A 108,107-nucleotide genomic window follows, 5' to 3' on the forward strand; every position below is an offset into this window, starting at 1 on the left:
AATCAGGAAATGGTAGGAATTTGACAGCCTCAAGCTGTCATTGCACACAAAAACATTATGAGACATGTATCTATTAATCCTGCAGAAGGAGCACGTTAAATTCCTGCTGTTCGTAATCTCCCGTTGGAACCAATATCGGCTAATGACTTTAATGGTATCTCACTTGGCAAAAATTAAGCGCATCTTTCATCCTTTCCTAAAGCTATTTCTATTTTAAGGCATTGTAGATAAGGAGACAAAGTGGACAAAGAGTGATATTATATGTTGAATTTAAGAGAATACTGTAAAAATGAATTAGCTGTGCTGGCAAATCTGATGGCATTTGTCCAGTGTTTCTTAACTGGCAAAGAAGTATTCACTTAGTTCTGACAACCTAATGATTTTGATGACACTGTGATAGTTTTTTGAGCATGGGCACAATGAGTGATGTTGAAAAGCTGTTGTTCTCATACTGTGTCAGTGAAAATTTGCTGGATTTTAAGGCCAGTGCAACTTTGCCAATGAAAGAAGTCTTGTATCTTTAGAGGCAGAAGCAATTCTGTGTTTTCTTCCCAGGATAATGACTGCTTTACATGGAGCTGAGGATAACAGTGTGCAATCAGACAGCTCACTTTACAGAAATGATTGAGCCACTGGCCTTCAAAATCATTGAGCTTTCTTCCTCTTTTTGACAATCTTCCAAGCCCAAAGCGGAAGTTATGATTTAGGAAAGCTAGGAGTATGCTTTCTGTGACATCCAAGTTAGGTAGGTCGTTTTTTGTAGAGGGCAAATGGGTTGAATGCCATTTTGTAAGTAGGGGTTTGGTTTAATTGTCTGTACCTCTATTTGAAGCAATAAGCAGTTTACTCTTTGTCTGGATAAGTGGGTGACATCTCACAGAGAGACAGAAACAGGAACAGCTACTGAGGATGGGTATGGGTGAGAGACCTGTGCTCAGTGCGCTGCCTGCTCACGACGAGGCAGGGGGGTACTTGGATTCCCAGCTGCTCAGTTCGGAGAGTCACGGTCCTGCTGCACGCAGGGTGCTGGAGTCTGCACCGTCAGAGGCACTCTGAAATGTCGCTGAAGGTCAGGTTTGCTATCTTACTGACTTCCCGGTATTTTCTTGTGACAATGCGGAAAAGCACAAATGTGATGGTCTTACTCAAGCCACAAGCAAACACAAGATTTCAACTATTCTATAAAGAAGGAATAATCTTTGCTCGTATGCTTTAAGAATATGCAAATACAGTAAATACTACGATTTATCCTTAAATAATGGTGGTGGTATGGGAAATCTCCTTCTATCAGTGGTCTGTCCGCATGGGAAGAGAGGGTATAACAGATTGCATGTGGAGACTTATTCAGGTCCAGGCAAATACAGCTTAGATCCCACAGCTGGCATCGTTTGGTAAGTCAGACCATAGGTAGAATTGAACCAAGTTGGGTCATGTCCAGTTTCAACTGCAGTTCAAGATTATTCCACTGCTGCGTGCTTCTCTCTTTGGCGCGCTCTTTTGCGCTCTCTCTTTTGCGCGCACTCTCTCTCCCTCTCTCTCTCTCTTTCTCTTCTCTCTCCCTCTCTCTCTATTGTAAAAGCAAGGTCAGTATCTAACAACAGAAGACATAGGTCTGTATTTCATTGTGTTTGGCTCAGACTTACTGATGTTCTTTCTCATTTGGGTGTGAAGAAGAGCAACGGTACTATGATTTAATGTGTTCACAAATTCGGGAAGGGAGTTGTGAAAAACTGAGTCGTAACAAATTAACGACTTGGCTGAGACATCATCTAAACAATGGCAGGTGATTCACAATGGATGGAAATGTCGAACCAAGTCTTTATTTATGTACGCTGTACATCTGAAACTAGTGGTAGGTGCGTGAGTGAGAGCCCACCTGGGAGCTGTACTTCCATTGCCAGTGGTCTGCAGCTATGGCTGAAGGTAACGCACTTGGCTGCTATTTTTCATGCTTGGAAGCTGTCCCTTCCCATTTCACCTTTCTGGAGATCTGGAAAACCTCTTGTGAAGCCTGAAAATAATGACAAGTTTGGGCAGCCATCAATTGATTTGATCCTCTCAGGGAAATACTTTCTTGGCGCCTTAAAAGGCTGGTGGCCAAGTATCCCCATGCAGTCTCTCCGATTTATTGTTCTGTTTGTGAGTAGATCTCTGCTGGATGAAAGCAGCTAGCCCCCAGATGCTTATAAGCACTTTTTTCCTTATTGTACATGCTTTCTGCTTGACTAGTGACTCACTTATGACAGGTCCAGCTTCATCCTGGGCCTGTTGAAAGTCCCTATCTCGTGCCAAAAGTCACAGCATTCTCTTAGGAAAGAATTAAGCGGATGTGACCCTAAAGTAGTACCCTGTGCCGAATCTTTGTGTTTCTAATAATGATCCTTCAAAGCTCAGTTCTAACTCTGAACTTGACAACCCATTCAAAACTCATTTTTTCAAGGTCTCTCATCGTCTTAACACTGGAAGTTTTAAGACCACAGTCTTACAGCTTTTAGCCCTTTGCTGGTAATGAGTTTTACACCTTAATAGACGCTCCAGCAAAGTAGGATCTATCTGCAATTTCTTTAAAGTCACTGAAGAGTCACTGATTTCATTCAGGCATTGTCAGCAGTACAAAAGCGGCTTCTCAACAGTCTTCTGTAAATGAGCTGTTACCTGAAGAAACAGCTTCCCATTACTTGTTACATATGGTTACTTTTTCTGTCCGTATCACGTAGTTTGAGTTGAACTAGAATCTTGTTCACTCTGATATGAAAAGCTCTCAGTACCGTTTCTATTGCCTGGACAGAAATTAGCAGTGGGGAGGTTTCACAGAACCTCCCTGAAAATGCATGGTCTCTGCAGAATGGACTGCTTGTATGAAGCCTTCCAAATCCTCCTGTTGTTCAAACCACAGAGGCCAGGACTGTGAATGATCTGCCAATAAATAAAAATGACACGTCAATCACACTTGCTCTTCTCCACCTTCTTGGAGAGGGGTATTTCAGTGTTGAGCGCATAGCTGAGCTCTCTGAAAAGCATTCCAGACGATCACTCCTTGTGTCAAATTATGCTGCATTATGTAGATAGGTGGCTATTTGCTGGTATGCAGCTGTAATTCAGGTTACGTATGTGGGTTTATTAGGCATGGCTTCAGACAGTGGCAGGAACAGAGGGAAGTATTCCGTATTTAGCCGCCAAAGCAGTATGAAAATAATGGTTAAGAAGTGCCAGCTGGGACGGAGCCAGTGGCCGCGCTGCTGTGGGCTGGGGGTGAAGGGACGCGGTGCGGGGCTGTCCCGCTGGCAAGATGCGTTATACGAGGTCTTGCCTTCTGCTAGCTACACCACTCGAGCACGTCTGCTGGGTAGTACTGGCACTGAGCTCTTACCTGACTGGTGGGACAAATAACTTCACGACTCTTAGAAAGTAGGGCTGGCAACCAAAAGATTCAGGAGACTTTAATTCTTTTAAGAGGGGAGGGAGAGGTAAGAGTTAAATCTTAAAATACTTAAGCCTGGTTTGAATGTGGGACCGTAACCACAGCTATCTGGAAACCTGTTTTTATGAAGAAAATGAAACACTGTCATTGTGATATAAAAATGTTCCTTTCAAAAAAGTCAATGGCCTGTAAATGGAGAGGAATTCAGCCCCACGAGCAACAAATCAAATTGCAGGGGTTTTATTCTGCCAACTGTTGATGTCATGAAATAACAAGGAAAAATGTTGTAAACAGTGCTGGATTGAAACACTGAATCACCGAATTTAACTTTTCTTTTAATTGGACTGTCTGGAGGATGAGCCTTTGCAGTGTCTGGAAGTATCCATGAAAACTCAAAAGGGAGAAAAGGAATATATTAAAGTGGCTAATTTGCAGCATGGTGCTGGTCTGCCCTTTCCATTCTCCCTATCAGCAGAAATCGTAACAGGCTAATTCCTCGCTGTAAAATGTTCTTTGTTGTTTGTACATCTGAAGCTAATGGCATGCTGCACTGAGTGGGAAATGGGGAGAGGGGCTGGTGCTACCAGACAAAATAATCATCTCATTCCCTTGGAGCAGCGCTGGGAGTTGTTCTGTGAAAATGCTTGCCCTCACCAAAGGGAGGGGAAAAGCTCTCTGCTGCCACAGCAGAAGCAGAGGAATCCGCCTTTTCTATTTAATATTTTAAATTATATGGCTTAGACTTTTAGTAACAAAATTCGATGGGAAAGAGGAGCTCAAAATTTCAGAATCTCCTGTTATCTTTACCGATCTATGTTCACAGCAAAAATGCCGGAGCTTTGTTAGGGGGGGACCCCCGGGCAATGGAGTGGCTGGGGAGCCCTGGGAGCACTTCCCCGGGTAGGCTGCGCGTGGACTGCAGCGAGAGGTGTTCAGCCATCCGTGTCCTTCAGCCTCCGTCCTGCAGCCCCGCTGGTGGAGGAGGACCATTAAGGTGCGGGGAGTCAGCGTGTCCTTGCAGGAGCGCTGCTTCTGCCTGCAAGGTGCATTTTGGGGGCACAGGCAACAACAGGGGTGCATTAATTACAAGTAAAGGCACGAAGAAGGGACGTTTGGAGGTGTTCCATCACTTCTGCGTTGGCTGCTGCAAAATTCAGAAGGATTTCAGCTTTTGAGTTAAAGCAAAACAAACCAAAAAAAGGTAATGTAGCAATCCTTCCGCAACCAAAATACAACCTGAGCCCCGGCAGCACACAGCCCTGCTGCCCCCAAGTGCTGCTGGTCGGAGAGATCTGCAGGAAGTGCCTTTAAGGACCTGTGTTGTAGCTTCAGTTTTAATTTATATTCATTACAGTTTTTATCTGTGTGCAATTTAGCCTAGCATTGTGAATGTTATTAGCTGCTGGCTTTAATTGTCAGGATTTGTACAAAAATGTTGCTCTTTGACTAATTAAAGTCTGACCAAGTGCACAACATCAGGCCTTGGGCTCTTTTGCTAATTGCACTGAGCTTTCTACCTGTTAATTTATTAGGAAAAATGCTATCAAAAGGCTTTGGTAATTAACAACTATTCATGAATTGTGCCTATCACCTGTCACCATCCTCTCAGACTTGCATGTTTCCAGATCGGGAGGCTGAAGCTTATCCCCCGTAACAGCATATTAACATGCCAGGCAGGGCATCTGAAAGAGGAACAAATGAAGCTGAAAATTTTGTCTCTCTAGAAGTAAGGCAGAAGCATGGGGTGGTTACAGCACCAGGCTGGCACTTGCTGGGACTGTGTTCAGACCTCAGCTCCAAGCACCTCCTTACGTGATCTCATATAGATCACCAGTTCTACATGAGAAAAATCGAGGTAATTTTACTTCTTTGCTTTGTTCAGTGGTGTGTAACTCTGGGCTTAAGGGCAGCGTGTTGTTTCTGAGACCTTTGAGCATAGCTCAAAGTGACAAGAAAGAAAAGCTTACACTGAGCCCAAGAGGGAGAACAAAGTATGATGCTGCAGTTTTAACGTATGGTTGAAGACTGCTGCTCTCGGCTATGAGCCCCGTATATTTGTTGTACTGTGCAATGAGGCTAAAATCTTCTGGAGACCACACTGTGATGCAGGTAGGAATCCTGTACTGAGATGTCTGCGCCCCTGTTCTGCCAGCACGATGTTCTGTGTACGCAGGTGTTTGGTAAGAAATGGACTTACAGGAGTGTAGAGACGGACTGAGATTTCTCAGTGCCGCATAAGATGCTGCATAAGATTTCTCTAATTTTTTTAAGTGTTTTTTTTCCCCCTTTTCTAGAGCTTACTCAATTTTCAGCTGCATCTGGCATTAAAATTGGCTTTGGAGTTATTTTTAAATAGATTAAATAGATTTAAAATAATAATAATAATTTAAAATAATTTTAAATAGATTAAATTCTTGACTTGGAATCTTAACAGTAAATGCACATAATCTAGCGTAACAGTTTTCTTTGGTTTTGCATCATAAATACCTCCAAATAGGTAAAGCAATAGTTTGTAGTTTTGTTTAAGAAAACAAGCTCAGCGATGATGTATGAAGAAACTTTTCTTGCCTGGTTCCCTCTGACGTGTGTGCTTTTTCTTCTTTCCGGCAGCAAGAGCACTGAAGACTTCCTTGACTGATGGGTTCATTCAGGACATCTCAGAGGTAGGTAGGGAAGATAACTGTTGACTTAACAGATGATGGTGGTTGATGTGAACCAAAAAGATGAATGCGTAGCTAAAAATGACATCTCGGGTCTTGAAACATGGAGTTTTCTGGGCTGTAAATAGTCTCTATTTAATACAAAAAAAAGTGAAGCTGAACCTTAGTAATAATTCTTTCTTCAGCAGCAATCAGTCTGTGCTGGGATATTTTTATAATCCTAGCTATTGATCTTCAGAAGAGCTGTTGTGTTTGAAATAATTATTTCAAAGAAAGATTGAAGAAAAAGCAAGATCATCTTTGCACAAGAGTTGTAGTTTTTTGGTTTTTTTATCACTTAAATATATTCATTGTAGAAATATCTCCCTCAAAAGAAGCGAAGATCATTCCCAGCATCCAGGGCTGCTCTTTTTTCTGCTCCATCTGCCAGAAGTTTTGCAGCTGGCACAATTCGTTAATTCCGTTCAATCTGTGTTCTCTGAAACCAGCAATGAATTTGATAATCAGTGTGCTGGGTTTCGAACATATGGTTTTCTTTATACTCTGAGCTACTCATCAAGTATTACCGTGCAACACAACGGCATTTTCCAGTGCCTTCTCTGGAGAGGCAGTATAGAAGCAGCAGCATATGGATGGTGTGATGGCATCTCCTTCTTGGTAGGAAACTGGTTATCACTGGTGGTGGAGCTCATTGGAATCTGGTGCTGCATTTAGCCGCTATTACTGACACCAGCACAAAATCTCTGCTTGTCCTCCAAACTGCAAGTCCACCAGGTAAGTCAGCACGAGCAATGATGGTCTGTTTTTGCAGACTCTTGAGTCACGAGAAGCCCGTTAACATCCAGAAAGCTGAACTTGGGAGGTACTGGCCCTAAGAGGTGATACGAGGAGATGCTTGAGGCGCTTGTTGAGCAATGAATTTGAGTGACCCAGCTCTGTTCTTGGCTGCTGGGTTTGGCTTTTGTTGGTCAAATAGCACCGGGGAGGGACCAGTCCTATCACCTTCCTGAAGGGAAAATCCTACACTTGCCAAGATGGCACAGGGCATCAGAGCAGACTGGGAAAGAGATGGACAGGGAAGAATTTGTAACAGGACAGCTTGGGAGTCTGGGGAACACAGACTGGGGTGCAGGAATGAGGAATGGATACAGGAGCAGTGGGAATGCGCAGAAATAGGAAAAACTGAGAAGTCCAAGCAAAGAAAACTGCATGCCTGTCTAAACTTGCATAGATGCAAGTGTGAATAGATACAAACAGGGAAATACAGGCATTTGTGACCATCTCCATAACACATTATACCCTTGTTAAAACCTTCAAAAACATACTGCCTGCCTCTCCTTATTCTTCTGAAAATTATTGTTTCATGACAAAGCCCCAGTCTTACAAAACCTCCTGATACATAATTCATGTAAGTACAGGATTCGGTGCTTTTTTTTCCCCTTGCAGATCTTCCTGGAGTACTCCGGGGAGATTCATTCATCAGGTGCAAAGCAAAGCTTTGTTTTTCCTTCTCCTCCTCGACAAAAAGCTCTCGCTAGGTGCCAGTGTTCAGAGCAGCGTTACCGCCTGGACGTGTGCAGGACCCCATTGAGCTGCCATATTCCTGTCAGCTTTCCCGTGAGTGACAAACGGCTGCCGCCTTCATCTCTACATATGGGTAATGTTAACAGCCCATTTGTTGACCCTCGCAGTTTCTTTAAATGTGTCTCGTTAGAATTGAAGTGATGCACGCAATTTTTTCTGGGAGAAGTAACAGACAGGTGACTTAATGGAGAAATCTACCCACTCCTTTGAACGCCCTGTACAAATATTTCTGTAGCTGCTGGTGAGTTCACGTGCGCTAATGATCTGGGAGCAGCTTGCCAGGATGGGAGCCCGATCCTGAAATCTTTGTCAAACCAGGACTTCCCACCGGGCAGCGTGTCTGGGTGCGCGATGGGGACTGCAAAGACGGAGCTGTCGGTGCACGGCTGTGTTGCTGGCTCCATGTTGTCCTTCCGCCTTCCTCTGCCCCCTGCTCACTCACCCGCAACACTGCGCTCCCCGGGGAAGCAGTTTTGAGTGTGGTCAAATCCTTGTCTCAAATCAGTGCAGACATTTTGGTGATCCTTGCCTGACGTGGAAAGCCAACAGGACGCCTTCTTTGCACTGCCCTGTGCAGCCCCGATCCATCCTCCACGCTGTGCCCTCCACCACTGCAGAACCCTTATATGCACAAAGGGCTTTATTCCATTTATTTTCTCTGTACCCTTTGCATGTACCCACATTATTTTGTACGCAGCACAGAAAAACAAAGAGATTCCTTTAAATAATTACGTTCTTTCCTCTGCTAAACATAGATTACCTTTTTCTGATGGTTATTATTAGAAATCATACTAATTTACACTGCTGATGACAGCTTTACTGGCATTTGTGCAACTCTTACTGTCAATATAGCTTAAAAACGGCTGTATGTGTGTTACTTCGGAAGCCAGCCCTACCGAGTTCAGTTTGCAGCCCGTGCCTGCAGGTCAGTTGCCTTCACTGGCATTCCAGCCCCTCTTCAGCGGCCGCTTAAACCCGTGTGCTGCTGGCGATGGTCTTGTTGCTACAGAACTGGGGGAGGATTCAGGGAATCTGAATTTGGTTCTAAGGGTCAACCCCAAGTTCTGAAGTGCCTTGGGCAAAGTGATCTCGTTGCCCAGTCCCTGTTTGCAAACAGGACCAGACCAGCAGCGACTCCTGTCCCACGGCCTCGGCTCAAAGGACCGTGGTGGGTTGACCCTGGCGAGCAGCTAAGCCCCCATCAGCTCTTTTTTTCCTTTTTTCTGGGTTTTTTTGGGTTTTTTTGTTTTTTTTCTTTTTAAATGCACAAAGGTACATCGATCAATTCTTCTTTATTTAAACCCTGTTGATGAAGAAGCGTTACCAACTGGGCAGGACACAGAGTGCATCCTTTTTGTTGCCGGCTGTTGAACAATGTGTCATGTTTCCTCTGTAAAATCCCAGATAATTAGCTAAATGTACCCAAGGAAACCCTAATTTACACAAGGTTGCTGAATAATTGTTAAATTCATTTAAAATTAGCTAGATTGGAGCATTTTCTGTTCTGCCTTTGCTGATACCCTCTGGAAATGGTGGGGATCTGGCTGTTTGCTGACGACAAGGACTGCCGAGACAGGTTAAACATGACCTTTATGCTGCTGGGGCATGTCCTCTCGCCTCAACACACTGGCGATATCTGCAGAGGAGGGAAGGGAGCAGAGGATGGAATATGGAAAGTTTTTGATCATATAATTGACTTCTTTCTCCTCCGCTCCCCCTGTGTGCTGAAACACCTGTAAAAGTGTCTTACCTTCTGCTAAAAATAAATAAGAGAAGCAGCCTCTAACACCCAATTATCTCAGACTGGGAGAAACAGTTGTGATTAAGGTTTTAAGGCAGCCTTCAAACAGGTGCCAGAAAATATGTCCAAACTGCAAGTGTTGGCAGATAGATGTAGGGTAGAAGGGGATGTGGGTAGCAGTCATTGACTTGAGAGGTGTGCAGGATAATAAAAGAGGTGTTACAGATGGGAGATAAAAACGAGGGATGTGGGAAGATCAAAGCCATTGTTGGATGAGGAAAAGTGGGAAACGGCTTGAATGGAGATGTTTGGAGGAGTGGTGCAAGATCACCAGCTTTTGAGCAGGAGAACTGGCTTGGCTGGCTGTGAGAGCAGGTCTGCCTTCTCTTGGGGAGGGAGAGCAGGAAACAGGGTGGCTGAAAAGCTGTTTTATGGAGAAAAATCAGTGTTTTCCAAATCTGTTCTTGTTTTTCCCTAGAGCAAAACCAAAACCTTTCTTGCAGCCCCTGTGCCGTGCTGCCGTGGAGGCAGCCCCGAGCCGTGCCATCCTGGCTGCGCCGGGCTCTGTCCTGGGGCAGAGCGCTGTGCTCTGCCTGCCGGGGCCAGGTCCCGTGAGAAGCCCTGGGGCTTGAGATGCTCAGCGTAATTAAATATGCGTTTGATCAGGGAAAGGCTGATGGTGGTCTCGTGGCGAAGGTGTTCATCTGAGGGGCAGTAGACCTAGCCTGAGCAGAGCTGGGGACCCTGAACTCCACCTCCTCCCTTACTGCCATCCCTCCCCGCAGCCACCCCCATGGACAGTCTGCCAATGCAGAATGTTTGGGTTTTTTTTGTCAAAAATGTTTCAGGTAGCCTTTGCTATGCTGCAACAGAAGTGTCTTTGGTGTGTCTACACTGTGTCCTGAGATCTGAACCCAAACCTTGGTCTTTCCTTAGCTGCTCTGCACGTTGTTCAAGCCCAAAGCACCCAGGAGCTGGAGCAGAGTGGCCAAGGTGGCTGTCCCCAGCTGTCCCCAGCCTGGGTCTGCCAGGGCTCACCCCTGAGCATCCCCAAAGAGTCCATCGTGGGGAGGGTGGCTGCTGGTGCTGCCGTTTCCCTGCAGGGCTGTGCGCTGATCCTGGCCAAAGCCATGGGCTCAGGCTTGGTGAGAAGTGTGTGCTCCAGATGTAGTCTCAAGAGGTAACAACATCCCTTCTGCATGCCCACTTTTTAACAGTCCTTTCCACAAAGTGCCCTGAAACCCTGAGTTCTGGCTGAATCCAAGAGCCGAGAACTATTTTTTAATTTATTTTTTTTTTCCCACTGTTGTCTCAGTGCCAATGTGCACTGTTTGAAGCCTTTGCCAAACGACTCACAGCTTCTCAGGAGCCAAATAGGTGGAAATATGAAATCGGTGCCCGTCTCCATGCTTGTTGTGATCAGACATACCTGATACATTCCTGGCTGCTGGAGGCAACCAGAGCAGCTCAAGTGCCTTTCTGTGACACTTGCTTTTCTTGTGAAGGAAATGACATCTGACTCTTTTTCTTAGTAACAAAACTCCCTCCGGGACTCAAGGGATTCACTGAAATTGCCAACATGCTTTTGTCGAGCCCCAAAACGCTCGGAGGGTGGAAGCCAGGTGGCGGCACGGCCGTGGTGCCCGCCGGGCTCGGCGTTGTTCCTCCCCACTATCATCCATCACGACACGCGTGTCAAGCCCCAGAGACAGGCGCTGAGCAAGGGCAGGGAGAGAGCGAAGCTCCTGACTCTTTTTCTGTGGATATTTTGCAGCCAGAGCAGCCAGGGTTTCTTTTTGTATTATCAGATTTCAGACGTGTCAGAGAGACCTCGGCAAGGAACAGTGATGCTTTTGCAGAGGACTCTGCGGCTTGTGCCAGCAATCAGAGCTGAGTTAAGGGACTCGACGCGGAGAGGGGACGAGGACACGGAGTCGATGTGCAATCTAACCCAATATGTCGCAGGCAGAGGGGGGGGACTTCGGTGGTGCTTAATGCACTGTCCTTTAGAAACGCGGTGTTTGCCTCCGGGAATGACGCACTCACCCGGCTGAGCCGGGAGTGCTTGAAGTGAATTAGGCTGTATAATTTCAGGTTGCCTTTGAGTCAAAGAAAGTTTTTGGAGATTCATTCTTTATTTATTGACGTGTTTTCTTTTGCTTCAGAGAAAGAAAAGGAAATTTCCCACAAGATGGAAAAAAAATAAACCACTTTCCATCTTGCCTATAAAAAGCGCCTCAGGATTTTTATGAATTCCTTGTTACAAATTGGCAGCAAAGTTAATTGGAATACTGGTCAAAAACCTGGATTATTTTTTTAGCTTCACATGAATTCTTGCCTTTGCTTTGCCTAAGTGCACTCAGTGCCTGCAATATTGAATGTGTTTATGTACAGAATAAAAATGGATTGCTTCTGGAAAGTTTAAAAAAAGAAGAAAAAAAAAAAAAAGAGGCAACAAAAACCAACCCTGAATTGCTCAAAATAATTCTTGCATTATATCTTGTTGGCTTAAGGCTGACAGTACCTCAGAGGTACAAAAAAGACGACGCAGACCTTCTTTCTCTCATAAAGCAAATCGGAGCAATAAGCAAAGACAAGCTTTTGTTGTGCCCTCGGCCCCAGCTGCCGGCTGGGAATGATGGTGCCCAGTGTTCCGTGTTTTCCTTTCGCCGAGGAGGGTGGCCGTTCCCAGGTGCCAGGGAATGTCCCACACCAGCACCGGGAGCCCTGGTGCCTCCCGTGCCTGTTCGTGTCTGCCTCTCCTCCCAGACCTGTGGTAAATCCATTAAACGCCTCGGCTGGGAGACCACTGGGGTGGTTTTTTTTTTGGTCTGGCTCTGGCAGAGGTGGAAGAAGCAATGATCCATGCTGAGAACAAACAGGAGGTAACAGGTTCCAACACGCTTTACTGCACGGGAATTACCATGGCATGGCAGCTATTATCATTCATTTAGGGGCATGGAGGCGGACTCCGTGGAAGTCAGCCACTAAGGTGAAATCTGCTCCATTATTTTCAATAAGAGATGTGCGGAGCATAAACAGGTCGGTGTCTTCAACATGATCAGCAAAACGGCGCTGGATTAACTACTGTGTAATGCCCTGCTTTATTTACAACAGCCCTGAATGCGCAGCCGTATAACAAATGTCCCCTCGTGTAACAAATGTCCCCGCGTTTAACAAGTGTCCCCACCTGCAGCGAGGCTGGTGGCCCCCAGCGGCTCACGCCACGGCTCGAGGACCGCAGCTGGGGCAGTAAATTGGCATTATTCCTCAGGCTCCTTTCTTGGCTCTGCCCAAGGTTTGTGCAATTTATGTCATCCTTTGGCAAACAGCTTCCACACCGATAAACCAGAGCAAAAATAACTCCTGTCTCCTTCCTGCTGCCTGATTAAGGTTTTTAGGGTCAGGATTCTCTCTTAACAGCTATGTCCTGTACCCGCTACTGCATCGTCCGGTCTCAGTCAAGCCTTTTCAGGGCTGTTTTCGTACCAATAAATACAATCATATGCAGGTTGGCTTGGGGCTGGAGGGTACTGTTATATCCCAGTCGCATTCCTGAATGGCAGCCAAGGTTCCCTGTCTGGTAAAGAAAATATATAGCAGCAAGTTTTATGACTTGCTGAGAATACGGCAGTGGATGCAAGGTGGAAAGTCTTTCTCGGGGCACGTTCATTTTCATGTGAGTGCACTGCATTTTAAAATAAAAAGGTTATCCATTTTCCTTATGTGCTGGAAAGCGGATAGGGGGTGTTTTCTAGCACCAGGGACTCTCTTTCTCATCTGCTGCTGTGAACTTCACTGACGGGGCTGACAGCTCACTGAGTGGGATATGCAGTTCAGCAGCCAGGCCCTGCTGATGCGCCCAGCTCGCCCCGAGGCGCTGCTCGCTCGCCTCCCCAGCAGCCATGCCGGGGGCATGTCCCGCGTGGGAGCCGGGCACCCCTGCGGAAAGATGCATCGGGAGTGAGAGGGGAAAGAGCAGGAGGATGCTCGGGGGTGATGAGGGGAGGTGGAGGGCTGGGTACTGCGGTCCGGCAGCCATGGGATTAACGCTCAGCTGCTTTTTGTCTTGCATGAAATACCCAAGGGATGAGGAGTCAAGGGAACGGGCGGTGACTGTACGAGGCGGTGTGTAGCGCTGCCGTAGCGCGGTCAGCTGTGTCCGTGGGTTTTGACTGAGCATGACCAGCACTGTCAGCCAAGCGCCAGGAAAAGGGGAGCAATGTGGGTCTGGTTCTGCCCCGCGAGACGCTGCCCTGTGCCCGTGTGCCTGGGGAGAGGTGGCGGGTGGTGGCACCGCTGCGGGACCTGGTGGGACTGGCACAGCCTGCTGGCATGGGCGGCTTCAGGGAGCCTGGGGACACAACTGCCCGATGGCTGAAGCCTTGTGGCAGGAAGCGGACTGACCTGGCTCCTGCCTGGTCAGCATCGGGGTGGGCAGATGCCGCCCACCTTTGCCAACCTCGGGGCTGCAGATCTGAGCGGAGCAGAGCCGCCTGGGGGGTTGCTGGGCACCATCACCCTCTCCCCTCGATCCACCCACTGATTATTGATTTGGTTAAACAAAACTTTGCAGTACAGTCTTCCATTTTTCAACATTTGCTGGCATCCTCTGCCCTTTGGCCTGGTGGGGAAGGAGAAATAGCAACACCCAACTTACCTCCCCTCCGCCATGCCCTGGCCTGGGCAGCTCTGCTGCAGTGCGTGCTGCGCGGGCTCTCTGGAAGGGAAACGGTCCAACTCCTCAATCGCACACAGCATGGATGTGTCCTCCGTTGTGGATCTGCTCCTTTACCTCTGGGCTCGTGTCTCTCAGCTTGGCCTGAGCTGGACGCAGCGCATTAGCTGAAGTGCCTTGTTTGACATTAGTACGGTTGGGTTTTGGTGTAACTTCTGCCAGGCCTTTATCATCTGCATGCTGATTACTGATATTCACCTCCCTTGTACCCAAGCGAGGTGCAAGAGCCCTGTAATCCTTTCCTCTCAGCACATTACTGTAAAGCCTCATGAATCTCTATTAAATTTGAGAGCGAACATGAAGATAGTTTGCAGCTGCCTTGTTGATTTTATGTTTCCTCTCATTGTAGTGCCTTGCCGTGAAGCTGAGAATTAAATGGCTAATAAGGCATCTGCTCCAAGCAGGAGTCTCAAGATTGTGACAAAACCAGCTTACATCAGGGTTTGGGTTATTGGTTTTTCTTGCCATCATATAATCATGTTATTAAAATCTGTAGGGATACCTGATTAGAGGCAGAGACTGTCAAAGCCAGCTTAGCTGGCGGAGCACACGAGTAGGCAGGAGTTGGGATGTTGGAGGTGATCTCCGCGGCATCGGTGGGTGCTGCAGCTCTGGGCAGCACCCGCAGGCAGAGGACTGCAGGGGTGCGGGTGCCTGGCTGGCTGCCGCTCTCTGCATCGCTTGCGATTGATAAGCTGAAATCCTCGAAGAAATGGATGCTGACAGAAACACCAGAGTGCTCCATTTTGGGGTGACAGCAGGAAAAGGCATGAAAACACCTCCTGGCAGCCATCCAGGAGAGCAGCACCCAAAGAGAAAGGAACCAGGAGCTAGGCAATGGCTGGGCCGAGCTCAGACTTACTCCCCACCAAACGATGAGTTAGCCATGGGCCTGGGAAGTGACACTGGTCTCGGTCACGTCGCACCCTTGGGTAGGAGCCTCCAGCGAGGGCCCCAGAGCGCTGCACAGGCATGAGCCCGTCTGCCCATGAGGAGGAGGAGGGGGCTCAGTGAGCTGAGCTGGGGGCACAGAGACTCCTTGGCAAAAAGGAGATGCTGGGGTTGTTCTGAGCCCTGAGTGCCTCAGCTGTGCGTGGGGACGTCAGTGGGAGCAGGACGGCTCTGCCTCAGCAGGAAAGCTCAACGGGCATCTTGGAGAACAGAAGACGGACTGTCTTATTTTGACTTGGGTGCAGATAACTGATACTAACTTTCTGGTCATGTTTCAAAAAAATGTTTGAAAATATATTGTCAGACCTGTCATTTTCATGTTGGTATGAACTTGGAGTTCAAATTAATTCAATTAATTGAAGCTATATCTTGATGGAATGGGTCTTATCCATTGTGACTCTGGCCTTCGTTGCTGTGATTAGCAATGCCTTGAAGATAAATTATTTTTTCAGATGCGCTGGGCATTGCTTCTGTTGTTTCCAGTTAGAAAGTGTTGCGTATTGCAGGGGTCACAAAGTCACTGTGGCTGCTACTGTGATGTGCCTAGGAAAAAGCAAATATTTTTCTTATTAATGAAATTCCATCCATTTTCATTAAAATAGCTTTGTCCTACTTTGTTAGGACATTTTCATAATTTTTTTTTCTTAATGGGAATTTGCTGTAGGCTGGTAACACGCGTTTTTAAAGAGGAGGTGTAGGTACTAATGCACTGAACTGCCATTATAGGCAAAATGAAGCTCGGCTCATCGCTTCCAGAAATGAGGCCACTTTGGCTTTCCGAGTTACAAAAACGTTGGCAGCGGAGTAATGATCATCCCATGTGTGAAACAGAGTCTGATTCTGTTCTGCAATGCTTTGTACAACAGCCTTGTCTTCTGGGGACTTCGGAACTCAGATGTTCCGTGTGGTGTTCGACTATTTCTTGCAGAGATGCCAGTGCAGCTCCGCACTGCCGCAAAGGGCACGCAAACCAAAGTATTTCATCGTCGTTCTAATGATTAGACCTTCATTAAAGTTCACCTTTACCATCTTCAGCTCCTAAGTTTTTTAGTACGGTTCTAATTAACTTTTAAATGAAGACTAATCTCTAATAAGCAACTGTGGTTGCTAGGTCTTTGGCTTCATTGAAATCAAATTGAAGCATATGTATATTTTTATTCTTTTCCTTCCCACCTCCTCAGGCTTAACAAGCAAACTCACCCCAAGTGTAATGTCACCAGTTTCAGGGATTAATTAGACCCACATTTGGTAGTATAGTCAAATATCATCCGAAGAACTCTGCAAGAGATTTTCTGCTCTGCCCTAAACCTCTAGCGCTGTGTGAATGAGAAAGACACGTTTGTGCCAGCAAAGACAGTTTTGACAGTTCCTGATGGATTGGTGTGATTTGGCACTTCCTGCTCTTTTTTTTTTTCCTGCAGATGAAATTCACTGTTAAAATTGGAATTTGCTGTGTTAGAAATCATTCGAATGCATAAGCTTAGCTTCTGCTTTTGAATTCCTCACATAAACACTGAGAGGAGGTGGCTGGTGGGGACCGATTTTGGGGAGGAGACTCGCCTGCTTTCTGGGCTCTGCAGAAGGGGTCAATGCCTTCTGCTCTGGAGCTTCCTCCCTCTCCTCTCCAGTAGCTACCGCAGATGCCTTCAGACCGATTTAAGTGCTGTGAGGCCTTGGGTGGATTATACAGGTGCGTTTTACTCCTATAAAGCTCTCAGGGTGGAAAGAACGGTGTGCTTGTCCTCTCTCAGCTCATCAAACATTCCCGTCTCTGCTTGCTGCATGGTAACACTCTTCCTCTGGGCTTTTCTTTCTTTTCCTTCCCCTCTCCTTGGAAAGAGGGAGCTACTAAAGCTTGTAGGATGGTTTCCAGCCCAGTTCAGAGAGGGGGCTTCAGGTGAATTTATTTTGCCAAGAGCCATGGACATTGGCACCAGGCTGAGATCTTCTGAATGTGGGGCTGGTCCTCCCTTCATCTTCCCATGAGACAGTCCTGCTACGTACTGACCCTCAAATGCTGTTTATGCAAATTATCTGTGTTGCTAATTGCTGTTTACTGCTTACTAAAAACGCATTGTGTCCCCTGGCCTTGAACTTGTGCAAAGGTCTGACTTAAAAGAAAAGGATGTTCCAAAAAAAAGAGAGTCTGAGGATCTGTTGTCTCAGCTCACAGTTTTCAAAGTGGCTACAAAATGTTTTCCCAGTGACCTGACAGCGTTGTGCTCTGCAAATGCAGTGCGAGCTGCTTTTGCTCGTTTCTTGCTCTGGATCTCCCACAGTTTTATCCACGTGAACATGTACCCATGTTTCTCCTGCTGCTGTTAACTCCACAAGACCGTTGGTTCTTTGTCTCTTCTCAGCCAAGAGTCTTTGTGCCGCAGCCATGTCCCCTGAGACAGAGGTAGGTACTGCAAGTCCAAGACAGATAGTCACTTCACTTCCATTTTAAACATCTAACTCTGCCTTCAACAAGATCGGTCTTCACCCCTTCCCCTTTGCTCCCATCACGTTAGTGTTAACCACCTTCCACGTCTTCTCCCTTTTGGTTTTAACATGCTCAGATTAACAATGACCATGTTCAGCGAGTAGGAAAGAATATATATATTCCACTTGACTTTGCGAGTGCTGTTCAGGTCAATGGGAAGAAATTTTTCCAGTGATAAAGGGAAAGGCCATTTAAAAATAAAGCTGTGACAGCCTGTGCTGCTAGCACGAGAACTGAAAGGATGAGTTCATCTTGGGAGTGTTAACTCCCCTCCTAAAATATTGTTCCTATTCACAGGTACATGTCTGGCCCCAGCAGCTCTCAAAAAGCAGGGTGATGTTGGTGACCAAGATGAAGCATGACGGAGAGGCTGAGGGCTAGTTGGGCTCTAAAGCTCAGGAGAAACCAGATTCCAGCTCTGCCACGCAACCCTGGGATGAGACCTCAGTTTGGGGGGGTCTTTCCCTGTCATACACACAAACTGACTTCTGATCTTTGTGATGCCCTGTTTCAGCACCAAGAAGAAAATATCAAAAAATTAAGTATTTTAAATGGATTGTAAATATAAAATAATAAATGGATGAGCAGTCAGTCTCACTTGCACTAAGCACAATGTGGACAGTCCCACCCACCTTGGTGGGAGAGTCATGGGCTGGTTCACAGGGCACAGACTGTGACACTAGAGCCCTGACTTGGGTGGGACCTTCCAGGAAGATTAGATTTTCAGTGAGTCCAAGAATTAAAAATTCAGCCTTGTTACAATATAAGTGAGACCTATAGAAAAGAAATAGCTGTCGGGTCCTCAGGAGATGCACAAAATCTGGCTGAGGGTTGGTGAGGTTCTAGCACGCAGGAGTGCTGAAGAAGAGTAATAGCTGTGTGAGAGGTCTCGGTGGAGAAAGGCAGTTCTGGAAAGAAATATGAATTTCTGGATGAGAATACAAGCAGGAACAGAGAGAGAAATCTTGCTTCAAGGAAGGCAGCCATCCTGTGTTGTGGGGTGCAGAGCTATAGGGCTTCCCCGTCTTTCCTTGAAGCCAGAAAATAGATGATGCCAGTGACGGTTGTGGCCAGGAAGGGAGTCTACAGTGTTTGGTGTCTGAAAGAGACGTCTCCAGCTTCAGCTGGTTGCTCTTTACTCCCTTTGACCATAAATTAGACCACAAGGATCACATCACTCCTTTGGTCTTCCACCTTCGCCTGACTTCAAGCCCGTTAGCCCTGTCAGATCAAGACTCCAGCACTGATTTTGAAGTCATTTACAGAGTGAAGCAGCTACCTTGTCTCCTAGGAGAAGCCATGGGAGCTGCCCAGAAAGCACAAGCCAGAGGTATTATTCAGGGAAGCCAGCAGTGGAGTTTATCTGGGAGGCTGCTGACCTTCATGCAGCTCATGCAGAGGAGATCCATCAAACCTCCCTCAGTGAGGATTCATCAGCCCTGCTTCGTGGGTGGGGAGCCAAGAGGGCAGCCCCCCTCACCTCTTTGCTTTGATGATACCCTCTGTCTTTGTGGGGGGCTCCCTAAAGTCAAGTTTGTTTTAAAGTTCTGCCTACTTACCGGTCCTGTTGAATGTTTCAACACCAAACAGGTTTTTTTACAGCCTGTGAAACACCTGACAGGGCAGGAACATGCCCAGGATAAGGTTTATGTCTCCTCAAGGCGGGTGACCTTCCTTCTTAGCTCTTGTGGTCTGCAGGCAACGGCCCAGGCTTCCCTTCTGCTCGCCTTCCCGTACACTCACAGCCGTTTCTCCTTCCTCTTCCCCTCCCCACACTTACATTATAATTTTATGGCATAGGATGTTAAATTACGTGGTAGGAAATGGTGAGCTGGCTGGATCAGGGGCAGCAACTCCAGGACAAAGCTCCCACGAGGGTCTGAAACATGTGCGACGCTGCGCGCCGGCCCCATGGGGACATCCCGATAGCGTCAGGTGAGGGGCGAAACGGAGCAGGGCACAAAATCCATGTCGGGCACGGCCAAGAGCCAGCCATGGGGCTGGCTCCAGATGGGACAAAATGCTCCGGGACTGTCCGCGGGGTATCCAGGAGCCCTCTGCTCAGCACCGGGGAAAACCACCCCCCAGCCCGGCCACGTCTCTGCGATCTGCCTTCAGCTGCGCTGCGAAGGCGAGGGGAGAAGGCAGCACGACTCAACCCTCCTTCGGACTGCGGGGACAATTATAAAATGCTGCTGTCGGGAGCCCGTCCGTACGCCGGCAGGCTGGGGGGAGCAGCTGAGTGCTGCAGTCTGCTGTCGTGCTCGGTACTGACCCGCTCGCTTCTCCCCCCTCAACGGGCAATGTCTGCTCAGGCTCTGCAAGGTGGCGATTGCTGGAGCTCTGGGGCGTTGCGGCACCTCGTAAAGGTCACAACAAAGCCTCTTTGCTCGGTATCTGGTTTGCTTGCCATGACCTGTGCTGAGGGGGCTGTCCCACGGTGCGGGGGCCACTTTGTCCCTCCAAGGGTGATGTCCTGGCTGTGTCAGGGAGCGACGTTGCCTTTTGGCAGCGCAGAGGCTGAGATGCTTCTTTAAAAGCTACAAAACACAGCTTTTAAAACACACCCACCCACCCAAAATCCCTACAAAGCCCACAGAGCATGGATTAGAAGAACCCCCCCCACAACTGACCTGTACAATTAAACTCCACTTTGGCCCTTCTACCAGTGCTCAGATTTATCACAGTCACTTCCCCCAGCTCGCGCTGGGAGCAGCAGTGCCGCGGTTCCCAGAGGATGCTCAGGATAATGGAGGATCCAAGAAGATACTTCAGTCTGTGGCCAGCGGAGAGTCCTTGAGTGGTCACACAATTAAATGAGACTTGTACTTTAAGTCCCTTAAAGTCTTATCAAACAGAACCTGTTCACACAGGATTTGCGATTTACGTTAAAGTCTCTGAATTTAGCCCTTAAACTTTTTGGTATCAGACTGATGTCCCCACTCGGAGGATGGCTCAACGACACGTTATATACCAGCTTGTCTCTTGCTGCTTTACAATAGCATTCGACGGGATTTAAATTAGCTTCAGCACTCTAATCGTGTTGCTTTTATAACAGCAGCGAGATAACTCCCAGGCGTTGGTTATGTAGCCTCTGAGGGAAAGAGATTTCAGATGTGTTCAGCAGAAATGCGCCGTGTGAGCCATGGTTATAATTTCATTAGCAGGATGCTACTCAGCTCCTACTGGGAGTCGGAGCGGCGCCATGTCACTCTATAGGAGATTAGCATTATAATGGGGATCAAGCGCCTTTCCTTGTGTTTGCACCAGCTCTCCAGCCCGCAGGAGGATGAGCTGGTGGAAGATGTGATTTTCAGACCTCTAGCCTGGGATTTGGCCCATGCCTGAGGCTTCTCAGGAAGGGCTGAGTTCTGCACAGCCCTGCTGGGGCTGCAGTGCTGCCGTCAGCCGGGGGCTGGGACAGTCCCTGGTGTCCTCTGCAGTGAGACTCACGGGGCTCTGGCACCCTGCGCTCAGCTTTGGGTTGCTCCCATGCTGACGAACCTCCGGCTGCAAGGCCAGGCCCACAGTGATGCTCAGACTGGGCGTGCTGGGGCTGTTTTCGGTGGGATGCTGCCAGGGAGGTGAGGAGCCGAGTACCAATGTGATGTGCCTGCCACCCCTCGCTGCACAGGGCCCATGAGCTGTCCTGAAACTCTGTCCCATGGGAGGAGTTTTCTCTGCAATGCCCGAGGCACGGCCCTTGCAGGACAGATCCCCCCTGGGCATTTGATGTGCTCTGGCCAGATTCGGGCTGCTTGTGGAGCCAAGAAGCTTGGATTTACTGTCCAGGCTTCTCCAGCATCTTGGAAGCCTTCAGGTCCCCTCCAGCCACCTCCTCCCCAAGCCCGGGGACTGGCTGCGGTGTCTGGCATCTTGGGCTGGGTAGGTGGGTATCCTGGGGAAAGAGAGGCAGGGTGGGTATCCCTGCAGTGGAAGCCCTGGATGCTTGCCAAAGGAGACTCACAAGTATTGGCATTTAATTCCCTGCCTGCTCTGCGGACAGGGAAATGCTGCCCCATCACGCTGGAGCTGTACAAGGCTGACATTTCCAAGAGCCCTGGACACCTCTTGCTCAAATTACTGCGTTATCCCTGGCCGCGAACCCCGTGCTGAGCACTCGCAGCGTGCATCCTGCGGGAAAACGTAGACTTTGCATTAGCATCGCTGCCTCTGCTTACGGGAAAGATGTGCAGAGCCCGTGCCCAGCGGGCAGGAGAGCTGGGATGGACCAGCTAGGGTGGCCCCTTCCCGTGGCCACCGGACCAGCAGCTTCCTGCAGTCCTGACAGTGCCGGTGGCCAGATCCCAGCTCTGTCATCAGCCTGGGCATGCTGAGGACAACAGTGGGAAGAAGAAGCATTGATGTCTTTTCTAGCAGAACTGCCCCAAAACTGGCACATGCCCATCAAAGGCAATTTCCACGGGCGCGTTTAGCCAACACGTCACCCAAGTGATGGGCACTGACCGCAGCGCAGGTGGGAGGCAGGAGCTCTCCTGAGTCTTTGAGCAGTTTTGAGGAGATGACAGCAGCCTGGTTCCTGGCGCAGGCTGTGCACACATTGGCACACACGTAACCCCTGTGGGAGCAGCGGGACCCCGGGAGGGGATGGGGATGCACACGGGTGGCAGCAGGCCCAGGGCACAAAGCTTTCTGTACCAATTCTCCTATTGCTTTTTCAAGTGCTCCAAGTTTAAACAAAGTTTCTCTGGGATTTCTCCTGGAACACCACTGTCTCTCCATCACCACAGCACCGTTTCAAGTCCTTTCGTGTGCAGGAGGCCCCGAGGCAGTTGGTTTTACTGAGCAGATTTCTCACCTTATCATTTACTTCCATGATTCATTTTCTTCAGCTCGTCTTATGCATTTCAGCTGGAAACACAAGATTTAACTAAACCTGTCAGTGCCAGGATCCAGCCCAGCAAGTTCACCCCAGCCGTTTTCCCAGGAAGGAGCCAGCCCCAGCCCTGCACCGGCTGCAAATCCAGGGCTGAGCTGTCCCTGGGGGGAATTCCTATGTTCCAGCGGTGCCAGGCAAGATGTGGTGGATGAAATGGTCCTTGCCTTTGGGATACATGACTTCTTTTCACAGCTGCCTCTGCCACTGCCTGTGCTGCACCTGACGGACGGGACCATCAAGGCCGTTTGCCCCAGCTGCTGACCTTTCCAGCCTTCCCCTGCTTCGGAGGTGTTTCTTTCCTCTCCCGGCGTGAAAATGTTTGGAAAGCCGAGCTGTTAAAGCAGAGCTATAAAGCTTGACTCAACCCTCTTATTTCTTCAGAAAAAATAATATATTGAAATATGAAGGTGCCCAACATCTCAGCGTTTGCTTACTCTTGCCCTGCCTGTGCCTGAGCTGCTGCTGCCCGGAGCATGCTAGAGCTCCCAGGCAGCGCCGGCCCCAGCTCCGGGGGGACCTTCCCTGTGGGAGCCCATGTGGGATTTTGCTCTCCAGCCCCGGTCCCAGCAGGTCACCCAACGCAGAGCCGTGTCTGAATTTCTCCATCCATAAACCACAGCGACCATCCCTGATCCTCCCATCCACTGCCGAGTCCTGATCTCTACGCAGGGAGGACGTGTCCCAGAAAGGGCCAGGTTTGAGCCCCACAAGTGCAAGGTGAGATGCTAAACATGAGGCCAGCAGGAGCCTTCCTCATATTTTTAAACAATAAAGCCATACATTTCTGGTATGGCTTTAATAAAACTAAAAATAATTTTTAAAAAAATTTATTTTTTAAGTGAACCGCTCAAAGCATGTTAAAAACCAGAAGGAAAGAGATTGATGCCCTTTTACATCTATATAAAATCTTCAGCTGTTTTTTTTAAGTACCGCATCAGTCTCCTAACACTCTGCAGGTGAGGGCCTGTGCCCCGCGGAAAGATTTTTCTTAAGCCACAAGTGCAGGTTTGCGTAGCTGGGGGATGCAGATTAGTAAGGTCCAGCATGTCTGATTGCTTCATGTGGAGGAGCTGGGGCTGGAGGCAGCTCAGGGAGAGCGACGGGGCTCAGCTGCTGCGGGGCAGGGGGAAAAGCCCCTGAGAGCTCACATAAATGGCTCAGCAGCCTGGGAGCCCCATGCTCCTACGTCTCTGCCTGGGCTGGCTGGATCCTGGGCAGCAGGAGAGGGGAGGCATGGAGCGAGTGTGGACTGGAGGTGTGGGAGAGCGTCAGAGGGGAACGGCACAGGTGAAACTGAATGTGTGTGTTGTACAACTTTTGTAGGTGTATTGGGAGGGGAGGGGAGGGGTGAGAGTGAGATAGGAAAGGGCAAAAGTGATCTGGAGTGCAGTTAGTAAAGGACCAGAAAGTGGAGTGTTTCTGCTTTTTCAGGGTGGAAATTTTGTCTTCCTGGAAGTGTGGAGTCTTCCTTTAAAGAAAACAACGCCTGTTTTAAATAAATACGTATCTCTTCTGCAAAAGAAGTTCCTCAGACATCTAAGTCTTTAAGATAAGAGAAAACATGTAATAACTGGTTTCTTAGCACTTTAGATTTTATTTTTTTTTCTGTAAACACGCTGGGTTTCAGTGATGTGTTTTTTGTATTTGTTGCCACTTGGTTCTTCCTGGGCTGTGGTTGCTGGATGCTGCAGTGGTGAGGGACCTGACCGTGCTCCCTCCTGTGAGCGCTCCGGAGTAGTGGAGCCTCTTCGCCCTCTTGGCCCTTCGCACAAGATGGATTTTGATTGGGACCATGGCAATAAATGTGCCCCGGGCTGGGTGATGAGGCCCTGGCTCTGCCCAGGCAAAGGGGTGCCTGGGATCTGGGTGCAAAGAAGTTGTAGAAACCCATGGGTTTCACCGCCCCCTCCTTGTTCAGTTCTGGTAAACTAGAAAAATCCTATTGTGGCGGATTTTCTTCTGCTGTTGGGTGGCTGGAGACCCGCTGCCGTGGGGTCCCACTGGGCTGTGTCACAATTTGTCACTTAAACCACTCCGGAGCAGCCAGTGCCGTGTCCCATTTACTGGGCTGGAGTAATTGCGGTTTCTCCGAGTGCCGTGGGGTGGCAAAGCTCTGGCAGGCTGCTGGGAAGCCCGGGCCGAGTGCTGTGGGCTCTGGGAGAGCCAGGCTGGAAGCAGTGGAGCAAACGGGAAGGCTCTTAGGGCTATTCCCCATGTGGAGCCAAACAGGGCTGAGCAAGGCTTTTGCCATGTTTGTGTGCAATTCGTGTACATAAATCTTCTATAAAGCAGTGGGTCTGTTTCCCTCCTCTCGGTTACTGGTGTCAATAAAAAGAGATTTCTCTCTGCTGCTTTTGGAAGAATTCCCAGCTCTTATACAATGGCAAAATTTTTCTGTCCCCTTGATTGCAGCTGTAAAGGTGATGGGAGCTGTGAGGAAAAGGGAAAGCCTGTTGGGGGGCAAAAACAGAGGAAAAAACAACAATAGCAGCGAGGAAGCACTGTAGCTATCGCTGCAAAGCAGGACCTTGGCAGGGCTGAGCCCCCTCTGTGCCCCTGGCTGGGCGGCTCCGGCCATGGTGGAGATGAGGATGCTGATGGGGCACAGTGCCCTGATGCGTCCCAAAGCGGCATTCTGGGTGAGACAGTGGAAGGCGCTGTAAATCTGCGGCATTGTAAATCTGCGAGCAAGGAGCTGCTGTTTGGCTCCCGACTCTCATAAAGCGCACGCGGATGACTTGGAGCATCACTTGCTGAGTTCAAACACTGCCAGGCTCACAACTAGCAACTGCGGCAAGCTACTTTGGAGAGTCTCTCCTTTTTATGGCTTGCACAAGTGCTGGAGGTGTGTCTCCCGCTCCGCCTGGTCAACACCTGGGAAGAAGCTCCAGTTTTCCTCTGGTTTTGTCTTCCCCATGTGAACAGCCCCCACCTTGGGCATGTCCACGAGCAAAAGCCTTCATGTGCTCAGCATCCCCTGCTCCAGCAGCATCTCCCCGTGCTGGCACTGGTTCTGCTGGAACACCGCTGTCTCCAAATCCTGCCTCCATCCTTCCTTTCTTGGGGCCCAAGTACCCAGTGATGGAGGTGACCCGGATTTGAGAGAGTGCAGGGGAGAGCCTGGCACTCCAGAAGGTGCTGAGCATCCGACAAAGCCTGGCACAACCAAAATGTGCTTTTCACTTGGCCTAAGACTGGGGACCAGTAACCTGCAAAGTGGTGCATCCAGACACACCCCACTTGCTATGAGTCATTTAAGAGGGAAACGACTGTCAACGGCTAATAGATGGGCAAACTGTGGGGGTTTTGGTGTTGGAAATCTCAACTTACCAACACAGCACTACCAAAGGAGACCAATGCTCGCGCTCGTGTCCAACGCCTGGGACTCTGACTGTGGTATGTGACAACTGCATTGCTGCCTGTATAAAAGAGCACTTCACATTAGATGCTGCTCCAAAGCGCTCTCAGGGCTCCAGCAAGCCCCCTGCTTGTTATTTTGATACACAATGGAAATATTTTTGCTTTTGAGTTGGCTGCGGTCAGTCGTTTGAGGTTTATGGCCCATTTGGGAAGGTGAACACCTTCTCCCAGCTCTCCCTTTAACCTCTCCTCACTCTCTCTGCTGATGCACACTCACAGCTCTCTTTCCGCTGCCCACAGGCAATCGCTGCCAATATTATATCTCTTTTACTACAACCTTTTGAAATAAATTGTTGTGTTCTAACCATAAAATCTTCAGGGCTGTCCTTTAAGCATCAGAATGAAGTGTTTTGTTTTGGCAAGATTTTTTTTTTAAAGGGGGGGAGACACACAAGTAATTATCTTAATTTCTCTGGTTATTGTGGACAGTGAGTTGTTTGGGTGTTTTTTGCTAGATTCTGCAAATAAAACACTTTATCTGTCAAATTCCTTGTTGATACAATGCCTTGCCTTTCTCCCTCTCAGGGACTGCTTGCCTCCCTTGGCACCAAAGGGGTCTTTTCTACCTTTAAAGTCTCTGCAACCACCCCTGTGATGTTCTCCTCCTGAAGAAAATATCAGAGAAAACCAGACAGGCAAGACATAGCTAGGTTTGAAAATAGTTTTATATGTTCTGAAGTATCTGTCCTTAGGCATGTCTCTGGAGCAGGAGGTGAGATGGTGTGATAAATTTCAAATCAGACCTCCACAGGTCTCTTATTTTCCAAACAGGGGTTGGTTGTTGTTGTGGTTTTATTGAAGGCTAAGGAAATGCTATATATCTCTTTTTTTTTAATGGGAAAAACTTGTCAGAGGGATACAATAGCTTTCCCATATCTAGTATCTGTGTGAAGAGCAAAGAATGTGAAATATAGATGTCAGGAGATCTGCTTATTTAGTCAAGAACTCTTGTCCTCCCACAGTACCTAAGATGTTCCTGATCCCACAAGAAATACATGAAGTGCAACATCACAAGTGCTAGCAAATACCAATTTGCATTAATCTTACTCTGATTTCTTAGGTCTCTTCCCTCCTCCTCCTCCTAAGTTAAGCACCGCATCGTCTAGACTTCTGGCTGGTAGTCTTGGTGAAGCATGTGCCCTTTTGGAGACGACAGAGTCCCATGGGCCAGCAATCCTAGTGGGGAGGGGCCTCTCAGAGGTAACCTTGGCTACCACATCGCATATGTCTGCTTCCTTCGGATGTCCTGCCCTGTCCCGTCGCCCTGAGCAGGAATCCCCCAGGGACAAGGCTGGGCACCTGCCCCGGTCCCACCAGCCCTGTGCCTGCTGCCCTCTGAGCATCCTTCCAGCAGGGACGAGACGAAGCCCTGGCGCAGCCGCTGTCTGAGTGACTACAAAGTGCCGCTAATTGAAGGAGCCACAAATGCATGCAAACTCCTGTGCTGAACTAGCGTTCTCGCACAAATTAAATTACAAGTAGGAATAAGCCTAATTGTACCAGACAGCAATTAGTATGGCTTTACCGTCAGGAGACAGCCGGCTCGTGCTGGGCAGGGGGAAGTTGCTCCAGTCCCCTGGGAGGGGACTTGTGTGCACCGGGAGCTCCTGGGGGCTGGCTCTGGTGGGATGGGGGGCGTTTGGGACTGTGTGCATTGCTCTGAGGTGGGTATTTAAGGTGCTGTGACGGAGCACACCCACTGCAGAGCCCCCACACCCGTGTCCACGCACACTCTTGACAGCTCCCATGCACCGGGCACAGCTGAGTGGAGCGTGATCAGCCTCTGGTGTTGACCAGGGCCAGGGTATTTCTTGGAGGTCAGTGGATCTGGCAGCCCAGACCTGTGTGTAGCAGTGCAATTTGTTTCCACGGGCACGCTGCTACATTAACTGAACATCTTGTTTTCTGTTCTGTATCTTCCTTGGGAAGCCCCTGAGAATCACGATGCTGCTGTCAGATCTGGGTGACTGGGAGCTGCTGGTTGTGCCCAGTCCCACGTGGCATCTCCAGGCCAAAGCACCACCTGCTTGCCCACCTTCTCCATCCTGCTCCCAGGCAATGTATCTGCCTGTTCTTAGGACAAAACGGGGACAATAATGAGTGGAGCTGGACCGTATAAAGCCTGTCCACTGACAGCTGTATTCTGACAGTTCAGGTCTGAATCACTCAGCACTGAGGCTTTAGAAACCCCAAACTCAATTGAGTGAGGATTTGCAAGAGCTAGACCCTAGTCTCCTCGTTCAAGCTTTAATAACGTAGGGAATTAGTGGTAAAGTATTGGATGATTTAAAAACAATAAAATATTTCTCCAGTGAAGCTTAAAAAAAAAAAAAAAAAGGCATTTGATTGTGCTTTGATTAAGCACAGAGAGAGGCTGTATATAAAACATCCCTTTGGACATCTTGCTGCTATAACCTCCATAATAAAAGTTTGGTTTATGTAACAGCTTGCAATCTATGTAATGCACTTTGGTCTGCAGTATGGACATAGAGCTGAGCTGCGCTGTGATTGCCAGGAGCTGTGGTAATCTGTTATTCTGAGGACACAAGGGGTAAATAAGAGCTTTTCTGTAAAGCAGGGAGACTTTTCAGTAAGACCTTTAATAGAGCAGTGAAATTTTTTGCCATGTATACCTGGGCATCACTGCAAACAGGAAGATTTACTGGTAGCTTCAAGCCAGAAGGTTCATGAGCAATTTATTTCCAAAGCACTGTGCTACGGCATATGTTTGTTCTTGGTAAAGGAAAACTATTCAGAGTTTTTTCCTTTTTTTTTTTTTTTCTTTTTTTCTTCATGTCTGATGATGTTGCATCTGCTGCAGCTTCAGCTTCTAATGCAGCATGACATAACTAGCTGCTTAGGATCCAGGGAGTAGAAAGGAGTCATTAAAGTTGAATCCTGTAATTAAGTTCCCAAAGTTGCTCCACAAATTACACTGCTGTTTATTTCACGTGCCTCTGACATCCAGAGGCATAATCCTTCCTGTCTGAATGGGGCTTTTGTCCTTCACCCTTCATCAGTCCTGGGGAGAGTAGAGTGAGAGAAGGATATTCCTCCTTGGTCAGCGCCTTGTGCATCCAGCAGTGAAACCTTCCTCTTCCAACAGAAGCCACTTAATTTGACCGTGGTGGGAACTTTTCCACGGGCAAGAATAGCCCAAAACCACACAAAATGAGTTTTGCCCCCAGGAACAGGTTTCCCCGTAAGTGTTTGCCGTGTTTAACTGACGCTCCCCCTGCAGGCGTCAGGCAGGGAGGACCCATCAACAGGGTTAAACTTCCCTTTGGTCGTAGTTTTGCCGAGGAGGTCTAGAGGAGACTGTGGAGACAGAAGCCTTGGAAGTATTGATTTGTCTGGATTTGACGCACTGGGATAGCTTTGCTTGAGAGATGCAGGGTTTTCCCACTGGGGCGTTACCAGGGAAGCTGGGCAGCACTGGTGGCCATCCTTAGGCTGCACTTAGCTCTGCTACAGGCCAGGTTGGCTTCGTGGGCAGGGTATTCCTGAGATGAATTGTTTATAGCAACAAAAAGCCCTGCACTTGCAACACCGGCTCCAAAATATCCTTAGGTTTTGCTGACGTTTCAAAACAGGTTCCATGGTTGCCAGCTGGGCTTTATAACTAACCGGGCCAGGGAAAACTTCTGGATGCGCAATTTGGTAAGTGTTCAGCCCTGAATCCAAACATGTGGCTCAAACATGTCTTCAGGGTTCTTTGCTTAATAAAGAAAAAGTTGAAGTTGAATATTCAGGCTCCTAACCATTATAAAGGGTAAGCAGCCGGGACTGCATCCATATGAATGCAACAACGGCATTAGGCTAATGACAGATTTTCCTCAGCTCTTGAACTTCATGAAGTTCTTAAAGGCAAGAAGATCAAGGTTAGATGAAGAGCAGCAGAAATAAAATATAAAAAGAGATTAGGAAGACCCTCATGAGACTGTTCTCCATCCTTCTGCACCAGGGTGGCCAGCCATGCCTGAGCTCATCCCGAGAGCCTCTTGGCCCAGTGGTGGGGATCCCACAGCCTTCCCAGACAATGGAGTTAAATACTTCACTATTCTTACAAGACAGACATTATAGTAAAGCTGTATCTTCTGGTTTTAATCTCCTTTTTGCTTGTCCCACCCTCCTGAATGGTTTCTTTCCTGCCCCGTCTTTTCTGGTAACCTTTTGCCTTGAAAAGATGGGTATGGTCAGCCTTAAGTCCTTTCCCATAAAACATCTGAATTGTTTTTGTTGCTCTCTGTTGAACACCAAGTAATCCCCTCTCTGGAAGTGAGGTTCCCAGAATTAGAAGGTGAAGGATGCCAGGATTTATCCAGAGTTCAAACCCAGGACTCCCAGCCCCTTAAATAACTGCTGCCCTCCATGCAGCCAGGCAGAGAGGAGAAGAACAGCCTCTGTGGGCAGCAGGGAATAGCACTGCAGTCAAACCCCACTTATTAGGCACTTCAGAGGTGGGAAGGGGAAGGAACTGGCAGGAGGTTGAGTTGGGCAGAGGAAGAATTTTGGGGTAAACCAGGAGGAGGAACAGCGTAGAGAGCAGAGGAAGGACCCGAGATGAGGGTGAGCATCCCTGATGCAGCACACGCTGTTTGCAGGTGGGGGCTGCAGCCCAGTGTGCGGCTGAGGTCCGGGAACCCCTTGCTCATGACTCCCTGATGGAAAGCCTGGCTTTAGAAGCTTTCCTGACCTTGCCAGAAAAATCCCCCAGAGGCCTGAGCCAGGTCTCTAGAAAGGCTGCCAATCAACATGTCGCATGTTGAAAGAAGATATATGGCCAGATTTAATTGATGAGGTGTTCTGCCACTACTAAAGTGCCTCTCCACCTCTGTAGGGTACAGTGTACTTGTGCACATAATGGATTGCTGGCTTTTGATGTATGCCATGTAATCTGCTGTCTACCTGACTGACAGAAAGCACAAACACTTACTAAAGCATTATAAAAGCAGGTCAAAAGTTTTATGATTTTTTCAAAGCCAAAGGACAGTCGGTTGTGTTTAAATAGTGCTAAAACTAGTACTTTTTTCCCCACTGGAAAACTCGATCAAATGCTAGTTTGTTGCTTTCAAGGGTGGGGTTTTTTTTTTGGTTTTCGTTGTTTGTTTTTTTTTTTGAGTAAAGTCACTATGTTCTGCTTCTCATTAATTAACCTCTAGACTTCTCTTCATTGCTTAAACAAGACAGTGCATGAAAAAAGATGTTGATGTTATTAAAAAGCGATGGGAATGCTGCTAGTGAAGAGACAATTACACTTTAGTTTGCTTTAACATGGCAGCCTGGCCTGTTCTTCTGCCTAGCTCGTTATTACAAGATCTTGATTGAGGCTTTGCCATATTGGGGAACCTGGCAGCAAAGCTAAGCCTGGGGAACGTGTGCCTCTTGTACAGTTCTATAATTCATGGGTGTTAATGCCTTAAACATTGTTCCGTGAGAAGTACGCGATGCAGCGGGGAGGCAGAAGTGGCGGGTGTTGCGCGATATGGTGTGCGCTCGCGTCTGCTTGGTGGCAACGTGGCTGTGAGCTGACTAATTAGATGTTGGAGCCATCACCGATGCTACCGTAGTGCCAGGGGACTCCAGGAGAAGACCCGAAACAAGGCATGGCTGCAAGCAAGGGAGATAAAGGAAACTACAAAATAATGTTGCTCAACTTCTTGGAGCAGAGTTGTATTGGAAAAAATACACTGGGGGAGGAGGGGGGTGTCCTGATCTTGTAGGGCATGTTCATAGGCAACAGGAGGATAACACGGCTGACCTGGGTTTGCTTAGAAGGAAAAAACCCCATGCAGAAGGGGCAGCATGGAAGAAAGTGTGAGTGTGATAGTTTGAGAGCCTAGCAAAGGAAGAGGGAGGCTGGTTTCACGGCCAGCTGGAGGAGGGAACCGATTTCTTGGTACTAAATGAGTAATAAAAGACAAAGCAGTGTTGTCTGTGAAAGCCTTTGAAATAAAGACAAGCAGTTTATGTTTGATCTGATACAGAGAATTCGGCAGAGATCCGCTCAGAGAGGAGCACAGAGAGATGGTCAAAGCGATAGGCTTGGAAAAAGACCTCTGAAACAGCATTTGATACAGGCACCTGTAGGAGTGTGATTGGCAGGGGGAGATAAAAGGGCTTTACAGCAGAGGAGAATCAAGCTGGGGAGAGCCGCAGCTGCGTGGGAAGCCAGGGAAAGCTGCATTTTTCAGGTGTTATGTGGGAGAAATGTGTAAGATTTAGACCTTAGGGTGGGTTAGAGAGGCCTAAGCTCAAGAGGGATGAGCTCCCCGTGAGATGGTTAGTGCTGCCTTGGCCTGTCGAGCCGGAGCTGGCAGATGGAGGTCCACGAGATGCTGGAGATCCTTTGCGCCAGCATGTGATTATGCAGAGAACAGGAGTCCTGTGGCCAAAAGCACTGCAAGCATCTCTGCAGCATCCCTCTGCTCCGGAGCCCTGGCCTGCAGGAAAATGCTGGTTTCCTGGCTCCTAACTCTGGCTTCCCTACTTTCATATAAACTATTGAAGAAATGTCAGTAGGTGGGTTTTTCAGTCGAAGAACAAGGAAGATAAAGCTGTAAACCCTCAAGCCATCTGTAAATGTCCCGTTCTGCTTCACTTTTACTCACAGGAAAGAAAAATCTCCAAGTTTCCCATAAGTAGTACGTAACATATATGCAACTCTATGTCTACTACTGGTGTTGGAAAAATAATTTATTTTATTTTGTTATCACTGGTCACCCACCAGTCCTAAAAGTAGGCAAGCAAATAAGTAGCTTCTGGATGCTATTAACTGCAAGCAAGCAAATTAGATTCCAGTAACTGTTTTTCCCATGGCTACCAAAGCTTCTAGGAGAACAGCAGGATAATATCACAAATGTCCTTGTTCTCACACTTCACAGCATAAACTGATTCACCACTTGGGCTCAGCAAGAAGCCTGTGCTACGAGGCTGTCCCTCGGGAATGCCGTGTGTGCCGTCGGAGCGGCTGTTGGCGGAGAAGGGGTACCACGTCAGGCCAGGTCCCCGCTCCGCTGCGGCGCTGCTGTTGCTCTCTGCCTGGTTGATAGGGCAGAAAATCATCGTTTCTCAACTTACCAAAAACATGAGCATCTGCAGTGATATCACAGGGCAAAAGAAGCTGTGGAGTGTCTACTGATAAGAATTGCTGCATATTTAATGCAAAGGATATTTTTGGTATAGCTGTGTAATTGGGGAAATTAAATCGTCTGAATGTTGTCATACATGCTAATTATACTGAAGACACCAAGAGGGAAAAATCTTGCACGTAGCACATATAGTTAGAAGATAATGACATTTTAAATTCATACTCGCCATCTTGGTGCACAAAGGTGAAAATATTTTAAGTACGTGCATTTAAGCACGTGGAAAGAAAACAGATAGAGTGTACTTGTTTACTGCTTATTTCCAAAGACCGACAATATCAGGCAGATCAGGGAAATGCAAACTTGCAAATCAGCTTCACCAGCATTTCTTATTTTGCATAAAAGTTTTGTGCTAAAAAAGACCATAGGTATCACAATAAACAGCTATCTGCCGTGTCTGACAATTTGCTTGTTCTTACTTACCGGATGATTGCAGTTATCTGTATTTTGTGGTTGCGCAAAGCAAATATTTTGGCGAAAATGTATTTAAATGCTGTTTTAACTGAGTCATTCATTTGCAACAAATGAAGCATAAAGAATGCATTTTGGAAGCTACACTTAACGGAATTAAAATCATGATGCCATTTCTTCCTTAAATAAATTCTATTCAGCAGCTCACCTGTGTAATGAATGGCATGAAAACTCTATCTACCCCCATACTGTTGTTACGACACAAGTGTGGAGTTAAAGCTGTGCCATTGAAGTGGTTTTTTAATTGACTGAAAAGGAAAGAGAAGAAAATATTCACAGTTCAGTTTGTTCTAACTAGGTTCTTCATAGAGCCCAACTCTGTTCTCTGTGCCTGCTAAAAATGTTTATAAATATGTTGGGAATTACCTTGAATAGCTCTAGGGTAATAAGGACAAAGCATCTGCTCGTCCAGCGCATACAATTATTGACATTGCAGATTCCTACAGTGCAAGACTGGCTCTGAGGTGCTGTCACAAGACAGATGCTCATAACTAATACCTGGGCAGATGGTGAACAGCACAGGTGTCGGCAACCGCAGAAGTCAGAGGCTGGAAAATTCAGGGGGATTTGGCCACCTAGAAACTTTGGGGGTTTTGTGGAGTTGGTTGGTTGTTTTCTTGGAAAGTCTCACCCAGATCTGCAAAAACTGTTCACCTCCTGCTGACTCTCAGCTACCCTAACGTTACAGTCTTTCCCAACAAGGGTTGTTACCAGAAACAGATACAAGATGCTAATTTTTAATATTTTTTTTTGACATTGTTTGGGACCATCTGGCCATCTGCTCCATCAAAAACTGATCCACCCCAGTCAGGGTGAAGCTCATCCCTGGTGTGCCGGAGGCAGGACGCTGTGCAAAGGAGAGCTCGTGGGAAGCTGGGCTTCTGTACGGTGCTCCTCCCAGGGAGGATGGAGCTGGCACCTGGGGTTAAGTCTGCTGTGGTGGAACATTCTGCAAACACCCAAAACTCAGCAATTGCAGCCTGTGCCTGTATGTAATACATGTACATGAGAAACAACCGTGGAAAAAGCATTCTCTTGCAATAGGCAAGTTGTAACACATTCCAGATTTGCTAGAAATGGGTACGCTCTTACATTTAGTGCCACAGGAAAGAATTAAAGGCTTGAAAAAGGATTAAACTATATTTGACATGGAGAAGCATCTTCCATTTGCCCTGCTGTCAATCTGCTTAGGACACTCGGTCTGATGGAAACCGTGAAGATTTTGTCCCTGATGCGCTGCTGTGAGAAAGAATGACCTGGGAGGTGCAGATAAAATGGTAGGATGCGCCCTCAAATCTTGACCCCTTGCAGTTAAGAGCAAAACTCTTCCAGCTGGAGTGGACTCAGCCTTTATCTTTGGTCCAACAGCTCACAGGCTGCCCCCAGTGAACCTTTATCCTTCATTGCCCTTATCTGCAAAATGGGATTAAAAGTTGGGGTGGAGTGTGCAGCATCTTCCAGACGCGTGAGAAAGGTACCTGAGGTAGCTTTGCTGCCATGGGATGAGGTAGCCAGGGCAGGAGAGGTGGCACCATGGCTATGGCATAGGCTCAAGCCCTGCAGGCTGCCCAGCATGGGGACCAGGCTAGTGTGCCAACTGTGCCACGTTGAGGGACAGAGTTTCTTTGTGCTGAGTTGGTTGTAAGAGAGCCCAAACCCCTAGAAACTACTCCCAAGTGCTGGAGTATTTGTCGGTCACAACCCCAAACCCAGTTTGTGGCCTTTACTGAGGTCAGTGAACTTGTGCTGGCAGTTTCTGCTGTGGAGAGTCCATCACCGCAGAAGCCACTTACCCCGAGGGTTGTGGGCTTGTCCTAAACTCTGGGCTTTCGGGTCACTGCTGCACCCTTCTCTCAGTCTTGCAGTGCTGCCTCTGCCTTCCTCCCGAGGATCACTTTGATATGCCCACAGTCATGAAAACTGCCGAGAGAAATGACCCCTAATAAGAAGAGACTCTGGAGCTGCTTAGCAGGAAATTACTACAGGTGATGTTGCTAAGCAATGCCAGGCTGGCCTGACTGCATGGGATAACGCTTCCTTGCTGGAAAACCCAGGAAAGGTCGAGGGGTGTTGGGTGGCTGCTGCTTTCTGCCGGGAGCAGTGGATTCTGGCATAGAGTAAATAATTATCCTCATCTCATCGGGGCTGGTGTGACAGTTATTGGAGGTGGGAAGATGTCCCCCGAGAGCAGCAGCAGCTGCAGGATGGACAGGACGAGATGGGGACAGCGGGAGATGCACAGAGGAGGAGTGAATCCTGCAAAGGGGAGAGGGATGTACAGAGAGGGGGAAACACCCCCCCGGGAGATGGGGGCTGTGTGGCAAGGCGGCTGTGGGCATCTTTCCAAAGTGAAATGAAATGGTGAGCAGGAGCTGCCAGCCCCATTGCTCAGCACCTGGGCTCAGGGAGCTCCTGCCCTTCGGAACCCCCTCCCTGCACCTGTGGAACCAGGCTGGGCTTGGCTGGGCTTTTTAAGAAGTTGAACTTTGCTTTAGTGAGGAGCAAAGCCCTTGAGCTACAGCAGTAGCTCTATTTGGCGAGGCTCTGAGCCCTGTAATCCAGGGGTTTTCCCTCCGATTTCTCTGGTGCTGGAGCAGTAATCTCAGCCCAGCTCACGGGGACACAGGGCAGCACGAACTCACCTGCAGGAAGCGAGGTTTCCCTGTCAATTCTCTTTAACTCTTCTGGACAAAGATTTCTTCTCTCTCCTCCACTGCTTTGCTTTAGTCCTGTTTGATATTAAATATCTCCAGAAGCAGCTACGGTTCATTGCTGAATTAATCTATTTGTGCAGAAGGTGTCATATCAATGTCCGTTACAATTTTGCCCCAGCAGCATCTAGAAGCAATTTTTCATCTCTGACAGTTCTTCATTATTTCCATTTCTTATTTATTTTTTTTCTTTTTTTAAGAGAGTACACTTACAGTTCCCATTATAAAACAACTTTAATTTCCAAAACCGTTGAGTGTATTAATGTGCTAATGGAAAGTAGGGAACACAGATGCTAAGTATGAAGTACCTTTTCATCCTGAACCGGCAGGAGCTGGAGATGTCAGGGTGTCCCCTGCCATCTGGCCTGTCAGAGCATGTGGCAGATTCACAGTTCTCATGGGAGGGCACACTGCAGAGGCCACAGGATCCCATTATGCCGTTTATGGGAACAAGCCAGACATTTGTCTCGCTGAGCCTGGGTGTCAGTTGGAGATGCACCAACCACCCAGCCTTTTCCACAGCACTTCAAAAAATTCGGAGGATGGGACCGGTACTTAAAGAAACGTTGATGCTTAAAAAGAAGCGTGTCGGAAACCCGAGGGCAGACGCAGACGCGAAGCCGAGAGGGGACGCAACCTGCGCGGGGACTGAGCCCTCTCCTCCCGGCCGTGTGGAGCGGTGCCGGTGCTCGGCGCTGCGCAGCGCCGCGGCCAGACCGCGCTGTACCGCCCCCTCCCCGCCGGAGCCCTGACACCGCCTCCGTCATTAGCATCCCTTCCTCCTCCTCCTCCTCCTCCTCCTCCTCCTCTCCCTCCTCCTCTCCTCCCCCGCCGCCGGCCGGGCGCAGAGGGGTGCATGGCAGGAGCGGTGGAGCTTCGGCAGCCCCGGGCAGCGGCAGCCGCCGCCGCCACCGAGCCCCGCTTTGCTCCGCGCCAGCGCTCGAAGCAACTTTCTCGCTCCGCGGGGTGCGGGAGCGGGGCGATGTGACCGCGCACCCGCCGCCCCACAGCCGCCCCGGCGGCGGAGCATCCCCAGCGGAGAAGAGCGGAGCGGAGCATCCCCGGCGGAACAGCGCGGAGAGGAGCGGAACCTGCCCGGCGGCGCGGACGCGGAGCGGAGCCCCCCTGCCTCTCTCCCCGGCGGCGGCCGCAGCCCGGGGCGGGAGCGCGGATGCGGCGCGGGGCCCGGCGGACCGGCGGAGCCCAGCGCGGGGCCGGGCCCTGCCGGGGCGGGCGGCGGGGGGCGCAGGGCGCGGGGGGATGCTGAGCCCCGCCGCCCGGCACCGCGCCCGCCGCCGGGAGATGCTCCTCGTGGTCGCCCTGTGGCTGGCGTGGCAAGAAGCCCCCGCAGCGCCCACCCCCGCGGCGGACGACATCACCCGAGGAGTTGTGAGTTATCCGCGACCCCCCCCACCCCCGCCCGACTCCTCTCGCTCCCACCCTACCCGGCCCCCGCCTCTCTAGGTGTGTCCCCCCCAGCTCCGGGCATCGCCGTCCCCCGCGGCGCTGGGCGAGCTCTGGCGGCTGGAAATGCCCCCCTCCCCCTGCGCTGCTCGGTGCCCCCCTTAGCAGCCGGTGCCCTCCAGCTTGTACCCGCTGTTCGGAGGCCCTTTACACCTGGTGGTCCCCCAGCCCCCTCTACGTGGTGCCTCGTGTTACACCCCGTGCCCCCCCCCCCGCCCACTGAAGGGTCCACCTTCCCCCCTGCACTCAGTGCCCCCCACCCTATCCCCACTGCACGGAGCCCTTTTGAAGCCAGTGCCCCCCTCCCTTGCACCCGGTGTGCAGTGCATGCCCTTGCAACCGTTGCCCACACCCAGTGCACGGTGTCCCCCCTGCACCCATTACACTGTGTCCCCCTTGCACCCCGTTGTGGTGACCCAACTTTCTGCCAGCCCAGCACCACGGGGTGATGGCCCCACCAGCCTTCACACATGGATGGTGATTTCTCAGACACTGGGAAAGGGCTGGCCTCTCTCAAGGGCTCTCCACCTGCGGTGGAGCCGCACAAACTCCCGCCAGCAAGTGGGGTAAAATGGCATGTCTGGAGTCCGAGCGATCCCTGGGGACTGGGATGCCCTTGGGGATGTTTTAGGGGCTGCGCTGTGCCGGCAGCAGGCGGAGGGTTGACTTCATTGCGGTGGTCTGCACAGCGTGGGCATCCTTGTGGTCCTGCCTCTCCACCCACAGGTGCCCACTTGGTTTGTGGGGAGCTGAGAGGTTTTAGCAGGCAGCGAGGGCTTAGGTCATGTCCCTGCCAGGTCACGGTGCCAGCGGGTCCGTACAGCTCCACGGCGTCTTCCCTGAGAGGGGAGAGATGGAGGCTTTTCTCCTGCAGGAGGAAAAGTTTCCTGTAGCTGATGCCAGCTGTAGCTCAGAGAGGAGAAACCCTACAACGCGCCAAACCCAGGTGTTGGAAAGCTGGCTGGGGCTGGGCGTGGACGAGCAGTCCTGGGGCTGGACCCGCCAGTTTGGAGAAATTCCCTGAAATTCACTGAATTTCAAACCGCTGCCGGTGAGCTGCTGTGAAGGAGGACGGCAGGGCTGATTTGCAGCACGGCTGGGTTATCTAACGAGTGGGGCTTGCACGGAGCAGTGCGCAGGACGCCGACGCCGAGCCTCGGCCACTGAGTATGTGCTCCGGCTCACAGGCTCCTGCTCCAACACCTGCCAGGAAGGACAAAGCATCCCTTCGCTTTGTCCCATCGCTTCCTCGCAGAACAGAAAACGTGGGGAAAATAAGGCACATCTGCATCATTATGGTGCATTTGCTTTCCTCTATAACCGAATGTTAAAGCTGGAATTAATATTTCATGCAAACAGAACATGAATTGGTGTATTCCGCCCCAATCAATTTGACTCAAACTTCGTCTTTGACCTGCTTTTGCCCTTGCTACCGTACATGCTGCGCTCAGCTTTTACAGGTTAAATGTTAATACTCGAGGGGGCTTATTAGTTATCGCTAACGGCTTTCAGGCATTAAGGTACCTTTTTTTTTTTTTTGTCCTGGACTGGATTTGAGCGGTCGCTCAAAGCCGTGCTGAAGAGCTGTGTCAGTCTCGCAAAGCAAAAGATGCCGGGGATGGTGATGACTGTGCCGGAGTGAAACTGCGGGAGAAGGGGATTGCAGTGCCTGGCGTCGAGAGGCTATTCAGGCTTGGGGAGGACAGAGGAGATGATGTCAGATGGGTGTCTTGGTGATTTTTTGCTGGGGCAACTACATCTCTGTGGCTGGAGACGGCGCTGGTGGGGTTACAAAGGGGTTGATTGTAAGACAGGTTTGTGCTTATGCCCTCTAATGAGCAGCAGGGAGCAGAAAATGCCAGGTATTTTCAGAGGTGTTTGTCAGGAAAATACTACTGTGTGGGAAGTGAGAGCTTTCAGAAGAATTATTTGATGTCCACTTTAGGAAGCAACTAAGAAATTAAAGATCTGTGATGCATTTCAACCAAATATTTGAAAACTAGGAAGCATGAAACCATGGCAATAGAAAGCACTGCTAACCTTTGAAAATTATATCCAGCAATTCTCTGCAGTAAAGAGAGCACAGTGTCAACAGAGCTTTTAGATCCCAAATACCCCCCCTTGCAGCTGAGAGGCCTTCAGTGCCCAGCAGGACTGCGCCGCCGAGCTGCGTCCTGCGCTCCGGTCCTGACATAGGTTAGTTTTAAATGAAACAGCGATGCTGGGCCAAATTAAAGTTCAGCAAAATGCGAGAAGGCTATAATTCAAAGGCAGTTCTTGTTAGAGTGCTGCCCAAAGCAATATAATATTGAATGATTCTCTAGATTTCATTACTAGTGGAATATCCTGCCCACTTTATAAATCTAGCTTGATTATTAATGTTTTTATTGTTCTCCATTAGCTGCTCTAAGAAAGAGAGCATAAAATAGCAGATGGAATGGAGTTTGACTTGAGTGTTTGCCTTGAATTTTAGTATGTTGCTTTTGAGATTTACTACTTTCCATTTTGCGCTGCGGCCTTTACAGTAAACCCCCCAGCCCCTCCTCACCGTGGTGCCCGGCGCTCGCTAATCGCAGCTTTTTACGGCTGTTGGGCTTGAGCGTCTCAGGGGTGAGAGCAGCAAAAACTTCATATGTGTTAGTAGTAACCAAGTAATCAGAGCTCCCACTTCACTGGGCTTTGAACCAGGTCCGGAGGGAGGTCTACCTTCGAGTTTTGTTGTTCAGACGAGCCGGGGCGGTGGAGTCTGTACACAAGATGTTGACCTGGAGACCTGCTGCTCTGTAACGGGGCTGGCTGTTGAGCCAGCAGGTCCGGCCCGTGGGTCCTCCCACACGGCAGCTGTGTGGTGGGACATTGGGTGCCGGGCAAAAGGTGAGTGTTAGGGTTTGAAGAACCCACGACACTTTACTGTCATTTAGACAGTTATTCTATCACCCAATGTCATCTCCCCACCCTGAAAGGGGAATCGGGGGAAAAACAAAGAAACATGAGGGTTGAAATATAAATGGATTTAACAGAATAATACTAAATAATTAACAATACTAAAGAACCAATATTGATCTTGATACCAATACAGAATATACAAGGACCATACTCAGCCCATTCCACCAGCAGGAAGCCAGGCACTCCCAGCAGGGACAGCAAACGGGGGACACTGCAAGCGCTGCGGCTTCAGGAGGAAGGGAAGGGCTCGAGGCTCCGGCACCAGGGCAAGGAGTTCTTGGAATCGCAGCCACCATAGAAGAGAAAGCTCCTCGGCAAACTTTCTAATTCATATTGAATGTGACGTTCATGGCATGAAATAAATCCCACTGGCAGCCTGGGTCAAGTGCCCGGGTCTCGCTCCTCCTCATCCCCACACCTGGCGAGCTCGATTGAAAGCCACATCCCATAGCTGGCTATAAAGTAAATATTTGCACAAATTCAGACACTAGAGTCTTCTAAAAATGCAGTTTTCCCAGGCATTAGAAGAAACCTTACTGGAAAGTAAAATTACTGAAAGAGAAATGAATGTTGTGTTGCTCAGACCAGGACACTGAGCAAGCTTGGCCCCGAGGGAGACACTTTGATGTAGTGCTGGGGTTGCAGGGTGGGAGCTGGCGGTCGGGTGGTGGTGGTGGCATCACCGAGATCATCCCTTGTGGAGATGGGCTCTGGCGTCAGTGGCCAAGGGACGCAGGAGTGCCGGGAAAGTTTTAGTTTGTCTGCCAGAGCACGGGTGCAAAAAAGACTAGTGTGAGCTGCTTTTTCTTGACTTGGTGGTCAGGGGTGATGGGGAAGGTCTGTGTGTGCCCCCCAGGCGTTTCTCCAGCTGGGCCTTGCTGGGCATTCCTGGGGGCTTGCGTACGAGCGATGCCTCCCTTGGCCTCCCGCTCACAAAGCCTGTCTGTGTTGTTCCCAGAGAAGTTGCTCCCAGGGGATGGAGGCATTTGCATTCATGGAGACCACGGACCCGCGTCCCCCTTCGCCGCCATCCCAAGCGGCTCTTTGTTCAGGGCAGGGCCCTCGCCTTTGTGGCAGCTTCTCATTTGAATGACAAGGATGTGCCTGTGGGGAGAGCCGGGGTGGCACAGAGCCCTGTGGAGTGGGCTGGGGGCGGACAGACAGAGGTCCCTCTGTGTCCCCACATTGGGGAGCGGAGGGGCAGGATTCCTACAAATCTGTGCCCTGCGTCTCCTAGGTGCCGGATTTCAGAGCTGAAGCCGGCCCACGCCTGCGGAATGGGCTCCTTCTTGCTGTCCCCGGGGTCTGTCCCTGCCGGCAGGAGGGTGGGAGCATCCTGCTGCTGGCCCTGCCACATGCCCACGTGCTGGTCCAGCCGCGGTCCTGCCTGCCCCGGGATCAGCCAGGAACTCTCCTAAATTGCTGCATTTAAGCACCTGGGGCTAGGCACGATGTCCCTGAGACACAGGTTACCTCCTGGTTCAAGGCTTGGGATAATTAGCCCTCTTAAAGTGAAATTCTTGTATGGAAATAGGCTGTTCCCTCTAGCAAGAGAAACTACCAGACTCGTAACCTTCTGTTTCTGCTAATGGGGAGATTAAAAATTGATAATCCCAATTGGAGCTTCATTCAGCCTTCTAAAAAGGCGAGTCTTTCAGCACAAAATGCTCAAATAGATTCCCTAAACAATAACGCATTCAGGCCAACGGCGTCGGAGAGAGGAGCTTTGCTTGGCTCCTGTGCCTCTAAAGCACTTCATTGCCTTCCTGGACCGAGCAGTGGCCATCCCAGGTCCATGAATTCCCTCCAAGAAAGTTAAGCTACCATGTTAAAAAAAAAAAAAAAAAAAAAAAGTGCTGCTGGTTACATTTTAAGGTACCTCTTGAAGCCAAAGTACAATGCAAACTAAATTGGCTCGACAAAAGGCTGGCTGGAAGCTTTCAAATGGACAGGCTCCTGTGAAAGCATTTAATCTGGTATTAAAGCCCTGGCTGGGTTGAACCGCTATTTCCTTTTCAGATTTGAGCACCCCAGACCTCCAGATACAGTAATGCAATTTCCTCCTGTGCTTGGCCGCTATTGTGGACCCAGCCGTGTGAATTACCCGGGGTAGTTAAGCTAAATTACCCGCTTTAATGAGACTCTTCAGGAAGGGCTCGGAGCAGGTGGGTGAAACCCTGCTGTGACTGGGGGCTTCCCCATGGTTGGTGCTGGGGATGGAGAGGGTGTGCCCCCACCTTGCCCTTGTTCTTCATCTTTGGGTGCCATAGTGAAGCGTTGCGGGGGTAGCAGAAGCTCCTGGCTGGTAGGACGCCCGCAGGGGGACCCTGCCATCCCTGGTGGTAGCGTGTGGTGGAGCTGTACCTCTGCACCCTCCCATTGCCCCTAAAAACTCCGGGGCCTCTCCCACAGGAGGTCGCTGCCTGCCTGTGCTGACCTGACTCAGCTTGTGATGTTTCATCATTCTCCCTCATTAAACTAAGCTTGCGAAGAGGCAATGCGAAACGCAGCGCGCTCCCATCCCCTGCCTGGCATCGGCCGGGGCTCTCACGTGTCTGGATGTGACTTATTGGTGGGACAATGCACGTCAGCCTCGCCGAGGACACAGGGGTGACACGGGTGATGTCGTCATGAAAACAGGGGGTTTAGATGTCTCCGACACCCTGCTTTGCCCCCGCAGGTTCATTAGTGGCAGCGGCGGCTCGCTCTGACTCATCGCCGGGGCCGCGCACTAATTTCTCATTATTTACTCATTGGCAAAAGTGCTGCAGGAACGGGCTGTGCGGCTCCGGGAAAGGTCACGCTGCTGCTGAGGGAACCTTTCTTTCTGGATGCTGTGGGAGCAGGCGCGTACCCGGCGTGGGTGTCGGGTCCTTGCTGGCCTCACGGAGGTGACAATGTGGGAGGGAAAGGCCCTCGCATCCTGGGTGCGGACCACCGGCTGATGGTAAACCTGGGCCACCGCGCCGTCGCTCTTTAAAGTGTCTTGTTCAGAGTAGGGCTGCACTTGGAAGCCAAGGATTTGCTTTCAAAATAATCGAGTTCTGACAGCAACAGTTCTCAAAATGCTTTCTTTAATCAAAATCACTTTAAATGGGTAGATTTGGGAGTTTCGGAAGCTCTTGCTGCTGCGCGTGTGCAGCTGCATGTGTCTTCTTTGTCCCAGATTTTTATGAGGATTGTCTCTGATTTCTGGGTCAGAGAATTAAGAGATTTGATGTTATATTAAAAAAACCCACACCAAATCACATATGCAAAGTTAAATCCAGCACGAAACAAAGCAGACGTGCGGGGGCGAGGGGAAGAAGTTGCCAAAGGACCGGAGAGTTTTAGATAAGCGTAATGAGAAACTGCCTTTGACAACAGGTTTGTGCAGAGGAAAGTCCTGCCGCGAGTGATGTGGAGTAAATGTCAATGTTCACTGAGGACTGTGGACTTCAGATGGGACTCCGGCAGCTTGATTTGCCTTGATGATTTAATAGAAAAGAACCCGATTACATCTGAGGAATTTTCTGCATCAGAATAAACCACGTGCACAGAAAGTCATTCTTCCAAGAAATCTGGAGATGATCTACAGGTCCTGGTGAGAATGGTCCAAATACGGTGATTTAGAAAGTGGCAATATATTCAGGATTTCTTTTATATTATTTTTTCAAGAGGGAGTTTCTGCCTGTTGACTGTCAGCGGTCAGGCAGCGTTCTTCACACCGGCTGACATATTATTTCATCCTGACAATATTGATCTTTTGGGTGAACAAAAGCAATTTTACCTGTGTCACATGGTCCGTACTTGAAGGTGATGGACATGTTTGGATAATATCATCTTGTCATTTAACAAACCCCAACTGGCACCTCCTGTGGTTCAGCTCCCGGCTGCTGAAGATCACCCGACAGCCCAGGCACTGCCGTTACATCCTGGGTTTGCTCTGCAATTTGAGTGTGTCCTACACGGCCTGCTACGCACGTCCTTCTTTAGGTTCAAAAGGTTCCCTCATCCAAAATACAAGTGGGAGATAAGAGGTGTGGACTGCTTCATCCACACGTCTGTCTTCATTTGCGGAGGTTGCCTGTCCTACACTGTGGTGGAGGCATTTAATCCCATACAGCTTCCCCAGGGCTTCCATCCCAAACCACCCAGCTCTGGATTTTTCCCGTTCCCACCAAATGCTCCTTGCTGGAGATAGAAGATTACCAAGAGATCAAAAGAAAACTTCACAGACTATTGCCAGACTTTGGAGATGTCACTGTCGAAGGCTTTTTTGAGGTTGAGGAAGCAGATGCAGGAGCGGCGTTGGGACCAAGTGAGCAGCTGACCTCTGGAGGGGACCTGAATGGGATAAACAGATAGAAAAGACCGGTGTGTGAGGAAGGGGTTCCCATGGGATCCCTTTTGAGAGGAAAGCCTGGAAACACTCAACTGAGGAATTGTGCACTTGATTGGCAGCTGTAGACTTTCCAAAACGCTGTGAATTATAAGCTATACTACTTCTTCTCAGGCTTTGACTGTCTACGTATCAGTCAACCCTTCATGGAGATTTGTGTTTCTCAGTGAGATGTTGTCACATGCAGGAACACTACTGCTGACATTGTGGCTGAAGTGCATCTCAGGAGATGGATTTTCACGTTTCTCTTGAAGTCAAAGCTGTGACTCCTGGTGCCCTGAGCTGCTGGGCGGCTCTGCTGGGTTCCTCCACAGCCACCCTGCATAATTATATTACCAAACATTTGGAGGTCTGCTTGGCTGAAGGGTGTAACACGAGAAAATGCTCCTTTTGTCCTCCTGTAGCTCCTGGGAAGTTTTGTTATAAGATGCCAAAAAAAGCATGAGGACCAAAAAGACACCATGACTGCTAGAGACAATCCCAACACGGCTCCAGATCTAATCACCTGTAAGGTCTGGAGTTGATGAATTCAGCCTTTGGGAATGGGTGTCAGGTCTCATTTATCACTGAGCAGGAGAGAAACAGAGCGGTCTCTCCCGTTTGTCTTGAGCCCACCATGTGGGATCTCTTCCGGAGATATTACATCCACTCAACATTAGTTATGTCCTAGCCGGTGCTTGTCCGAGGCTGCGCCTTTGAGAAGGCACGTGTTGGGGAGCATGGGGAGCTCCCACCAGCCCATAGGCTTGTTCCCACCTTGTTACTTGTGTTTACTTTATTGTTGCTGTTCCTTCTTCGTGCTCATAGTGTCCCTCCGGCACGTCTGGCAGCAGAAGGGCGGTCAGTGATGCTGCTCGAGAAGCATCTTTGCTCCTTTGACAAATTCTCTGCATTAAATTGGCTTTTATTTTTCTTGTTTGTTCTCCATTTTGTTGCTGCTCGGCAAATTCCCTGTTGCTCTGTACCAAGCCATGCTGTCTCTACCTTTGCACCTTTCATGTCAGAGATGCATTTTTGTTCAAAAGCGAGAGGAAATTGGGTTCACGAAGGGAAATCCCTTATAGACGCGTTTGTGGAATGGCAACGTGTTTTATATAGAAGGTGCAGCTAAAGGGTGGTTTGGGACTTCTGCCATATTTTGTTTATGCTCCAGAAATGTATCCGCCAGGTCTGATCAATGAGGCTCCAAAATGAGGAATAATCTTGGATGGCCTGAGCCGGCACTAAAGTGTACATCAATCCAGTTCTTCCTCCCGGGCTGGATGCATGTCATACTTCATGACAGAATGACAGCCCTGTCAGACAATCTGTTGCTGTTTTGGCATTTCTAACACACCTCGCGCTTTGGTACGCGCTCACTCAGTGTCCAGCAGGATCAAGATAATCTAGAGAAAACCAGCTGTCACGCTCCAGGGTCCCATATGGGCGGTGAACGGGGCAACAGCAATTGGAGTAGTCTTCGACAAGCTCACCTGGGTTAAAAAACCTCTCTCAAGAAGATACTAAAACCCTCTTTCTCTGCCTAAAACAGAGCACCGAGTGCCTGATCTGCCAGGCTCTGAGGCATGAGATGTAGTTGTTGGCTGAGAAACCGTATCTCTCGCTGAAAGGTAACCTGAAGTCTGAGCACCAGGTCTCTAATTGTCACAGGCTTCCCTTTGTGAAGGGTGTCCAGTCCAGCCTGGAGTTGGGTGGCTTTTCTGGGGTCCCCTCCTTTGACTATAACAGCAGCTCCCTGGGGTACAGCGCAAGGGGCTCCACGTGAGAGGCTGGCTCAGCGCTTGTCAGCGTTATGTATTTTGGCTCTTAAGAGCTGCTTCATTCCCTGTCAAACTGCAGCAGAGCAGAGGGTTGTGTAGTGGAGGAAGCAGCGCTTGACGTGTTTGCTCGCAGTTGCAGTATGAAAGCGACTGCTGCTGCATGGGCGCTGGTAGCAGTTTGCGTGTGGTCAGGCTGCACCTCGGCAGCGTCCTGGCAGCGCTGAGATCTGTCGCTGCTCGTGATGCTGCCGGGAACAAGAGGCATCGGGCATCTGCGGGACCTGGGCCTGCCCTGGCGGCAGCTACGGGATGCAGCTCTCCCAGGTGATACCCTGGAGTGACTTCTGCCTTCTGGACACTTGTGGGTCTGCTGGCCGGCCCCCAGGTTGGGGTAGGTGTGTGCCCCGTGGATCTGCTCTGCAGAGCCCACCTGTGGAGCTAGGCCAGCTCTTTTTATCCATACTTCTGGGGATTTACTTTCCCTGGTCTATCTCTTTCCAGCTAGGTCTTTCCCTGGATCAGGGTTTGCCAGGAGCCCAGCAGCTCCCTACAGACAAAGCCATTTTCCCAGAGGAGCAGCTCCTGAGGGTTCCTGCTCCCTGCCTGGGCTGCACCCGGGGTGCAGAGGTTGGAAGAGATGGGTGATGGCAGGTGCCCTTCTGCACCCACTGGGGAAAGCCTGCTCCCCTCCCTGCAGCCCTTTGGTGTTAGCGGAGCTACAATGGAAAATCGCCTTTTTGAGCAAAAGAGGTTTCTTTCTGGGATAGCAAATGTCTTGGTGAGCCAGGACTCCAGAACCGAGATCTCCCCCCTCACAGCCTGTGCAGGGAGCTCTCCTGGGAGATGGACATCAACCGCTTCCCTTCTGTCCCTGGGTGGGTGGTGGGAAGGGGCCTGGCGCTGCTTGGGGACACCCTGGCATCCCCGTTGGTGTCGTGCCGGTGCCCTCTTGTGGAAACTGGGAAAATATCCGAGAAAATACGTTGGTGCTGGGCTGGATGCGAGGTTGGAAACCCACCTGTGGGAGCAGGGTGGGGTGCTGGGCTCTCCCTCAGGGTCCGCACTGTGCCCAGCCCTCCAGACTGCTGCCTGAGCGCCTTTTTTTATTGCTGTCATTAATAGAGGGTGAGGGGAATGGTATTAACTTAGCCTGGGAGGCAGGGGCTCCCAGCGTTCAAATCCTGCCCCTTGGTGCAGACCTTTGGTCACTAAATCCCTGCTTGGTGACAGCAGTCCATGCGTTAAGTGGATAATATTTGCAAAGTGTCTTCTGCGCCTCCTTGCTCTTATTCTGCAGTAATTGCCTTTTACCTCACAGCACATACCTGTATCAACAGCTGCACAAACTTTGACTTTCTTCTTGAAATCATAGAATAGTTTGGGTTGGAAGGGACCTTAAAAGGCCATCTAGTAAACCCGCCCTGCGATGAGTAGAGGCATCTTCAACTAGATCAGGATGGTCAGAGCCCCATCCAACCTGACCTTGAATGTTTCCGCGGATGGGGCATCTACCACCTCGCTGGGCAACCAACCTGTGCCAGTGCCTCACCACCCTCAACATAAAAAATATCTTCCTTATATCTAGTCCAAATCTACGCACTTTTAGTTTAAAACCGTTACCTCTTGTCCTATCGCAACAGGCCCTACTAAAAAGTTTGTCCCCATCTTTCCTGTAGGCCCTCTTTAAGAACTGGAAGGGGCTTTGAGGTCTCCCTGGAGCCTTCTATTCTCCAGGCTGAACAACGGTGGCACTGAGCCCGCCGGGTATGTCCCATAGCCTCAGCACAGGCACAGACCCACCGTCCCCTGTCTGTGGTGGCTCTGCTGCTCTCCTCGGGAAGGCATGATGCCACTTTGGCCACCTCCTGAAAATGTCAGCGGGTGAATGTGTCCGTGGGACCACTGTGCCAGTGTGCTGGCTCTCGCCTTCGCAGCCCAGCACCACCCCTCCGTTGCACTCGGGCAGCTCCAGCCGCAAAGGGCAATGATTAATAGCTGCCCTGGAGCAAACCTGCTGGTGCCAAGCATCTTCTGACCCCACCAACCGCCTCGCTTCCAGGCCCCTTTGTAATATCTGTCAGGAATCGCGCTATGTTGTGTAGGAAACGCCAGCTCAGCACCGTCGGTCTGTTTTCCATCCTCTGTTCTGGTTTCCCAGCCCTGCGGGACCCCGGTGAGCCAAGTGCCCGTCTCCCACATCTGCCACGGGAACAGCTCAAGCAGTGGATCTACCCTTGCTGCTCGGGAGGCTCCAGTCCCACAGCTTCTCTGAGTTAAAGTTCTCCTTATCTTCTTCACGCTTCCCTCCTATCTCATTTATTAATAGCCTCTTCCTGAAAAAAAACAGCCTCTGTTTTAAATTTCTAAAGAATGTTAACTATTAAAACCAACTTGTCTCCTCCTGCATTTCCCAGGTGCTTGGCAGCTCCTATTCGTTGCATGCTTTCCTGGAAAGCCGTGTCTCCAAAAGCCCAGCTGTGCTGGCAGAGGACATCGGTGCCCGCCCGAGGCAGGGCCTCTGCGTCGTCAGAGGCGAAAGGGAGCCGGGGTTGCGGGAGCTTTGTGTCAAATTAATCCGGAGTCCTTGGGCTGACTCACTGTCCCTCCTGCATCGTGCCTGTCTGTGCGATCACAAATACTCATTTTTGCTTGTCTACTTAGAGGAATCGCTTCTCCAGGCAGGGACATCTCCTTTTTTTGTAGCTCTGGGATCATCTCTCAGCCTCTAGGATATTTAGACCCACACCGTGTCTGAACCCGGACAGTCCTGAATTCATTCCCTTTTGGTGAGGGACAATATTGTATTTCAGATGTTGCGTACAGGGAATTCAGTTTTGGGAGCCAGACTTGCTCAGAGCCAGGTTTGAATGGGGATGAGGAGCTGAGCCCTTCCTCACGTGCTCAGAGAAGCTTGGCTCTTGTTCAGAGCCAAGAGATACAACTGCAGAAATTTAATTAACATTGCAAAACCCTTTAAAGCAGAGTTTCTGGCAGAATTACCAGCTCCGTGGGTAGGATGCCTGAGTGGCCTCCACAGGGATCTGTCACCAAATAACAAATGTTTCTTTGCCCGGACAGTTGCGAGGACAATGGAGGAAATCGATATGGCACGTTCTTCTCTGCCGGGGTAGCCTTGAACCCTAAAGAGAAAACTAATTGGCAGCCAGCTCCCAGCACATCACCTCGGGATGCTCCAAAGAGCTGGAAGTTGCTGGGAAGCAGCTGGGAGTGGGGCGATGCACGGGCTTGGACCACCTGGGGAAGGGCGCAGGGTCTGGCCATCATCTGTGGGTGACGAATCAGGGCTGGTGCGGAGCCCTGAGCAGGGGCTGGTGCAGAGGAGGTCACCTCCATGTGCAAATTAGACTTTTATTGTTTATAGCAAAAAAAAGTGACCACCTGCAGCCATGACTGGGCCTGGAGAAAGAATAATAGTAAAGGCAGTGGCCAGCAGAGTCAACTACACACCCAGCTGGTTCCTTCACAAGGATGAGAGGGGCAGAAGGAACTACTCTGTTGAGATAATCCCGATACCTCCGTTTTTCAAGTGCTTACAGGTCTCCGTCCGTATCGTCCTGGTGGAGGAGCTGGTTCCTGGGGGGGGCGGGCCACACGCTGCAGGAGCAACATTGCTTTCTGCTGTGATCGTATCATCAATGTTCAGATGGGCCGTGCTCAAGCCGTCCAAAAAGGTGGTGCCCAGAGCCGTCCCTTCGCTGGGCTGTTAGACTGAGGGATCACTGCTGATTCCCAGGGGGCCTTACCTTCAAGGGGTGTGAGACCCTATTAGCCAGAAAAAAGGGCGATTCTGGTCCTCCTTAAGAAGTGTAAGGGAAATTAGTTGTTTCCACGGCATCAAAACAGCTGAAGGAAGCTGGTGGACTCCAGTCTCCCTGGGCCTGACTTGCTGGCACGCAGTGGGGCGGGAGGTAACCGGCAAGAGCAGCGACCGAAGCAGCTGCAAACAAATCCTTTAAGGACTCTCCTGACATAAATAAACATGGAAAATAGATGATGTCCCCGGCACTCTGCCCTCGACTGATGGGAAACAAGCTGCATTAACATAGTAGTTCAATAACCTGGAAGAGCTTCAAACGAGACCTGCTCGCCAGCCCCAGGCGAAGGGGGAGCGCTGCCTGTGAGCGTGCAAAACAAGATTAGGAAATGTGTCAGAGCACGAAGCGATGGGGTGAGAAAGTGCTCGAAAATTGAATTGTGAGTGATGCTGGTTTTCCTATGAGGAAGAGCAGAAAGGGGAGGAGGTGTCTGTAGCTGGTGGTGGATGTGGAAGGTGAGGGCAAGGGCGCCAGGTTTGTACCCTGAACTTTGGAGCTGTGACCTGGAAAAGTCACCTGGGTTTTCTGTCCATCACACGCGTACTAATCGTGCTTTCTGCAGGGGAATATGCCGAGAGTTAAGGTGAGGGCACATAAAGTCTCCTAGGGGACTTAGTGATGCAAATCCCATCCCCAAAGGTAGGGTTCCTAGGCAGGGGGTGCTGCTCCGGCTCTTTGTGGCACCGAAAAGCTTGAACTTCACCCCCAGCCCACCCTGCTCCTTCCTGCTTCCCACCGCTTCAGCCCATCTCCTGCTTCAGCCTTTAATTAGACAGGACGGGGCATTACCCCGGTATTCAGCGCTCCCTGAAAGCTTCTCTCTTACGGCAGCCTCTGGATGGATCAGAGGGGTTACCCGCTTCTTTTATTCAGACCGATGCATTTCTCCGGCTTCTTTAGAAAATTCCCTTTGTTCATTAAAGGACCTGTCTGTTAGGGCCCAGATGGCTGCTTTTCTCTCGGCTTTAGAATTGCCTGCTTAATTTCCCTGGTGCCCTGCCAGCCCCACGCCGGGGAGGGGGATGGAGACGGTGCGGCGGCACCATGGCCGAGAGGCTCTTGCAGGGCTTCCCCGGCACCGTCCCTGCCCACGGGGACAGCCCTGGGCAGGACGGGAATGCCCTGGTCTGGTGGAGTGATGGCCGGAGGACCCTTCCCACCTGCTCAGGGGTCTCCTAGTGATCCTATTTCTCCCCCCTGCCCTACCAAAACAGCACCCAGGGGTGCTCGGTCCTGGCACTCGCATCTCCGACAGCCTTTTCCTATGTCCAGCTTGTGCTAATGCTGTTTCCTTGTGTTTTGAATTTGACTCTTAACATCAACTCTTGATTTCAGTGCGCTGTGCTTGTGATGCCCATCACCCATGCCTCTGGCAGGCATTGGGTGCCCAAGGCATCTCTGGGCATCACCGCCGGTGTGTACCAGCGAAGGGCTGGGCACCCCAAAAACCCCACACCATCCGAGTCCAGGACAAGAAAAGCAGACACGGCTGAAAGCAGTGCAAGCGTTTTAGGTGGCGGGGGGAGTGCTGCAACCCTGGCTGGGTTTGGGGGGACGGGGGGAGGCTTTGCAGGAACCTGCCCTGCTCTGCTGTGGATTCAAGAGCAGGAAAGCCAGGATGAGAATTACCTTGGCACTCAAGGGAAGGTGTGTTATGATCAGGCAATGCCCAAATATTTTTTATATAGTGACTTTTAACATGCAGCTTCATTCCAGAGAAAAATGTTGTTTGGGAGGAGGGCGGCCGTGTGAAAGCAGCACTCCGTCAAGGCGGCTGACAGCAGTGCCCTGCCGCGCAGGCAGCGCTGTGTGGCTTTGCTCAGCCCTGCATTTTGCAGCCCTTTCTCCTCTCCTCCTAAAGCCGCCTTCGCAGGAGGGGCTCCTCCAGGAAGGCAAACCTGCAAAAGTTGGTTTGGTGACTCAACCGATGCGCCCGTGTTGATGTCTCAACTGCAGGAGGCGGCTCAGGACCCCCTGAAAGAAATCACATCTTCACTTCATCGCGATTCTTTATTCCCTTGCTGCAGGTAGCATCGCAGATAAGTGGCCTCTTTGCTGAGGGGGTGGTGGCGGCTTTTATGGAGTCGGCCTCTTGCTCATTTTCACTGCCTCATTTCACGGACTCCCAGCACTGTGTTTTCAGGTGCGCAGTGCTGTTTTATGTAGGAGGAGGAGTTTTGCCTGAGGTGGGTGAGGGATGTGTGTGCTGCAAATGCATCCAGGGTGTGATGTGCTGCCGAGGTGCCGGACACCATCTCCCCTCCAGTCCCCCCCGCCACAGCTACCCTTGTTGGGGGTACCACCTCTCCTTCACGTTTCAGATGTAGTGCAGAAAATGCACCTTAGCCTGAACACATCTTAACGCAGTCATGATAAATTCAAAGCTCACCTTGGCAGGGCATCCCAATGCACGAGTTTGCTCATTGATTTTGTGGCTCAGCATCCCTTCATCACACCTGGGTCTGGATTAACCTCCTTCATCTCTTGCTTTACCTTTTCTGGCTGGTCCAGATATTCATGCCATTTTTCCTAAGAGAGAAGAGGAAGCCTCACTGACTTACCCTAAAGGACCCTTGATGCTAACATTTCATCGCCAGGTGATGGGTGCACTTAATTTAATTCCTTTTCCCTTATTCCAAGGCAGCTGCAGAGCCAAAGCCTCTCGTGGGAGTGCTTGGCCACAGCGTGGGCTGGGATCCTTTAGCAAAAGGCTTTGAAATCTTCTGATTTTATAGAAAAATGAGCACTGGTGGTTACTGCAAGAGGGATGCCAGAAGCCAGGCAGGTTTTCCTGGCACAGCTCGGTTTGCTGTGCCCATCAGCAGGGCAAGGGCAGAGCCGGGGGTGCCTGTACCGGTGGCCAAGCCTGCGCTGCGCAAACCTGGCTGTTGCCACCCGCAGTGGGGAGCCGACCCAGGCTGTGGCAGCAAAAGCCCTGTCAGGTCTGCATTAACCAGCCGTCACCAGCGATGTGACGTTCCCGATAGGTGAGCGGCGAAACAGCTAATGACTTCTGCCATTTGACAAATGTTTCCTGACACTGCTGGGGAGGTCATCGTTATTTCCCCCGGAGACATTTGTCTTCTCGTCCCCGGTGTGTTTGCATTCAAGCCACATCCTGCCTTCTCTGCCTTTGCACAGCAGCTGGCGCCTGGGAGATGCTGTCTGTCCCGGGGTGCCGGGGGCAAGGGAGGACTGAAGTCAGCTCTGTGCACCCCGTCTTTGCCCTGCTTAAAATCTGAGTGCAGGCAGCTGAGAGAAGGTGTGCGTGGGAGCGATGCTGCTGCCTGCGCCCTCAAAATCAACCCTCTGTGTTGGAGAACCACCACCCCTGGAGGGATTTAAAAAACGGGTAGGCATGGTGCTTAGGGACATGGTTTCGTGGTGGTTTTGGCAGTGTTACATTGATGGTTGGACTCAATGATCTTAAAGGTCCCTTCCAACCCAGACGATTCTATGAGAAGAGCCCAGGGGATGGTGGGGCATGAGAGGGAACCCCTCTTGGTGTATTCCCTTGCTGCCCTCCTGCCACCGCTGGAAGACTCCCCCCTATTTTCCGAGTTGTTTCATGGGTCCGACATCCTGGGTGATGCATTGGGCAGCTCCTGTAGGTGAGGCAGCCGTTGTTCAAGCCCTCTCCGTGCTGTTGGGGGGCCGTTCTCCCGCTCCTGCCCGTGCTTCCTCCGCTCGCGGCAGCCGCTGCCATGCTGAATAATTTACAGAATAGCTGCCTGGCGCCGAGGAGCTGCTGCTGCTCACCACGCTGTGCCTGTGCCAGGCTGGCTGGTACGGGTCCTGCGGGACAGGGCACACGCTGGGAAACTTTCACCCACTGCCGATGGCAGGGCAGGAGGACAGGCAGCGAGCCAGCAGCCGGGGCAGGTTGGCACCGGGAAATCACAGTCACACTGTGCCTGGGGGACGAGCCAGGGCTGGGAGCTGCTGCTGCTCCCAGGAGAAGCTGAGATGCCCAGGTCAGAGCCAGCACTGCTGGCGTTTTGCTGGTGTGAGCCCAGGGCTCGGCCGCCTGGCTCAAGTCCCTCATCCCGAGCTAAACCTCAGGTTGGAGCAGAGCATCCAGAGCTGCTGCACTGTGGCAAGCAGAAGGAGACTTATCTTTCTGAGCACTCCCGGTGACCATCACCGGCGTGCTGCGCCCACGGAGCCTGATGGAGGGTGGCAGCTGAGGAAATTTGCACAGACGCAAAAATCCAGATCCAGCGAGCAACTCCCTCGCTAACACCGGCACAACAGGACTTTGCTCTGCTGATGTCCCATGGGCCGAGCAACCCACACCAGAGGAGCGTTTGCCGTGCGATGCCATGTGCCTGGTGCCCACAGGGCACTGTGCTTCGCGTCAGATATGTCTTTAGCAAAAGATGGAAACCGTGTTGAGCTCCAGGCAGTTTTGCCTGGGAATCGATATTTTTGGCCTTGTTCTTGGTTAAAACACTAACTTCAGCCATTTAAAACAAAAGAAAAACAAGGCAGTAAACAAAAGTCTCCAAGCGACTGAATAGCAAGACCTCGCAAACAAGATCAAGTAAGACAGAGCAGTCTGGAATTTCAGTGTTGGAGGAAATGCCTTTTCCTGGGTTTGTTTCCCCATGAAAGGGTAAAGCTTCCCAAGGAGGGGGCAGAGGGCAGCAGGGAAAGGTGGGAGGTAGCCAAAGCATCCGGGAAGAGAGGAGGAAGGGCTGGATCCGGCCCCACTGCAGAAGGGGCAGCGCCGGGTGGGTGCACGGAGCCGAAGGCATCGCTCCCGGTTTCCCTGGGCTTCACCGCCGAAGTAGCGGAGCATGGCGATGGTGAAAAGGTGAGCCGAGGTGGAAGTCTTGCAAGTCAGAGACGCTCTGCTAGGGAGAGCATCGCTGCTCGGGAAGCCAGTGTGTGTTGGGAACCATTCCCTGTATTACTATTTTTTTCTCTCCTGGCTGTGCCGTGAGGTGGTTGGGCTTTTTCCAAATCGCTCCCATGCGGGTGGAGAGCTGGGGGGGCTGCAGTTCACATCTCATAATCTGTGTGACTTGATGAATTCAGCTGTATGTTAAAACCTCATGAAATTGGCCAATTTTGCTGAGGTTTAAAATAGATTATATCCATCTCCTAACGTCAGTTTTGCAAATAACCACTTGACGGCTTCTTAAAATGTTAAAGATTGGGGATAGGCTGCACACTGCCAAGGAGAAGGCATATTTAAAAGAGATAATATGTCTTCTGTGTGAGCCCAAATGAGGAAATAGATGTTTGTGGAGCTCTTTAAAGCATGGTTATGTCAAGAGCAAGAAGATCACATTTGTTTTTCATTTGTATGCAAGGTGAGGAAAGGACAAGCAATTTTTTTTCTCCTCCTCTGAACTCTTACAATCTTCCACCGTAGAAATTGGTGATAATTGCTGCAAAATGACCCAACAGGGTCAAGGTGTCATTTTGAACCTTGAGTATCTTTCACTTAGCGAGAAATTCAAATTATTTGACTTTGACACCTTGGCAACCCATCACTGGAACAAATAGCAATATGGAGAGCAGATGCCAGGCACACAGCAGCATCAATCCGGGCTGTGTGCGGCGCTGGGAAAGGCCAGCCGCTGCCTTTCCCATCACCCAAGAGCCTTTTCCGTCGATTTGTCTCTGTTTTGGGTAATTGACTTTTGCACATCGGACTGGGAAGTGCTTTAGAAGCTGCTTTTTATTTTTTTTTTCTTCTTTCTGGAAGATTTTCTTAGTTTTGAACAAAGAAAGGATAAGTTTTGAGTTGTGGGTGAGGATGAACTTGGAACAGCAGGGTGAGGCTCCTCAGGATGCACTCGTACACGGGAGCGGTGGGGACCCTGCGACCGGATCCAGCCACAGCCAGGGGGTTGGTGCAACGCACCGTGGAATGGGATGGATTTTCCTCTCTGCATATGCAGTCCCTCCCGCAGAAGCACGGACACCCGCTCTTGTAGGACATAACCTCATGTCCCCGCTCTGGAATACTGCTCTGCCTCCGCTCACCCGCCTCCCTGGGACAGAGGAAACTCCTGTTTAATTACCACGGCTTTGATTTTGACAGCACAAATTTCCCTTGCTGCCTTCTGAGCCTTCAAGGTTTCCTGCCAGTGAAGATAAAGCCCCTTTGCAAAGGCTTTTTGCTCCCGGGAGGCTCCCAGCGCTCCCATGCTGGATGAAAATGTGGGGAGGAGCAGAGGGTGACGTGTGCCACGGCCGAGGGACCTTCATCTGATGATCTTGGAGGGCTTCAAAAATAGGATTTAATCCAGTCTGCAGCAGTACGTCACAGTCGTGCATAAATGGGACTGGAGGGATGGGGGCTGTGGTTTGGGATGGGCTTGGTGAGTGGCCGACCCTTTGGCTTTTGGGAATGGGGGCGGGAAGGAGCCGGCAGGTCGGGGCAGAGCCTGCCCATCCTTGCCTGCAGCAGTTCGAACCACACGCCGCTGACAGCAGCCTGCCTGCAGAGGCTGGATGGGGCCCTTGGCACTGGGGGACACAGGGCATCCCCCTTCCTGATGTTAGCAAATGCGCTGGGTTCGTCTGGGGTGGGGGACTTGGAGGAAGCTCGTCACCCAGGTGGTCACTCAGATGAAGTGTTGCCTGCACCTCATTTGCCACCATCAGCTGCAAATGGTTTGCCAGTGTCCTTGTACCAATTTAGGCTGTTGTCAGCACCCAAAATCACCATCAGTTCAATGCCAGTTACCATTACGGGCAAAACTGCTGTTACCTTGGAGTATGTCTTAATGTCCCATCTTACTGTAGAGCAAAAGGCTTGAGCAGTGCCCACACTGCCTTCCACATAGCAGACGCAGAATTGGAAAATCCAGAATGTAATCCCACAGCAGGCGGAGGCACTCGCTTCCCCTTTGCAACCCAACGGAGTTCTCTCCTTAGCGGCTGCTCTTACATCTCCACTTACCTGAGCCGAAGACATAGCGCAGGTGCCCCGTGGGAAGGGCTGGTGGACGCAGGGATCAGGGGAGCCCCCCGCATCTCTCCCCTCCCACCGAATAACACAAAAATAATCCGGTTAAAGTGGCCCTGTCTCAGTGACGGGGAAGCAAAAGGGCACTCTGTGAGGGCCATCAGGCTGATCCAATTTGATAGCTTAAAAGCACTGATTCATCAATCAGTAAAATATGCACATGTGTACTCTCTTCAGTAGCAATTAATTTATTCACATGCCTAAAACTTAAGCACCTGCTTATTTCCCAGTGACCTCATTGGGTCTTAGACACAAATGCTCACCAGCACAGAGGGAGCAAGGACATGCTTCCATCTTCAGGTATTGCTTCTTTGACCTATATATTTTTTAATACAACTTCGCTGGGGGAATAAATGCAATGAAGAAATGTAAAGTAAAAGCCTAGTTTGTGGATGCCTGTGGTGGAAGTCTTCATAGTTCCACAGGGGTAGAGATTGTGTGGGTGGATTTGTCTTTAATTTAATTTTATTGGAAGGAAAAAGGGAGGCAGGTACGTGAAAAATCAAGGTGTTGTGCTGCATATCTCATGTAATAACAAAAGCTGACAAGCATCATTAGAGAAATCTATTTATTAAGCAAACAGTGATTGTGGACTAGTGCTGTTCTCTCCTAGTACAGCTGGGAGGTGAGGGTCTTGCTCCGGCTCTCCTGGGTTTATTTTGCAGGGATGCTGGTGCTCAGCAGCTGCAACCAGTGCTCGAGACCTTCTTCACTGCTCCATGTGGTTTGACATGCTGTAATGACCCTTCTCCATCCTAAACACGGTGTTGTAGTGCCAAAAAGACATTGGTAGGGCGATGTTCTTGCCCAGCCTAATTTGTGTAGCTGGCTATGGGTCTCCGGGGCAGAGAGGACCATGCAGCTGAAGGTTTCTTTCTCTCTGTGCAGCTCTCAAGCTGGTGTTGCAAACTCACTGGCAGGCTCTCCTGCCTTGCAGCATGCCAAAGACCTCTCTTGTATATTGATGATCGCCAAGAGATGCTCTTCTCGCCCAAGCTCCTCAGCTACAGCTCCTAAATGAGCACGTGTGGCTTGGAGGAGCCGTATATCGCTACCTTCTGGGTGCTCTGGTACGACATTAAAGTGTCAGATGCTGAGAGAGTTGCCAGTAGCCTCATTCCAGGACTGCCGCTTTTGGAGGAATTGGTGCCTCGTTGTGCATTAAATTATTTATAAGCAGTTTTGTTGGTGGCTGGATTTGAGAATCAAAATGTATATGGGAAGTAAAGGTTTTCAATAATGAAATAAGGTAACAAAAAGATAAAGCCATTATATGCATAATTAACATGATGCATAACTATATGTTCTTTACGTAGCTGGTTCAGCATCTCAACTAGCTTATTAGGCTGCGTATCAGCCCCTGCAGCCTCTCCCAGGCCGGGTTTGCCTCCTGCTCTTGCTAAAGATGCTGCAGAGCTGCCTGGAGCAGTCCCTCGGGGACAGTGGTCCCACCTCCCCCCTTCTCCCCTGATTTGGGCTTGGAGAGTGGGACGTCATGTGACAAGGCAGCAAGTTTTATAGATTCCCTTATGGGAAGCAGTAAATATTTCCTCCTCCTCTATTAACTAATCCATCTCTTGGCATGGTATAGAGACGAGACATGGTACTGCAGCGTGCCAGACTGGGAATGCTTCCCTTAGGAAAAGCGGCTCTCCCTGCAGGCATGTAGCGTAGGCTCTGCTGATGGCCAGGGATGGAGGTGGCTGTTGAGCAAAGCTGAACCAAAACCTACTTAAATGTTGTCCTGGAGCATCCTCCATCCATGGTGGAAAACACAATGTCCTGCTACTGGGGGGGAAACGTGTGGCTCGTGGCCCCACAGCATCTTGCTTGGGCAGAGAGTCACAGGGACCTGCTCGAATGGGACCGGGAAGAGCAGCATCTGAGGATGCTGCTTTGGTTTTCCCAAAAACCTGGAGTCCTGGAGACTCCCGGTCAAGAAAGACACAAAATGAGCTTGAATAACACTGTCCTCGGCCAGCTCTTTAATTGAAAAAATTCGGTTTTTGCCACTTCTCTCGCTAGTCCCAGCTGGAGCCTGCACTGTGGTAAGTACACAAATAAAAAGAAATATAATCTCCTGCAAACATTATGTTTTCCCTTGAAGCCCGAAGGCCCCGCAGCACCCAGCACGGGGCTGTGCTTCCAGTTTCCAGTACCTTCAGCAAGAGGAAAGACGTCACTTCTGAGCCCTCCGAGTTCAGAGAGGATAATTTAAGCTTCTTTAACCTTTCCTTACAAGATCTGTCTCAAAATGAGCCTTGCTGTAAAGTCCACCCTTATGTAACATTACAATGCACTTACGTGTTGGGGCTCTGGGGGAGGCTCCTGTCCCTGGCTGCTCCCCGCTTACCCACTGCCTCCTCTTCCCCCCGGCTTTGTCCGCCCAAGCGGCGGGGAATTTTGGCTTTGCTTATGCTGTCCTCGTGTCCCTGGTGTCGGGATGGCTTGGAGCTGCTGGAATGTCCCCGGGTCCTGCCCGCACTGGCCAGGGGGATGCAGGGAGCCAGTGGAGCCCCCCAGCAGCAAAGGGAGGCAGGAGCAGCTGGCCGAAACTATTTTTCTTGCTGTCCAGGTCAAGTACATCTTGAATTTACTCTGCTTACAGTTGATCAGCTAAAGTTTTCTTGCCCAAAGAGCTTGCTTGCTTTCTCCTAATAGTTTTGGTTTGCTGTGTGGTGGTGTATTTATTGTTGGACGCTCTTTTGTGCCAGGTTGCTTGAGGTGGCAGGGATCAGCCCCAGTGCTTTGGGTGCAGGCAGGAGGGTGGGTGCGGTGGGCCCAAAGGCAGGGAGCGAGGAGCCGTGTGACTGTTTGTTAGTACCGAACCCCTGGGGGGGAATCGCGATGGTTTTGTGGGCAGCATGGCTCCGGACCACTTGGCTAGGCAGGTGGGGATGCTGGTGCTGTATGTGGGGCATCGCTGGGGGGGATAACTGCAGGAGCGATGCTCCTGGCTGGCACAGCGTCCGTGGGGAAGCCACCTGCCTCTTGCAGCATGCTGAAGGCTTGGGGGCTCTGGGAGCAGCAGGAGGTATGTGGTGTGCTGTGCTTACGCAGCCTTGGCAGCATCCATGGGCATGAGGCTTATCCCAGCACCGGTTCCTTCTTGAACCTGCCTTTGCTTTAGAAATCCCTATAATGCAGCTCACTGCTGCAATTTTTTATTTAGCCAGGTCTTCATCAGGGTCTGTCTTATTTCTGCTCTCGGCTGACACTTGCCTTCTCTCACCAAGCAGTCTGTGATGTTCTTTATCAGGGCGTGCAGTGCTTGCTTCTTGCATTTCCTAACCCACCTCACATCCTGCTTTTCCACGTGCCAGGTGTTGGGGGGTGACCCATGGAGCCTGCCCACCCCACTGAGCGGGTCCCCAAGCCGTCTTATCTGTTGCTCGCACCCTGAGAGCCGGGAAGCTGCTTTAATGCTCTTTGTAGTACAATAGACTCACTCAAACACAGAGCGAACAAAAAGCCCGTTAAAGTGGGCCCTGCTGGGCTGGGGTTAGTATGGGCGTCTGCCTGCTGCTGCCTTCGTGGTTGCGGCTTTTAGTCAGATTAAATTGTGTCAGAGCATTGGGAATAGGTTGCCTTCTGTCCCTCCCGCTCCATCCATCCACCGGGGGATGCCTTTCGCAGACATGTTTACGTTCTCACCTAGTGCAAACTGTGGCCGTGGTTGAGGCTGGCTCTTGCTGGGGCGATGGGTAACGGAAGGGGAGAGCGACTGCCCAGACCTCCTCCCCTGGTGATCAGATGCGGGTGAGAAATCCTGCCTTCTTTTGAGCCGTGGGAGTTGTGCCGTGGTTTCAAAGGAGCTGAGATTTCACCCTTCCCTCGCCTGCCCCGTTCCTCTCAAAACCCACCAGCCCATGGAAGGGCAAACTGGGAGAAAAATGAGACAAGACGTTTGCGGTGGTGGAAGGGCCGGATATTGCTTGGAGCTGGCTCTCCAGGGAAAGGCACTTTATAGACATGGAACTGAGAGAAAAATACAATCTTCTAACTTTTGCTGTCCTCTGTGTGACAAGGACTTGGTTTTTGGCTGTCCCTCTGCGGGGATGGGTGGGGAGGAGACACCCGGCTGCCGGCTACATCCCTGCCAGGTGCTGTGCTCCTTCCCACCCATCCAGGGAACTCAATCTGATATATTTTGGCTCCTGTTTGATTCTTTAGCCTCTCCAGTCTATTAACTGGCAATCTTTTAATTTTTTTTTTTCCTGAATTGTCCACAGAGAAGCTGTCTCCTGCGTGTTTTCATGTCGTGTTTTCACCTTGCTTTCCTCTGGAGTGCTGGGGTGCTCTGTGCCGGTGACTTTCCCTCCTTATTTGGATGGTTTGGACAGAGAAACCTCTTTCCATCCAGCATATGGCTGGGCTCGTGCATCTGATGTATCAGCCCAGTGGTGAAGAGGAGGGTTGCCTTGGCGGTGAAGGACGCTGGGTCAGGCTTGGCAGGGTCCTGGTGCATTGCTGTCATACCCCAGAAGCACAGGTCTCCATCTCCAACCCTGTCCCATGAAGGGCAAATGTGCTCTTGGCTCCTGCCAGCCGTGACTCTAACAGTGTCTGGAATGCTGCTTCTGAAAGGAAAAAAAATCCTTCCTGGCTGTTGTCAGTCAGTAATTAAGGCCTGATATATATGAACTGATTTGATTTCTTTCTTTTCTTCCCCCCATGCCATTATCTGGCTTTGTATAGCTTGAGATATTCCTGATGGTCATAAAATTATCTTGGCCTTTTTAAAAGTCAATACTTGCTACTTAGTAAAACCATGAGCCTACGGGCTGGAAAAGATTCAAGTCTTACTAGCTTAGCTAAAAGGCATTAATTCACAGAATATATACATAACAATGCTGTCCTGACTTGCGGCGAGTCCTGCCTGCAAGATTTCTTCCCTTGTCTACAAGATGGACTTTGGACGTCTTCTTTTATTGCTTTGAAAGCTCAGCCTGATGGATAGGTTGTTCAAAGCCAAGCGAGGTCTTTGCATTAAAGCAAGAAAAGAGACAGCTCAAAATTAAGTTTCGGGACGGCTGAGATCAGTATGGGCTGGGTGAAGCCATCCCTCTCCAGGTTTTCTGTCCCAGCAGTGGCAGAGGAAGGGGCTCTGGTGTCTGGGCTTGGCTGCCATGGAGTAACTTCACTCTTGCAGTAGGTCAGTTGGTTCTTCTCTTTCTTTTTGGGCAGGCAAAATCTGATCGACTTTCCCCCAGCCTGGAGTCTTGCTTCAACAGGAGCATGAATGCTTTTCTTTGGGGATCCCCAGGGAGCCCCGTGTACCTCTGTGTCTCTGCTCGCAGCCACCCGCCGGGCCAGGCCACCATCACCGAGCCACGCTAACGGCTTGTTTGCGCAGCAGAAAGGAGAGGGGAAAGATGACAAAGTATTAATTTAAGGGGAAAAAAAAAAAAGAGAGAAAATCCTTCACTCTTCCCACCCAGCCAGCTCTGACATAACTTCATTAAACGCAGGCGCTCGGCCGCATCCCTGTTCACAGAAACCTGGTTTCTTGCTGAAAATTCACAGGGCACTCTCGCATGCAAACCCATCGCCTTTCCCAAGGGGCTTATAAATGGTGGCATTAAATACAGAAAAGGGAGCAAAACAAAGGCTATGAGGGGTCCGTTAACCATTATGGCCTGATGCGCGCTGGCGGGGAGCCAGCTGACAGCATCGCTGCCACGCCGCCTCCCCCGCCGTGCTCCATCCACTTGCAAGTACTTCCCAAAAGACAAAAAATAATAAAACAAACTTTTTTTTAAAAGCCAGATTTTCAACAAAAACATTGTTTTATTTTTAACCTGAGGCTTTAACCAGGAAAAAGGGCTAGATGATAACGCGTAATGCAAAGCGCTGCTGTGAATAATTGCTAGAGGCGTTGGGGTTGTGTGGCTGGAGCATCCGCCTGGGACGCGGGGGACACGTTGTGTGGGTGGTGTCACCTCCAGCCCATGCCGCCTCCTCCCTGTTTCCCTTTTGCCGTTTGTCTTGCTGGCGTGGCAAGGTCTCTCTGGGGGAAGGACGGGCCCTGTCTGCATGCGGCCCCGCAGGACGGCGGCCCCGGAGCCAGAGGTGCTGTCGCTCACTGAAAGGCACTGAGGATTATCATTTGCACCGTTGCTAGAAGAACGTTAATTTTGGTGCTGCTAGATTAAGCAATGACATAAATATGTGATGGGCAATCAATGTGAAAAGCTTAAATTTCCATTAACTTAGGGGTTTACATTTTGGTTTCTTTGGTTATTTTACCAAGAACAAGATTAAATCGGTTAAATAAGCTTGATTGCTGAAATTGGCCTAATTGTGCTTTGAAAGTTGCATCCTTCCAAGGAAGGGGCTGTGTCCTACCCCCACGGCCGCTGCTGTGGTTTTCCTTGGGGACAGCTGTCTGCTGACGTGGGCTCATTGCACAGCAGCAGCAGATCTGCTTGCACCGAGATGTCTGCATCCTCGCTATGGAAGAAAAGATTGTATTTACACTTGTGGCTGTGGCACGTAGAAAAAAGTAAAAAAAAGAAAAGGGGGGGGGGAAAAAAAAAAAGAAAAAAATGGAAGAACCCCCCACCACCAACAGCCAAACCCAAGGCTGAATAAAACAAAGCTGGTTTATTATTACAGCTAGACAGGTCTGAGCGTCGAACCTGCTTAAAGCCGTCTGAAAGCACTCTGTGCTACCTTTGCATTCTGTGCGTTAGGTGTACCCCAAAACATCTTCTAAAAGGCAGGGCTGGAGCTGTAGAAAGCCGCAGGTGTCTAGAAAGGTCAAATTGTCTCATTCCCTGTGTTAAAGCGGGAATAACACTTAGTTACTGACATCTTTATAGCTCTCCTGTGCTCACTGCTGTTCAAGCACAGCAGCATCCTTCCTTTCCCAGTCAAAGCAGGAGGAATTGACATGTTGATAAGGAGGAACAAGGGTTCACCCTGCTCTTTATGGAAAAGAAACTCATCACCTGCATTTCTGAACAAGCTCGTTGCGTGGTCAAGGCAAAACCCAAAGCAAGAGAGCCAGGAGAACCTGGTCCTTTGCCTTAGTTCCTCCAAGGACGTACATGTCCTGTCTTGCCCCATCCCTGGAAACATTCCAGGTCAGGTTGGATGGGGCCCTGAGCAACCTGATCTAGTTGAAGATGTTCCTGCTCATGGACTAGATGACCTTTAAAGGCTCCTTCCAACCCAAACTATTCAGTGATGATTCTTCAACCTTTCTGGCAGGTTTTGTTGGCCTTTCTCCATAACAGTGTCTGTTGTAGTATCACCACTCCATGCCCATGAGTCCCAGGGGCTCCTCATCCCCATGGGAAGGTGTTTGGCTCCATCTGGGCTATTGCCCAGCTTTGTCAGCTTTGGAAAAAGATATGTTGGCAAATTGTGGGCAGTTTGTCTAGCCCAACCAGCAGTACCTATAGGTTCCGTGGTTGTAGGATGATGCAGATTGCCTTTCTGTACGAGGTTCAGCAGGAGATGAGATTGTTCTCCTAGTATTTAGGGCAGGAGGCAGCAGGCCTGGATGGTTGGCTTCCGTATAGTTAACAAATGGTACTTGATATATACAGCTGAAGAGGATGGCAGCCCGCTCAGCATGCCGGGGCATGTCTCTGCTCCTGATGAAGAGCCGTCCTGGTGTTGCAAGGAGAGCGATTCTGCTCGTGACGTGATACGGATGGTCACTTTGACATTTTCAATCAAATGTGTTGACAGAGCTTGTGTCGTGAAGCTGAAGGAGTCAAAATATATGGGCCTTTAAAAAAAAAAAAAAAAGGGCAAAACAAACCCAGTGTGATTAAATGTATCCAATTTACCAGATGGATTTCTGCTCTGCTGAGCAGGATGGTCTGTTCCAGGAGTTTCTCTGCATTTCATATTCAGCTTATGTAGGAATGTGAGACCTCTCCATTTAATGAGTTTGATTGGTATCAAAAGTTAGTCTGTGTTGTTCCTGCTGGAATACGTCTCGGGAAGGGGCCAGGGAATGAATTTCTGCATAAATCTCTCGCGCGCAGAGCAGCGGCTGCCCATAACGGGAACCGTCTGCCTCATCCTGCCATCACCACCGACACCCACAGCCCTCACAGAGGGGGAACATACTCTTGGCAAAGATTCAACAAGATAAAAAAAAAAAAAAAAGTCCGTTTTCCTTTATTGCTTGTGCTATAGGGGTTACGGTATGAGAGGCAAACCAAGGCTCATGGGCCGGGGAGCGCGGCCGAGGGTTGAGAGGACCAGCGAAAGCTGGGCTGGTTGGATGGGATCCTTCTGCCTGGGTCTCGGCATGGGGCACATGGCTGAAACCCCTTCATCTCAATATCTGTCTGCAGTGCAAATAGGTCTAATAGGTATAGAAAGCCTGGCTGTTTACGCGTAGAAAGGTGAAGGATGCCTCCAGCTGTGTCAGGCTGTATCAACACCGCAGAGGCCGCAGAAGATTGGGGATATTTTCCCATTAGAGCTTTTTCAAATATGTAAGTTTTATAATCTTTTTATTTCATCATTTGCCACCCAGTGGGGGAGAGATGATCTTTGTGCATAAATGTGCCTGTTGCCAGCCGTGCTGGGAAGGGGGTGTGCAGAGACGCAGGCTGGAGGGTGGTGGGGAAAGCGGGCTCCTTTATCACGAGCCTGGAGTGGCTTTTGATGTGTAAAATCGCAGGCACTGGCTTTAATTTGCACATCCCACCTTGGTGCGATCAGGACCGCAGTGAGCAAAGAGATGCTGTTGTAATTAAGATCAGGGTTGGATCTAAGGCACTGCACGGGGGCTACGGTCACGCAGATGGCCATCGTGTTGGGATGAAGCTTGTTCCTGCCTAATGGCTTTGGGGCACCACTGCCCCCGACTCATCCAACCCCACATGAAAAATAATGCAGAGGTTTGGGGTCTGCAGGCTGGTGAGGAGAAGACAGCAGTGGTGGGGTGACCCTGTGGCCACGGACAAGTGGCCCCAAGACACCCAGCAGAAACTCGGTAGGTCCCCCAGGGATGCTGGTGCCCCAGGGTACCAACCTTCTGGAGGGGTTATTTGAAACTGTGGAGGGGTACGTCAGGACAGTGCATCCTTCAGCGCCTGGGTACCCAGTTGCCTGTCCCCTCAAACAGATATGAGCCACAACAACACCACTTTGTACTGTGTTCTTCAAGGGAACGTTAAAAGCCACCCAAAAATTATTTATTATCTGCAGCCTGTGCATAAAGCATCACCTCTGACCGAGGGATTGCCGCGCTGCCATGGCCGGTGCCATCAGTCACAGCAGCCACCTCCGAGGCCAAGCCTGGTCCCACCCCTGCCAAGCTTCAGTTTTGGGGGACATTGTGTGGGATGAGGACCCCCTTTCTCTGTCACCTCCTTGAAGCCCCCTGGCTTCAACCCCACTTGCAGGAGCCTGGAGATGATCCTGAGCACCCAAAATGCCTGTGTTTAATGAAGAGCCCTCGCTGCAGCCTGCTAGGTCGCTGTGTAGCCCACAGCTGGCACCCAGCTTCCCCCTCCCTCCACTACATGGTCCTGAGCTGCCCGAAGCACAGCAGGGTCTGGAACTACTGGAAGATTTTCCAAATGGGGAAATTGCTGGTAATATTTCAGCCAGGGACACTTCCGGGCTTGGTTTGGATCCATCTGGTCAGCCCCTAGTTGTGAAATACTGCAAAGCTGGTGGGACCTTTTCTAGGGATGTTTCCAAAGCCACCCCGTGATGAGTGCTGGGGAGACAGAACTTCTCATTGCTGCAAGTGGGATGTGCGGTTTGGGTCTGGTTTTCCTCTGAACTACCTAGGTAGGACCTAGACAACAGTCATCTCATCCTTCCATCCATGGGGTGCCCGTGTCCCAGGGACAGGTAGGGTGGGAGCACCAGACAAAAAGCCCCTTGTGTCGCTGTCTGCGAAGCAGGGTCATGTGCTGCCACCGGGGACCTAGCACTTGCCTCCCTTTGCTGCCCCTGCCTCAGTTTCCCCATTGGTAAAACAGGACCTGTGTGAGGTTCCTCTGCTCTGAAAATGCTCCTGAGAGCAACCCTGGGGTAAAAGGGACATGTCTCCTGGATGTGTGAGTTTTTTCTCCTGTGTCATCCTCATGAGTGAGAGCACCGCTGGCTCCTGATGTCTTACATAGCCCCGGCAGCGTGTGGGCTCGGGAGGGAGCACCGAGTGTCTCCCCTGCGGAGTCGCAGTCATGGCAGGGCAGGAAGGGCAATTCCTGCCAGCAGCGGGAAAGAGCTGTGTCACAAACAGCAACCTGTCTCCTCGCAAAGAGGGAAAAAGCTTGACTTTTCCAATCAGCTCGTGCTTGACTGGGACGAAGCTGTGCGCGACTGGCCCAGGACAAAGCCTGGAAGCAGCTGGGCGGGGGTGAGCAAGGGCGAGCCAGACTGGTAGTACGTAGGCACACCGTAGCCCGTACCCACGTTTCTGTTGGATAACACAGTGCAAAACCTCTGCTCTCGACCTGTCCCTCGATGTGGCAGAGCTGCAGGTGTCAACGGTGGCCGGGGGCCCCGGTGTTCCCGGGGGGGTTTGCAGGAGGGGCGTCAGGCTGGAGGGATGTGCAGGTCCTTGGTGCCGGGGGGGTCGGTACCCTCATCCTTGGCCCTGGCACAGGAGGTGGTTATTGCTGTTTGCCCTACCGCGGTGCTCCGGTACGCACACAAGCGGTGCTGCATAATTCCATGTGGCGGGTAATGCCTGAAGAGGTAACAGCGCGTGTAGACATGTGGATTTATTATTATTTAAATTAGTATTTGGGGCAGGGGGAGTGCTGGTAAAAGCAGGTTCTGCGTTGCCTGGTCAACTTGTTTGCCAAAGTCAGGTACTGTATAATTTGAATCCCTTTGGGGAGAAGTATAATCTGTTGGTTTGTTTGGCGTCTGCTTTGTTCTGGTTGTTTTCTGCAAAACTGCTTTGGTCCCAGGTCATGATTAATACTAGTTCTCCCTGAAAGCAGAGTCATCCTGGTAGCCACAGGAAAATGCCCTGGACTAGCCGGAGCAGGTTGAATTATTCATTTCAGTTAGTTTGTTTTAATAATTAAAGAATTTTTGTTATGTTTTGCAAATTGTCCAACGCTTTGTGGTAATGCAGGGCTCTTTATTTTTATCTGCCACGGTTCTGCGGGTAATTTCTTCCAGCTCATACAGCCTGTGGGGTGCCCCTGGAGTACTTGTGCAGAGTTCCCGGTGTTTGCACCTGAGGGCTGGTCACCTGAGAATTGCGATATTATTGCTTCCTTCGATTTAATAGCCTTGCTCCTGAACAGAAGGCTCCCCTTTTTTTTCCTGTTTGCCAGTTGCCCACAGCATCAATAATTGTTCAAGATGCCTGTACAGCTAATAGAAAGAGCCTGTCAACAAGAAAAGCTCATTGTAACACCGCTGTCTTAAAGAGACTGGGGGAAGCAGCAAAGCCAACGAGGTAGCAAACGTGTTGCTCCTGTAGTCACACAGATCCAGGGACAGGAGACATAAGTGGGGCTTAATTCTCTCCCAAATGGATGCTCTATCTCACACCCCAGCACAGCTTCTGATTTATGGATTTCGTAACATCGGAATATTTTCACTGCTAAAAACTAAATGGGAAGATGCAGCCAAGATCCCATCTAAAAGCTGCTGAGCTGCAGCTCAGGGACTGCGGCTGCTGTTAGCAGCCCTTGGGCCAGTCCAAGCACAGAGCACAGCGATGACAGCGTTGGAATTCCCAGTTTGCAGAGGACTAGAGAATTTCTGCAATCTCTTGAAAGTGATACCGAGCCACGCCGTGAGCATATTTAAACAGGCAGTCTGTGTCCTGAGGTTATCTTGAAAACCAAGCCTGCCTAGCTGGAGGGAAGCGTGATGCTGCAAGGGGAGGAAGGAGGCCACTGATCTCCCAGCTAATGAGTGGAGGAGGGATGTGCAGCTGAGTTGATTCATCAAGGTAAAATGTTGTCGGCTGCTGTAAACAGGGAAATAGTTAGGCTGTGCTGGAGGTTCAATTCTGAAGCCTGGGATGGAGGTGGAGAGCTGTAAGTGAGGACGTGGACAGGCCAAGGCAAACCCTGGTGTTACCGGTCATGCTACAGAGAGAACGTCCAGCCTGGAGCCCATCCTGGAGGAGACACTGTCCTAATAAAAGATCCAGTAAATGGAGTTAGTGAGAGATTTGTTTTGATGTATAGCAGTCTGTTCAGTTAGCTACCAGACGTGGTTTGTTTAATGACTGAAACCGAAAGAGTTGGAGCTCATCTCGGTGAGACTGGGAGAGAATATAGATTAAAGCCATTGTGTTCTCAATGCACCATTGACTTTCCCTACGTACCGTGAGCAAACGTGCCGTTCAGGCCCAATGAGATGGACAGGCTCATTAAGCAAAACCAGGACCTCTAAAGTCACCCCCTAGGAGAGCCTTGCTGTGTATTCGCACTTTGGTGAGGAGCATTTTGTACTTCTTTTAAAAGAATTCATCATTTTCTTGCTCATCTTGGTCCCAGTCCAGCTGGAGGACGGGAGTGTTTGGAAGTTCTCTGCACAGTCTTCTTGGGTGATGTCAGCAGCCCCACGTCGGACGCTCGGGAGGCTTGGAGACTTTAATTAAATGTCCAAACATCTGCGTACTGAGATGAACCAAACCCCCTGCGGAGAGCCCATCTTGCAGAGCCCTGAGTGTCCCAGCTCCCATGGTGGAAAGGGCTCAGGGAGCCTCCTGATGCGGGATTCTCCTTGGGCAAGGGGCAGCAGCTGCCCTCCCTGCCCACCCTCCTGCTGCACGGGTGAGACGAGGTGGAGGAGCGTGGGGAGAGCAGGGTTGAGGCACTCTCTGTTCCCTCCGTCCATCTCCAGCAGATGTTTCCTGAGGAGCACCGTCCAGCTGGCTCTGCTCACAGCAGCCCCTCGGCTGCTACGGACGCTGCTGAGTCTTGTGCAAAATTGTCCAGGAAATCACAGACATTCCCATGTCCTGTGCCCAGAAAACCTTGAATTTACAAAGTCTTGGCTTTGATTTTTCTTCATACAGAGAGGATGTGATTTCAGGGATGAGGCAACCTCTCACCGTGATTTATAGCGCTGTGTTGAGCAGGGAAACCTCTTCCCTGGCTATGTGTGGACGGCAGCTGGGTACACGGGGAGGAGAGTTCTCTTGGGCTTACGAATGCTGTAAGAACTGTATCTGGTGACATTTAATTTAACCCTGTCACACCAGATCTGAGGTTAGGTTTGATGCAGTCGTACCTGTGGGCATGCTGGGAGCACGCCGACGGGTGATGCTGGTGGGGAGGGGGTGTGCTGGGGGACGTGTTCCCCAGCTCTGGGCACCCAGCTGGCTGCTGGGCTCCAGCACAGAGGGGAGCTGGCACCCAGGAGAAACCCCTGCCTGGGGTTTTGTGTGAGCTTTGAACACTGCAGATCACCAAGTGCAGCCACTTCAAGAGCAGTCGGTGGCAGGTCTCATGGTTTCCAGTTGCTCCATCTCTCATGCTGGAGTTGGGCTTTTCCCTCCACCCTGCTTGGCCACTGTCCGTCCTACCTGGACTCATTGGTCGAGGCCATACTCTGGTTCGTCCTGCATAAATGGGGCCGGAGCAAGCCCATGAATTAACCCAACGCTACCACGCTCCATGATGCACACAAAGCTGGGCACAGCCTGGGGACCATCAGCACAAATGCTCTAAAGTGGATTTTAAAGCACATCCAAGCTCTGCTGCTGGTATTTATGTGCCATATGTTGCACTGGTGATTACTTATTTTGCTTCTCAATGGAATAGAGTATTGGGGTTGTTTAGATCACCCAGTGACATTATTGGCCTCTGGGCCCACCAGAGGACTAGAACTTTTTTATTTTTGACGTGCTTTCCTCAGTAGTGAGCAGGGCTGGGGGTCTTCAGGGAGAGCCAAAGTCCCAAGTTTGCTGTTTGGCACAGGGTCCGGCTGGTGGCATCTGTCACCGGGACAGAGTGCTGCCAGGGGAGAGCCCCCTGCGACCGCTGCAAACAGCCTCCAACTGCGCCCGCATGGACAGAGCAGGGTCATTTTCATAAGCCATGACAAGCAAGGAGTTACGTGGTTTAGAGCTATTTTTGCAGCAAGATAAAAGAATGCTAATTTGCTCATTTACCTAACTTCCCATCACAGTTCAACAGACTATTACACGCCAGGACTTTCTTCTTTGCCTTCCTAAATAACTCATTGATGAAAACGGATGTTTCACTGTGACAGGCAGCATTATGCAAAACTAGGGCTGATTTAAAAACAGAAAACTATTCCCATTAAAACTCCTTTTTGATGGTCATGTGGAGTTTCAATTACACACATTTTTTTTTGCATCGTTCGTTGCCTTTGAGTGGAAATTTTCAGCATGTGCTGAAAACCCTCCAGGGACTGAAGGCCTCCCTAAAGCCCTGGTGTATTAAATCTCCACCACGAAAAATACACATTTATGTTGAAAATACAGAATAAACTGCTCCTCGTTTATATGTTTTGTCACTTTTTCTTACTCTGAAAAGAAACCTAAACCAGTTGTAGTGAACATTGTTCAGCACTGCGCTCTTCTGCCTGTCTTCTATGGGTAGGAATTGGTTCTTTGATCTTCAGTTCAAAGAGGTTGAAAAGGCTGTTTCTGCTGTCTGCAGAGAATTTCCTTCTGCTTCTACAACATCTCTTGATTAACTCTGCGTTGCTGGGAAGGCCCTCGGTATCCATCCAACCAAGGAGATGCTAACACCTTGTGTTAACACCTACTGCAGAGTGGATGAAGTTTGCTTCCAAGTCACGACAGCCTTCTCCTGTGCACACCTAGCCTGGTGGAGGATGTCGTCCCCCGACGCCCAGGAGAGCGGTAGCGCGAGCAGAGCCCTGCCAACGAGCGGTTGAGCCTACAGGCAAGACCTGATCATGTCCGACAAGACCTGCAGGCAGCCAAGTTGGCATCCAGTTGCTGGCTGGGAAGCGAGCCGTGCCGGAGCAGAAGTGTTCTCCATCCTTAATGACCTGGATGTCCCAGGTCTAATGGCATCGAGTGGTGCGATTTGTCCCTTGCCAAGGGACCTGCTGTCTTCAGGACTTGTAGGTTGTGGCCTTTTGCAACGCCGCTGTTGTTAACCTAATAGAACATTTAAAGCAAAGGGGAGGGAGAGGAAGTCATTAGCAGCTGCATTAACTTCTACCCTGGATTCTGTGCACAGTGTTCGCTCGAATTAAATAGCTGTTTGGATTCAAGCGACTCCTCCAGCGTGAGCTAATGAAACTGGTCCCGCAGTTCAGCGGTGGCGGCAACCAAAATCCTGGTTGTAATCCAAACTGTAGTTTTTTCACCTAATGAATTAATTACCTGATTATGTGCGTGCGATAGCTCATTAGAGAGGTGCGTGGCAACCTTTGGAAGGAAATTACTGGCTTTGCGTGGCCCGGAGGCCGTTACATCGCAGGAGCACGCTCCTCGGAGTATTGCAGCACCATATGTGTTGCTCTAATTAATGGGCGTTGTTCCTGGGGTCGTTTGATCTCAGGAAAATGACTGTAAAAATTTGAATACTGTAAACCTTTGAAAACACGGAAGAAAAACTCAAACAGCCAAAAGCAATTTCCTTTTAATCCAGCTTGTGGTGGCGGTGATGTTTTTTTTTGTTGTTGGTTTTTTTTTTTTATTTTAAAAGCTTCCACCCTATTTAATGGTAGCTGCAGAGATAAAGTGCAGTGTAATTTGGAAATTAGTTCCGGATGTTTGAGTTGTAGCTTTATTTTAGTAATCTGGGTCATTAATTTTGTTGAATAGTGTGTTTGGATTTTCTTGCCCTGCGTGTGCGAAGCGCAACTGCATCCAGGGTATAAAGGGACTTCCAGCAGGAAAGGGAGCTTTCAAAGTCCTCTCCCCCCTGGGTGACCCTAAAAAAACAAAGCCCTTTTCTCTGTGGTTATGGGGCGTGGACGGCAGGAGACGAGCGGTGGAGATGAGCGCTGGGGTGGTTTGTGCAGGACAGCGGGAGGGACCTCACTGGCACTGCATCCCCCTGTAAAGCCAAGGGACGGGTTTGGGTCAGGGTAAGGGTTTAAGCTCCCAGCTGTGACAGGAACCTTTTTAAATGAATAAAAGCAACTTGTGGCTTGATTAATGAGAAAGGTGCAGTTTGGTAAAGCTTTTCAAGGACTATTAATGAAAAGGATCTTTTGAGTGAAAAAATGTACTACTGCTTAAGCCTTGAAATGCCCTGAAAATTGGCTAGAGTTGGAAGGGACCTCAAAGACCATCTACTCCCACCCCCTGCCCTGGGCAGGGACACCTCCCACCAGCCCAGGTTGCTCCAAGCCCCGTCCAGCCTGGCCTTGAACCCCTCCAGGGATGGGGCAGCCACAGCTTCTCTGGGCAACCTGGGCCAGGGGCTCACCGCCCTCACAGCCAAGAATTTCTTCCTGATATCTAATGTAAATCTCAGTTTGAAACCATTCCCCCTCATCCTATTTGCTACACTCCCTGATAAAGATCCCTCCCCATCTGTCCTGGAGCCCCTTTAGGGCCTGGAAGGGGCTCTGAGGTCTCCCCAGAGCCTTCTCTTCTCCAGGCTGAACCCCCCCAGCTCTCTCAGCCTGTCCTCACGGCAGAGGGGCTCCAGCCCTCGCAGCTTCTTCGTGGCCTCCTCTGGACTCACTCCAACGGGTCCATGAACCTCTTATGTTGGGGGCATCCCTGAGCAAAGGGAATGTTACAATCTCTGCAGGATTAAGGCTGTGTTTCCCCCTGTATGTTTATGCAACATCAGGCAAAAAAAAAACAAAACAAAAAACAAAAAAAAACCCCAAACAAACAAAACCCCCAGATTTTCTGGGTCTAAGCTTTAGAAACATGGTCATTATGACAATACAAGAGCAGGCAGAAGCACAGAGCTGGCTTGGGTAGAGTTTTTCTGCTTATCCTGATTTCTGTTTTGCTGTTTATCCTGTTTATCCTCTCCTTGTTACCCTGAACTAGTTTGTCTTCTTGTAAATGCCAACCTACAAGCCTTAAAAAGAAATAATCAGGAAGAAAACTTGCTGACTGAGTCTTTTTTTTTGCCTGTGGCAGTTGAATAAGCCCATCAGCTTATATAATATTAATATTTGTAAAAGCAAACCTACAGAGCTCATAAATCTTCCATAAAAGAGGGACAATATCTACATCTATTTTAAAATGAAGCAGGTAAGTGGATTCTAGGACAAAAGGGTATTGATACAAAGGAAGTGGATAAATGAAAGAAATGAAATTGCCGTTTTAATCTGAAAATTGGCTCTGCATAAGTGATACCAGAGTTTTCACCGCTGCCAGCAGAGCCAGCGTTTTGCTCTGGGTTGTCCCTTGGCCCTGGAGAGCTCCAGTCCCTGGCTGCTGCCACAGCAGCCTTTTTTCCCTGATATTCCATTTAAGTGGGTTAAGGAGTGAAAAAGAAGTCCAAAATTGAAACAGGGATTGTTTGCGGAGAAGGCTTCATTACCATTTTTCCGAACTTTGTGCCTTCTCCAAAAGAAAAAAAAAAAGTGCAAAAAAAATTCTGCCGTTTTAGATTTTGTTAACCATTTTTTAAGGGAAGAAGCAGGCTTTTCCCCGTTACGCTATGCCACAGCAATATGGGAACCCAGAGGAGGAAAAAAAAAAGAACAGCTTATTTTTAGCCAACCAAGTGAGCAATCTGTCTCCAAACACACGCATGCAACAGTGACGCTGCTGCATCGCTGTTAACACATTCCCTTTTCAAAGGAAAACTGTGTTTTGAAGCAGTTGCTTTAAGACGTTTTTTATTGGGTACCACCTGCTGTGAGACGAGTTGGGTAAAATCAAACCATTTAAAGATTGTAGAGCTACATAGGAGGGGAAAAAAAACTTCCCCCCCCCCCCCCCCCCCCCCAATTTTTCTTCATTTCTTGAGTTGTGTTGTCTGTGGATGGCTGGTCCCATGAGACCGCAGGGGATGGGGCATGGGCAGCACCCTGGGAACCTCTGTTCCTGGTGCCTTGGTCCCAAGGGGTGAACGTGTTGCAATGGCTTTTCCCTGCTGCCCAGGACACAGCGTGAGTCCCGGCATCCCACGTGGGGCAGGGTGGGATCTCCAGCCCCACGCAGGGATGGTGTTTTGTCAATAAACATCCTGGCTGTGGTTTTATAAAGTGTATGTATGTGCTTCTGCTCAGCGCCGAGCACTGCGAGAGCTCTTGCTGGCAGCTGTGTTTATCCAGCTCAGTGGAGGTGCAGATGGGTGGGTGTCTTTGGATGTTTTCACCAGGCATGCAGTTCTTCCTATTTTTCCTTTTTTCTTTCTTTTGTTTCCTGGCCCTGAGCACAATGGGAAGCCTTTTGTTCTGTATTGCCCGGTGGTGGAGATGGATCAGAAGATCCATCGTGGACATGGCTCTGTCCCTCCAGCTTTCCCCAGTCCCATCTTGGCCAGCTCCCAGCACCGGAGGAGAAGACCACGGTGTGGGTCCATTCATGGTGATGGCAGTGAAACGCGTTGGATGGGTCTGGCCCAGCAGCGCCCCACGGTTGGGGTAAAGCAGATCAGGGGACGGACTGCCCCAAAGAGTTCCCAGTGTGAGCAGACAGACCAGTAGATGGGAGACCAGGATATACCATTACAAGTATTTCATAGATAAGAAATTGGGGGACAGAGACACGAGGTAATTCCCACAAAAACCTAGCTGGGATCCCGTGAGCCCCAGACCAAGGTAGATACCCCAGGCCATGGCATGAGTCATTCCCAGCTCATCTCGGAGCTGGAAGATGGTCAGGCATTGGCTCAATCTGGATTTCTTGGTGAAGCAATTTTTTTTTCCTTTTAAAACAGGGAGTTGCTGAAGCTGAATCTTCTCACGGGATTAGGTCAATTCATTTTACGCAGCACATTTTAAAGGAAAAGTTTTTATCGTGCCAAGTCAGGCAAGAAATATGTTCAAAGACTTTTAGCATTCAGCTCAAATCACTAATTCATTTAAACATTTTAAGCTAATGAGAGTTGGCAAAAAAGCTTTTTTTATTAAAAAAAAGGTGGAAATAAGAAGAAGGGAACGTGTTGAAGTTATCTCAGTGGAAAATATTTTCATATTTTTCATTTATGGAAGTTTATAAGTTTAGCTTTTGTCCTAATCAAGGACAAGAAAATATCTGAAAAGTTTTCACAGGGCACACAGATAACTAGCCAGGCAATTCCTGATGGTCTTTCTCATCTCCAAGTCCAGCTGCGTTTTCCCTAATGAATTTTTCTGCCACAGCAAAGGTGGAATGCAAAAGTTCAATATTACAGATCAGGTTTGCTTACAAGGAGAGAGGAAACTGGCCAGAACTCGTACACTGGAAAAGAGATGAATGAGAATGATATCACAGAGGTCTATAAAAGTGTGGAGAACCTGAGTAAGGCACGGTAAACATGATGGTCTAGGTGAAAAATCACATGCAGGGAAATCAGTGCTTGCAAGGCAGATCAGGTGAAGGATTTGTGCTATCTACCCATTCCTTCCATCTTTTCTTTAGGGAGCTCCCCATTTGCTTTGATGTGCCCGCTTGTGTTTGTGCTTTTTCTGTCCCTTTGGGTTAAGGAAGAGAGAAGATCTTGCCCTGGCTGCAGCCAGAGCAGTGGGACCTTTGCTGGACCTCACCGTGCCTTTGCTTTCCCTGGGCTTTTGCTGCCACTCCCTTCTCCAGGAGGCCCTGAGCAAAGCTGAGTTATGTACAGCATCGGCTCCACTGTCATTAGAGAATAAATGACACTGTCTCCATGGCCAGGGAAGAAACCAAATTAAACCCCACCATCCTCAGCAATTGATGGGCCGGCTGCCGAGCGCTGTGTCACAGCCGATTTCTCATGAACAATCAGGGGCGAATCGTATCTCTAATTTCTGTCACAAATGTTTTTGCTATGCAAAGGGACAAATAGGAGCAGGGAGAAGAGGAGGGAGCGCTTGGCCTGGTCTTCAGCCTGATGGCAAGGGAAGGCTGCGACGATGCTAACACACTCTGAGCACGGTCATGGCTAATGAGGTTGCATTAAGCAGCAAGAAATGGCCAGATAAGCTGCTTTCTCTGGCTGTAACAACACATCACCCTGCTAAAATAAGGCAACCGGAAGGAGGGTAAGGAGGGAAGTGAATTGCCGGAGAAAAACCCGGCACAGGAGACCATGTTCCCCAGTGGAGAGCCACACCAAGCGCGGGGAGATCTGTCGTAAAGCTCTGTAAGTGTGAAACTGTTTAATTGGGTTTGCTAGAGAGGGGCTGTGGCATTCGGGGTGGCCACCGCAGGTGACACCGGGCTATGAGACATTCAGATTGTAACGATAAGCAGGTACCGACTTTTGGCACTAATCTGACTACAGTAAATTTGTGGCGTATTGACTGTGGTGGAAGTCTAGATCAATATCAGTCTTCAAGAGGCTCAATAGGTCAATGTTTCTTTGATGCAGATAAAGAAAATAGAGGGTAGGTGTTTATGGCATTCCCTGCGTGTGGCATTATTATTCTTTGCTGATCCTTCTGCCGAGGTAAGGGAGGGGAGCAAGAAGGAAGGTAAGAAAGGATTTAGAAAGATAATTCACCAGACGTTCAAAAAGCTGTTGTAAGAAGGAGATTTATGGTGGTTTTTTTCATCAGTTTTCAGCTGAGGAGAGGTAAGATCTTCATAAAGTTATATTGTCCTTTGAAAGACAAATTTCTATCAAATAGCGGCCTTGGTTTTAATGAGGCGTCCGTGGCAGGGGGGTCGCTGGCACGTGGCTATGCTTGCTTAGGATTTGGCAAATAAGGACATGCAGGTGTTTCACAGGTCCCCGCTGCTTTCTGGTGGTGGTAGGGATACCCGTGGCTGGCTCTAAATGCCTTGAGGCAACTGGCGGAGAGATGGTTAAACCAAGGCATGTGGAAATTTTGTAGAAGAGGGCACAGAGAGAAAAGCCATTTATTTCTCCTCTTAAATAAATCAGGCAGTCCTGTCAGGGGCTGCAGGTGACTGAGGTTTTGGCTTCACCATTAGGTCAGTCCTGGCATTTCTTGTGCTGCTGGGATGAGCGCGACTCTGCTGATTTATACCCTCGAACAAATCATCTGAAGTTGAGAAACCTGTTACCATTATCAATGTGACTTTTTTAGACTGTTTTTTTTTAAATCCAATTATGGTTGGATTTTCTTTTTTTTTTCTAAATGATGAAAGCCATCGATCACCAGGAATGACTTTTTGGTATAGGCCAAATTTTAGGGGAAGTCTGTTGAAGGGTTTTGCTCTGCACCCTGTCGCCATACCCCTCCCTGCCATGGTAGGAGGGCAATGGTACTGCTGGGAAACCACTGGGTCTCGCTGGGACAGTGTTTCAGTTCCTGGAAGCTGAGACTTTGTACCCTCAGTGCTCGTGTTGCCTGGGAACTGGTGGGAAGGGACCAAGCCAGGGTCCTGCAGTGGCCTCCAAGGAAGTGGCTTGGCGTGTTACATCTCCATGGCGTTTTCCCCAGAGGGCCTGGGTTTGTGTCAGTGCTGAGATCATCCACCCTGGGTCTGGAATGATTGCATGTCTCAGAGTGGGGTTTCAGTCTTCATGGTTGGGTTTGTTTCCAATCAAAATCTTGAAGTCGTGAAGGTCAAGATAAAACAAGCCACCCTCAAGCCATCAGGGTGTGTTGAGGGGACTTGGATCACAGGGACATCCTCATCCTCATGTCCTGGCTTTTCTCCACCAGGTGAAGGGAGCCTCTCCTAAGCTGTTTGCATCCTTAATACGCTGTCATCCCAAAGCTTCACCGTCCCAGCCATGCATGGACTGCAAAGCAGCAGAGGTCGCAGGGGGTCAATTAATGTCCTGGGGGACAGGAGAAAGCACATATGGTCAGAGAGGTCCAACCAAGACAAAGTTGAGCAAAACCCATCTGCTCTGCAGCCTTGGCCAGGGGTCGGCGAGGTTCCCCCGTTGGATCCTGGGACTCTCCCCAAGACCCCTGTGGGCTCCCACTGGAAGGGAGGTCCCGGGGGAGGCGGCATTGCCTTGGCACTCGTGATGGGCAGTTTTCCTCCCCTCGCTGTGCTCAGCCCTGCAGCGGAGTCTCCAGTAAGAGCTGCTGGTGTCCAAGGCGGGAATTGAAGGTGCCCGTGTGACCCTCGGGTTGGGGCTGTGCTGCCGCCGCTATCAAAGATGGTCTGCAGCTGGGTGGGAAAATTAGATGTCACCCTTGGAATGCGTGAAGGTCGACGGATCCCATTACTGAAGTGATGTGTACAGATCCATCCTGACACGTCCATTTGTTAGCAGGGACCACGCAGTTTGATGGGGAAATCGGGTATAAACATGTAAATGGGAAAAGGATTTCCAAGCGGAACGGACGGGACCTTCAGAGCATCTTTCCCTGTGTTATATATTTCCTTCCTTTCCTTTTCTCATCCCCCCTCCCTCCCTTCTCCTTGTTTCACAGGACTGGCTGACGAAATTTGGGTATCTGCCTCCTCCGGATCCTGTCACAGGACAACTGCAGACGCAGGAGGAGCTCACCAAGGCCATCACGGCCATGCAGCGGTTCGGGGGGCTCAAGGCGACGGGAGTCCTAGGTCAGTGGCTCACAATCCCTCCTCTCGCTGGTGCAGAGGGATGCAGGGACGGCTCCCTGCCCGTCCCAGGAGGAGAGGGGACTGGCACTGAGTTGTGGAATAGCATCATCTCCAGGAAAGGCTCAGGCGGGTGTAACATACGGCCCAGTTTGCAGCTGTAAGAGTAATTACATGGCTCAGGTGCTTTGTTGCCTTGTGCTTTCAAGAACCTGAGGCAAGCAATTATTTCACCAGACCCACACACCCTTGGGGTTCCTGTCGTGCTTAAAATAGCTTAAAATAGCTTTTGGTGTGCTGAAAGGAAAAAAAAAAAAAAAAAAGAAGAAAATAAAGAAAAATAGACAAGGGAAAAAAAAGACAGAGAAGGGCTGATAGGTTGTCCTGTTCAAAGCTTTAATTGCAGCATCGCATTGAGTTGAACAAAAGTCCTGATTAAGCCTCCCACTTTGTATGTGTAGATGCTCTGGTTTCTTCACCACTGGGGCACAGCGCAGGGGAGGCAGGAAGATGGTGTGGCATCACCCAGGCGCTGCTCACTCCTGCCCGTGACACACAGAGCCACGAGGTGCCTGCGGAGGGTCTTCTTGGCTCTCCCCAAGCCGCAGCGGCTCCGGTTGCCCCCGGTCAGCAGAGAGCCCGTCACCCCCCCCCGGTGGCCAGTGGGGCAGGGCAGTGGGTGGCTTCTGCCTGACGTGGTGGCCACATCTGGCAGGGAGGGAGCAGTCCAAGGCCAGGCTGGAGTGACACATGTTCCCCGGCATGGCCAGGGTCATTCCTCTCAATGCCCTCATTGAGGGAAGGAGAAAGCCAGCATTGTCCCGGCCCTCGGAAGGGCGCCCGTCTGCTCTCCTCCCCTCCCTGCCCAATGCATGGCCGCGACCTCCCGCCACGTGGCCAGCTTGCTTCCGCTGCTCGGGACAGAATTAGCGAGAAGCTGCTAATTAGCAGGCTGGTCTCCACCCATCCCGGTGCCCCGGCCACCCTCTGCCTGTCCCCGGAGCAGCTGCCACCTGAGCAGCCGCTGGCCGCATCCCATCACTGGGACTTTCCCTCCCCGCTCTTAATGGAGCACGTGCAATTATTTCTCTTCCAACTAATCACAAACTGCAGGAGGCCTGGGAGCAAGGGTGGCCTTTTGAATGCATGTACGTTCTCATTTTTGGAGGGGGTGTTTGAAACAGGCCGGGGGGGCTGCGCTGGGCAACTCGTGTGTGGGGTTTGCTTTGAAAACAAAGTGTTTAAGTAAAGAGGTAAAGCCAGCACGGAAAATGCGAGAACGACCAACTCGTCTGCCTTTCAGCAGATGAGAATAGGAGCTTTAAGCTTTCATTCAGTTTTAAAAATAAATAAGAAGGAATATGAGCATTTTCCAAATGAGCTCCTAGCTGGAAAGTGGTATAGTTTATTTACATGCGAATGTTTCTCTGCTTTGTCAGGGGACTAATGGGGAATTCAGCAAGAGACACCAAAATAGAATAATTAAAAAGTTATGTTTTAAAATATAATCAAAGCTGCCCACAGGTTGTTTTCCACACAAGATTTTGAGATCTGTAAAGTGTCACACCAGAGGTAACCTGCTGCGTTTTCCCCTGAAATGCACGAAACTGTCCATTGACGCTCACAGCAGAGCTGGCACCTCACCCCTGCCGGGGGTGTCGTCTCCCCTTGCCTCCTGGCAGCCCCAGCTGGTGGCTGCTTTGAAGAGATGGGCTTTCGGCAGGAATTGCTGCCATGGGTGAGGGCATGGAGGGGGCTCAGTGCCCCGTGGGTGGCACCACGGGTGACGCTGGGGCCGGTGCCATGTCCCAGTGTCTCCCCAGCACTGCCTTTGCTCCACTGCTGCATCCTCAATATTTCCCTTCCCTTTTCCCTGTCCGCCCTGGGATTTCCTAACCCACCATTCCCATGATTTCTATTATTTCTTCCCTAACCCTAGACGAAGCCACGCTGGAGCTGATGAAGACCCCGCGCTGCTCTCTGCCCGACCTTGCCGCCGTGGAGACCAGGAGGAAGCGATTCACGCAGGCTCTCACCAAGTGGAGCAAAAGGAACTTGTCCTGGAGGTAGGGATTTGTCCTCCGCTACAGAAATCTTGTAGCGAAGGGCTTGTCCCACGCAGAACAGGGCCGAATACGGCTTTGTGATGCGTTTCGGTGTGAGATGCTAAAACGTGTGCCCCCACAGACTATTTATTTAAACTCTTCTCCTGCTAATTCCAACCTTGATTTCTTGGACCCACTAGGTCGTCGGCTGGGAATGGTGTGGATTTGGCTGGTGGATTAGCTGTGAGCTTTTTGCTGCGTTGCAATGGTTAGAGCATCGTTTCTGTTGTGTTCGTTGGGACTTTACACTTTCTCAATCAGCTGCCACAGACTTGGCTCAGCAGAGATGGGGCTGCTTCTCTCGCTCCACCTGAGCCTAAGGGTTGGGAGCATTTTCTGGGTAATAGAGCCACTTTTTTTCTCCTATACTCCTTGTTGCCACAGGGAAGTATTTTCCCTTGACAGCAGGGAGCGACACGTGTGGGTCTCTCTGGACCTGCAACACGCAGAAGTTCAGGTCCAACTTCCAGAGACGCTGCAGTCACGCTGCAGGTCAGGGTTGGCAAACAAGCTGATCCCTGTCCCACCGAGACTTGTGCTTTTTGGGACCCGTTTTTCCCTCCTCAAAGACCATGTGCTGCAGTGATTATTCTGCCAAGAAAGGTGAGCACCATGAGGTGCTCATACTATCCTGAAAGCACGTGTGGATGCTATGGAGAGATCTTGTTATTAATAATAAGCTTCTCTTTGATCCTGGCATAGTCCCTAGAGCGAGTCCACCTCCCACTGCAGTAACAGATCTCGACTTCTCTGTTGCTGTTGACACATGTTGACACTGCGGCAAATCTCCTACCAGGGATTTGCTCCATGTTCCAGCACATCCCTCTGAAACCTTACTTTCAAGAAAGATAAACATAATTCAGCTTCAGTAAGAAACAATTTTGGCTCGTGTAAGTCTTCTTGTAGTGAAGTGTCTCAGTTATAGAAGCCCAGCCTATCCCCCTGTTGACCCCTGTTGATGGGTAAGAGGAATAAACATATTTTGGAGCAGAAACAGTCCCTTTGGGTGAAAAAATAAAACCTGCCCTGATGTCCTGCGAGCTGCCAGAGCCAGCACAGGGGGATGGCTTGTGCACAGCCCTGACCTCGGCAGCTCCTCTGAGCAAAGCTGGGCTGGGCAAACCCGAGCTACACCCTCCAGCGGGGCAGACACGGTGGCCGGGCGGTCGTGGGCAGGAGCCCAGCGCTGCAGGGACCACCAGGGCTCCGGCCGTGCCGGCAGAGTGTCCACAGTCCCAGGCTGGAGCGAAGCGTGGAAGGGGAATGGGGTCAGGCTGTTCTGGTGGACACTGCGCTGGGGCATCCCCCACCCCCTTGGAAACTGTGATGCTGCAGCAAAGATTGCCATAAAAAAAGGGGTTTACGTCTGAGACAGTTTTATACGTATGATATAAAAAAAAAAATCCATCTCCCAACAAATTCATTTCTGCCTCTTATTCTTTGATCCTTTCCAGGATCTTGGCTCTTGTTCAAGAAAGGGCTGTATTTTATAACTGGAGGTTGTATAAGCCAACAGAAGGCTATAGCATTATAGAAAGTCCAACATAGTATTTACATCCAACACTTGACATTAAAATAGCTTTTTTGAAACAGCCATGAAAGTCTGCCAATAGAGACATAAAGTTTTACATGCTTACCTCTTACACATTGATTGAAGATTTAAAAAAAAGAAAACAAAACCAAATTCTGGTATGCCATGCATTTAAAAATTGAAGAAAAACCTGAATAATTGCAAGGCTGGAATAAACAGTTAAGCAAAGCTCTACAAAAGGATGATCATGGGATAGGCACTTGCACTGATGGAGAAGGCAGCGTTTGGCAAACAAAATTTTACAGGCATGCAGATTGCTTGGGGTTCTTCTTTTTACTCTTGAGTACAGCCAGCCTGTGGGACGGGAGGGCTCAGGGAGCAAAACGGTACAGCCTCGGAGCATCCCAGTACAGCATCAGACACACGCAGTCTTCTGTGCCTCATCTCCATGGGAAGCTTCCAGGATATTACAGCATATAAATCTTCTTTTCATGGGATTTTTAAAAATTATTTTTATTTTATTTTTCCTGCATTGTACATAGGTACAAAGGCACTCAGTAGGCTGAAGAGGTGGCAGTGGGATGGATTTGGGAGCGGGGTGCGGGGAGCGGCGTGCTGCGGATGCCCTCTGCTGGCATCGGCGCCAGGAGCTGCCCGCAGCGAGTTTGCCCTGGCGTTTGCAGCCTGGTTTTTCTTTTGATAATTTTGCTTTGTTGCTGTTGGTTATGCCCCGCAGAAAGGGGAGTTCACAGCTGGCATCTCCGTCTCTTCCCAGGCGCTTGCTGTCTCCTTGTGGTCACGAGAAATGCAGCGTCAGGGCCATGCCCCCTCTCTGCCTGCTCTGAGCTCCCTGGGGCAGGGGAAGCTGCCAAAGCCCAGATTTCTAAATTTCCCATTTTTTTCTTGCTGAAATCTCAGCCCAGTGCCAAACCAAGCTGACTTTCATCCATCTTTAGTTAAGGATGAGTCCCTGGTGCCACTTCATCAAAGCTGCAGTCTTTGAAACTGCGATGCTCGGGACATGAGGTGCCGGAGCTGGAGCAAACGCAGGCGGCAGGGGAGCAGTGATGTCTGTCAGCTGCTGCCCATCATCGCCGCCAGCATCCTGAGGCCACCCGCGGTGGAGGTGTGGCACTGCCTGAGCCAAGATGGGGATTTACCAGGGCATGGAAGGGCAGCTGCCGGACAGGTGCCATGGGGTAAAGGTGTGTAACTGGGATAACTCCCAGTTCCACGCTCCCATCCCCACAATGGACCCGATCCTCCCGCTTTCCTCCTTTAATGGGTGGCATCCCACTGTGGTACCTCCCAGCCCAAGTGTGAGAGATGTCCAAGGGGGGCAAGAGCATCACTCCCCGGTGCAGATCTGCTTTAGGGCTGTCACAACGTGCCCATCGCAGGCACGTGTGACCCTCATAGGAAAATCCCTGAGTATCTGGTGCAGATCACAGGCAGCGGCCAGGTTGGCACAGGCGGCAGCGTGGGGGCACGATGGCCGGGGCAGGTGGTGAAGCATGGCAGCCCTGCTCCGGCAGCCCCCCCCTCCCCCGACCAGCTGCTCCTCCTGCAGCCCAAAAAAACAGCTCTGAAATTTGCTTTCACCCACCTCTTCTCCCTGGGATGGATTATTCCTGTGCCGGCATCCATTGCTGAGCTGCAGGGAACTGCCTGGAGAGCTGTACGTATTAAAGGGCAGGAGAAGGATTATCCCCCCAAAAATGTTCTGTAATTTTTGCAAAGCGCTGGGAGAGGTGCAATGGAGGGTGCAAACAGCCCCACTGCTTTCCTCCTTGGCGTTGGGGTGTTGCGGCAGTGCTGGGGTAGCCCCGGAGCGGGGCTGCTGTGCCACGGGTGGCTGGGAAAGTGCCTTTGCCACGGCAGCAAGCAGCCACCCTTCCCACTGCCCCCTCTTCCCCCCTGCCAGAAAAATCAATTTGGGTTTAGCAGGCAATCCTTAGCCTGCTGTGTTTGGTAGTTATCAGCATTTATTTTATTTCTCTGGGGTTTCAGGGCTGCAGAAGGTGAAGGAGTGCTTTCATTAACCAGCAATTGATTTCTCATACATCACCAATACTCTTCCACTTTTGGCTTTGGGAGGACAAAAACCAAAAAGGAACCCAGAAACCAAAATAACCATCGGTGTGGGTGCCCCTCAATAGCAAACAGAGGCAGACCAACCCTCTCTGGCCTCTGCTTATTAACCAGCTTGGACACAAAACCTCTGGGATGGGACAAGCGAAGGAGGGGACTCGGGGGACAGGTGAAGGATGGGCAGCAGCTGGGTGAAAGCCAGCTTGTGAGGTTGCTGCCACCTGGGTGAGCCCTTAAAGCAGAGCAGAGATGTTCTCCTCGGCATCCTGTTGTGCCACTTACAACCGCGTACAGCTCAGCAGACGCTGTTCCAAGCGACGTGGCTGATGTTGTCCCCGCGCAGCCCCATCCACCGGGGGGACAGGTGCTCCTCAGGGTGTCCCAGCACGTGGCTTTGCAGAGGGCTGGGGGCCACATTGGTGGGATGGCCAGAGAGGGACCGAGCAGCCCTGTCCTCCTCACTTTCCCAGTGGCTTGGCGGGGGCCGTCTGGATGAGAGAGGCTTCTCTCCAATTACTCACATCAGGTTTCTGCCCATGATTTGAGCTCTGTGAGAGGAGTCTCAGGAGGGATTAACATCCAAGAAGAAGGAGCGCTGCTCTCCGCTGGGTACCTAAGCGCCATTTACTACAAATAATAATAATAATAATAATCAAGGTGGGAGGAAGCTTATTTAGTCCTGTGTGCATCTGCATGATGTAGAAATGTGCCACCTTTTCAGCGGAACTGGGTAACACAAAGCCGACGAACATCCTATTGGCATTAATAGGCTTCTCCTAATCTCATTGAAAACAATTAGCAGAGCTCCAGCAATCAAATCAGATGCTGAATTGAAAAACCCTGATGGGATTCTCTTGAAAAATAACGGTGGTAATGAATAAAGGATGGGGGATTTTTCACTTACACCTGCAGCATGTTAATAAAACGTGGGTCAGCTCAGAGGTGCAGGACCTTTTATAAGAAGCGAAATAAGTATTGATACTGTTTCTGCCTTAATCTAATGTTTCTGGAGTCAGGGGTTGGGATGAATGTTAATAATGTTTGTCTCTTCAGACAGGGTTTTTCATCCACTGTCCTTTTACAAGGGAGATCAGATTTATTATCCTCATTCTACGGCTGGAAAGGGAGGGAAAGGAAAGCAGCTCATGCGGTCGAGCAGGGCTTGAGGAGGGAAGAGCAGATAACATCCATGAATCTGAGTCTGTGCCCTAGGCACCAAGATCATGGAGACAGGTTGTAATTCCTGGCATAAACGTGGTGCGTTTTACACGTATAATGACTTGTTCAGTAGAAATTAAAGCAGCAAAGGGTTTCCTTAAGTCCAGAGGAGTGTTGTGGAAGATGAAGACACCCGGTTAAAGAATATCTGGAAACCAAGTGGCCTTTATTTTTTTTGGACTGTAGAGGTTTACATCCAGCCACACTCTCTTCTATAAACTAAAATTGCCTGAAAACTGTCTTTTCTAATCCCATGCTCACACTGTTTGCACCTCTGTGCTGCCTTCTTTACAAGTGTGTTTTGTTTAAAGTCCTACGATTGTGTGATGTTAAATGTATGCTAACTCATTCAGTTTAGTAGTTAAGGTCTTTCTTTGCCCAGAATAGTTTAGGGATAGCAAAGGTGTATCTATGTGGGATATTTGCTTATCTGGCTGTGACGTGTTTTGCCTGATTGACCCATCTCATTCCCTCCCTCTCTAGGATGGGGTTCCCAAGCTCTTACGAGAAACTCTTCGTGAGATTTCTGCTTGTTCTCCCAAGTCCCCTTTTTGTCCTCTCCTGCATTTAACCCTCACTAGTTTTGCCCAGCTCAGGAGGTGGGACCCACCTTGGACTGTGTGTCTCTGAGGACATGGGATTTATGCAGATATTTGTGAAAGCAAAAGCATCCAACCTCAGTCAGTGAGGCGTCCCTCCTCCCCTTCGCTGATCTGTGGTGTCTCCCAGTACCCAAATCACTACTCGCAGGAAGGGCTTGAGTGACGCGCGGTCCGTCTCTGACACCTGTAATTACCTCTGGAAGTTTAGTTGGGTTATTGCATCCCACTGGTGCTGGGGAGTGGTGTAATACTGAGCGGTGCTCTCCCAGCTATATTATGCAGGAGGGTAAGCGAGGTGATCATAATTGTTGCTTTAGCCTTTAAAAATCTCTCAAGCCATGAATATTTCATGCACACTTTGGTTGGTGTGCTGGTACACAAGAAAGAAAGTATCCATTACTGCTGGGGTAGAGCTGGCCAGAAATTTTCCAGCAGAATTAGTTTTTGTCAATAACTACTCAGTCAACAGTACATTTTCCTGCAGTGTGTTTATTTTTGTCAAAATTGTCAGTGAAAGATCATCTAAACATACTCTTTTAGAAGCCAAGGTGCTTTGTTGCATCTTTGTCTTTTTACCTCCTCTATTAAATCAACAGTATTAGGAAGGTTTTTTTCAAGGTTTGGTTACACAGGAAACATTGGCTTTTTTTCATTCCAGCAAAGGCCAAAAGGGAGGTTTGAATCACGCAGCTGCAGGGCAGACGCCGGCACACGGCCCGTCCCGCCTGGCTTCTCTTCCAGGACAAGGCAGAGCTGGGGACCAAGGGCTACTGTGCTGACACAGAGAAACCGCAATAGCCCTGCGAGGTGTGCAGTGGTGTCGTAAACCCCCGCTCATCAATGAGTTTTCTACCAAGAAGCAAGGCAAGAGCTTCTCAACTACCACGCTCCATCGCAAAGCCTGCAGGCAATAGGCTGGAGGAATTTTGAATGTGATTTACGTAAAATGCATCCTTTCCTCTTCCTCCTTGTTATGGATCGCAGAATCAGAGATTCCTGGCAGTGAACTGGTTTCAGAGAATATTTTATACCTCCGGCAGACATATTGGGAAATATATGGAGGCAACAAATCCGTACCGGATTTCTGTGTGCGCGTAATAAGAATGAGCAATGACCTGCTGTTTGTTGCAGGAAAACTTATGGTCCTGTGCGTGGCACAAAGGCTTCGGAAGTCAATAGTCTCTGCATATTCGGGTGGCACTTGGAACAAATAAGTGGTGAGAAAATAATTGTTGATAGATCTGAAGGGGAGCTTGAAAAAGAAATGGGCAAGCTCTGGAAAAAGGCTCATGGTATTGGCATTTTCAAGGCCGGGCAAGGGTTGTAGTCCTGAGCGTTAACAGCAGTTCATGCATGAAGTGTGGCGCGGAGGCTGACTGCCACCTGGTACAGCAGGATCGGAGGTACCAGGATTAAAATCCTAGTTGTTTCACACGCGTGGAATGTTTCATGCTCTGGTGGGCAAGACTGGCTTGGTATTTCCAGAGGACACAAACTCAGTCTCTGAAATCCTCATAGCTCTGGAACAGAAGTGATTCAGACACTTAAATAAAGCATTTTGGGGCACTTTGGAGGAGCGCTAAGACACACCAGGCACCTGCAGAACCCTTCCTGGTGGTCCTTGGAGAAGATCTTTAATGCTAGTGCCCTATATCATCTTTTTTGCCTTCTTTATTTCAGAGTTCGCACTTTCCCAAAAGAGTCCCACCTGGGCCACGACACAGTCCGAGCGCTGATGTACTACGCCCTGAAGGTCTGGAGTGACATTACCCCACTGAATTTCCACGAAGTGGCAGGTAACAACGCCGACATCCAGATAGACTTCTCCAAAGCAGATCACAACGATGGCTATCCCTTTGATGGGCCTGGTGGGACAGTGGCACACGCTTTCTTCCCTGGAGATCATCACACGGCAGGAGACACCCATTTTGACGATGATGAGTATTGGACCTTCCGATCAGCAGGTAGGTCAGGGTGGAGGAGCTGCAGCCAAACACAAGGGCCCCCAGTTTCCCTTTTCTGCTCTGGTGGTTAGAGTGATTTAGCCTCGGCTATGCCTTCACCCCAGGCTTGGGGATCCCAACACCTTCTTCTGGTTGTCCCCTCAGCCTTGCTAGTGAAATGACAACAGCCAGTGTTGAGGACTTTCTATGTTCCTGGAAGCTTTGATGGCATCTCCGTGTTTTTACCCATTCTGTTGGCAGTTGCAGAGCTCCCCATCACCCACCCTCGGTCATCATCTCTTCTGGGATCTGGAAGGTCACACATTCGGTGTGCAGCTGTTGAGCTCTTGGATTGGCGGACTGTATTCTCTGATTTTGGCATCTTTTGGGTGGCTTTATTGCTATATATCCTGGTTTCCTATTTTTAAAGCATATTTGTAAGCTGACCTGCCTGGAAAGGGCTCTGTGGTCTGCAGGGAAAAAGCCCCCTGTGAATGCTAGGTTTTTCCTGCCATCTCATGTCTGTTACCTAACATCAGGATGGTTACAAGTTACAGTTTTATTAATTTTTTCTTTTTTTTTTCATCTCATCTGGCTAGAGCAGAGTTTTAATAGGCAGAGGGACTTTCAGAAGCGTGTGTGCCTCAGCTGCGCCAGCCATCTGTGGGGATCAGGTCCCCAACCTTCATGTCGGGCACATTTTGACGGGGTGTCTCTGCAATCACCAGCTGCTAATTTACTTGTCATACCACCTCCTCCGCCAGCCTCCCAGTGGGCTCCTGCTGCTTCAGCTTAATGATTTTGTTTAGACCTAATCATCTTCTCAGGAACCAGCTAATACCTTCTTTCTCCCCACCCTCTCCTCCCTTCCCACCGTCTGACCTCCATCCATCCCCACTGAGAGTTTGTGGGCAGGAGTGTTCACCAGACGTGCTAGAGGTGGTTTGGGGTTAAGGCTAAAGGTCTGGACAGGCTGATTCTTCAGGATTCAACCTGCTCCTCGGTTCATGCCACTGTGCAACCCCAACTGATGTCTCTTACAGGGAAGAAAAAAAAGAGCATCTCTGCTCTACAGACTTACAGGGCAGGGGCAAGCGCTGAGGTCTGGGAGCTTGCCGTAGCACATGTTATGTGATGAAGTAAGGAATAGGTGCCCCTTTTGTAGCTGGTGGTGGGGGACACTCATTGTGAAACAGACTCGCATGGAGGAGCAAGCTCAGGGCCGGCAGGATCCCTCCAAGCATCGCCGAGGGACGAGGGGCTGAGCCTGGCTGCCCTCTATTTTGAAGGTCTTGGAGCTATCCGAGCTTCATCTTTTATTTATTTTGTTCTCCCTAGCGATTCAAAAATAACAAGTTGGTAGGTGATACAAAAATATCCCCAAGGTTGTCAGTTTGGCATTAAAATGTCAGAAAGCATATGTCTTGTTCTCTCACAGTGCCGGGGAAAACAGCACAGGTTATAAAAATCCTGGCTGTTTACAGACACTGTAAATAATAGTCATCAAGGAAAAAGCAGAATTCAGCAAAAATATCCCCCCCAACACCCCAAGCCCGATGGGGAGCTCTAAGAACTGTGCAGGATCAGCCACGGCTGCTTCTGTGCGACGTCTCCTTTGGCCCCGACTGCAGCTCGGGGAACGTGAGGCTCCCTTGAGCTCTGCTGAGACCTCTCCCACCTCGCTGCCTGTTTATTACAGTACTTGCCATCGTGATCTTCGTAAGAACCATAGTTAAAAGCATTGCTGCCCTCTGGTATTGCTCTGCAGGGCATTGCCGGGCAGCGAGGGGCAGCAATTGTACGGGTGCTTGGCCCAGCTGGTGGGAATGCACCGAGCAGGGTCAGTCCCGGACGGTCCTGGGAGCAGCTCCACTTTCCCTTTGGCAGCGGTGGTGTAGGTCTGGAAAGTAGACATTAACTCCTGTTGAGATCTGACCTGAGCATTTGAGGGTCTGGAGAGTATGGGATGGGTCCCTGTGCGGGCCTGAGGCACTCGGGATTGGGTTGCAAACAAGGAAATTTGGGGAAAGAGAACAGAGATAGCCCAGACTGAGGGGAAAAAAAATCATGAGAGGATGTACCAGTGTTCAATAAAGTCTCCCTGGTGCCCAGCATGGTGTGTGAGGGTCCAAGTGCTTGCCTAAGGGAGCAGACCCTGGAGCTGCAGCCCCACCAGCACAAGGTGGGGAAGGGGAGAAGATGGGCAAGTCCTCTGGAAACAAGCTGGACACGGCCACCTGCCCCTTCTGCCATTCCTTGTCAGGTGAGCAGTTAGATGAACAGGGTTGGTGGCCGACGAGCAATCAAACATCTCCACTTCTGTCTTTGTGCAGGAAGGCGTTGGAGGTGGATTTGGCCGGGGCAGCAGCGTGCAATGCCAGCGTTGTGCAGGCAGGGAAAGCCCAGGCGAGCACCATGGGCAGGCGGGCACTGCCGGGCGCTCACCGGTTCCTTGGCACATGGCTTTGCTCATTATCACAGGCTTTGACGAGCTCCTGGCTAGCGGCTGCAGAACTTTGGTATTCTGGGCATCACAAAGACTGTGTTGGCAGCTGCTGCGGGGCAGGCGTGAGATGCGGGAGATGGCTGCTCTGGCCCAGCTGCTGCAGCGATGGTTAGCGGGATGACGGATGGCTGTGCCGAGGTCGCTGTCTCAGGCGTTTGTCCAGCTCCTTCTCAGGTGCCGTCGGTGATCTGGGAATAAGAGGGGTGATTCCTCAGGCTTGTATGGGGCTGAGGACTCGCGCTGTGGGCTGATGCGTGGCTTGCTTTCCATTTTCATATGATACACTTCAGTCTCCTTTTTCCAACTGGAGAAAAATGTCTTTTTCAAACTTCACCTATTCCAAAGCTTTACTTTCCAGTTTATCCAACATATACCTATACTGTGTCTTATAGCCCACCCTAAACCCCCAAAATACAATCAGCATGTAGTGACTTTTATTTCTATTTTGTCTGTATTTCCAGACGCTCATGGGATGGACCTATTTGCTGTAGCTGTCCATGAGTTTGGCCACGCCATTGGCTTGACCCACATCTCCGCCATAGAGTCTATTATGAGACCTTACTACCAAGGTCCAGTGGGGGATCCTCTGAAGTATGACCTACCTTACGAGGACAAAGTCCGAATCTGGCAACTCTACGGTAAGTTTTGTCCCTTACACAGTTACAGCCTGTTTCTGCCATGGGGCACGCAGGAATAGCTGTTTTCTGGGGTGAGTGGAGCTGGTGGGGAGGATGGTGTTCCCCACTACTTGCTTCTTTGTCTTTACGCATAGGAGTCAGGGAATCTGTGTCCCCCACAGCCAAGCCTGAAGTAAGCAAAACCGATGACCATCCTATCCTGCCAGAGCTGCCAGAGAACCGCTCCACTGTCCCGTAAGTCAAGTTTGTTTCTTTCCTGAAGAGAACACGTAGTAGTGAAGCTTAAGCATCAGTATCTTGCCTGCTCGCTCTGGCTTCGGTATTTCCCTCTGGACCTCTTGTCTTCCAGAAAATACACACACACGCACAAAGTGCCCCTTCTTCCTTGCACCTCCTGAGTCTCTCCTGCGTACGCTGTTGCTCTCTTCAAGCAGCATGTGTGAAGACTGGCCAGCCAGCCCACAACTGAAGTAGTGAAGAGCAAGAACCAAGTTGCCATTTATCCCTTAACTAATTTTTATCATTCAGGGCATGTCCAGAAATTCTGTATCATCTTGGAATGCTTTGCATTTTCCTAAGACTCAAAAATTTTACTCATGTTAATGGAAATTTGTCCCCATCACCCTTAGGTAAACTCATCCTCGCCGAAATTTTAATCAAACTTCCTCTGCAGTATCCTGATTTGTGCAAGCACAACTTCCCTAAATCTTTCCACTCCCTAATGTACCTGTGGGGGTGAATATTGGAACAAGTGGACCGAGAGCCTGACTCCAACGCAGGTTTGTGTTGGCAAAGGACTGCTTATGCTGAGTATCATCAAGCAACCAGCGTGCCCTCATTAAGGGAAGGTCTGGATCTAGCTTGTTAATAAACATTGGAGTTACTGAATTGTTTTACTACCAGGGCAGCGGGACAGTTAAGAGAAGGGACACTGAGCAAAAAGGCAGGAGTTCATGGTCACACACGTTTTTGCCAGATACCAGGAGCGCCCCAAGTGAGTGCAGCAGAGATGGAGCAGGTCACCTTCACCTCCTGGTCTGCCCTCACCTGGAGTGTGACCTTGGGGAAGTCACTTCTCTCTGTGCCTCAATGTCCCATCTGCAAAGAGGGGATAACAGCACTGAAGAATGAATGACTAGATTATTCCTCCAGTAATAGGACCGAGAAGAATCTAATCTTGAAAAAATACCCCTGTGCTGCAGTTACTTTTCCCACCTCAGCACCTTCTTCACCTCACTTTGCCCTGCTCGGTGCGATGCCCCCAGTACAGAGGTGCTGAGCACCTGCTCTTGGTGGGGGTGTCCCAGCTGCCAGGGGCTGCAGAGGGTCCTAAGGGACCCTTTTCCTTGAACATGCTGAGTGCCATTAGTTATCCTTCTTCCTGCGTAGCTTCTAACGGAACTTGTCCACGAGGCTCTGTACGGCCGTGTTTTGACCTAGAGACATGTCAGCATTTCTCCCTGCTCCTGTAGGAGACCATTGTCTCACACCAGCTGCAGGAGGAGCAGGACACTTGTTTGTGCCAAGCCCTTCTTCCTGCCCCATGTGTGACTGGGAGGGCGGATGGGCTTTGCCTCCACATCTGTCATTTTGTGGCCGAAGAGGGCTGTGTGGTGCTGGCAGCCCAGCACAACTCTTCTGTCAGCAAATTAGATTTATGCTTCCCTGTCACCCACAGCAGCTTTTCTGTGCGTGTTCCCAGCATCCTCTCCTTGTCCTCCATCAATCATCATTTCTCACATGGGCTTCATCGCTCTTTTGGTCCTTCATAGTCTCTGCCTCTCCCACCCATTTTGCTAAAAGCAGCTCAGTTTCTCAGCTGCGACTTGCCAGGTGGCTTTCACCGGGTATCACGTGGCATCGTCTCGCACGTGGAATCGTCTCCCTGTGTTTGGTCCCGGCTGCTTTCTGCTTTGCAGCTCTGTCACTTCTTGCTGGCATTTCGGAGCTCAGCCTTGGAGCGGCAACGTCCCCAGCCACTGGAGCGAGATGCTGCTTGGCTCTTACCCACCACGTGTCCTGCTGCCCAGGGCCAGCCGGCTGAGCCACGCAGTGCCACCGGGGAGCGGCAAGCCAGCTCTGCCCTCACCAGTTACGCTAGCCGGTAGACGTAGAGCGTGTCCCCGCTTGACTCCCAGCGATGGCCTGCGGTGGCCCAGGGAGTGTGTCTGACACAGAGCTGTCTTCAGGCTGAGGGATGCCCAAGCTCACCGTGGAAATCCCTGTGCACATGGCTGGGTTTGAGCGCGAGGAGTGACAGATGGACACAGCCTGTGGTCTTCTGCTGGGGACTCTGGGGACAGGGGAGAGGTGGTCGGTGGGATGGGGGACACCGGGGAGGACACAGCCCCTCGTCGCTCAGCTGCGCAACTCTCCACAGGCTCAGGCGGGATGTGCCCAACAGATGCAACACTCACTTCGACGCGGTGGCCCAGATCCGGGGAGAGGCTTTCTTCTTTAAAGGTAAGCACCTGCTGCCGGCGGTTTTCAGCCGCGTCACCCTGCGGTGGCATTCATGTGACACTGCAGCGGCGGTGTTGGCCAGGCTGGGGTGGCCAATGAGGATCAGCTGGCTCGGGGTTTGCAGCCTGTGGGGCCCGCAGCCCCGGGGAGGTGTCTCTCATGCCATTGACTCCTTTTGTCTCAAATCGAAGGCCTCAGACCTCTAATCGTCCCACGGAGGCTGAGGGCGGGGGATAAGGAAATGTTTATGTCAATGCGAATCCCGTCTCCGATGCAGAAGGACATCGGCTCGTGCCCGGTCTTGTCACGGCACAGCAGAGGAGCTGCCCACGTGGCCGATGGCTGGGGACTCGCAGTGGCATTGCTGGGGGACGGGCAGAGATCGCAGCTAAATGGGGTCTGCGAGGGAGGAGGAGGAGAAGGGACGTGGTCAAGGTATCCAAAAGACTGAGCAGTAAAATTGAGCATTTCTTTTATCCAAAAGGGACAAAACCAGTGAAACTGAAATACAATTTATTTTAAAATAATAAAAATAGATGCTCTTCAACTCAGAGCAGAATTAACCTGTGGGGCCTGTGGCCAAGAGCAGTTCAGTGGCACGAGCAGGTTGGGGCTCTGGCGGGTGGTTAGGAAGGAGAGACCACTGGAGGCAAACCCACCTGCCCAGGTCACCGCGGTGCCCACGAGGGACGTGTGTCCTAACACCAGGGGAAGTGTGTGTCCACGTGGCGTGTCCTGGGGTTTAACGCTTCCCTCTGAAGTGACCGGGCTGGTGACAATGCAGCACAGCACTTGGTACCGTACCACTGATCCATCGCACCGCACTGCCCAAGTGAAGAACTGAAAACTGATATTCACGCTGTCAAAGTCGAAATCTGGGTCGAACCAAGGGTGAGCAGAGCAACAGCTCTCCACCGCTTTTTTCCTGGATGCCTCCAACTTTCCCTTTCCTCCCACGCTTCACCTTCCCTAGAGCTGCTTGCTGTGCATCGCTCAAAGACGCCGTGTGTGCCATTGCAGAGCCATCTGGTTCCATGTCAGCAAACACTTGCTGGCAGCGTGTGCCCGGATGTCAACGAGGATCCCATCAGTGCCTTCTCAGCTGCACCGAGCCCGTGGAGGCTGGACCCTGTGGGTTTTCTTTCCCGTCTTTCCAAGATGGAAAAATGCCCGCTGGGCACTTCTTTCCATCCCTGGCCACCATTTGGCCACTCCAAAGCCACCCAGCAGGGAAGCAGAAGCGTCTCCCCCAGGGATCGGGAGCAGCGTCCGGGCGCGTGTAACGCATCCGGGTATCACAGTGCGAGTCTCGGGTCGCAGGCAAGAACGGGAAAAGGGCTCCGGAGAATTCGATGCTGTCTGTGCCCTCTGGGGAGCACAATACGGAGGCTGTTCCCCTGTGGTATTTGTTCAGGTGCCAGCTCCAAAGAGCCACAGTGAAGAAGGGAAAATAAGAGTCAAGAACTGGTTTCCAGGATAAATGGCTGTCTGTCTTTCAGAGGGGAGGGGAAAAAAAGATAAAAAGTGAAGAAAAATCCATCTCAGTGTCTATTTTTGGATATATTTATTGTGCGCCAAAATGCAAATGTAAAGAGCACGGTGTCAGTGGGTGCCAGCTGCACGGCTGCCTCCGGAGCTGGCACCTCCCTCAGAGCCCCCATCGCTGCCACCAAATCATCCTGGGCACCAAGGAGCAGGGGTGTCACCTCTGGGGCAGGATTTTAATGACCTTCAGTGATGAGCTGCCTCCATCGATGGGCGTTTTGTTCTGAGCTGGTCCAGCTGGTTCCCTGGCCGGAGAGCAGCCTCTCCCACTGCAAAGACACTGGGGCCGGAGCTCCCCGGGGCTCCCAGGCTTGTCGTGTTGAAGGCAACGGTGGGTTCCTCGCACGTCAGAGGTGCCGCTTGCTTTGATTTAGTTGCCTCACTGCAGACTCCTGAAGTTTTCAAACAACTTTGGCCTGAGTGTGTGTCTGCATGGTGCGTGCAGCAGTCTTGCCAAAGGCGGCCAAAGTACAGTGAGCGCGACACGCAGCTGGGATCAAAATCACCTGGTGTTAAAGAAAGCAATTGCCTCAACCCATCATCCATATAAAACGAGACGCTTGGGACAGCAGGACTTCACACTTGGCTTTCATCCTGCTCAGTTTGCCAGCTCAGAGGGTGGTTTTAAATCAAGCTTTTTAAACAAACACAGGGTTGGGATTTTTTTTTTTTCACCTTTATTATATTTCTGCATGCTAATGGCAACAATTCCCGCACGGATCTGGCTTTGGCTGATGATCGTCCAAGCAACCGCAGCACTTTGGCAAGCAGGCTTGGCAGTGGCAGAACGTGAGCCACGGGCAGACAGGGAATGTCGTGTTAAGAACTCCTTGCTACCTAATTGCTTTATTTTTTGGCTTTTTCCTGCAAGCTTATCAAAAAAACCCCAATCAACCAAACTAACCAACAGCCCAGGCTATGCCTGACTTTGAGGGTAGATTTAGAGCTCGCTTGCCTGCAGTTGCACACCCGCTGAGCCCATCGCTGGCAGAGGGTTGAAATGTCAAAAGCACTGAGGCTTCCCTCCGTGTCTCATGTGAGCCCAGGGCACTCCGAAGTTCAGATACTTATCTGCTAAGGAAGGGACTCTGTCAAGCTGTATTTCTTTCTAAAAAAGTGAAAACCTGGCTTTGCCTAGTGCCTCACTAATTAGAGATGCAGAGATCATCTTTATTTAATTACATGTGTTTCTATCGATGTACAATGGCCACCAAATTTGAATCCTATTTTTTTTTTAGCGTTCTTAAAAAGAATCTGTAATTATGGCAGTTCCTACCACATTTGAATGTATTATTCATTCGTGGGTTTCAGTCAGATAGAGCAAATATGCAAACTGGAGCAGAAGAACAAGAATATGATATAAATCCTTATAATTAGAATAAAACCCCCTCTCTGCAGATGTTTAAGTGTTAGAGTTTCGCCTCCTGCATTATTAGGCTAAGATCCAATTTCCATAAAATTTTAAAAGACGGTGTCACAATCTGCTGTCTCTGGAGAAAGGGCTGAGTGTCGTGAATACAAATCTGAAGCCGCATCTTTGGTTTCTGTTGCTTATCCCCCCATGGGAATCCATGCAAGAGCTGATGTAAATAACATGCAATAATTTCTAAAAGGCAATAACAAATACAAGACAAAGTGGAGAGTTGGCTCTTAGGCATCTCGCTCCGGCTCAGATCTCGCTGTGTGGAGCTCTCCGGGGAAAACGCAGCGCAAAGTGTCCTGCAAAAACTCAGGCTGAGAATCCCAGAGACAGTGCAGAGTTGGGTTTTGAGTTGCCCCTACAGTCATTAACACTCCTTGGGAAATCCCATGTAAGACTCCTTCTGCAGGAGAAACTTTGGCACAGAGGACAAACCTGTTTCCTTTTCTGTTACCCAAAATATTCCAGAAATACCCCAAGCCGCACTCTTTTCTAGCTGGGACAGTGTTGCTGCAGGTGCTGGAAGTGTTTGCTTACACCAGCGGTACCTTCAGCCCCTGGGAGCAACACAGGACCGAGGTCCCTGCTTATCCTACACCTCGAGATGGTACCAACCTCCTTTATTCTGCCTCTGTCGCCACCTCAACCCCTTCCAGTTTTATTACTATAGTTTCTTCCTCCTCTATTTTCTTACTCCCTTTCTTCATTAAAAAATTGGTATTCCCATATTTCATTGTAACATCATACGCACTTCTAAATACGAAAGCAGCTGGGCATCCTGCGTGTGGGAAGCTGTGAGTGCTCCGGGAGAGGAGAAATAGGGATGATGGGGACGTTTCTTTGGAGGCTCTTGCTAAAGGCTGCTGGTGCCTGGTCCCACCAGCTCCCAGGAGGTCCCATGAAGAGCGGGGGGGAGATGAAAGGCTCCTCTCATCTGCTCTGGTTCAATGGTGCAGCTTCACACTGCGGCCAGGAGCATGACAACTCCAGTGCAACGTCCGGAGGACTGTTTTGATCCCCAAAAGGGGATTTCTTCTAATGACTGCCAGGAATAGAAAGCGCTAGCAGCTGCTGCTGGGAAGCAGGATGCCTGTAATTCATAGCTCCCATCTCACGCGCTTGGCTTTCTGCTGCTGCCACGTGCCCCGCGCTCGCCTCTCCCCTGGCGCAGGTGGGTTGCGGTGTGGTTCAGTAATGTCCAGTCTGTTCCTCCAGGCAAGTACTTCTGGAGACTGACTCGCAATAAGCACTTGGTCTCCCTCCAGCCGGCTCAGATCCACCGTTTCTGGCGGGGCTTGCCACTCAACCTGGACAGCCTGGACGCCGTCTACGAGAGAACCAGCGACCACAAGATCGTCTTCTTCAAAGGTGAGAGCGAACGCGGGGCTAGAGGCAGCACGTGTGTCTCCCGATGTAGAGCCTGGTGCCAAGGTACCTTGGCAGCATGGTGGCCTCTCCTGAATGCAGGAGACACCAACGTCAGCCGTTGGGCATCTCCCAGGGCAGGTCCAAAGCCTGCTGTCTATGAGCAAGGCCAGCAGATTCATAGAATCATAGACTAGAAAACCAGCTCATAGGGAGGGCAGGCAAAATGTAGCAGTCGTGTTCCCCAGAAAATGAGGGAAATGTCACTGATGAAAAATTTCAGCCAAATCTAACTGAAATTTTAGCTTCTCAAAAGTGAAATAAAAGCAGGAACCACCCACGCTTTATGGGGTTTGTGTTCTTTCTTTGGCCTTTTCTCTTTGTAGTATTTGTTGAGAAGCGAAGAAGCCGCAGAGAAAAAAATGAAAACCTGAAGAGCCTGGTTTTGCTAATTATATCTGTTACTATTGTTTTTTTTAATAAGTGTTATAATCCTCTCTGTTTTTTTTAAAACATCTTACAAGTTTCTTTTAGAAGACCTGGAGGAAAGAGATTAATTAGCTTGTGGTTCCTACACAAATGTCCAAGTCTGCCGCAAACCATCCGCCCGTGCTGGTTAGACATTACCCATGTGCTGAAAGTCACCCAAGCCCTCGGCAGGCTCTTGTTTCAGAAAGGTAGTGCATTTGAGGAGATAAAACATCCCACCCTTCTGTGCACCCCGGCTGGAAATTGCTTTTTGTCTCCCGACCGTTCTGCTCCGAGCACGGTGCAATTATCAGTTTCAGAAATACTGAACCAGGCACTTCAGAAAGCAATAATTTGGTTTTCATTCCTCCAGCCAGGCTGCAGGAATGGGTTATGTCCCGCGCAAGCCTCTGCGCTTGCAGAAGCTTTTCCAACAGCCGGGGCAGCCCTCCCCACTCTGCCTTTTGGCTAATCCGGGGGGAATGGGGACAGCTGGAGTATGGCAGCCCCTCTGCCCAGCACCAGGCCCTTCCAGGCAGCTCTGCAGACCACAGCGGCGCTCGCTCGCGTCCTTCCCTTCTTCCCTTCTCTCCCTCCTGGGGCTGGACAGACCTCCCGTAGCTCAGGTCCTGGGCCTCCCCCTGGCTGCTGGTTAAATTTGGCTTGCAAAGCCAAAATTATAGCTGTGCCACAGCTGGGGGCTCACCCCTGCCAGGCACAGCGCTCCATGGCCAGGCATGATGTCTGTGTTAGTCCTGCCTAGCTCCGAAGATTAAACTCAAGATTTTCTTTCCAGCTATAAAATACTGCCTCGTTCTCTCTCCCCAGCGCTGTTTCATTGATCTCTGGACAGAAACCAAAGCACACAAATTACCCCGGCCTCTAAGGTCCTGCTGCTGATACATGGGCATGTATTTAAGTGCCTCGTCAGATTTTCTAGAAAAATGACGGAGGAAAAAGCCTGGTCTTTAAAATAGGTTGTGCAATACCCAAAAGGACACTGCAGGTTCCCAAAGAGATGTTGTGCAAGCAGAACGACCCATCCCCATGGTTAGAGTATCACATAGGAATCAAGAGATCTGGGTTCATTTTTTTGTTCTGCCACAGACATGGGCCAATCATGTCATGCTTCGTTTTTATCAGAAAAGACCCCATATTGACATTTCTCTCCTGCCCAGGGTAGGGCTGGGGGGTGGCTGTGTGGGACACTTGACAAGCAGTGAGATGCTCATGGGATTTGTCCAGCCCTTGTGCGTCCTCCTTACAGCCCTTAAAATCCAGAGGTCCTTCAGCCTGGCTGGCTCTAAAAAGTGTGGTGATTTCTCTTCCAAAGTGGGACTACACTTTGCTTCTTAGGAGTCGAACAGTGGGCAGATAGTGCTCAATTTGCCCGCAAAAGCTGCAGGTAACTTTCTGTTTCTTGCAGCTGGGTATCGGGCAGAAATCAAAGGGGCAGAAAACCAAATGCCACCACAAAGTGCATGAAAGTGACAACTGCACCAACACTGTTGTCATGTTCACGTCCCAGGACCGTCATGTTCAGGAGGGAAGCAGGACTACGCTCCATGGAGAGCCTGACACACAAAAACGCAACTGTTCAAAGACCGAGGTTCCCCACCACGCTGCTGCCTTCCCATCCCCATCCTTCGATGCCAAGAGCTCGGTCCTGAGGATTGTCACAGCAACAGATAAAGAAACATCAGCTCGTCTGCGGGGAATGCTGGTTTCGGCTGTGAAACAAATGTGACTTTGCTCTGTGTTTCTTTCCTTTCCGCAGGAGACAGATACTGGGTCTTCAAAGACAACAACGTGGAGGAAGGATACCCACGGCCCATCTCGGACTTCGGTCTGCCACTGGGAGGAATCGATGCTGCTTTCTCCTGGGCCCACAATGACAAGACTTATTTCTTTAAGGACAATCTCTACTGGCGCTACGATGACCACGAGCGAAGGATGGATCCTGGGTACCCTTCAGAGACCATCCTGTGGAAGGGAATACCAAGCCCTTTAGATGATGCCATGAGGTGGTCCGATGGTAAGTCTATGTGCCAGTTCAAAAAACACAAGAAAAGAAAATAAAAATCAGTGCTTCACTTGCTGTTGAGCTATAGCCCCTTCTACTGCGCCTGCTGACATAAACTGCTCAGCCCCAGATGGACGGCAGTTCCCGGTGTCCGAAAGCTGATGAGGGAGGTGGGCTTCCAGCCAGAGCTCCCCGCGTGGCTCGCTAAATGTCTTTGTAATTTCTAGCAGGCAACAAAAATATGCTGCGGGCCTAATAATTTGATTTTCTTAAAAGAACACAGTGGATGTTGCTTTGCAGGGATTTTTATCCTAATATGTGCTGGTTTGCTTTTCACTGAATTTGTTGTCATTGGATTTTTAGCTAGATATATGAGGATTGGGACAGAGAATATTTTTAAAGGAGATGTTTTCCCCAGAGTTATGATTTATTTTCTGTGGTTGAGATTTCTCAGTGGTTTCTTCTCACTGAAAAAGCCACAAAAAATTTGTCACAGGAGATGTTTAAAACCAGCCATTCGCTTACAGCAAAGTGGCACTTCCAGGTTTTATTTACTGGCAACCTAACAGTGTAATAGCAACCAATAAACTAGGCAGAGGGGAGGGACATTTCCAGAGGTTTTTCAAACTGAATTCCCAAAGCTGTTGAGAGCGACCAGCCGTTCACATGGGTAGGAGCCCTCTGTAAGCGTGGGACCTGCTTAGAGAAATCACAGCCTCCCAGTTCAGAGTGGAAAAAATGCCCTGAGAGCAGAAAGTTCCCAGGGCCCTGCCAGGCTCAGGTTATTTATCTGAGCCCAGGGCGAGCAGCAGCACCCTAGGTCATTAACAGGCAGGCGAGGTCTTCTTCAGCCTTACCATGCCTTGTTACAAGACTAGCCGCTGACGGCCGCTGAGAGATGCAAATGGTGTGCCCAGGAGTGGATTTACTAGTGCTTTTACCCTGCCCATCCTCAGGACCAGGAGGATGCATCTGCTCTAGGACCCACCATAGAAGAGGTGACATCTCACCACCTGCCTCCCTCTGTCTGGTGGCTCCTGGCTGGTGTGAGAGATCCCAGACGGGCATAGCATCATCTTTTAGAGCATCCCACCAGCAGCCGCTGTGCTCCAGTGGTGAGAGAGGGTGCTGGCAACAAGCCGTGGTATCGCATCTGCCTCCGCTCCCCGGGGCTCAGCTGGGGTGGGAGGGCTCCTCTGCGGCTCCAAGCACTCCTCTGCCCTTTCCACTGGGAGGGCATCTATCGCCGCTCACCTTGCCTTTGGGTTTTGGTCTCTTCGCAGGTGCGAGTTACTTCTTCAGGGGCAAGGAGTACTGGAAAGTGCTGGACAGTGAGCTGGAGGTGCAGCCTGGCTATCCCCAGTCCATCGCTAGAGACTGGCTGGTGTGCAGCGACATGCAGTCTGACTCCCCAGAAGCAGCTGGGAGCAGCAGGACGGGGGCACGCTCCAAACCAGGGCAGCACGATGAGAGCCGCTCAGAAAACGGCTACGAGGTCTGCTCCTGCACCTCGGCCTCCCCGTCCCTCCGGGCTTGCCCCGTGCTCAGACTGTCGGCCAGCGTCATGCTGGTGAGCCTGTGGACCGCAGCACTGGTGTGTGCAGCCCTATGACACCTCATCCCACAGACAAGACAGCGCCATGGTGCTCCAGGGAGGGGAGGCGGATACGATCCCGTGATGCAAACTGTGGCACGCAGAAAAACATTCCTAGGAACATGCCGGTGAAGGGTTTGAATTCTCCATGAGAAATGAACAGCGGTTTTTGTTTTTCTTTTCTTTTTAATTTTAGTTTAAAGGTCTAATAACAGATTTTGAGTTCTGCACCTTCTTATTTCCCCATCCGGTTAAAGACGAGAGCAGCCTAACATTGAATTTAGAAATGTTCCGTAGAGATGTGTTGCTTTGGATGATTAAACGCAGCAAACGAGGGCGGGGAGAGCTACTGTGATTGAATGGGAACAGAAGAGATGCTGCTGAGACAGATGGCAACACCCCGGAGGAAAGGCAGCCAGGCTATAGGCGCCAGGCGGTGGTTATATGCTGACACAGTGTACACATCCTATTGGATGTACTAGGTAGAAAGAAACTTTGACTCCACTAAGATTAACTGCAAGGGGATTATTCTACTGTCAGACCTGCTGTGGTCACTGATGTCTCGGTAACCTGTATCAGTTTCTACGGGTCACAAACACCTTTGCCTGACAGAGGGCAGTGCAGTTTATCTTTGTATCCGAGTCACTTGGGTTTAACAATTTCTCTAATAAACCTTGGCTGCCTCCAGAGATCTCCCAGTCCTCTGCCGGACCAAGCCTGCCACCTGCAGTCAGGTGCTGACTGCCGATGCTCGGGAGCTGCCTTGCCTGGGCAAGGAGCAGCTTTGCTGGGTGCAGCCACACGAGACGCAGTTACACCCAGTGCCCCAGCCTAATCCCTGCTCTGAACTCCCGCTCTCGGAGTTCCTGTCTCGGGTTCTTTCACGTTTTGGGAGGGATCAAGACGTATCACATTTGTCTGTGACTGTGTCACACCCGGCTGCGCCGCCGAGGATGGGCGGGGAGGGATGCTGCACAGCCAGCCTCAAACGCTTCTTGATGCCTCTGCCAGGAGTTTGGAGTGACAGAGGCAAGGTCAAATGCTGGATTAGGGTGTTCCTGGGGGGTTTTCTCACTGCTAATCTGTTTCCTGCAGCGTAATTTGGGCATCTGAGAGTCTTGAAAATGGTGAGTGAGAACCTGAGATAGAAATCATAGAATTATAGAATGGTTAGAGTTGGAAGGGACCTTAAAGATCATCTCATTCCAACACCCTGCCCTGGGCAGGGACACCTCCCACCAGCCCAGGTTGCTCCAAGCCCCGTCCAGCCTGGCCTTGAACCCCTCCAGGGATGGGGCAGCCACAGCTTCTCTGGGCAACCTGGGCCGGGGTCTCACCACCCTCACAGGAAAGAATTTCTTCCTGATATCTAAATCTCCCCTCTTTCAGTTTAAAGCTATTACCCTTTGTCCCATTGCTCCCCTCCCTGATCAAGAGTCCCTCCCTGGATTTCCTGGAGCCCCTTTAGGGCCTGGAAGGGGCTCTAAGGTTTCCCTGGAGCCTTCTCTTCTCCAGGCTGAACCCCCCCAACTCTCTCAGCCTGTCCTCACAGCAGAGGGGCTCCAGCCCTCACAGCATCTTTGTGGCCCCCCTCCGGATTCACTCCAACAGGTCCATGTCCTTATGGAAGGACCTGCAAGAGAGATGTCAGGAAGGTCAGGGTCCTCCAGTCTGGTGTTGTCAAGGGGTGTTAAAGGAGAGAAACAGGCAGCAGCCACTGGGACACACTGTTCCTCTCTGTCCTGCTTCTGTAAGGCTCCTACAGAAATGTCTCTTGCTGCCTCTGCCAGGGCCAGCCCCTGGGGGGGACCCAGCAGCAGGCAGTGTCACTGTGGGACCCGAGGCTGCTCCCCTGGCCCCGGTGCCAGCCAGGGCGCTTGCCATGGGGTCAGGCATAATGCAAAGTCCTCTGTGGCACAGCACAGAAGTGCAGAGTTGCCTCCTGATACTAAAAAGGGACCCCCTTGCATTTTGCTCTCTGCTGTTCGCATTTTTTAAATAGTCCCAGTCATTCGCAGGGTGCAGCTGTTTCCACGATGATGTGCTACAGTGTGATTTTATGGGGCATGAGTCCATGGAAACCTCCCATTAAACCATTAAATATCCTTTAAAAAAATACAAACCAAAAAAATTTCATGCATAGCAGCTCCCTCTGCTGAGCAAAGCTGCGTCTGGTGCCCTTATTGCATCGGTCTTGCTCTGCCCGAAGCAGCTCCCCATCCCACCTCCGCCTGCCCGGCCAAGCAGGGGCTGCAGGGAAGGGCGCGGGAGGTGGCCATCACGGGAGATGGGATTTTTCCTTCGGTTCACATCACTTTTCTTCCTCTCCCCTCTCGAGTCAAGAAGACATCACTTTCAGTCCTTGCTGGGGTAACACTAAATGAATGTCAGCATGTTATAGATTCTCTTAGAGATGAGGCCAGGTAGGAGCACAGCATCATGGGGAAGACACCCTCCTCTTTTTTTTTTTTCTTCTTTTTTTTTCTTTTTTTTTTTCTTCTTCCTCCACAAAAGAAATATGCAGAAGCTGCAGCTGAAAGACCAGAGGAGGCAGGAGGGATGCAACTAGCACTGCTTCCACGGCTTCTGCAGCCCAACCAAGGAGCCTGTTGTGGTGACAAGGACTGGTGGCCCTGCAGCCATGCTGGTCACAGTGGTGCTGGGACCCACGCTACTGGGATGTCAACATAAATTAAGTTTATTTAACATGGGGGGACTGTGATTTATAAATAAAGCCTGTGGAAAGGCTTTCAATACACCCTTCTCTACTTCAAATTATGAGTTTTGATGATCAGAAATGGAGCAGTAATCAGGGCTCCGGACAACCCTTGGGGAGGATGGAGAAACGCTGCTGTCTCTGGGTGTGTGGCTTGCACAGCCATTCCCCGGCTGCTGGCAAACCTGCCTGCACCAGCTCCGGCTGTGGCCACAGGGGTCTGGAGCTCTCCCAGGATGGGAACGGGAGCCAGAGCATTTTCCTGTCAAGGGGAAGGTCACTGGTTCAGTGTGGGGCTGGCTGGGCTGGGCTGAGGCATCAGGAGCAGGTGTCCACGCCACAAAGACCCCATCATAGCGAGTGCCCTGGTGCTCCAGGTGCTGTACCATTCCCCCATGGGGACACAGCAGTCCCACGCAGACAAAGCAGTGTGGATCCATCCGGGAAAGGGTTTAAAAGCAGACAGAGCCCTGTGCCCAGCAGGGTGGGGGCTCCACGGCACCCGGGGGAGCTGTGAAGGCCCTGAGGTTCCCACATGGTGCCTCTGCAGCTGCCCCTCTGGGCACGGTGTATTCAGAAATCCCCAGCCAGTTCCCACCACATTTGGAGATCGCACTTAGGATAAGGCAATAGGTGCAAATCACAGCACAAAGCCGGTACTTGGAGAATTTATTTTATTTTCTTGGATTTTCCCCTAAAGCCAGGCTCCCCATGTGTTCTTCCGGGTGCGGGGGGGATGGGGACTGTCTCTGAGAGGGGCTGAGCAGGTGCAGAGCCAAGGAATGGCAAACCCATGGGTGGGCTGGGGGGCAGGACCGCTGCCAGGGCTGCAGACCCCTCTCCCGAGGCCCAGAGGAGGTCAGAGGCTGCCATCGGGTCTGGGAAGACAGCAGAGACAGATGCTGGCACCGCTCCCGGCCCCGAGCTCTGCCTGTAGGGGCACAGTCGGGCTTCCCAGTGGATTAAAAATAGGAATTTAATATTTAAATGCATTCTCTGTACACCAAAACATTGCTGATGCCCTGCTGCCGGGCTCCGTGTCACCATCCCTGTGTCTGGATTCTGCTGGTCCTACCCAGCTTTCCTCCACAACAACATCCTTAGTCTTAGCTGGAAAAGCCACCTCCACCCTCCGAAAAAATAACCTGAGCACCGTATTGTTATTGCGTATTGCCCCGTCTCGATATTTTCTCGGTATTTCTGGATATTTAAACTCTCAGAGGATTTTGTGAGGTCATTTCAGAGTTGAAATACTTCCCCTATGTAACAGGAGGGATGGGAAGTTAAAGTGTGGGGGGGCACAGGCCATCTGAACCCACGAGGATTTAAAGTTGAAAACCTGAGTTTATGGCAGCTGTGCTTGCTGCTCCAGGGCCCCAGTCAAGGTTTTTCCTGGCTCTCACTCCCACCCATCCCCAGGCTCAGCCAGCCCTCAAGGCCTTTTCTGTTTTGCTCTCATAAAGGAAAGCAGAAGGGAAAAAAATAAAAAATAAAAAGAGTACAGTGGGCAGGAGTAGTTTTCAAATGACAAAGCCACGGCAATGCCTGGATTTAAAAAAAATTAATAACGAGTCATCTCAGACAAGACCTGGGATATAACAGCTTGAGAAACACAATAAAGTTATTGAAAAGAGACTCATCTTTGCTTGCTGATTCACATCAAGACAGGCATGTGTGCTGTAAGAGGTTCCTGACTCCCATAGCACCCTTGTACCCGAGGGGGAGACTCTCAGCCCTTACGCCAGAAGGCTTTTCTAAAATGAGAATTTCTGC

The 108,107-nt window shown here is 50.3% G+C and overlaps 1 protein-coding gene across 1 annotated transcript; it reads left to right on the forward strand.

Moving 5' to 3' along the window:
• The first annotated feature begins 37,471 nt into the window (after window positions 1-37,471).
• On the forward strand, window positions 37,472-103,734 carry MMP17 (matrix metallopeptidase 17). Its single transcript, XM_054220025.1, has 10 exons — window positions 37,472-37,619; window positions 79,977-80,109; window positions 82,046-82,172; window positions 89,334-89,617; window positions 92,564-92,740; window positions 92,875-92,974; window positions 95,121-95,203; window positions 99,384-99,536; window positions 101,779-102,036; window positions 103,308-103,734. Exons 1-10 carry the CDS (start codon window positions 37,491-37,493, stop codon window positions 103,634-103,636), a joined length of 1,773 nt encoding a protein of 590 aa, XP_054076000.1. The 5' UTR covers window positions 37,472-37,490; the 3' UTR covers window positions 103,637-103,734.
• The last annotated feature ends 4,373 nt before the right edge of the window (window positions 103,735-108,107 follow it).

The sequence above is a fragment of the Rissa tridactyla genome, chromosome 13 (genome assembly GCF_028500815.1).
Source record: "Rissa tridactyla isolate bRisTri1 chromosome 13, bRisTri1.patW.cur.20221130, whole genome shotgun sequence".
Classification (NCBI taxonomy): domain Eukaryota; kingdom Metazoa; phylum Chordata; class Aves; order Charadriiformes; family Laridae; genus Rissa; species Rissa tridactyla.

Coding starts and splice junctions, on each gene's coding strand:
- MMP17 (XM_054220025.1), top strand. CDS start 37,491: ATGCTGAGCCCCGCCGCCCGGCACCGCGCCCGCCGCCGGGAGATGCTC. Junction 92,741..92,874: donor CCGAATCTGGCAACTCTACG/GTAAGTTTTGTC, acceptor CTTTACGCATAG/GAGTCAGGGAATCTGTGTCC. Junction 102,037..103,307: donor TGCCATGAGGTGGTCCGATG/GTAAGTCTATGT, acceptor GTCTCTTCGCAG/GTGCGAGTTACTTCTTCAGG.